The following is a 144179-nucleotide window of genomic DNA, read 5'->3' on the forward strand; positions in this document are numbered from 1 at the left end:
TAAAAATAGTTACATTTTTAGTTAAAAAATTGTTAAAAAGTTAAATATTTTATGTGGGTGTTTTTTAATTGCGTGTCTTTATGGTTGCCAGATTTTGTCACAAACCCAACTAATCTCATATGGTATAGCCTACAATTTTTTGGGTGGGAGATATAGTCCCATCCAATGATCATTAAGCTGTAAAATAGATAAAATCAATTCCCATGATGTTTTTTTTATTATTATTATTTTGCTAAAATAGATGTTATTGTATCTGTTGTTATTAAAATATACAATTATAAACTCAATTATGCTCAAGAAACATTTCACTTGTGCTGCTTAACATTTTTGTGGAACAATGATGTGGTAAGATTAAAAAAGACAGATATTCATATTTTTATTCATCAAGGATGCATTAAATTGATCAAAAGTGACAGAAGACATTTATAAAGTTACAAAAGATTTCTATTCAATAAATGCTTTAATAAAATTAATAAATGCTGTTTATTAAACTGAAAAAGTATAAATTTCTACAAAAATGTTAAGCATCAAAAACAGTTTTCAACATTGATCAATTGTAATAATATTTCAAAATTTTTACTTTACTGTTTGATGAAATAAATGCAGCCTTGGTGAGCACAAGACTTCTTATAAAATCTTAACTTCATACATGTTTAGTAAAACTTATGTTAGGTAATTGACTTCTTTGTCACAGGACAAAAATAGCCTTGACTGCTTGAATGGGCCTACATATGTAGTATGAGAACTTAATATTAAAAGCCTGGTTTATGGGAGACAAAGAAGCAAATACAATTTAAAAATACAAGTATAGTAATATCTTCCACAATAAGAAAGGCACCACCACCACCACCACGAGTTTACCATTTAAAGAATTAACATGGATTATGGCAGTTAAAAAAACACTAGACACTTGCAGGCTGGATAATTTAAATTTATTAATTTAATATATTAATTTAAATATTTTTTTTATTTTTCCTTGCGCCAGGTAGACATAAAAGTTAGGCTATGTATTTTATATATATATATATATATATAATACATTAATATTGTAATATTATAATAAATTAATTTTTAAAAAATGATAAAAATATACTTTACAACTTTACACCTCGCGTGCAAGGCCCGCGAAAGAACCTGGAAGCCGGTATAAAAGCTCTGATCAACGGCAATCAAGTGCACAGCACGTCGACGACTCCATCTGTGGACATCCTGACTGTACTGAAGACATCCTGAAGAAAGAGGTTTCCTGAGGTAAAATACTTTTTAAACTATTGTATTCAAATAACTTAAAACTTATAACTCCAATACAAATATCAATGACAATTAAAATTATTAAGAAAACGTATATCAAATCTTGAATTATGAAAAAAGGACACAGGTGGTCTGAGGGAACAATTTGTTTTTCTTAGGCTATTGCAGTTTCAAACACATTAATAATAATAATAATAATATAACCCCTCTTCATATTTTATATAAAACCCAATAAATTATCAATTGACGGACTACCTTTTACCAACTCTAATGTTCACGTAAACGGGTTTTGCTACCGTCTACACCGTCAATAACCGTTAATGTCGTTATATCTGTGTGACGTCATTTGGGCATTTGCGCTAATGGAGAATATCTGGTCAAATTTAAAATATCATACTTCCAAATTTCACTAAATTAAATGTCAGTCATTTTTAAATACCAAGGAGTTGTTGTCATGGTGAAACATCCAAACATTTACTGCGGTCAAGCCAGCCGCCACTTCGAAATGAGCGGCCGCACCTATATTTCGTGGTGCGCGTATACACTGGTTATTGCGGTATGACCGTCAGAACTAAAACAGGTTAAATTCCTGCGAAGGCAATTTCACATGCATTCATTTATTCTGTCTGTCTGTCTGTCAGAAAGAAAGACAGAACGAAAGAGAGAAAGATTTTAGCACACCTCACAACCTGTCACTGCATGATATATTGAATTCAAAAATAAGAACCCCCCCAAAACTCATATATTACCTTTTTTGTCCATACATTCAGAAAATCATAAAAATAAAAGTCCGAGCTTCCACAGACCAATTTCACCTCAGATGGGGAGGACACCTTCTCAAGGTGTGAACTACAATGTTTCAGGACATTCTGATGTTGTATTCCAAAATAAGAGCCCCCCAAATCTTGAATATTAGATGTTTTGTTTACACATTCAGAAAATCATAAAAATAAAAGTCTTAGCTTCCACAGACCAATTTCACCTCATATGGAGAGGACACCTTCTCAAGGTGTGAACTACAATGTTTCAGGACATTCTGATGTTGTCTTCCAAAATAAGAGCCCCCAAAACTCGAATATTAGATGTTTTGTTTAATAGTTCCAAAATAAGAGCCCCCCAAAACTCATATATTACCTGTTTTGTTCATACATTCAGAAAATCATAAAAATAAAAGTCCTAGCTTCCACAGACCAATTTCACCTCAGATGGGGAGGACACCTTCTCAAGGTGTCAACTACAATGTTTCAGGACATTCTGATGTTGTCTTCCAAAATAAGAGCCCCCAAAACTCGAATATTAGATGTTTTGTTTAATAGTTCCAAAATAACGCCACAGCCAAACGGTTGCGCGCCTGCATCTCCAGACAATAGAGTGGTGCGAAGAGTTTGAATTTGAACGATTCAGTGAGTCACTCCTTAACACACATATTTGGTATTTAACACCTCTTTAAAAGCCTGCTAAATTAATAAATGCATTTAAATAAATAAAGTTTTGTACTTTTTCACTACAGTTTCAGTATAGCTGTACTGTGAACATACTAATGTGTTACTGCTTTAATTTAGGCAAAGTATCTGGCAACAGTTGGGGGTACAAGCCCAACCTCCAACACCAGACGTATCCTGGTCTGCATGCTGACCACCTCACTTGCCCAGCAACTGTGCTGGAAGGGCTCTGGCCAGAAGATGGCCTTTGGGCAGATGTTGGTCTGCAAAGCAGTTAGGTACAGTATATAATGTTTATATGTGATAAGCCCGTATAACAGGAATAAAATGAAAAAAAAAAAATAAATAAATGGGAAGGAAAAATCAGTAGTCAGGTGTAAATGTACAGTAAATGAACAATGTTTGATCTGTCTCCATGTTTCCTGTAGCCAGTAATCCTCGTCAAAGTGCAAAGGAGGTTGAAATGGCGTAACAGTACTTGAACAACCCTTATTTTGTTTTTAACATTTGTATTTCAATTGATCCTTTCTCACTTAGATGCTGTGACAAAAAGCAGCCAAGCCACTGCATGCGAGGTGGAAGCGTCCATAAAAACGTGGCTCCGTAATGCAAGGGACAGAGATGGGGGAAGGCAAGGAAGGGCCAGCACTGCAGTGAGGGAAATACCGAGGGGATTGGTTTTTAATTTACTTTCATATGTGTTTTAAGTATTCTGTGGTTCAGTTTTTGTGTGTTTATTGCTGTTTTAAACTGCTCTATTGCTTTTTTTTATTGCTGGTTAAAAATAAATCTCAATGTATTATTATTAATTATAATTATTATTAATGTCTGTAAATAAATTATTTAAAAAAAAAACATGACCCTCGATTTATTGCTGCTACCTTTAACAAGTGCAATTGTTCTGTATATAGTAAAGTACCCACACTCCGTGTGCTCAAACTTTGCACCTACACCCACAGTGTGCCCACATCCAGCCCACATGAGGGCCCACTCTAATTTGGGCTGTCCCACTAGGGCCCCACCTGGACCCCATAGTGTGGGGCCGACGCGTGCCCCACATTTCACGCCCACATGGGCCCCTAAAGGGTTTGCTGTGGGCCCACAACTGGCCCCAATGGGGGCCCACTCTACTTACTCTGGGCCTGCCCACAGTCAGCCCACACTTTGGGGTGTACCACTGGGGCCCCACCTGGGTCCCATAGTGTGGTGCCCACACGTGCCCCGAATTTCGCGCCGGTATCTGGGCCCACAGTGGGCTGCCCGCAGTGGCCCCATTCGGGCCCCAATGGAGCATGTTTGCTGGGTCTCTGCCCCGCTTAAAATCATTGGCAACGCAATTTGTTTGGAACTATTGAGAGCTACACGAATCACGTGACCGCGCGGCGGCGAGATCACTGTCGCAACCGTCTATGTTAGCAACTCTCATATTTAATGGCTCTGGGGTGCGTTTCACGTACAACAACGTAACTTGCTGCTCCACTACCGTAGTACGATGCACTGTTGAAGAAATCAACTTGCTAGTCACGACTGTTTCCCAAAACCGTATTGTCACAAATTGGTTGTTCAACCACGTTGGTTAATGATGTCACACATGTGGTGGATTAAAAACTACTTTTAATGAATCTGTTCGAATTAATGATCGAATTAATGCTAGATGTTTTGCTATAAATTACGGACATGTCATCTGAGGACTCTCTCATATTTTTCTCAGTTATTTGCTTTATTTCCAGATTCAATCATAGGCTCGTTCTTATGCACTAGAGCACGTTCACACATGCGCACTCTTCAAAAACGGTGCTTTAAATCTATTGACAAACTAAAAGACATAAAGGACATTTGTATGTCTTCTATATAAAAGATACTGATTGTACTGAATGTCATCTTGCTTATTTGGCTCAAGATAATAATTTATTAAGCCCACATGTTATAATAACAAGAAACTCTGCTTCTAACCACAGGTCGAGAGCTGTCGTTCCAACCACACAACTCTGCGATGCTGTTTGTGAATGTTCGTTGGAACGATGGTTTCGGGAAACACCGACTCGTTGAACTATGATGATAACGACGGAACTTGCTACCATAGTTGGCTAACGATGCTTTTGGGAAATGCACCCCTGGTTCGCGCTTAGCAGATGCCGCCAAGGCAAGTTCAAAACAAAGCGCGCGCGCTGTACTGTGATTGGTGGCTCGTTTGACCAGTTACATTTTTATCCACTCAGAAATAAAAAGGAACGACTGAATTTGAAAATGTAGTAGAGTAAAAAGATATTTGACTTTGAAATGTAGTGGAGTTAAAGTAAAAGTCTCCCCAAATTTAAATACTTCAGTAAAGTACAGATACACAAAAAAGCTACTTAAGTACAGTAACGAATTACATTTACTTCGTTACTGTCCACCACTGAACATAGACATCTGTAGACATGAAGTGGCAGCTTCAGTCATTTGCAGCTATGAAAAGTTTGGCGGCTGCAGCAGCCATTTAGGTTTTGGCTGAGCCGGCTAGCCAGCCAATAACTTCACCAGCCAGCCATTATTCTCAAAACAAATGGCTTCGGGCTCTACGCTAGGATGAGTGGAGCTCACAGCAAACCTGAAGAGGTGTGCAATTGGACAGGTGGAAATATGGTCTCTGGGGTTCCACTTGGGGCATGGGCAGGTGCGACCCCAAATTGATAAAGTCACAGCAATTGCGACCTGCCTGAGACCTAAAACCAAAAAGAAGGTGAGACAGTTCTTGAAACTGGCTGGCAATTATTGAAGGTTTGTGCCTAATTATTCGGACGTCACCAGCCCGCTGACTGATCTCACTAAAAAGGGAGCTCCAGACCCGGTTCAGTGGATGGAGCTGTGCCAACAGGCTTTCATACAGGTAAAAGCTGCACTTTGTGGTGGGCCGCTTCTGCACTCCCCTGATTTCTCTCTTCCTTAAGTTTTACAGATGGACTCACAGACAGGAGGCTGAGTGCTGTACTGTACCAGGTGGTGGAGAGGGAGGAGTGCCCGGTGCTATACATTAGTTGGAAGCTCACTATGAGAGTGACTATGAGAGTGACATATACAGCACCATAGATAAGGAGTGTTTGGCCATCAAGTTTTCTATATATCTATAAAAAGCAAGATCTTGTGTTTATGCTGAAAAGCAGTATTTTGGTTTAGTTTATGCTGAAAATCTATTTCTGTTTTGTTTGTAATAAACGTGACTCACATGGACTGTGGAAACTGGCTCCCGCTTCCTCCTTTATCTGCTCCCAACACAAACCTTTGTTACACACGCTTTCTTACATGTCCATGCTCACATACGTGCATGTGTGCTTACAAACAAAATTATGTGCCCTCGCACATACACATGCACACACACAAACACACACATGCCCACGTACACACATAAACTGAGACTCCGCCTTCAGAGCAGGTTACAAGACGGCCCTAAGAACAGCGAGGGCCAAACTGTCCAGGGCCATCAGAGAGGCAAAGCTTGCACATGCCCAGAGAATCCACAGTCACTTCCAGGACAGTGGCGTCATGCAGCGCATGTGGAAGGGCATCCAGACTATCACCAATTGCAGGACAACATCACCTGCCTGTGACAGTGATGCCTCCCTTCTAAATGTGCTGAACGACTCCCACGCTCGGTTTGGGGCACAGAATGACGTAGCAGCGGGGAAGACCACCCCTTCTCCCAACGACCAGGTTCTATGTCTTACCATGGTTGATATGAACCCACCAAAAGCTGCAACATTCCTGGCAGAGTGCTCAGAGGATGTGCAGACCAGTTGGCAGATGTTCTTACTGATATCTTCAACATCTCCCTGAGCAGTGGCGTCATTCCAACGTGCTTCAAGGCCACCACCATCGTCCCCATGCCGAAGAAGTCTTCAGTGTCCTGGCTCAACTACTACCGTCCCATTGCACTCACACCCATCATCACGAAGTGCTTTGAGAGGCTCGTCATGAGGCACATCAGGACATGGCTGGCCCCTCACGGAACCCCCTGCAGTTTGCGTATTGTCCCAATCATTCAACAGACGATGCCATCGCCTCCATCTGGCCCACCTGGACAAAAAGGAAACGTATGTTCGAATGCTGTTCATAGACTGCAGTTCAGCATTCAACATAATCATTCCTCAGCACCTGATTGTAAAGATTAACCTGCTGGGCCTGAACACCTCATGGAATGCACCAGATTTCCCTGTTCTTGCTGTGAGATGTTACCCCACTCTTCCACCAAGGCACTTGCAAGTTCCCGGATATTTCTAGGGGGAATGGCCCTAGCCCTCACCCTCCGATCCAACAGGTCCCAGACGTGCTCAGTGGGATTGAGATGCAGGATCTTCACTGGATGGAGAATGGAACTATAATTATTTATTAATAACACACACATTTCATGGAACAAAAATATATATAATATATATATATATTTTCTGTTATATTTTCTAATCAACAACCTTGTGGTTTTGTGTCCTTGTACACATGACTGACAATTGCTTTTTGCATGTGCCTTGCAAATGTGTACTCTGTATTTGAAACACACAATGCTTGATAAAAGAAAGATCATTAAAGAAGAATCTATTTGAGAAGGGTTACTGTGGGGCAAAGTTCTGGTGTGTGTTTGCGTGTGATAATGTTGGATTGATGAATGGATGTTGGATGCAGTTCAGATAGGATAAAGTTAATCTCTGTGAAAAAGAAAGCATGTAATACTCAGAGTATGTGTGTGTATGTGAGCATGTGTGCGTATTAGTGCACGTGTGTGTGTGTATGTGCACTTGCACAGGTCCGAGGCCTTTATGTTTGCAAGTACACATGCACATATTTGAACATGATGAACATGCTCCTGAACACAATTTTTCTCTTATTTTTGATCTCCCCCATTCATTTTCAAAGCAGTCATTTTTGATGGGGAACACCACAAGTGTGACTGTGCCATTTTGTACAAAATAAAGCATTTCAAAACAATCTTCCTGGTTAAACATTAAACACACTAGTGTGATAGAATGTTTTCATATTTTATTTAATATTGCCAAAATTATCCACAAATAATGCTTTTTCACTAAAAAACCTGCATAAGCTCAGGTCAATGAGGCCTATGATTAATACATACCAAAAAGAAATACAAAACCTGTGCTACTTGAAAGAAGTTGTCAAAAAGATCTAATCCAATATTTGGTGATAATATAGCATAATAAGAGAATTCTAAGCTATTTTTATAGGCCGGTCATTTTTGACCAGGAACACAACAAGTGTGACTTTGTGCCATTTTGTACAAAATATAAGCATTTAAAAACAAGCTTCCTGGTTAAACATTAAAACACACTGATGTGATAAATAGTACAGAATGTTTTCCTATTTTATTTAATACTGCCAAAATTATCCACAAATAAATTTTTTTTTTTCACTCAAAAATAGAGGCATAATCTCAGGTCAATGAGGCCTACAATCAAAAAGCTCCAAAAAGAAATACAAAACCTGCTCTAACTGAAAGAAAACAAGCTGACAAAAATATCTAATCCAATATTTGTTGATAATATAGCATAACGAGAGATTTATAAGCCATTTTTAATAGGTTGGTCATTTTCACGAGTATTGACCCTGACTATCACCCCTGGAGTTGCGAGTTTGAATCCAGGGTGTGCTGAGTGACTCCAGCCAGGTCTCCTAAGCAACCAAATTGGCCCGGTTGCTAGGGAGGATAGAGTCAAATGGGGTAACCTCCTCGTGGTTAGGGCTGTCGCGATAACCGCAATATTGTAATACCGCGCTATTGACCAGCCAACCTCAGAGGAAGGAAAGCAACCGCAGAAACCGCGGCAATCGCAGTGTTCAGTTTTTTTTTTCTTTTTTCCATAAGGCTGTGGCCTTTTTGTTTTACAATTTGTCACTGTGCATTTAATGTTAAATAAATTAATAATTATGCAAGAGTGTTAGGCCTACGACATTTTCCCATGAACCATTGTAGCTCTATCTGGTGTTTCGTTTATTTTGAATAGGCCTACTGAAACAATGGCAGTAGCTCTCGTCCCAAAACCTAATGTCACGTCGCCAGTTTGGGAACATTTCGGCTTTCAACCCAATGAAAAGGGCGAGCCAGCGAATTTAGATGAGCCGATGCAAAATTTGCGGCAAAAAGGTTCCTGTGACACGCGGCAATACATCTAATTTGAGGTGTCATCTCGCTAACTGTCATCCAGCCATTAATGCACAGCTGGCCCCTCAAGCATCAGGTCGCGGAGCAACATCAAAAAGAACAGCTGAGACCGGTACCAGCCGACAGTTAGGAGTAGCTGAAGCCTTTGGGAAATCTGTAAAATACAGCCGTGAAAGTAACAGGCATAAATGCCTTACAGCCGCTGTTACCCAGTATCTAGTTCAGGAGATGGTTCCATTCAACACTGTGGAGAAACCTGCATTCAAGTCAATGCTTCAAAAATTTGACAAGCAGTACGAGTTGCCGGGCAAAACCTACTTTTCAGAAACTGCTGTGCCAAAAATGTACAGCACGGTAAAGACATCGATTAAAAGCGAGCTTATGAATGTCGACTACTTTTCTGCCACAACCGATATGTGGTCAAGTGTCAATATGACTCCTTATATGAGTCTAACGGTTCATTATCTCAGCATAGAATGGATTCTGAAATCACGTTGCCTCGAAACCGTGTTCATGCCCGAAAACCACACGTCCGACAATATTTCGGATGCTCTCCGGCACACATTTGAAGAGTGGTCCCTGGATGAGAAGAAGCTGGTCTGTATCACTACAGACAATGGGGCCAACATAGTTGCAGCAGTCAAAAAGTTGAACTGGCCGTGGCTGAACTGCTTTGGTCACAATTTACATTTGGCAATAACAAACGCAATGGCAAGGGTCAAAGACCGCACAGCCCGAGCAATGGGCCTGTGTCACACACTGGTTAGTAGCCTACATTTTCTCAAAGCTGGTTGGAGAGAAGAGATCTAGCGAAAGCACAAGCTGAACTTCAAATTCCTCAGCATGGCCTCATACTGGTAAGTTATCAAATTTAAACTATTTGCTAACTTACTGATCATGTTATTAGCCAATAAATAAAAATGAAATTATACAAATTGAACAAAATAGCCTACTGTTACAATACTTGTCTGTTGCTGGATTTAATGTATTTTTCGTTTAAAATAAATAATTTGAAACGAAAATTATTTCAAAAGGTAAGATATATTGAAGAAAAAACCATATTTAGGTTAACTTCAGCTCGATTTAACGTCCGTAAAATGTTTGTTCCCATTTAGTCTAATATGCATTATTTTGCAGTCGGGATATTTTAAATGTATTTTTTGTTTAGTAAAAATAGCCTATATTGAAACGAATAAATAATTTAAAATGTAGCCTAGTCGATAATTTATTTTGCGAGGCTAATTAGTAGATGATGTCCTTGGCTAATTTCTATTTAATGATTTAACGGCCAATAGGCCTACTCTGTTCAGGACTGCGCTACGAGATGGGGCACCAAACAGAAAAAGGTGGAAAGGGTTTTAGAGCAAATCCCGGCTATCAGAAGAGTTTTGGATGACCGCCGGAGACATCAACATCTAAATCCAAGCTGGCAGGACATCGCTGTCCTTGAGTCCGTGAACGCAGCACTGAAACCCGCGGCTGAATTTACGGATCTGCTGTCTGGCGAAAGCTACGTTACAGTGTCTTCAGTCAAACCCGTCCTGAAACTCCTGACAGAAGATATGCTTAAACCATCATCCGAGGATACCACCTTAACATCGGACATAAAGCACAAAATGTGTGGTGTTCTACATGGGAAGTATGAACCAGCTGCCTTACAAAAACTTTTGGCAAAGGCGTGTTGTTTAGATCCTCGATATAGGGGGGATCATATCAATGACACGGAGACAAAATCCGCACTCATCGAAGAGATGGTGGGAGTGGAGGACGAAGAGACCGCTGCCCGTGCGTCAGAGGTTGGAGACGCAGGGAAAGCGGTAGTGCCACCTGCAGCAAAGAAAAAGACTCTTGGAGACCTGCTGAAGTCACGGACAACCTCCGCGTCAGCGCCCATACCCAAGAGAGCGCGAGCAGATAACGAGCTCACGCGCTATCTGCATGAGGAGTGCATCGACTCCAACGCGAATCCACTGTCCTGGTGGCGCGATAATCAGTCTAGATTTCCGCTGCTCTCCAAAGTCGCGCGCAAATACATGTGTATTTGTGCAACGAGCACACCGTCGGAAAGGGTTTTCAGTGCCGCGGAGAATATTGTTACCCCCATGCGATCCTCCCTGAAACCACATAAGGTTAATATGTTGGTTTTCCTAGCGCGAAACAAGGACATGATAACCCAGATCTAAATCGCATTCGTTAAGGCTTAAGTTTATTCTCTGTATTTTCACTTAGGCCTACACATTGTTTTCATGTGATAGCCTACTTTTAGAATTCTTTCGTTTTCAAATTAGAAAAAGGCATTTTCTTATTAGGCTACTTGTTTTCATGTGATACTTTAGAACGTATCGGTTACCTAACGTAACCTCGGTTCTCTCTAGATGAGGGAACGAGTATTGCGTAAGCTAGCTTACGCTACGGGAAAGATTCATCTTTTCTGAGATATTGAAGCCAAAAAATTATCCTTAATTTTTGTATCCATTGTCAACGCAGTGCGGCAGCTGCAGACCTTGAGCGGGCTAGCTAGCGAGCTCATAGGTTGCTCTGTGGCAACTGCTGCAGCCTATAGACGAGCTTGGGCGAACTCGCATCCAATGAGAGGCGTCCGCGGCTCACTGCATCAAAGCCCGCCAAAATGGGCGTGACTAGAGTGCATATAAGCGTAGTTCAGTAGGCTGGAACCCTGGTTTTCATTGACTGAAGCGAAAAGTCGCCGGTGGCGCGAGCACGGCCGGCTACGCAATACTCGTTCCCTCATCTAGAGAGAACCGAGGTTACGTTAGGTAACCGATACGTTCTCTTACGAGAGGTTCTCTCGTATTGCGTAAGCTAGCTTACGCTCACGAGAACCCATTGTCAACGCCGTGCGCCAAGCATCCACTGTATGAGCCCCAGGGAATTAAGGGGGACCCGGGGAGCCCTTATGAGTGGGGAAATAATATTTGGCCGGCAAGAATGTGGGTCATTGATTGTGTAATACATAAGCACATAGTGGGAAGGGAACGACAGAGCGGCGGTGCCGGTCTGTGTGGAATGTGTCCCATCAGTGCAGCTCACCAGGGGAGCTGTAGCGTATTAAACCGCTAGTAGTTTTGCCTGCAGAGCGGGCACTTCCATATTGTAAAATCTGACAAAGGTGGAGGGGGAAGTCCATCCCGCTGCCACACATATGTCGTGAATGGAAATCCCGCTGGATCATGCACACGAGGATGCCATGCCTCTAGTGGAGTGAGCCCTAATGCCCAACGGGCATGGCAGGTCTTTTGACGCGTATGCAGCAGCAATAGCGTCCACTATCCATCTAGATAGTGTCTGTTTCGAGGCGGCGAGACCTTTGGTGCACCCTCCGAACGAAACGGAAAGCTGCTCAGAGCGTCTGAAAGCAGCGGAGCGCGCAGTATACAATCTCAGTGCTCTGACCGGGCAAAGGAGATTGGCGTCGCGTTCAGCTATCGGTGCTGGCAGCGCCGATAGGGAAATGACCTGTGCTCTGAAAGGAGTACCGATCACCTTGGGAACATAGCCGTGTCTAGGCTTTAAAATGACCTTGGAGTCACTTGGTCCAAACTCAAGACACGCAGCGCTGACAGACAGCGCGTGAAGGTCTCCCACACGTTTGACTGATGACAGGGCAGTCAGAAAAACGGTTTTGAGTGAAAGGTATTTCAAATCCACGGATTGAAGTGGTTCGAAAGGGGGCTTTCATAGTTTTGAGAACTATAGAAAGATCCCAGATAGGAACCGATGGGGGCGCGGGGTTCATCCTTCTAGCTCCCCTGAGGAAGCGGATGACCAGCTCGCTTTTACCCCATGACTGGCCGTGCAGGGGTTCAGCGAACGCCGCAACGGCCGCCACATACACTTTGAGCGTGGATGGGGATCTGCCCTTATCCAGCAGCTCTTGTAGAAATACTGAGCAGCGACGACACCCCACGTGTCCGCGGGTCCAGGTCTCTGTCGGTGCACCATTTTGAGAACACAGACCATTTTGACGCATAGAGTCTTCTCATGGAAGGGGCTCTAGCGTGTATGATGGTGTTTATTACTCCTTCTGGCAGAGCGACGGGTAGTCGTTGATCACCCACGCATGCAGCGCCCAGCTCTGGGTGGGGATGCCAGATTGTGCCGCGAGCTTGAGAGAGGAGATCTGCTCTCACTGGGATGGGCCACGGCGCTGTCAGTGACAGCTGCGTAAGCTCCGGGAACCATGTCTGATTCTCCCAACGCGGGGCTGTGAGGAGCACCGAGTGACGCGTTTCCTGATCCTCTGCATTACCTGTGGCAATAGCGAGGCGGGAGGGAAGGCGTAAGCGGGCGTCTGGGCCAGTCCTGGGCCAGCGCGTCCTCGCTTTTCGAGAAAAATATTGGGCAGTGAGAGTTCTCTTTGGACGCAAAGAGGTCTATCTCTGCTCTGCCGAATAGGTGCCATAACGTCTGGACTGTTTGAGCGTGCAGGGACCATTCCCCTGGGGGAATATTGTCTCTGGACAGTCTGTCCGGGCCGTCGTTGGCCTGGCACATGCGTCGCCCTCAGCGAGCGCAGGTGGCACTGGGACCAACTCAGTATGCGTTTCGTCAGATGGAAGAGGTTCCTGGATCTGACACCGCCCTGACGGTGTAGGTAGGATACCACAGATCTGTTGTCCGAGCGGACCAGGGCGTGGTGACCCTGAATGACCGGGAGAAAGCGCCGCGGCGTACTCGACCGCTATCATTTCCAGACAATTTATGTGAAGGAGCTTTTCCTGAACTGACCATAGGCGAAAACCGGAGAGCCCTCACAGACCGCGCCCCAACCCGTGTTGGGCGCGTCTGTCGAGATGACTTTTCGGCGAGATACAGCTCCCATTGTGACTCCCGCTGATACCATTCGGCCACTGTCCAGGGCTGCAGAGCTGATATACAGGTCTGAGTCACCTTGATGGGCTGGCGGCCTGTGGCCCAAGCCCGGCGAGGCAGCGGTGTTTAGCCAATGCTGAAGCGGGCGCATGTGCAGTAAACCCAGCTGAAGTACTGCTGCGGCTGAGGCCATGTAACCTAGCACTCTCTGGAATTTCTTGAGAGGCGTGAGGCTGTTCATCTGAAAAGATGCGGCTAGTCGGTGAACACGGCGTGCGCGCTGTGTAGATAAGCGAGCCGTCATTGCATACTGTAGTTCTATTCCCAGGAAGGAAATGGTCTGACTGGGCTGTAGTGAGCTCTTGGTCCAATTGACTGCAAGACCCAAACTGTTCAGATGGCTGAGGAGAACTGCTCTGTGAGACAGAAGCTCCATATGTGACTGAGCCATAATCAGCCAGTCGTCCAAATAGTTCAGAATTCGCAAACCCTGACTCCGCAGGGAGTGCGGCGCCGCATCCATGCACTTCGTGAAAGTACGAGGTGCTAAGGACAGGCCGAGCGGAAGGACGGTGTATTGATAAACCTGGCCGTCGGGCGAATCTCAAGAATGGCCTGTGACGGGGATTTATCTGAATCTGAAAGTATGCATCTTTCAGATCGAGAGAAATAAACCAGTCCCCTGGCGCACATCTTGCGAGGAGTTTCCTGATTGTAAGCATTTTGAGCGGTCTTTTTGCAAGCACCTTGTTCAAAACCCTGAGATCTAATATGGGTCTGAGGCCGCCGTCTTTCTTGGGAACAAGAAAATTACGGCTGTAAAGCCCGACTTCGCTCAGAGAGGGTGGCACTTTTCTATGGCCCTTTTGCACAGAAGGCTTGCTATTTCTGAGCGAAGCATGCAGCTGCTTCCGTGTTCACAGTGGTTTCGAGCGCGCTCTGAAGCGAGGAGGCGGCGATCGAACTGTAGCAAATAGCCCTGTTGTATTGTGCTTAACACCCACTTGGATATCCCTGGAATAGCTTCCCACGCTTTGAAGCGTAATGCTAGAGGGCTGAATGGCCAATTCGCTCTGATTGCCGCACACAGAGCGTGAACAAAATGTGTGGCTGCGTTTAGTGTGTTCATGCATGATTGCTCGCAGACAGCATGAACAGGCTGTTTTGTGAGTGACTTCCGATTGGAATGAATGGGGAAAGAGTCACATCTGTTACGTGATCGCTAAGCATAGTCATGGGCACGGGACTTACACACAGAGGAATGGTTGCTGGCCGTGTAACAGAGCGGGCAGAGAATGGAGCGCGCACGCATTTGTGAGGCGACTTCATTGACTCTGGCGCTTCGAGCGGTTCAGTAACCGCTTTATGTGAGCGTGCTCTGGTGGGGACACGAGACATGCAGTGCTTGTGTGCAGAAGTGAACACTGGATTGTGGGCACATTTTCTACACATAGGGCTGGTCGTGTGACAGAGCGGGCAGAGAATGGAGCGCCATGCGCATTTGTGGGTGCCTTCATTGACTCTGGCGCTTCGGCGGTTCAGTAACCGCTTTATGAGAGCGTGCTCTGATAGGGGCACGGGATGTGTTATGCTTGTGTGTAGGGGCGAACACTGGGTTGTGGGCACTTTTTCTACACAAGACATGTTTGCTCTTTACAAGATTTATTTGGGTCGCCGTGAAAGCGGCGTTTGAGTGCTGAGCAAGCGGGCAGTGTCACCGGCTTGTTGGCTGCTAAATTCACCACTGTAGTAGCCTGAGAGAAGGGGACTGACAGGGGGCAAAGCTTTGACGGTGGTCCGGCCGTGGCGGGACTGAGCCGTCGTTTGTTCAACAAAGTTAGGAAGACTTTGGTTGCTCTGGTTTCAGCGTTACCTTAAATCGAGGCCCGCGAGGCGGCGGTCTGCGGCGGCTGTCTGAGCCTGATCGAGGCGGCCGCCCTGTCGGCGCTGAGAAGTCTGAGTTTGTTGAACTGGACGCTGTGAAGAGGCTCGTGCAGGAGGCTGATCACGTGAGCGGCCTGCAGAGGAGCTAGCGCGACGCAGCAGGAAGAGGTTCATGGCTTGGGTGGCTTTCTGGACTTCTGAGGCGGTCAACAATGCCACTCACCGCGAGCGAAGAGACCGGTCGGAGAAGCGGTGCGTTGAGGAACGTGGAGCGCTCTGCTTCTCCCATGTCGGCTAGTGTTAGCCATAAGTGTCTCTCGGTCACAGTCAGCGAGGCCATGCACTTCCCTAGAGCTTGGGCTGCAGCTTTGGTAGCCTGAAGGGCGAGGTCTGTCGCGCCAGTAGATCAGTAACAGCCTCTGGGTGCCTGCCTTTCTCATCCCACTCCCGAAGAAGGTCTGTTGTAGGATCTGTAAAGCGGCCATTGAGTGCAGAGCAGATGCGGCTTGGCGGCGGCGGAATAGGCGCGCCAACATAGGCGAAGTCGCTCTGCAGGCCTTAGAGCGGGAGCACAGGCTTGGAACGCCATCTCGCGAGGGCGGACAAAGGTGTGCTGCTACCGAGTCCTCGACCGGGGCGATGGAGGAGTAGCCTCTCTCAGTGGCGCCGTCCACCGGCGAGAGGTGGAGGCGTGGGAGCGGGTCCTGGCTGAAAAAGGGCGTTCCACGACTTTGCAAGCTCCGTATGTAATTCCGGCAGGAAGGGAGCGGCCGGGCAGCGGGTGTAGAGCGGCGATGGCTTTGAAGAAAGCAGCCGTCGAGTCTGTTGGGTGCCTGCTCAGGGGCGGTGACCACTCGAGCCCGAGGCGGTCGGCGGCCTGTGTGAGGAGGCGTGTTAACTCCCGCCGACTCGGCGCGGGTCCTGCTGGATTCCTGGGCGAGGAGGAGGCTTGGGAGCCTGACCACTCCTCGCTGTCGAAGCCATGATGGAACAGCGGCCCTTATCCTCCGCCTCGTCATCCGAGATGGCAGCAGTCGCGGCCGCTCGGCGGCAACTGCGGCGTCCGAGGCGGGGAGGGTGAGCGATGCTTTCGAGGAGAGGCTCCGGCGAGGCAGTCGCTTCAACCACAGTTTCCGGCAGCCTTTGTGAGCGGCGCTTCTTCCTGCGTGGCTGAAGGTAAGGCGGCTGGCGGTTTCTGCTTTGAGCGCCGAGTCGAGCCCACAGGGTCGACATCGGTAGCTCCTCGCAGAAATCGCATCCGCCCTCAGTGAGGGCGAGCTCTGTGTGCCCCAGTCCCAGGCAGAGGCGCCAGATGATGTGGCGGTCTCCTGTGCTGAGAAGAGCGCGACATGAGGCGTAAGTGGAGCGAGGCATCTTGAAAAAGACGCTCGTACTCTTTTGTGAATAGTTCGTGAGAACTAGCTTGCTGAATAAAAGGATACGTCGTCGGATGGCGTAGCTCGCAGGATGGCTGAAGGTGGCTGAGACGGCCGGCTTCTTCTAGCGCTTTCCACGCTTGCTTGATGCCCCTCGAACGGCGACGCGGCTTCCAGGTCAGCGATGCGAAGAGCTTCGCTGAAGAGATGAAAATCAGGGTTCCAGCCTACGAACTACGCTTATATGCACTCTAGTCACGCCCATTTTGGCGGGCTTTGATGCAGTGAGCGCGCAGACGCCTCTCATTGGGTGCGAGTTCATCCAAGCTCGTCTATAGGCTGCAGCAGTTGCCACAGAGCAACCTATGAGCTCGCTAGCTAGCCCGCTCAAGGTCTGCAGCTGCCGCACTGCGTTGACAATGGATACAAAAATTAAGGATAATTTTTTGGCTTCAATATCTCAGAAAAGATGAATCTTTCCCGTAGTGTAAGCTAGCTTATGCAATACGAGAGAACCTCTCGTAAGAGAACTCTTTGATTTCTTTCATTTTTTTAATTGGAAAAGGCATGTTCTTGTTGCTGTTTGGCATTTAACAATAAACAAAAATGTTTTAAAACGTGTCTCTCTGTCAGTTACAAAGCAACAATATATACTACATAACTCAACAGTAGAGCTTTGTATGCAGTAAAATCAGGATAAATTAGGTTTGTTAAAAAAAAAAGGCGGTAATACCGCATATCGCGCTATTGAGCAACCCATAATAACCGCAAGGGAAATTTCTTAACCGCGACAGCCCTACTCGTGGTTGCTATAATGTCGTTCTCACTCTCAATGGGGCGCGTGGATGCCATGGAGAATAGCGTGAAGCCTCCAAAAATACATAAAAGATGTTGCTAAGTAAAAGGCACTTTTGCTTTCTTTTCACTGAAAGAAAACACACAACGCAAACAATACAATAATACAGAACTGTTTAAAAGATACACTTCTTTGCAGGAGTACGCAGGGAGAAATAGTTGTCTCTAAAGGGATTAATGGAAAGGAGGCAGCGAGAACCAGCTTGACAATATAAACAACATTTAATTAAATAAAAAGACACACACACAAATACGCACACGGGGCAGCTGCCCGTAAATGCTCTTTCTCCGTCGCACCACCGCCCGCAGTCGGCATTTATCCCTCTTGGAGGCTTGATTAGCACGATAAATGACTGGGGTGTGTAGAATCACAACCCGGCCCGCCCTCCGCCCAGCCACAGAATCTACTTGCTGACCGGGTGCAGATTAAAACTGCAAAGCATTTGTTTAATGTTCCAGAGCACAGGGGCCTGGGTAGCTCAGCGAGTATCAAAGCTGACTACCACCCATGGAGTCACGAGTTTGAATCCAGGGTGTACTGAGTGACTCCAGCCAGGTCTCCTAAGAAAACAAATTGGCCCGGTTGAAAGTTGTGCGTGGATCGCGGAGAGTAGCATGAGCATCCACATGCTGCGAGTCTCTGTGGTGTCATGCACAGCAAGCCACATGATAAGATGTGCGGATTGACGTCTCAGAAGCGGAGGCAAGGGAGACTTGTCCTCCGCCATCCGTATTGAGGTGAGTGGTTACTACAATGCCATCACGAGGACCTAGTAAGTAGTGGGAATTCCAGCTTATATGCCTGCATAGGGCGGAGCACCAAGCTTCACCAGCCAGTAAAATTAGCGTGAATAGGGATTTATGTTCACCGCCCCTAGGAGGAGCTCCCACAGCATCAAATTAAAAGACTTGAAAGGGAACTCAATTTTAATATTAAAATGATAAAACTCTTATATATATTAATAATAATTTGAAACATTACTAATGTTTATGGGAATTTTTTTTTTTATCAATTTAATGCATCCTTGTAGTACAGAAAAATCAATTTCTTTCAAAAATGTCTTTAAAAATGTGCCAGGCTACGGAGTTGGGCTTGCCATAGCCCATTCTTGATTCCTCCCAAGATTTCTTAGGGAGTTTTTCCTTGCCATTTTCAACTTGCACACTAGCAACAATAAATTATGTATTATGAGCAGCAACATAAGAATCAAGAAAATTAAGTAGATAACTGAGATTGCCATGGAAGATTTCATATTTAGTTCCATAGGATAAAGATGACAAGTCAAAATGGTTACGATCTCGTTTACCTTGCTCTGTGAAAGGTTGAAAGTACCAAAACCCAACCAAAAGCATCCATTGCATAACTGAGCCACTGATACAGCGTGCTAAGCTAACATTCAAGCCAGTACATTTCCTTTTACCATACACGTGTTAAATGTACTGTACTCTCCACTCCTCTTTACTTTTAACAGGGTGCAGAATAACTCAACTAATATATATATATATTATAATATATATTTTATGACTGACTCAGCTGCTTTTCTAATGTGCCTGTTAAGGTGTAAGAGTTCACATTCAAACTAACACACCTATTGTACACATCTCTCAGCCTTTAATGATACTATGCTCAAAACACTAGCTAATATTTATCCATGTTGCTCACACTGAGGATCCCAATAAAGTACCCTATCATCTTTTTCAGAGACACAGAAGCAGAAAGGTGTCAGAAGAGGCATTAACCTAACCACTCTAAAAACAGTGGGGTTAGGCAAATTATTGATTTCACTCTGTACTACATTTACTGTTTCCATTAGTTGAGTGGATAAATGGTTTCTAAACAACATGACTTCTTCAGTTCTATAGTAAATCTGTAGTTAAAATAAATTAGCCATTTGTGTGCTATATGCCCCATGACCTACTACTGATATAAATAACACCCTTCACATTATTCAACAAACTTAACTCTGTTTTAATCCAGAAGAGCTTCATTACTTTGTTTTGTATGGACAATTTGCTTGTCCTTATTCGTTACCATTTAAATGGGTTAAATATAAAAGTAGCTATTTCAGTTTGATAATACTAAAATCAGCCTTGTTGACTCCTTTTTGAAGTAAAAAAAAGAAAAGTCATTATTTTATTTATTTTTTGCAGAAAAATTACAATAAAAATATTGTTAGAACAAAGCACAAGTATACTAACAAAAATGTGTTGATGTGATGCAGTGACATACAGCCATTATTAGATAAATCTTCCACCCAGCCTTTGAATCTAGCAGGGTTGGCATAAAACATGTTTTGAAAGAGTAGTCAAGTGAAATTAACATTTTTAATCAATTATCTCATTTATTATTATAACTGTAACAGATTTTAAATAATGCAGCACTTAAAGGCCAAGTCAACATTACGTTTTCGGTAGAAAACACATTCGGTTTGCAACGCTTAAACTTTCATTCACACTAGAACACCATTTTCCTCCACCAAAAACACTATAATAACAGCATACTTTAGGAAACGATGGCATAAGAAAACTGAAAACAGAGGTTTCAAAATAAAAAGCATTAATATGGATGTCTTAATTTTTGTCTTAAACTGGTAAATTGGTATTTAGTACTTTGGAAGACTGCCTGTAACCAAATATTTATGATTGAAGGGGAATTGGAATAATAATCTGGCACTGAAAAACATATTTGTAGACCACTGGAAATGTTGGGGGCAGCAGCAAAAAGAAATGTGCAAAACTAAATTTAATTAAGAGAATGAAACAGAGAGAATGTTAGAATCCTGACAAAACTGTTAATTATCAAAACAACCATTGCATTTTCTCTATCAATGTGCTGTGAACTTTATCATGATCTACAAGAAAATGCAGTTCAAGAATGATAAATGCAATAAACTTCACACGTTATAATTTGACAAATATATGTTAGAGAAGAATCCAGACCCAGGCAAGTCATTTATATATATTTCCTAAGAATCTCACAAAATGTTTAAGCAACTCTTTACAAAGCAATCAAATCCATTTATCTAAACAGTTTGTACTTCAAAGAAAAACTAGTTCAAGAACATTTTCCCCCACCTCTTCACAGTTTTTCATACAGTACAACAGTAATACTTTAGGGTCCATAATATGAAACTAAATGAATCTGAAGTTGAAACATAGAGAAGCAGGTCGTTTTGAAAAAAATATTATTATATTTCATGCATTTTCCAATAAAGGACATACACTCTTTTACTCCTGGAAAATCAAAAAGTAAACATGAGTTTCAGAAACAAAATGCAAGTACATGCCTGACTCCATATGTCATTGTATTCACCTGTGCAGCTTGAGATCAGGTATTTTAATAAGGAGGCCGAATGAACCATGTTCAGTCTTCTAGGTAGCTATGGTTTGACACTGGGCTCTGTAGTCACTTTGTGCTCATTGCTCTGGGTAGAGACATTGGGCTCTTCAGTCTTGGACCTCTTGGATTCAGGAGATTTGCACGTTGGGTCACTGGGGGGAGATGGTCTTTCTGGGATGACAAACAAGATATTTATGAACGACATGTAGCCTGTACCACGAAGCAAGTTCAATAAACTCAGGGTTACAGGACTGGTTTTGAGTTGACAAAACCAATCCAATCCAACCCATTTTAAATGGTACCACGATGCTCAATATAAATCGGTCAACTCAGAATTTGATCCTGAGGTTAAAATTAGTTCACGAGTGCACGCATATGAATGAGAGACATCTGCAGAGATTTGCTTCTTGCTTGAGGCCAATCAAAATTCAAATAAATGTAAACACAATTTTAGCACAACAAATTGTTAAACAAAATATGAAAAATGTAAATGCACGTACACTATGGAATCATGAAGAATTTTACACAGCACAGGGATCACTATACAATTATGAATAAATCAAAGACATTTACACAGCAAGAAGAAACAGAGCTGCTGCACGAGAGCTCAAGAGGACTCATGGAAAAAAAAATTACAAAATACAAAAACAGCATTTAAATAATCAAAGTCTAAGTAAATAGGTCATAACAAGACCATACAGGCTTATTCATTTTAAAAGCTTGTATTTATCATTTAAATATTAAAGTTTTTATATTCATTTAAATTAAAGTTTAAAATTATTAAATAATTTTAAAATTGAATATAGGCTACTATTGAATAATTAAAAAGTGAGCACTTGGTATACTGCTTTGAGATTATTATAAATTATATATTTTTCCTAACAGCATGACAAGCAATTAAGAGGTAGGCTGTTTGATGTAACAAAAAAACTTAGTGAAATACTGCATGTCTCTAGTCTAAAGATGTGAAAACAACCAATTTTCATAATTGACTAGTCTGTAGGTTGTTTGAATGACTAGTCGGTGGTAAGGATAATGTATAAGCAGGCTCCTTTATGTTCACATTGACTCACTGCGCATTGAAAAGTACAGAGCTGCAAAATAATATTGCAGGTACACATCTAGTTTTTGACATCAAGCAGTTTAACCTTTCTAGCTGCAACTATTTATTTAATCAAAGAGAATCAGCAAATGACTTCCATCTCTCCACATTACCTCACAAATATGGCAATATTACTCACAGCAGAGGATTTTATGTCTGATAGTGAATAAAAAAAAAATTCCAACCCATTTTTCTCCCCAATTTGGAATGCCCAATTCCAAATGTACTCTAGGTCCTCGTGGTGGCATAGTGCCTCACCTCAATCTGGTGGATGAATATCAGTTGCCTCCATGTCTGAGACCATCAATCCGCGCATCTTATCACGTGGCTTGTTTAGCACGTTACCATAGAGACATAGTGCATGGAGGTTTCATGCTATTCTCCACAGCATCCATACACAACTCACCATGTGCCCCACCGAGAGCGAACCACGAGGAGGTTACCCCATGTGACTCTACCCTCCCTAGCAACCGGGCCAATTTGGGTGCCTAGGAGACCTGGCTGGAGTCACTCAGCACGCCCTGGATTCAAACTTGCGACTCCAGGTGTGGTAGTCAGCATCTTTACTTGCTGAGCTACCCAGGACCCCGATAGTTATTATCTTGAAATGTATTGTTGGTGACTTAGAAGCAAGCAACAAATAGTTCTACTAACCATGTTTGGCTTTCTCAGTGGAAGATGGAGTAACAAAGTCCTGAGAGGTAGAGGGGGACCTGGACACAACTGCAGTCAGTGAAATTCGTCTGAAAGAAAATTATTAATAGTATATTTTTAAAGCAGACATCTCTGCTAACTGACAGACACAATAACATTGTTCTGTTGCTATGTGGGGATAAAATCCAAAAGTTCTTTACCAGCAAGAAGTGTCACAAGAAGTGTGCCCACCTACCTGGGAGTAGGTCCCTTTGGAGTGGTGGTACCTTTGAAGTTGAAGGGCCCAAGAGGAGTACTGGGGGCTGTATTGGGGGTGAGGGGCATTTTGCTGGAGGCAGGTGTGGAGGGAGAAGATTTGGAGGTGTCAGGGGCTGTACTGGGGGCAGCTGCTGGTGATTTGGGGGTGCTGGGCTTTCCCCAGCCCTCCAAAGTGTTGAGTGTGATCCGTCTGGACTGAGGTTTGCTTTTTTGTCCTTGCGGAGTGCGTTTCTCTTCTGGACCAGATACGCTGGGTGTCTTTGAAGACGCAGGGCCAGCAGATGCCTCTTTATCCTTTTCCTGTGCAGCAGGTGTGTTTGCCTGGTGGGGCAATGGGGATGCCATCTTGCCATTGGCTGAAGGTCTCTTGCCCTTCTTCTCATTGGTGGAGGCCGGGGTCACCATCTCCAGTGGAGGTCGCTCCTTTAATGGAATGCCGAGCTCCCCTTCCTCAAATGACACGAAGGAACAGTAGCCATCTGTGGAAGACACTGCCAAAAAGGAGCCATCACGAGACCTGTGTAAAAGGACGAGAAGGTTTGTGTTTATAGACCAAGTCAGAATAAAGTAATTTGTTTCAGGGTTTGCACAACTACTAATTTTTAAAGAGTTGTCCAGATTAGCCAGTGAGAGTCAGTGTTTACCTTATGGAAATAAATCCTCACATGCTATGCTGCATCAGCAATTTTTGCTATATCAGGCAAGTCCAAAGGTGATTTGACAGCTATAGAAAATAATTTCCCATGCAGCAAAGATGATGCAGGTATGACAGCTGAAATCACGCTTATCTCTACTAGTGTTGTCACAAATAGTGCAAAGTCTAATAAGCATATTTTTTCTGTCAGTCTCTGGAAAAATACTTGTGCTTCTGAGCGGTTCTCAAGAATTTAGTCTTGTATATGAACACTACAAAAGTAGTCATATCATTTCAGAATGCCGGTATATGCTGTTTGTATAACTTGCTCAGTGAACCTAAAATATATTTTTCTGTTCAGAATACAATTTCACAAAACAAATTAGATGCAACTAAACTGGGACAATGTTGGTGAACATATGAAATTAGTGCTCGTCACACAGAACAAGCATAACTGAAATCATGTGATCCACAAATGGTCAACAAAGCATTGCACACAAAGCATTTCATAATTTGTGTGTGTCTTACCAGCTGAGATCACTCAGTGTGTGGTAGTGGATGTTGGACACATATCCAAATGGCAGTGTCTGTTGTGTGTCATAAAAGAAGACAGAGTCTTCTGACGCAACAGCAAACACCAGCCGATAAGGCAAATCGAACGTATTTGACACCGGCTTTAGTGAACCGTCTGTAGGACATTGAGAAGGGGAGCATTGCATTTAGTTTCATTTAATTTGAACAATACTACATTGTCAGTAGAACAATGGTTGGAAGAATATTAAATGTACCTTCAGCTTTCTTGGTCCGGAGTTCATAGAAGACTGGGCAGCAGCGAACAGCCAGGGTTGCTTTAGATGGACAGGGAAGATGAGCAATGGGCCTGACACACAAACACAAACAGATAAAACACTTAAAAATCCAAATGTATATTCCCATTGGAATATTATTGTACATATGAAGTTATACATGGTGAAAATGTAGCACGATGAAACGCATGTCTAAAAATCAAGCCGTAGCGTGAAATAAAATCAATCCAACAAAACACAAACCTCTTGAAGCTTTGCCTGGAAAATACATATGTGGTGTTTGTGATATTCTCTCCAGCCTCAACACACCCAGCTAAAATATAAATAACATAAATCCATTATAAACTACAAGAGGATCTACAGTAAACCAAAAATAAAAAGAAACATATCTAATAATAACATGTCTACTATATACACGTCAAAGCATGTACCTGGTGCAAGGAGAAATGACCCATCTGGCGTGAAGGTGAGACGTCTGAAGAACGATCTCATGCTGTCATCATGAAACATTCTATAGTTCTTCATCTGTACAAAATATCAGTCAGATGCTGCAGTTAATTAATTGCCAACACTAAACACAATTGAATGAAGCTTCACATTTTCCAGATTTCTACTTCAAGTGTTAACCCATGAAAAATCTAAACCAAACCACCAGACATGGGTACTTGCGATGGCAAGTATTTTACAATACACGTAATTCAATATATCAAGACTCATCATATTATATCAGGTTGTGATAACAACTGAAGAACAAACAAAGAGTGCAAGCTTTAGGAGTAGTAAACCAGCCTGAACCTGTACAATATGTTTGCACTTCAATCAAGTTGAATGAACCTTGAGTACAGTTAGTGTTACTATAGTAAATTCAAGGGTGGTCATGCAGAATTGTGCCAAATTCAAATGGTTTCCGCATCTCGTGTCATGCTTCTCACAGCACTGCAATGATCAAGAGGTGCGCGTTTAAGACCAGCCTGTGAGTCTGCTCTGTCCATTGAGCCGTATCCACCTACAGAGCCATACAGGTGCAATAGTGGAGTTTGTGACCTCGCCTGCCTATTTGAGGCTGCTAAACCAGATACGTCACTAGACTTCAGAATCAGATGAACCATGGTACAAATGCATATCAACCCGTATAAATGAGTCTAGATTAACATTAATGCAAAGAGGAACTTGATGATAGATTTGATTAACATGACCGATAACACCCCCCATTTGTAACCTAACAACCCACTCTCTAATAATTTGCTCTGTTCTCCATAGTATTCTTGAAAGCCCACTGGGGTGCGGTAACACCCCCATTGAGAACCCCTGCATTAGGTACAGTATAACAATTTTAGGGATCAGAAAAAAGATAGAAATCAAGATTCAAACTGTGGTATCAGTTAAACCCTACTCTTTAAGTACTGATCGCCTGATGAATTATTGGTTTTCAATACTATAATATGTGGAGAGCAATGTGGCCAATATACACATATGAGATGTACACAAATACTTAATATACTGTATTTCATACATTCATTTATTTATTAAAGGCTTGCTGAAGATCCCTGTGACACTGACCTCTCCATCTCCACCAGTGGTTGATGTCATCTTACTCACACAGTAAGCTTTTTTCCTGTTGTGAGCGCTGTATACGCGCATTACCCTAAGAAACATTTCAACATCACAATATTTTACAAGCCATAATTTTGCATGTAAACTCTACAGGGGTTGCAAATAAGGAGATTACAATAATAATTTACCCCAAATTGCTCATCACAAGGGTTTAGTCTAAGATAATCTGAATACATGATTCATACCAGTATTTACAGTGTTAAATCAAAGGGTGTGGCTTGAAATGTAGCCATTTAGTCATCTCTCACCTGTCACAGCTTAGCGTGCTAATATACTGTCCAAGTGGATCCCATGCCACTCCCTGCACATAACTCTTATGATCATTAAAGATGCACATCTTTTGACCTGGAAACCCAAGGGCACTAAAATCAGCAAAAACTATCATAACAAAGCTTTACATTGCCATCCTTAAGAAATGTTTTACAAAAGCAAAAATATGAATGCAAGTTCTTATTTGGTCCCGTTTCAGGTTTCATACCCTTGTTGACATCCCACATGATGGCAGTGTTGTCCACAGAGCCAGAAACCATGAAATTTCCATCGCTGGTCCATGAGATATCATACACATCCTCAATGTGGCCCCTAACACACACGTATGACAATATTAACTTTCACATACCTTTCAAATAAAGTAAATAACTTTTTTTTATATATATATATATATAAAGAAAAATTTTCAGAAAAAGAAAGTTAAAGGGATAGCTGACCTCAGAGTCTTCACAACACTCCAACACTCTTTATTGAGTTGAGCATCTTCATCTTCCTGGAATGTTGGGGCTTGTTCAGGCTCTTTACTGTCATTCAGTTTCCAAAGCAAGATAGCGGCATCTTGAGAACACAGAAATGTAATTTCAAATCATCTTTAACCCTTATATATATATATATATATATATATACAGTGAGGAAAATAAGTATTTGAACACCCTGCTATTTTGCAAGTTCTCCCACTTGGAAATCATGGAGGGGTCTGAAATTGTCATCGTAGGTGCATGTCCACTGTGAGAGACATAATCTAAAAAAAAATCCAGAAATCACAATGTATGATTTTTTAACTATTTATTTGTATGATACAGCTGCAAATAAGTATTTGAACACCTGTCTATCAGCTAGAATTCTGACCCTCAAAGACCTGTTAGTCTACCTTTAAAATGTCCACCTCCACTCCATTTATTATCCTAAATTAGATGCACCTGTTTGAGGTCGTTAGCTGCATAAAGACACCTGTCCACCCCATACAATCAGTAAGAATCCAACTACTAACATGGCCAAGACCAAAGAGCTGTCCAAAGACACTAGAGACAAAATTGTACACCTCCACAAGGCTGGAAAGGGCTACGGGAAATTGCCAAGCAGCTTGGTGAAAAAAGGTCCACTGTTGGAGCAATCATTAGAAAATGGAAGAAGCTAAACATGACTGTCAATCTCCCTCAGACTGGGGCTCCATGCAAGATCTCACCTCGTGGGGTCTCAATGATCCTAAGAAAGGTGAGAAATCAGCCCAGAACTACACGGGAGGAGCTGGTCAATGACCTGAAAAGAGCTGGGACCACCGTTTCCAAGGTTACTGTTGGTAATACACTAAGACGTCATGGTTTGAAATCATGCATGGCACGGAAGGTTCCCCTGCTTAAACCAGCACATGTCAAGGCCCGTCTTAAGTTTGCCAATGACCATTTGGATGATCCAGAGGAGTCATGGGAGAAAGTCATGTGGTCAGATGAGACCAAAATAGAACTTTTTGGTCATAATTCCACTAACCGTGTTTGGAGGAAGAAAAATGATGAGTACCATCCCAAGAACACCATCCCTACTGTGAAGCATGGGGGTGGTAGCATCATGCTTTTGGGGTGTTTTTCTGCACATGGGACAGGGCTGACTGCACTGTATTAAGGAGAGGATGACCGGGGCCATGTATTGCGAGATTTTGGGGAACAATCTCCTTCCCTCAGTTAGAGCATTGAAGATGGGTCGAGGCTGGGTCTTCCAACATGACAATGACCCGAAGCACACAGCCAGGATAACCAAGGAGTGGCTCTGTAAGAAGCATATCAAGGTTCTGGCGTGGCCTAGCCAGTCTCCAGACCTAAACCCAATAGAGAATCTTTGGAGGGAGCTCAAACTCCGTGTTTCTCAGCGACAGCCCAGAAACCTGACTGATCTAGAGAAGATCTGTGTGGAGGAGTGGGCCAAAATCCCTCCTGCAGTGTGTGCAAACCTGGTGAAAAACTACAGGAAACGTTTGACCTCTGTAATTGCAAACAAAGGCTACTGTACCAAATATTAACATTGATTTTCTCAGGTGTTCAAATACTTATTTGCAGCTGTATCATACAAATAAATAGTTAAAAAAATCATACATTGTGATTTCTGGATTTAGTTTTTTAGATTATGTCTCTCACAGTGGACATGCACCTACGATGACAATTTCAGACCCCTCCATGATTTCCAAGTGGGAGAACTTGCAAAATAGCAGGGTGTTCAAATACTTATTTTCCTCACTGTATATATATATATTTTTTTTTATGACTGCTTACGTACCAAAAGTGTATAGGGCCATTAAAGACCCTAAATGTGTAACAGTGTCATTTCTATTTTGCACTTCATGATTATGTAAATTTACATAACATAATATATATTTATTTGTTTATTATTAAGATGATTTTAGTACTGTATTAATACAGATGACTACTGTACTACACAATTATTTTCTGTGTGACAATGGTGAATTATCAGTATTCCATATTATTCATGCTTTTTATTACTCAAGGCTGATGTGTCAGTTATTGATATAACATTTGACACTGCTATTTGCAAAATACTGTGGAAGTAAACTATGCAAATGTAACACATAAACAGTATGCTTTGGCTATTGTCCTTTAGGTGTACTACTGATATTATGTTTTGAGTCCATTTAGACTCAAAAAGTGTCTGAGAAAATGCATGTGTTGCTTATGTGTTATGGATAGCTCAATGTGTTTGACAGCCAGGTACGTCCCATGAAATTTCAGTGGGGAAGAAATCAATCCTGTCTTATATTTGTTGCATCATCTTTTTGATATATGAAAAATAAAACATCAAAATATATAAGAATATATTCTGTTACTTTATAACTGTCTTGAAAATGTTTTCAAATTTTGAAACTTTCTGGGCATTTTGTAGATCTGCTTGTGATAGATATATATGCAGTTTCTCTCAAGACCCGCATATGTATGTGTTTTGTGAAACACCCATTTATTTAAAGGAATTCTCCGGGTACAATACAAGTTGAGGTCAATTGACAGCCTAGGTGACAATGTTGATTACCACAAAAAATAACTTCAATTTGTCCCTCGTTTTCTTTAAAAACAGCAAAAATCAAGGTTACAGTGCGGCACTTACAATGGAAGTGAATAGGGTACATTTTTCGGAGGGTTTAAAATGCAGAAAAGTTAAGACTATAATTTTAATAAAAGCACTTACAGCAATTCTTCTGTTAGAACTCAGGTATTATTTGAGCTGTAAAGTTGAATAAATCGTCCTTTTTGGGTTTATCATTACATTGTCATGTCAATGAAGCTGTAAAATTAGCTATAACTTTACACAGAAAAGGTTAAGAAGCCATTTTATCAAAATAAAAATCATGTTTTGTGGTTATACGTTTGAAACGGTGAGTATTTTAACATTTACTGTAAATTCCTCACTGTAACCCAGATTTTTACTTTTTAAGAAAAGGAGGAAAAAGTCAAAAATAAATTTTTTGGTAATCAATATTATGCATCAAATGCTGTTGATTAAACTTTACTTGCATTGAACCTGGAATATCCCTCTGCTCTAAGCCATAATCTGACTGTGCCTAAATTTACCATCCCCTCCAGAAGCCAGGACTTCAGCAGTGGGTGAGAAACGGACCACGTTAACTGCTTTAGTATGTCGTGCCAAGTTAGACAGAAACTCAACAACCGCCTTTCCATCAGGACCTTTATTTACACGCCACATCTGGAAAAGAGTAGCTCTCATTTTATTACTTTTATGGTCTTCAATGTGTAATCAGTTAACTCACATAACTGTGAAATATTTAATCATGGTACAGACTCTCTCACCCGTACTGTGGTGTCCACACCAGCAGTAGCCAGGCGCTGTATCCTTCCCTCTCCACTCTGCTGGAAATCCATACTGTATACTGGCTCTTTATTATGCCAGGCGATCTCACAAGTAACCACCTTCATCCTGACACTGCTGGACAAGAATATAAACAGAAAGCAACAATGCATGATAATACATAAAGATTATATGGAAGTAGAGTTAGGGTGAATGAATTAGATGTTAAAGAGAAATTTACAAACGGAAAGTGAATAATTTAACCTCACAAAAGTAATACACAGATGTCCCATAACAAAAATCCAGTGGTTAGTAAGCATTGGTATAAAATGTTAACACGTATATGTAGTAAATATAACTCATGAACACAACGACATCCATCATCAAACTCTATATTAAACAGTAAAATTCAACAACATCAGTGTGAGACGATTAATCTGCATTATAAACGAATATTACAGTATTGACTATGAACAGTATTGTTCTTCAAGAAAAATAATAATGCAGTAACAATAACACGCAATATTGCCAAACAGTAGACTCTCCCAAAGTAAAATTAAATACTTTTCTCGTTACCTTGACTATTTAAGTTGCTATAGTTGTGAAAATTGTTGAACACAGATCCTTCGTGTGTAATTCCCGCTTTCACCAAAAAAGACGCTTTTCCCGCGCTGGCTTCTGAGAACGAGCACTTCCGGTTTGGTGGGTTGCCAGATCGCACACACAAAAAAATCAGCTTTGAGCTGAAGCTCGTTGAACTGTCACACACAGGTCTATGGAAAATGTTTAGGGGTGCCAACACCAAAACAGTATACAAAATGTTACACATTCTTAAAAGTCCAATATAAACTTCTCTTAATAGCTGTTCTAGAATGTCCACAAGCTCAACAGAAACGCTTGTCAAACACAATAGCCACAAAATAGCGCCCTCAAGTGACTACTGTTATGAGCAACATATCATACAAATGGCATAGCTTGTATAATTCGTTCATTGCAACTACAATCCTTTAAAGGCGAACAATGATTGACAGGCAGAAGACACATTTTTGTTTGCCGTTTACAGAGACTAGTGCTGTCACAGAGACAGGTGAGATCGATATCACAACACTTATTTCATTAATACCTATCAGGGAGTAGGACTTTTTATTAAAATACCTTTTTATAAAGAAAAAACTATATCTTACAGCACATTTAAATGTTTATTTTAGTTCACCCAAAAAATGAAAATTCTTTCATCATTTACTCATCCCCTCCCAGTTGTGTATGCCTTTCTTTCTTCTGCAGAACTCAAAGATTTGTAAAATAAAATGTGATAATAAATGTGTAGTTCAAACAATCACATAAAGCAAACATCAAAGTAGTTAGTTCCATATTTTTAGAAGCTATATGTGCATGAGAAACATATACATCTCCAATTTCACATTTACAATCTGACATGTGGTGCCGATTTAGATTCACATCTGAAAGTGGAGATTTAGAGTAAAAAAAAAAAAAAAACATACATAGCATTTTTGGGAGCTACAAAGGTGTGATCACCATTCACTTGCATTGGAACTACAGAGCAGAGATAGTCTAAAATTCTTCATTTGTGTTCTGCTGAAGAAAGTCTTACACATCTGGGATGGCATTTTTGGGTTAACTATCCCTTTAATGCAATGTTAAAATTGAGTTTTTCTTTAAAAGTAGGCCTATTTGTAACTATTCATCCATCAAAGTGGAAAGCAATTTTATATATATGTATATATATATATATATATATATATATATATATATATATTTAAATAAGTTTATTATTTTGTATTTAAGAAATGTATGGTTTCGAAATGTAATTTCAAATTTCCCCTTTCTCAGATAAACAAGAAAAAACATCTGTACAACACCTTTCTTAATAAACAAATACAAAATTTATTATATATTTAATGCTTTTTCCAATAAGGCAGTATGTACAATAATATACACAGAATTTCATACTTTCATATTATATATATAAAAAAGTACCTTCAATGTCAAAGAAAACTGACTTGGTTAACAAGAAATCGAAGCTTAACATGTATTTATAACGGTAAATGTTATTCTTGAAGTTTGAACCTGAAGCTTAACATATATTTGTGACAGTAAAATTTTATTCTTGAAATCTGAACTTCAACCTTAACATGTTTTTGTGATGGCAAACTGCTCTTCTTGGAATCTGAACTTTCAATCCCAATAAAATACAGTAAATCAAAAGAAACAAAATAAAACATGAATGTGTAAACATTGCACAAATTGTAAAAAATTATTATAAGTCTGTGATGACTTGAGTCAATCTGTTGACAGCTGCTTCAGCAGTGAATTCTTGCCTCCATTAAAAGTTAATCAACAACTTAAAAACAATCAATAGCTTCTCTCACATAATTAAATACAACTTATCTTAATATTACATTTACTATTTTCAGAGTAAAATAGAATATGAACATTTTGCTTCGTCAAAACATTAACACGGGTAGATCTCTTTGGTAACTTTGAAGTGGTAGCATCTTTAAGTGGAAGTAGTCTCATGGGGGGAAATCTCCTCTATAACCTGGTTAAGAATCTCATCTATGACATCACAGTCATAATTGACCTGTTCAGGGTCCAGGGCAGGAACAAAGGTGACCAACAGACGAGCAACGTTGCTTCTCAGCTCTCTTAACCTGAGGACAGAGAGGGTAATATGATCATGTCTAATGTGTATTAACATGATTCCTGATGAGAATGTAGAGAAATGTAACTTTTTCCACTGATAGTCTTTGAAACAATTAAACTAGTCTCTTACTTTGCCAGTGTTACCATGTTCTCTCCCCTCTCTGGTCTTTCATCGGACTCTCTGTTCTCTTTGATCTGATTCTGATAGCTTGCAGAGCCATCCTCTGTGCCGAAGCTTCTGTTCTCTCCTTTTCTATTCCTCCAGACATCTCTTTCGTTCCTCAGTTCTTCCAATTCTTTCTGCAACTGCTCACATCGAGCTCTCTCCTCCTCCAAGTTATCCAACTTTGTGTATATGAGTGAGTGTGTAAGTATTGAAAAAAAAGAAAGAAATGGAAAAACAGTGCAAGACATGGTCAAAAACAGACAGCAATAATCATTTTTTTTCTTTCTCTGATTTCATGACAATTAATTAATGGCCAACACTGCTGAAATAACAGCTCAACTTTGCACCAGCATTTGTTGTGCTTTGTTTTAACTAGCTTAACCAGAAATACTTTCTATGATGCTTCATGCTGGTTTAACCCTTAAATGCATGGGTGTTTTGCCAAACATAACAATATACTTGGGTCTTTAGAGACCCGGCATGTATATCTATCACAAATGGATCTACAAAATGCCCAGACAGTATCAAATTGACAAAACATTTTCAAGACAATTATAAAATAATAAAACGGAGTACATTCTGATGTATTTCAATGTTTTAACTTGCATTTATTAATGAGCTGATGCAACAAATACAAAATAGGATTCATTACTTCCAGACTGAAATTTTATGGGACGTAACTGGCTGTCAAACATATTGAGCTACACATAACACATAAGATACACAAAAAGCTACACATATGTATTCTCTGAGGGACTTTTTGTGTCCAAATAAACAGACAACTTACATAATTTTTATTAGTACACCCAAATGACAATAGACAAATCATACTGTTCATGTGTTGCACTTGCACTAATGAGTATTACTTCCATTGTTTAGTTTTTTTTTGTAAAATCAGGTCAATCACTGAAACAGTGCCATTTTGAGTAAGAAATAGCATGTATAATGTGTATGTGTATACGTGTAGGATTATCCATGAACAAAGCACAGATCAGGGAGAACCCCCACCGAGCCATTAGTCATAAAAACAAATCAATGGCGCCTAAATTGCTGATGAGACCGTCTCTCCCATGCCTGCTTAACATCAAACTAAGTTTGTAATGACAGAGCTGACCAATAAAAAAAGATCCTTCTTTGTTCCACAAATTTATACCCTCAGCATGACCTTCTGAACTTCCACACAGAGCTAAAGCAGGTTTTCTTTGAAAGGTGTTCTTGTGAGATCCTCATTATTCTGCAAACAGCAGCTAAACGGGAATGAATGAACACTTCACACAAAGTTCCAGTACTTGTGATTTAACGCTATAAAATGTACACAAAACCTAGCCTTGCAAGATTATCCTGAATATGACTATGACTTTTGGGGCTTTTCCACTGCACGGTACAACTCGACTCTGCTTATTTGGTATTTTCCACCGTGGATAGTACCTGGTACTTTTTTTAGTACCACCTCGGTCGAGGTTCCAAGCGAGCTGAGCCAAAACTAAATGTAACGTAAAAATCCTGCTGATCACGAATTGATCAGGGACAATCGTCACTACCAGTGTATCTGGATTTCCGACACGTGACATCAACCCGCTAGTTTTAAAGTTAGTAACAGCGATTGCAGTATCATTTGTTCACGTGACTTTCGAGAAAGAAATGGCTGTGTGCAAAACCACGCCGTGGTCAAAAAACGAGGTGCAGATGGTCCACTCGTTAGCGATGAGCGAAACGAAAAGTCTCTCAGGAAGTGTCTCAGCTGTTGGCCATACACAGCTAAAACCGGACCTACCAAAAGTGTAGGGAAAACACCCGTGCCATGTAGAGCCCAGGGAAACTCAGGACCTTAAGTCCCGAGGAAGCAAAGCCCACCTCATCATCCATCCAGACAATAACTATCTGCAATCATAAAGGGGTCCAAGACATCGACGGAACAAACTTTCTTCAAATGCCAAAGAACCAAGCAACACAAAGAATGCAACGCAAGGAAACGCAATGACACGCAAGTACATCTCCAGACTTTTGCTCAAAGTGCTGGTGTATTAGTTGAATACTTTGGGTAATACGATTGCAAATCTATTTAGATTCAATGGATAAATGGTTCTTAAGGCATTGACAATAGACTCCGTATTGTTCATTTTAGCTGTATTGATCATTTATTTCACATTCTGTCACTTTACTCACCAACCTGTTTCAAGTTTTATGTGTTAGATTAGTTTATAATCTAACACATAAAAGTTTGTCTGTATTCAAAGATAATTTGACTGTGGTATATTTTGATAAATAATCTCCAATTATTTATCAAATAATATTATTACTCCAATAAGTTAATTAATCCTAATTCCCATATTAAAGCTAATTCCTTACAACAGAAATTGTGAACGGATACAATGAGACGTTGTATTACGATATTAATGGTGGAGAATTTTATTCAGACAAATAATCTAGTTTTTTGTCAGTTATCTTTCTTATAATGGTTGTCGAACACGACTAATTCCATTATACATTTCCTTACACAATAGTGATGTAGAATAAGGACAGTTTAATTTAATTCCTAACTCGCATATGGTTTCTACATATAATGGTGGATGTACGCGGGCGGGCACTTTAACCCATCCCGTGCACATTTATACTAACACATTTATTACACCGCATATGGAATACTGAAAATTCACCATTATCACACAGAAAATCCACATGATACATTAGTCATTTGTATTAATATAGTACTCATTTGTCTTGTAATAAACAAAGAAAAATTTATATCCTGTGATATTTCATATTTATATATATTTACTAATTATAAAAATATGATTTATGGAAGCATAGCCCCCCAAAACAAAAAAAACAAAACCCAAACAACAATGTAACAACGTATGAATGATGTTTATGCTGATTGGCTGTGATTTTTGGAGCTTCAAAAGGTCGGAACAACATCCACTTGCATTTTAAGGACTTACAGAGCAAAGATATTTTACTATTTTTTCAATTGTGTTCTGCTGAAGAAAGAAAGAAATACACACCCGGGATGGCATAATTAGAGAATTAACATTTTTGGGTGAACTATTCCTTTAAAGGGTTAAGATGGTCTTTCAAGCAGCGATTATTTACTTTTCTTATTATTTATAGGAAATTGGAGAGTTTGGATCCAAAAAAAAAAAAATCAGGCACTCACCTTTTTTTTTAATTCATCACATTCTGTGTTGCGCTGGTCCAGCTCTCTCAGAAGAAAATCCACCTGTAAAGCCATTTCATCATCCTCACCCTGACTCTGCCCCTCACCCTGAGATTTTATCCTGTCACAAAGCACATGGTTGTCTACTGCTTTCTCTGATTTCATCTGTAGCAACCTCTCCTTTTTCTGCTTCAGCTCATCATTCTCTTTTTTGAGTACTTCAATCTGCTGCATAGTGTCTTGGAAAAGTGTTTTATAGTCCTGTTCCTCTAACAAATCAGTCTGGGTGCTTTGATCGCTGTTCTCTTTCTTTACAGCAAGTTTCAGTAATTTGCTTTCTTTCTGCTTCAGCTGAAGGGTTAGGAATTGAGTTTTCTCCTTGAATGCATCTTGCTCCTGGACTGTGGCCTCCAGGAGATCTAAAAGGTTGTCCTGCTGTTTTTGGGCTTCTAGGGTTGGGATATTGTGAATGTCTAGATCAGAGGAAAGTAAGCTCTTACCTGCCTCATTTTCTAAACCTAATTTAGGCCTGCTCTGTCCATCTACACTACGACATCTAACAATGTCCATAGAGTCATTGATAAACTCGTTCAAGCCTGTATCTTTATCCTTCATGCATTCCATCTCAGTAGCGCTCTCTTCCATCCTTGTTGCATTATTCTTTGTCTCTTCTCCTTTTCTCCTCTGCTGCGCTTCCTCTTTTTTCACAGTCACACCACATTCTGTCTGGGTTGTTATGCTGGCTTGACCATTTGAAGTTGATGGGTCCACTGTAGCTTTTTTGGTACTTTCAATTGCAGGTGTTTCTGTGGAAGCTTGATCACTGCACTCCATATATAATCCTAGTATATCATCCATGGTCCTTTCTTCTGACTTTACCTTAGCCAGGTCAAAGGTGGGGGGTCTAGGTGTGCTATTGGTCTCAACAATAACAACGTCATCATCGTCGCGGTCCTTGACAATCTTTTCATTAACATTGTCATTATCATCAGGGATCTCCATCAGTGAGATTAAGGCATCTGATAAAGCTTTGGATGTTGATGGGGTGTCTGGTGTGTTTCTATAGTAGCCATTAATAGATCTTGCTCTCTTCACAGCTTGGTTTTGAGTCAGTCCTAGACTTCTATTTGATCTGTAAGAGTAAGGTTCAAATCATGTTGTACACAAAAAGTGAATAAATAAAAAAAAACATACAAAAAATGAGATTAAAAAAAAAATCTCAGGGGAGGGAAAGAAAGAAAGAGACCGAGAGAGACTGAGAAAGATGTACCTTTTAGGAGTGGAGAGAGAGACTACATTTGAAATGACTGGCAAGCTGTCCGAAGGGCTAGAGGCTGCAGAAATACAAATTATTACAACAAATAATTTAGGCTTCATAGCAAAAACAATGACCTTACAAAACTGGGCCTCACCTGATTGTGGGAGGAGTCTGGAATTGAGAGGGCTCTCGGTTGCTACAGAAACCATAGGTGAGGAAGGGGCCTTGTAAATCAAAATGGGAGAGTTAGACATAAGAGACATTTTAAGATTGTTCTCAGAATTTTTAGGAATATCTCATCTTTGGTTAACTAGGCTCTGATGAAAACATCTTACTGTTTGCTCGAGTTGACGCACAAGGACCTCCTGCTTTTTTCTTAGAACTTCATTTTGTTGAGTCAAGGCTGCATTTCTTTGCTGTTCCTGCCTCAACATGGTTTCTTCCAACTAATCCAGAGAGATATAACCAATTAAAATGCAAATGCAAGGAAAAAGTGGGTACACAAACACAATAATTGTTGGATGCAAAAATATAAAAATACCAGCATTCTTTTCTGTTCCTGCTGTTTTTTTAGGTTTCTTTCACTGTGAACACAACAAAGCAGTTTTTGACAACTAGTTTATCAGTTTTATTTTGTAATAAATCACTGACTGACCTAGTAACATCTTAAGTACAGCTGAAGTCAGAAGTTTACTTACACTTAGGTTGACAACTCCATGGATTTCATATTAGAAAACTATAGTTTTGGCAAGTTGTTTAGGACATCTACTTTGCATAACACAAGTAATTTTTTCAACAATTGTTAACAGGCAGATTGTTTCACTTTTAACTGACTATATCGCAAATCCAGAGGGTTAGAAGTTTACATGCATTAAGTTAACTGTGCCTTTAACCTGTTAACCTGCACCCCCACTCAGGGGCTCACAGCTGAAAATGACATACCTGAATTAAAATAAATATAGCTCCTGAGAACAGTGTACCACAGGCACAATTAAGGTCTCTTTGGAAAGAAGACACTTGGCACTCTACTAACAATAAATCAGAGTTGATAATGCTCAAACAAATAAAAAGTTATAAAAGTTGAAGTGCCTCATAAATAATGTGAACTTCAAAAAATGTTTTATTATTTCATGTACAAATATATAAAAATAGACCTGGAGGAATCCAATTAGGTAAAGGATTGAAAGCCACAAGTCTCATCAGTTTATATTTCAAATTTGAGGAAGATATAATGAAAAATGGGGTTCCTGCAAGCTTTTTTCCAAGACTATGTCAGTTCCCTTTCTCCCTCCCCTGCCCGAGGCACATCCCCAGAAATGACATCCCCAAACTAAAATAATTGTAGTTACTGAACAATTTGCTCTACATGCACAATTTAGACATATTTAAAAAGAAGACACTTTGGAGTTTATTACCCAAATGTAAAAGTTGAAAAAACTTACACCGAAAAACATTTATAGAATTTAAAGTGTCTTGAAGATAATTTGCACTGCAAGTAACATTGCATTATTTTATGAAAAAATAAATGAAAACAAACCTGGATGAATCCAGTTAGGTAATTGATTGAAAGCCACAAGTCTCATCAGTTTATATTTCACATTTGAGGAAGATATTATGAAAAATGAGATTTCTGCAATATTTTTCCAAGACTATGCCCAGGTACCAAGAAGCCTCCTTGGATACCTCAAAAAGCAACCTAATGACCAAATGTTATGAAGGGTACTGCAAGCTATTTTAGTCATCATATACACTGTTCCATGCTTTTCAGTTATAAAATAATCCACACAGCTGTTGCATGGGAAAGAATGGAAAGATAATTAGCACCGCATGTCAAGTAAATAATTCTGTATAGTTTTTATGTGGCTGGCCATTCAATCAACAATCAAACTGATGGGCAGTCGTTTAGACAGCATTCATAAATCAACAATCAAACTGATGGGCAGTCGTTTAGACAGCATTCATACTAAAGGTCGATCCATACAATCAAACTGATGGGCAGTCGTTTAGACCACGTATAATGTGTGCATGTTACATAGCAACTCACCGATGTAAAATTGGACCATCTTTTCCGTCCTCAAGCATATCACCCTCGGCGCTGTCTTCACTCTCCTCAATTTACGTCATCGCTGCTTCGAGTGATCGCAAATAAAACATCTTCAGCAGAAAAAAACTTCTTTTGACGATCCATTTGATGAGATAATCCGTCCAGTAAGTAAGACGCGAAAACAGATGTTGACTGGGGAACCGTCTTTTTACTATGGCTTGTTTGTTGTCAAATGGCGGGGTGTGGTCACAGCCTACGTCGCAGGTTAGCTCCTCAATAGAGAGTGGCTGATTCAAATAAATAAAAAACATCTTGTTCGCGAGGAATTTAGACTTCCGGGTATCGTTGGAATCGTGCACTGCTTGGCTACATTTTCTATCAGTCATATAATTTCAATTCTTTCATTGGCTTTCGTTGTAAAGACAAAATAATAGGATCAGCATATCATGACATCAAAAAAACTGACCGCAGTGTTTGGATATTTTGACCTATATATTGCCTATCTTTGTATTTGTGTGTGTGTGTGCGGTCTTAATTTGTTCATTACACTCTAAGCAACACACCCATATAACGTTCGGCTACCGGAGTCTGTTTTTATGCATAATTTTATTGCATAACCGACAAGTATGATACTTCACCCTGAAGAAACTTCGATGTAAACAAAGGAATAACCATCGATGTTACAACGTTATTGTTTCTTTGGACTAAAAATGCTCTATGGGATGTTATTCAGTGGACCCTCACCTTTCCATTCAATCTGGAACTTTTAGCAGTGGATGCGTGTGTGGCTCGTTATTACGACACTACTGGTATGTACTCCGTTTTTGATTACGTGTGTTTTGATCTGTACTGCTTACATAAATGCAAGAAATACATTCGTTATAAGCTTTTCATCGAAAAACAGAGCTCTATCATCGATGCTTGAGGCTTACACCTTTAAAATGATATATAGTTTGCCAAGATTAATGATGTTCTTTCACGTTAAATCTATTCATAAACATTAAACTTGTGGGGGGAAAAAACTCTTCCGTGCGCTGGCGCTCTGGCAAAGGTTAACAGGTTAAGCAGCTTGGAAAATTCCAGAAAATTTTGTCAAACCTTTAGACAATTAGCTTCTGATAGGTGGTGTATTGAATTGGAGGTGTACCTGTGGATATATTTTAAGGCCTACCATCAAACTCAGTGCCTCTTAGCTTGACATCATGGGACAATCAAAAGAAATCCGCCAAGACCTCCAAAAAAATATTGTGGACCTCCACAAGTCTGATTCATCCTTGGGAGCAATTTTCAAATGCTTGAAGGTACCATGTTCATCTGTACATACAATAATATTCAAGTATAAACACCATGGTACCACGCAGCCATAATACCGCTCAGGAAGTAGCCGCATTCTGTCTCCTAGTTTGGTGCAAAAAGTGCCAATCAATCCCAGAACAACAGCAAAGGACCTTGTGAAGAGGCTGGAAGAAAAAGGTAGACAAAAATATATATCTACAGTAAAACAAGCCCTGTATCGACATAACCTGAAAGGCTACTCGGCAAGGAAGAAGCCACTGCTCCAAAACTGCAATAAAAAAGCCAGACTACAGTTTGCAAGTGCACATGGGGAAGAAGATCATCCTTTTTGAAGAAATGTCCTCTGGTCTAATGAAACAAAAATTAAACTGTTTGGCCATAATGACCATTGTTATGTTTGGAGGAAAAACACCATCCCAACTGTGAAGCATGGGGTGGCAGCATCATGTTGTGGGTGTGCTTTGCTGCAGGAGGGAATGGTACACTATACAAAATAGATGGCATCATGAGGAAGGACAATTACATGGGTATATTGATGCAAAATCTCAAGACATTAGCCAGGAAGTTAAAGCTCGGTTGCAAATGGGTCTTCCAAATGGACAATTACCCTAAGCATACTTCCAAATTTGTGGCAAAATGGCTTAAGTACAACAAAGTCAAGGTATTAGAGTGGCCATCACAAAGATCTGATGTCAATCCAATAGACAATTTGTGGGCAGAACTGAAAAAGCGTGTGCAAGCAAGTAGCCCTACAAACCTGACACGGTTACACCAGTTCTGTCTGGAGGAATGGGCCAAAATTCCAGCAACTTATTGTGAGAAGCTTGTAAAAGGCTCCCCAAAATGTTTGACCCAAGTTAAACAATTTACAGGCAATGCTACCAAATACTAACAAAGTTTATGTAAACTTCTGACCCACTGGGAAGGTGATGAAAGAAATAAAAGCTGAAATAAATCATTCTCCCTACAATTATTCTGACATTTCACATTCTTAAAATAAAGTAGTTATCCTAACTGACCTAAGACTGAGAATGTTTTCTACGATTAAATGTCAGGAATTGTGAAAAACTGAGTTTAAATGTATTTGGCTAAGGTGTATGTAAACTTCTGACTTCAACTGTAAATCAAGGGATCATTTATAATACCAAAATCAATTGATTGCTAAAACTAATTCTTCAACTCACTGCTGTTTGTATGTTTTCAGGTAGGCTGAGGATTCATCTTCAGAATCTTCAGCTTCCTCTTCTTGTTCACATTGCCTGAAATGAGACAGAACAATCATTCATGAGAAGGCAGACAATTTGATAATATAACTGCATTTTGCAGTCCCATTTTGAAGAAATGTATGTAAATCTATCTTTTTCATTTTGTGTAACTGCTGTTAATACGATGGATTCAAGTTCATTGAGCCCAGCCAGGGAACATTAGCGTTCTGCTGAACTGTAGATTAAAACAATTTTCTTCATATAATCTATTGATAATGCGAGGCAAAAGTGCCTCATATCAGAAAAACGCACAACTCCAGACAGAACATGAGCACATAGTGTACTGTGAACGTGCCACTCTTGACAGCCTGACACCTGCTGGAGACACGATTGCACGAGGACATGTATGGACTTTTTAAAATATGGCATTTGCATGAAATTACCCCAAATGCCATTAAAGCTTAAAACGATGTAAGAGTATACGATGTTAGTCATATTGACACTAAATTAGCTGCAAGCCCTCTCTCCAAAACTACCTGTCAAGCAGAAGCAACGCAAGATCGGCATCTGTTTTCAGTACTGCGGTTTCTCTCAGCTCTATCCAGCACTGAAAAGCCTGATTGATGTTTACTCTTGTCTTGCTTCTGACATGGTCCCGATGCTGTCTGGCCACTTTGCTCTCTATATTGTTCCTTTCCTGCTTTTTTGTTGTGTAAATTTTTCTGGCATTCTCCAAAGCCTACAACTACCTGCATGCACGTGAAATCGCATAATGATTGACAGACGGAAAGCCACCACTGTATCTTCTGATTGGCTTATAACACGCGCGGGCCGTGGTCAGATTATTTTTTTTGTTTTGTTTATGACAGGACTCATAGCTGACTCCACCCCGATCCCGGAATGCATACTCGGGTCAACGTGAAACTATGTGTGTTTTGCGGGCTTAGATGCATCTTTGTACCTGAAGTTAAGCATCTGAATAATTATTTGGATATTGGTTTGTAAAACGCATTTGTTTGTAGTGTATCTGTGAGGTGATTGTGGCTCATGTCAAGAGAGCAAAACAGCTACCAGTGCTCAATATTAGTTCCTTGTACACTGAATTCCTCAATGGAGGCATTTTGAGGTTGTGCAGAAGGAACATCTGACTGCACTTCAGGACTCTTAAATTTCTTCTAATAATGGAGAGGCTTTTCAGCATCACACTCTTAAATTTGACTTGAATGAAGAGAAATGGTGGTGGCTAGTAGGGGTTGCACAGATTAGTCGACTTTAATGCTCTGCCATGACACATTAAGCTTAAAGTTGACTAGTCGCTGATCATGTGCTTTTGACACTAACAACATGGCGGACTTGCAGAAGACAACAGGTGAGGAGCCCAGTGGGTCATTGCAGCAAAGCAGCAGTGGTACATCAAGTGTGTGGAAATAAAGATGAAGCTTGTACAACGGTCACATGCAAAATATGCAAGTCCGTCGTTAAGTACAACAAAAGTACAAGTGCAATGCACACTCATCAGTCAATTAGCGATTTCACCAACATCCTGCTGTGACAGAGAAAAGACGGCAGCAAATCACCAATATGCTGGTGAATTTTATTGTCAAAGACATTCGACCTTTAGCTGCAGTGCACGGAGAAGGTTTTAGAGAAATACTGCACTTTTTTGAACCTGGCTACGATGTCCCATCTTACTACACACTGTGGAACACTATCAAACACCAGTACGACAGCCTGTGTGAAAACATTGTGAAGGAGATGAGAGGTCAGAGTGTGTCACTAACAACTGACTTGTGGACATCCTCCACCATGTAGCCGTACATTACGGTAACAGCTCACTACGTCACGGACACATGGAAGCTGAAGGCCTGAGTACTGTGTACATCTATAATGCCAGAGAGACATACTGCAGTCAACATTGCTGACCGTATGTCTGAAATAATCAAGGAATGGGGCATAGTTGTGTTTTGCACAGTCCACGATAATGCCAGTAACATGAACTTAGCCATGGAGCTATGTGAAATGTTTCTCAAAGATCTGGGTTGCACCGGGCACACCCTACAACTAGCAATAAATACTGGCTTAGTCTTACCTGACGTTGCGAAGGCTATTGATGCATCATGGAGAGTTATCAGCCACTTTCGCCACTCAGCGTTGGCCACTTGTGCCCTGAAGAAACGCCAGGAACAACTTAGCATAAGAGCCAACAAACTTCAGACTGACTGTACGGTCCGATGGAATTCCACATTCGTAATGCTCCAGCGGCTGTTCGAGGATTGCGGTGCAATCTGTGCTCGCAGATAAAACAGTCTCCAAAACAGCCTTCCAAAAGTCACTCGCCATGAGAGCATCACAGTGGGAGCTGCTGGAACAGCTGATTCCAGTGCTGCATGATTAACACCACTCTGTATGTCGAAGCATCTGACCTGACAGCTGTACGTGCATTTAAGAACACGGTTCAATGGCAGTTGGAAACACGGTTCAAACTGGAGTCCGACGATCTGACAGAATCCATCTCCACAGTGGCCTGTATGCTCGATCCCCGGTTTAAACATCTTAATTTCATCCCAGAGAGTAAAAGAGACCCCGCCCACAGCCACCTGAACAGCCTGGGTCCGCTGAATTAATCTACACTAGCATTATTGATTTAAAATGCTGATCTGTTGTTGTTGTTAATACGTGCAGATGTGGTGAATTTATAGCCTAAATAATTTTCATCCTAGATGAGGATGTACACAGCGAGGACAGAGTTGATAACGAAGGTGAGCCAGTAACTGGGAAAAAGGCACTTTTGAGCAAGATTTTGAGCAGCTTTTTGGGCCACACTATCACAGTGGGCGGAAACTGGGACACCACTCCACAGCAGCCGAAGAAGTCCGTAAATATTTATTAACAACACATATTCCCACCATGGAAAACCCCCTGCAGTGGTGGGCCCGGAACTAGGACAAATTTCCCCATTTGGCCAAGCTTTGCAAAAGCTACTTGGCTGTCCCAGCTACCAGCACCCCAAGGGAGATAATTTTTTCACTGGCTGGAAATACCATCACCCGACAGCGGGCGAGCCTCCATCCAGCCCATGTCGATGCCCTCATCTTCTTACATGCAAACCAGGATCGAAAAGCAAAAACCGTGACTGAGCAGGACTGTGACAGTGAGTAGGCTTACAGCCTAGATCTTGCGTGAGTGTCATTAATATGTTATGCCGACATGCATACATTTTTCTTTTGCACTAAAATGGGAGTTAGCGTTATTTCTGCATTGTTATCGTTAAGTTGCAGCATGATATGAGCTGTCTGTCAGCATCTGTATAATTTTTGCAAATAAATTGCAAATTGTGGCATGTTGCAAGCATTCACATCTCTTGTGTTTTTATTAATGACGTCATCAGCGATTAGTCAACGTCGACTCGACTTTATTCACATAACTATCCACTTCAAAAAAGCTAAGGTCGTTCAACCCCTAGTGGCTAGTGGGCTAAAGCAAATAACTTGTAAGCAGAAGATTGCTGGTTTGGTCCCCTCAGCTGCCACCATTGTGTCCTTGAGCAAGGGTAAGATGGTGCCCCCTAGGGTGTTGGTCCCCTCTAGGGTGTTGGTCCCCTTATTGGACTGAGTAATATGCGCAATGGGAGCTACGGTACTGCGTTTGTCCGTTTTTGGCGATAATTTCTCAACTCAGAATAAGCAGTTCACTTTATGGCACAGTGTGATTAATAAACCCCAACAAGCTGTGATTTAATGAAATACATATATAGTCTCTATAAGCTCGCTGCCATTTACTACACACACACACAAAGTGAGCATGATGATCATGATTAGGGTTGCAGAATTAATCGTATTTTTACCACAATCACGGTTTCTGCCTCTCACGGTTAATTAAGCATAACCATCTGTGAGCTAGCAAGCAGAAATTGTATCCAAGTAAAGTTTTTAGTATAGGCTGTCTATGGATGACAGACCAAATCACAAGCTTATTCGAAGTCCATTTTCAACACAACTAACCTTTTAGGCTCTCTTTAGAGGTTTGCTACTGACCAATCACTGTTTCACTTTCGAGCATGCTCTGAAATATTTAGCCGCAGAAGTTTATGAGTATCGAATGTCCGCCAATATGATCTGTATGTTTTACATGCACATGAGACGAATGACACAGTGTTTCAATGGTCTAGAGTGGTTCTGTGCTCGATACAAACAAATTCCATCTCGTGCTTTAATTATGTGCTATACGAAGAAACAGATGTGTTTAGAATTGGGTTCGGTTATATTAAAATCATTACAGATTTACTTCAATTGCACATTTGTGTAATTCCAAATATGTCTGGACATTACAATTTTCTAAACAAATCTAAAATCCATGGCAATAGGTTTCCCTTTACAAAAAGCTTCACTAGGATGCTGCTCTGAGAAAATCGCTTTGGGAACAATCCTACATTGTGACCAGCTGTGAATATGTGTGTAACACGTCAATGAACATTGACCGGAATTTATAGCCTCGGCTGGTGAGATCATTGGATGCACCTGTGGCCAGGCTATAAATAGATGCCAGCGTGTCGTCAGATCTATTTTCTTCAGAGCTATTTTGTGTGTGTGTGTGTCTCACAAGCCTGTCAAACTTTCTTTCATCTGTTAGGAGTTAGAATTGGTTAGGCAGTGCACAGTGAACTTTTTCTCCTTTCTCTTTCTTTAAAAAAAAAAGAATGACTGAAAGTCGTTCGGTTATATTTAAACGGTTATACAAACGATGCGTGTTCCTTTGTTTACACTCTTCTTTATGCGTGTTGCTTTGTTTGTTTGGGGGAAGAGCATGCTGCTCTCGTGTTGGAGCGGGGCGGGTGCGAGCATTGCGATCAGCTTTCGGGCAATTGCTTCGCACTCGCCTCGCTTGCTTCCGGGAGTCAGCGCCCACACTTCATTCGTGGGGCTCTCTCATGGATCTGGTTGAGGAGCGAGAGACGGGTTCGTCCCTTTCCCTCGCTCTCTCCCCAGATCCAGCTGATCCTTCTCGTAAGCCTGAAGTGCGCCTCTTTGGTTCACGAGGGGGACGCTGAATCTCTGTACGTGCCACGATAATAAAGCGGCTAACAACAGACCCCCACTCAAACGCTTCAAACAAGAAGACACTTTTCTGTCTGGTGGCCAAAATAAATAAATAAAGGAAGGGAACGCTATATCAGTCCCTTCCTTTTTCTCTATGACCTCCATAACAAGTATTCTCCTTCATGGAGGAATCCTTATACTTTCCGTGTCTTCATGCCCTCGATGTTGACATATTCAACTATTGTGGGTGCTGAAGTCCGGGGGTATTCGGTGACGCCGCCTGTACAAGAGACACTTGCGGGTTCTCTCTCGACTGGCTTGGCATCATCGCTAAAGAGACCTACTCTCCCCACAAAGCTGTGCAGGACCACCTCCACGCTTGTGCGGAAGGCTTATCAGGCAGCAGGTCAGGCTGGTGCTACCCTGCACACTATGGAAGTGTTACAGGCGTACTAGGCTAATCTGTTGAAGGACCTGAGTGTGGGCACTACGGTCGGCTTTCTCTGAGCTTCGTCGAGCCACGGACCTGTCTCTCTGCACAACCAAGCAGACGGCCCACACCATTGGCCGGCCTATGTCTGCTTTGGTCAGCACGGAGGGACACTTATTGCTTAACCTATCAGGCATCAGAGACAAGGACAAAAACTTTCCTTCCCGATGCCCCGGTTTCGCATTCTGGTTTATTTGGTGACGCTATGAATATAGTTATCACCAGGTTCCAGGAGGCAAAAAAAGTCACGAGGAAGCCTTAGGCCAATTCCTTCCTCGCCACACTCTGGGAGAGGGGCCATCGGCCACCCAGCCCCGCCCCTTCTAGACGGGAGGCTAAAAAAAAAAAAAAAAAAAAAAAAAACGTGGCGAACCGTGCTCTCCCTCGTAAAGACTGGGGTCTGGTTCGTCGCCCTCAGCAGCCCCCAAAGCAAGACCTCAGGGCAGTTATTTCTAAAAGGGAAAAACCCTGATGGTTTTTGTGGGGGTAGCCCCTCTCGGGACGAGGCACGTGTATCATCCACTTCGGCCCTCCTGGTACCTCCACGAAACCTCTCCATTCCCGCCGCCTCTGGTGTTTCGGGAGTTTAGAAGCTTCCAAAGAAAAGTTGGGTGTACTGTTGCTTCCTGCCTTAGTCAAGGATGCAGAACACTCCACATCCCCTCAACAGGAAGTGTTAAAATTAATACCCATCTCAGAGAACCTGGCAGCGTGGGAACTTCTGCCAGGTATTTCTATGTGGGTCCTAAGAACAGTAGAGAATGGCTACAGAATTCAATTCGCTCGCTGCCCTGTGTTTCAACGGCGTGGTCCTCACTACCGTAAACCGGACCAGGCATTTCTACTGTGGAAAGAACTGCGAAATCTCTCGGTCTAAGGGGCCATAGAACATGTTCCCCTTCCAGAGAAAGAGTCAGGTTATTACAGCGAATACTTCCTGGTTCCCAAGAAGGGTGGGGTGTTGCGTCCGACCTTAGGTCTTCAAGGCTTGAACTGCCCAGTCAGGGTGTTCAAGTCCAAGATGCTAACTATCAAAACGATCGTGTCACAAGCCCAACATCACGTTTGGCTGGTCACCATCAATCTCATGGATGCATATCTTCATATAGAAATTCCGCCACGGCACAGGAAGTTCCTGAGGTTCGCTTTCGGGGGTGAATCCTTCCAGTAACGGATTCTTCCATTCGGCCTAGCCCTATTAACCAGCACATTCATGAAATGCATGGATGCAGCGCTGGCTCCTTTACGACTCCGGGGCATCCACATTCGGAATTATATAGATGACTGGCTGATCCTAGCGCAGTTCCAAGAACTGGCAGTTCAGCACAAGGATATTGTCTTAGCTCATCTGGTTTCTCCGGGTTTGAGACTCAACGTCAGAGAGCGTTCTCTCAACCACCCGTGGAATCACTTATCTGGGGGTTATATGGAATTTCATTCCCTTTCTATGTGGTTCAGACGCCTCCCTGACGGGCTGGGTAGCGGTCTTAAGTGGTCGTCCAGCTCAAGGGGAATGGGAAGGTCGTCAGCTCGGTTGTCACAGTAACTGTCTCGAGCTGATGGCTGTATTTCTGGCCCTGAAATACTTCCTCCAGAGGCTGCCATGTCTTGGTGCGGGTGGGCAATACAGCTGTAGTCTCTTACATAAACCATCAAGGAGGTCAACATTCATGTCAGCTAAATTTCTGGTACGTTGGATTCTCCTTGGGGCCCAGGGCAAGCCCGTCACTCAGGGCAGTTTATATCCCTGGATGCCCGTATGTGGGAGCAGATTTACTGTCCAGACAGAAAAAACCGAAGGGGGAGTGGAAACTCCACCCCAAGGTAGTGGAACAAATCTGGGTGAGATTTTACAGGGCAGAAGAGGACCTCTTCGCCTCTATGAACAGCGCAATGTCTCCTCTACTTCTCCCTGTGTCACCCAGCCCCCCTGGGTCTGCATGCGATGGTGCATACATGGACCTGAATGAGTCCGTTGCTCTGCTCCCGGGAGTCTTGGCCAGAGTTCGCCAGCAAGGGTCTTGCCTCTTACTGATAGCACCACGCTGGCCTAACAGGGTATGGTTCTTGGGGTTAATAGCTCTCCTCAACGGCTCGCCTTGGGCGATTCCAAACAGGAAGGACCTTTTTTCTCAGGCACAGGTGACAATATTCATCCCCAGCCTGAATTGTGGAACCTTTCACGCTTGGCCCTGAACAGAACCAACTGAGGTACACAGGGCTTTCTCCTGAGGTTATCAAGACCATTTTAAGTGCTAGGGCTCCCTCCACTTCAAACAAATCTGGGTGAGATTTTACAGGGCAGAAGAGGACCTCTTCGCCTCTATGAATAGCGCAATGTCTCTACTTCTCCCCGAGTCACCCAGCCCACCCCTGGGGCTGGATGCGGTGGCGCATCCATGGCCCAGAATGTGCCTGTATGCGTTTCCCTCTACTAAAAGTTCATAATGCAGATCCAGTTAACTGCCAGATTGCTTCTGTTCTGGACTTTCTGCAGGAAGAACTGTCAGCAGGCACATGCCCCACAACTCTCAGGGTCTATGTGGCCACCATTTCGGCTTGCCACGCCTTGATGGACAGGGTGCCCTTTGAGAGGCATCCCCTGCTAGGACTTAGCAATAGTCCTTGAGGGTCTGGTTGAGACCCCCTTTGAACCAGCGTCTGACAGACTTCTGACTCTCAAGATGGTTTTTCTTATGGCGATTACCTCTCTAAAGAGAATTGGGGACCTACAGAATCTGTCTGTTTTGCCAGCCTATTTAGAGTTTGCATCAGGAATGACCAAAGCAATTTTGCACCCTCATCCTCACTACCTGCCTAAGGTGCCTTTCGTGACCCTACATCAGGTCACTCTCTAAGCCTTCTGCTCCCCACCGTTTGTAACGCCGGAGCAGCAAATTCTTCGAAGACTGTGTCCAGTCTGTGCCCTTTAGACTTATGTCCACCGCACTAGCCAGTGGCATAAGTCAGGGCAACTATTCATTGCCATGGGAGTCACAATCGGGGGGCAGCCACCTCCAAGCAGACCATGTCGCATGGGTGAGGGACGCTACTGCCCTGGCCTACAAGGCGCATGGTCAAGCTTCGCCAGTAAGTATCAGGGCTCACTCTACCAGAGGGCTCGCCTCCTCTAAAGCCTTGGCTAGAGGTGTCCCTCTGCAGCAAGTTTGTGATGCAGCAGGTTGGTCCTTTCCGCACACATTCATTAGATTCTATAGTTTAGATGTTCATGCCACTCCGGGCTCCTATGCCCTCGAGTCGACATCTCAAGCTCATGTCTGAGACTCTCGCGTTCTTGTGAGCACACTTCACAACCGTAGGGGTCCGGACGGCCTCAGTGCGGTGGCGTGGGTATTCTCGTTCCCAAAGCACTTTTCTCAGTGCAGCATCCTAGTGAAGCTTTTTGTAAAGAGAACGTCTCGGGTTACGTGGTGTAACCCTTGTTCCCTGAAAAAAGCGGAATGAGATGCTGCGCTTCTTTGCCGCACTGGGATGTCCCGGACTGCTGGTGACGCATCTATTTATAGCCTGGCCACAGGTGCATCCAATGATCTCACCAGCTGAGGCTATAAATTCCGGTCAATGTTCATTGATGTGTTACACACATATTCACAGCTGGTCACAACGTAGGATTATTCCCAAAGCGCTTTTCTCAGCGCAGCATCTCGTTCCGCTTTTTTCAGGGAACAAGGGTTACACCACGTAACCCGAGATGTTTTATGGACCAAGGAGATGAAAGCATTCCAACATGTATGAAAGGAAGAGCACAGCACAAAGCTGTTGTCAACTCAAACTAAACACCGAAACAACAACACACAGCCTTCCTTCAGTTTTCTGCCAAAATAAAGGCTTGAGACCATGTAGCAATGCTGCGTGCTGAATTATTACAGAAAGATAACTTTTGTATTTTGCAATAAAACTACTAATAATAATGTAAAAAAATATATTTTTTTAAAGAAGTCTCAAGTATGAACACCCTACAGAGTTACTCTGTCTTGGTAAAAAGCAATCATCTTGTAGTTTGTAGCTTTAACACCTTGTTCAACATGAGAGCTGCCGTTTAATTTAATTTTACATTAATGCAGATTATATACATTTATTTTATACAATTTCAGCCTTTTGCAGCCTTAATAATCACACTAGCACATATAACAATTTTGACGTGTTTAATTGTCCATCCCAAATATGTCAAATTCTGTAACATTCCATGTTTTAATGCAAGTTTTATGACTGGATTCAGTGATTCCATGTGTGTTTTTTCCTCGCGGCATTGCGGAAATCATAGGACCCTATATGTGGTCATCGCAGTACAAGTCCATCATTGGATTATTGAAAATAAATTCACATCCTGAGGTGTAAAAGCTGCATCATCATGATACCACATCGGGGTGTAAATGCATTATCAAAAAAATGCGTTTGACTGTCTTTGTTGTCTAAATTTCCAACTCAAATTTTTTTTCAAAACCAATGACAGATGACAGCAGATGAGTAGAGAATATAGCTGACAGGGCTTTGTTCATGACAGTCAACTGTTGATGTTGTTTCACAATGCACAGCCACCAGCAGTGACAAAAGGATAGGTTAAATTGCACCAAAAAGACACTGATCGTTATATTGTTTTTGTACATGTAACAAAAACCTTGTCAGCGATACAATCAAACAGTTTGTTATACAAACAATGACTTTTCCCTTGACTGGAAAACTGGATTGCAAAATTCAAGGTTTTCCAGGATGCATGGGAACCCTGATCTTCCTTTTAATATAAAAATTGGATACTATTTTAAAACAGTGATCTAAGACACTTAGATTGAGATCCTAGTGCATATGCTGCATAAGACAAGTACACAGTTCAAGTACAGAATTTTCCCTCAAGGTTTATATTTGCAAAAAAAAAAACACTTCCCTCTTCCGTCTAAAAAAAACCTTAGGATCTACATGAATCATGTAGATGAACTATTTTATATTCAGAATGGTGAATTTCGCCTAAAGTTTGCATAATTGAGTTTATTTAGCACTTCTATATTTCTTGTTATCAGTTGTTGCTCAAGTGCACTAAACTTCATTATCACACATTATTTCTATTATTTTCAAATTACGATGATTTTCTCTCCACCGCCCTAGTTTAAAATTCTTATATCGTGCTTCATTGTTAGATGAACAATGTATTCTTTGATCTCACTTTATAATTATATCTATGAAATTAAAAAGTATAAATATGACAAGCTGCAATTTGGAATGAGACTGGCTGCATTTACTGTGTTGACAAATTAATACAATTATTCTATGATTCTTTGAGGACCTTTTGGATGTCTAAAACACATAAAAAAGGTAGATTAAACAAACCTGTACTGGGGGTCTGGATTCATTCGACAGAACCATTTTTCAGGGAGCTTACAGGTGTCGATGCCATCTGGAAGCTTCCGCCACTTAAGACAACCATCACACTGAACCCAGTTCTGATCAGGACACTTCCTTCACAGTCAGCAAGGAACAAGGTTTATACATGGAAATGTGGTGAATTAACTGGCAAAAAGCAACACTAAAAGGTTTCTTCTTGTGTAAGTGTATACTAACGGGATATCCTCCACAGGTACTGTACTGCTGAGACCTTTTTTATGGTGGATCGCTTTCCAATAATCTTCCAGCTTCAAACCCAAAGTTTGCAAAGTTCTTCTGTGTGTACAAACAATAAACAACCTACAGTAGTCTGCTATATACAGTATACATATTGATCTCCCTGTTTTACAAACATAATTTGTTCCTGAAATCTGGTAAAATGAGTATATGTTAGTGCAAAAGGACAATGTTTGATGAATATTTCATTTACAAGATGATTGCCATACAATATCAGTACATATCTGTCTTTCAATACAGGACAGATTTCAAATCGAAATCCAATATCAGATCAATACCTAACAAGTGTTAGGACAACTCTTGTAATTACCAGAATCCTTTGCAACACTTCCTGCCTTATCAAATATCAAACATTGAATAGCAAATAAACTCACAAAAAATAAGATATTCAGAATTAGTCGACACTTTTAATGCAAATAATTGTTGGACAAATTTTCACTGTATATGACCACATACATACTATAAATAACATGCAGAATTGTAAATAATGGCATATCAAACTCACCTGTACTCTTCTGTGTAATCAAAGTCCTGCTTGTTGTGTGTTGGCTTGAGGAAGTTGCACTCAATCACAGCAATGACTCCCACTCCTTTGACATTTGCCTTTTGCAAAAACAAAATTTACTAAACAATGTTAACACATAAAGAAAGTAGTAAAGGGAGCTGTTTAGCAAAACTTCACCCTGTTTTGGCATCCAACACGCTCATAGGCTTTGATAAGCCTGTTTTTGTGGTACATCATGACTCCGTAATGTTCTTTGGTCTTGGTATTGTAGCCAAATGTGATTGAGATGCTTTCTTTCTGAGAGCAAAATACTTAAGGAAAGGACAGAATGTATAACACCATTTACCACGTCAGCCTATAAACAATCCCAACACTCAATTTAATGATCCTCAGAAAAAGGTGTTTGATGAAAGAAAGTTTTTTAAATCTTTTCAACTAATTTTCTCATACATTACAATATTTTGTAGCACAAACTCACATCATAAGAACCTTGTGTTTAAAGTCAAGTTGCTTTTGTGTTAAAAAACAAAATTTGATTCATTTCCAAAAAGTTGTAATCAATTAAATATAAAGGTCACATTAATATTTGCACGCCAAAATTCAACTCAATGGGAATCCACGCGATCAGGAATTTTACCTGATGGGACTTATTAATTTTTAATACTAATTTTGCAGCATTGACCAATACGAAGTTGCTTGATTTGTTAGCGACCTCTGTGTTGGGCGGTGTTTCATACATGGCCCCACCAAATATTCTCAATGGCTAAACAAATAATTTTAGAAGCGAGTGTCTTTATACATTGCCTATAGAAAATCATCATACTCATTGGATTAGCCACTTTTATTTTTTTTACAGCTTGAAAAATATTTTCTATTAAAAGCTTTATTTACAAATTTTGCCTTACAAGATTCAAGTAACTGAAAAAGAAAGGCAACAGTTCCAAAAAATTATAAAAGATGAAAACTAGAATAACAGTGTTTGAAAGGTGATCATACCCCTGGATTTAATACTTTATAGAGCTACACTGGCAACCAAAAGTTTGGAATAATGTACAGATTTTGCCCTTCATTCACTTTTATTCACCAAAGTGGCATTCGACTTATCACGATTTTTAGTCAGGACATTAATAACGTGAAAGATTTACATTATAATTTGTAAAAAAAAAAAAAAAAATCAGAACTTCTTAAACTACAAAGAGTTCTCATCAAAAATTCCTCCATGTGCAGCAATGACAGCGTTGCAGATCCTTGGCATTCTAGCTGTCAGTTTGTCCAGATACTCAGGTGACATTTCACCCCAAGCTTCCTGTAGCACTTGCCATAGATGTGGCTGTCTTGTCGGGCACTTCTCACGCACCTTACAGTATAGCTGATCCCAGAAAAGCGCAACATGATTAGGATCCATAACACGATTTTCCAATTATCTGTTGTCCAATGTCGGTTTCTTTGCCCACTCTAAAATTTTCTTTTTTCTTTTGTTTTAAAAGTTTGCTTTTTCTATGCAATTCTTCCCATAAGACATGCACCCTTGAGTCTTCTTTTTACTGTTGTACATGAAACTGGTGTTGAGCAGGTAGAATTCGATAAAGCTGTCAGCTGAGGACATGTGAGGCATCAATTTCTCAATCTAGAGGCTCTGATGTACTTATCCTCTTGTTTAGTTATACATCTGGCCTTCAACATCTCTTTCTGTCCTTGCTAGAACCAGTTGTCCTTTGTCTTTGAAGACTGTAGTGTAAACCTTTGTATGATATCATGTTTTTTTTTTTTTCTCCACGCTTCGTGTGATTGGCTTGGGAGATTGTCACGGGAGATTGTCACATGCACAGACCAATCATTCTCAGCCATAAGGTCTTGTTAATCCTTCAAAGCTGCCTTTGGCCTCTTAATAGCTTCCCTGATCAATGTTCCTCTGGCACGGTCATCAAACTTGTAGGGACGCCTGATCTAGGCAAGTTTTTGGTGGTACCATGCACTTTCCACAATGCACTTTCCACAATGCTCTGAAAAGTACTCGGAGGGATAGAAACTTTTGAAATTTTATTGCAACCCTCTCCTAATCTGTGCCTTTCTACAATTTTATCCTGGAGACCTATTGAAAGCACTTTCCAACCATGGTGAATTCCTGAATTTATTACAATGTATTGAATTTATAACTATGTGATCTGAAAGGTAATTATTTGCACCCGAGCAAGTTTTAAACGGTTACTCTAATGTTTAGGGGGCTAATCACTTAATAAAATACTTTATATAACACATTTTTTAAATAATTGTTCAGAATTGTTTTTACATGTTATTTAAAATTTTATGTTGATGGTTATACTGTGTAAATACAGCTGGAAAAAGGTAAGATTGAATGTATTTAAATTTCCAAGGTTTAAAGTGACAAATTACAAGGATTTTGATGAGGTATGATTACTTTCTATAGGCACTGTAACAAAAAAAGATGCTGCTCGACCAGTAGTTTTTGCAGGTTTCACACTCGCTTCACATCCACCCACACCTTCTTCGCATGCGGAATTCAGCCATGCAAAGGTAAATGGGACCAGGACTTAAAAGAATAGTTCATCCAAAAATAAAAATTCTCTCATCATTTACTCACACTCCCAGATGTGTATGACATTCTTCTGATAAACACAAACAAGTAATTTAAGAATAATATCTCAGCTCTGTAGTGGTGACCAGAATTTCAAAAACCCCAAAAAGATGATAAAGTCAGCATTAAATTAATCCTTAAGACTCCAATGGTTTAATCAATTTCTTCTTAAGCGATCCAGATGGTTTTCGGTGAGAACAGACCAAAATATATCTTATTTTTCACTGTACAACTTGTCATTGCAGTCTCTAGGCACAATCATGATTTCTAGCTCGATTATACTTCCTAGTGCTTGACACATGTGCAGAGTGCTAGATGGTGCTATAGGAAGTGTAATCGAGCTTGAATTTATGATCGACAAGGTGACTGAAGATGTCAATATGTACACTGAAAAAAAGAGTTTTGGTCTGTTCTCACCCAAAACCATCAAGATTACTTCAGAAGACATTGATTAAACCACTGGAGTCTTTTGGATTACTTTTATGCTGACTTTATCTCCTTTTTGGAGCTCTGGTCACTATTAACTTGCATTGAATGGACCTACAGAGCTGAAATATTCTTCAAATATCTTCTTTTGTGTTCAGCAGAAGAAAGTCATAAACATGTGGAATGGCACAGTGAACAAATGATTAAAGAATTTTCAATTTTGGTTGAACTAATCCTTTAAGGCTTTATTGTGAAATGGGGAATGACAACTTGCACCTTTGCGATTGTGTGGATACATTTAAAAAGTTGGGTTTGTATTTATCTTTGACAACATGTGCCAGGCTTTTAGAAATCAGCTGAGTTTTCACTTTCTGTCCACGAATGACAATCTGCATTCTGGGCTTCAAGTACAGGATGCTACAGTATGCCTGGAAAAAGATAACATGAAAACACATTACCAATTTATTTATGTCTAACATGTGTGATAATTTAGTGTTGTCTATCACCATATACATGTACAGTTGTGAGAAAAAGTATGTGAGCCCTTTGGAATGAGCTGGTTTTCTGCATTAATTGGTCATAAAATGTGATCGTTTCTTCTTCAAAGTCACAAGTACAGTCAAACACAATGTTCTTAAACTAACAACACACAAACAATTATAATCTTTCATGTCTTTATTGAACACATTCCATAAAACTTTAATAGTGCTGTGGAAAAAGTAAGTAAACCCTTATATCTAATAAATGGTTGATCCTTCTTTGGCAGCAAAACCTCAACCAAGCGTTTCCTTCTGCTGGTGTTCAGCCACTCTGACATTATCCTGTAAGATATCCAGATAAACTTGGCTATTAATTTTTCCCTCGATGATTGCAAGCTGTACAATCTGATTGCTAAGCAGCAAAGCAGCCCCAAATCATGATGCAAAAATGTTCCCTGTAACGTTATAAAGTGTCCAGGTGGTCTTTGGCAAACTTCAGGTGCACAGCAATGCTTTTGTTGGAAAGCAGCGCTTCCTTCGTTGTGTCCTGTCATGGACACCATGCTTGTTTAATATTTTCCATAGAGTACACTCATAATGTTAACCAGTTACAATGGTGCCTTCAATGTTCAGCTGTAACTCTAGGAGTTTTTTCTACCTCATTGACAATTCTGTGGTGTGCCCTTTTAGTCAGCTTGGCTGGATGGTCACTTCTAGGGACAGTAGCCACAGAATTAAATCATTTCCATTTATAGACATTTTGTCTAACTGTGGACAGATGAATATCTAAGCTCTTAAAGATAACTTTGTAATCCTTTCCAGTTTTATGCAAAGCAACAATTCTTGAATCTAGGTCTTCTGAGATCTCATTTTTTGTGAGGCATGGTCCACGTCACCAGATGCTTCTTGTGAATAGCAAACTCAAAATGTTTGAGTGCTTTTTACAAGTCAAAGTAGCTCTAACCCACACCTCCAATCTAGCTTCATTAATTGGATGCCAGGTTTGCCAACTCATAACTTTAATTAGCTTTTGTTGATGACATTAGCTTATGGGTTCACATACTTTTTCCAACCTACACTGACTATTTGAATGATGTATTCAATATGTACAGAAACAATACAATAATTTGTATATTATTAGTTAACAATAATAAACAAACATAATCCGTTTTATTAATGATGAAAATAAAACCCGATTTTAAGACAAATTTGTACATTAATGCAGGCAATTCCAAAGGGTTCACATATATACAGTGAGGAAAATAAGTATTTGAACACCCTGCTATTTTGCAAGTTCTCCCACTTAGAAATCATGGAGGGGTCTGAAATTGTCATCGTAGGTGCATGTCCACTGTGAGAGACATAATCTAAAAAAAAAAATCCAGAAATCACAATGTATGATTTTTTAACTATTTATTTGTATGATACAGCTGCAAATAAGTATTTGAACACCTGAGAAAATCAATGTTAATATTTGGTACAGTAGCCTTTGTTTGCAATTACAGAGGTCAAACGTTTCCTGTAGTTTTTCACCAGGTTTGCACACACTGCAGGAGGGATTTTGGCCCACTCCTCCACACAGATCTTCTTTAGATCAGTCAGGTTTCTGGGCTGTCGCTGAGAAACACGGAGTTTGAGCTCCCTCCAAAGATTTTCTATTGGGTTTAGGTCTGGAGACTGGCTAGGCCATGCCAGAACCTTGATATGCTTCTTACAGAGCCACTCCTTGGTTATCCTGGCTGTGTGCTTGGTCATTGTCATGTTGGAAGACCAAGCCTCGACCCATCTTCAATGCTGTAACTGAGGGAAGGAGGTTGTTCCCCAAAATCTCGTAATACATGTCCCCGGTCATCCTCTCCTTAATACAGTGCAGTCAGCCCTGTCCCATGTGCAGAAAAACACCCCTAAAGCATGATGCTACCACCCCCATGCTTCACAGTAGGGATGGTGTTCTTGGGATGGTACTCATCATTCTTCTTCCTCCAAACACGGTTAGTGGAATTATGACCAAAAGTTCTATTTTGGTCTCATCTGACCACATGACTTTCTCCCATGACTCCTCTGGATCATCCAAATGGTCATTGGCAAACTTAAGACGGGCCTTGACATGTGCTGGTTTAAGCAGGGGAACCTTCCGTGCCATGCATGATTTCAAACCATGACGTCTTAGTGTATTACCAACAGTAACCTTGGAAACGGTGGTCACAGCTCTTTTCAGGTCATTGACCAGCTCCTCCCATGTAGTTCTGGGCTGATTTCTCACCTTTCTTAGGATCATTGAGACCCCACGAGGTGAGATCTTGAATGGAGCCCCAGTCCGAGGGAGATTGACAGTCATGTTTAGCTTCTTCCATTTTCTAATGATTGCTCCAACAGTGGACCTTTTTTCACCAAGCTGCTTGGCAATTTCCCCGTAGCCCTTTCCAGCCTTGTGGAGGTGTACAATTTTGTCTCTAGTGTCTTTGGACAGCTCTTTGGTCTTGGCCATGTTAGTAGTTGGATTCTTACTGATTGTATGGGGTGGACAAGTGTCTTTATGTAGCTAACGACCTCAAACAAGTGCATCTAATTTAGGATAATAAATGGAGTGGAGGTGGACATTTTAAAGGCAGACTAACAGGTCTTTGAGGGTCAGAATTCTAGCCGATAGACAGGTGTTCAAATACTTATTTGCAGCTGTATCATACAAATAAATAGTTAAAAAATCATACATTGTGATTTCTGGATTTTTTTTTTTAGATTATGTCTCTCACAGTGGACATGAACCTACGATGACAATTTCAGACCCCTCCATGATTTCCAAGTGGGAGAACTTGCAAAATAGCAGGGTGTTCAAATACTTATTTTCCTCACTGTATATGTTCATACAGTAATGTGGACTGTACTCACCCTCAGGGAGAAGTCACTCTCTGGGCTTGACTGCAATGTGCGACTGGATTGCTTGTAGGTCTCCTTTTCACTATCATACACATCAGCTGGAATTTGGATGTCATAACGGTCTACCTCAAAGTCAAACTCGGGTTTGTCTGTCAATGCTCTGTGGTAGAAAAAAGGATTCCTGATGCAAGCAGCATTTCCTGAAACATTTACACTTTAAATGTAAACAATTTAGTAAATCTAACTGCATTATCAAACCTTTTAACGCAGTGTTTCTCAATCCTGGAACCAAGTCAACTATATTTTCAAATATTATCAATCAATATCATAACAATTTAATATATTTCTGAATATAATAATAATGATTATTATTACTACATGAAGAAATGAGAAGAATATATTACAACTGTGTTATAATAACTTTAATATTATTATTACAAAAGTAATTTTTCTCATTGCATTGCTATGGGATCTGGTTAAACACTCGAACCTTTATCTGGGCGGAAAACTGCAGGAACTTTGTGTGAAGTTGCGTTAACAATAGCCTTTAAATGAGTGCCTCATTCCAAATATGGTAAAATCTCATCTCCTCTTCTGTCCACAAAAACCTGGTGTCAGAGTTGTTTTAGATTTGTATAGTAACTTGTAGTGGCCAATTAAAGTACATTTGGAGCACTGTAAATATAACATGTGCACACTACCAAACCGAACGCAACACTATTATTCTATGTGCGGAATGCAATTTGTAGAGAGAGCACAGAACTATCTACCATGTGCTCAGAACAGAGAGGAGTGGAGCATGCAGACTATTTGATTAAAGCACAGCCCTTTGTGGTTTAATATTTACATAATGTCATATCTTGATTTTATTTTGATGGATCACTCTACACAATGCAATAAAAAGACGTGTTCTTTTTGCGCTATTTCATGGCACGTTGCTTTTAGTATCTCATTACATTCAATTCAGACTGTAAGCTCACAATTGGGAAATCATTATTTTGCTGTGGCACTGGATATTCAGTAAAAGCAGTGCAGGAAACATTTATATGATGTGACAAATAACAAATTCTCCAGTGCAGTTCTGTTCACACAGCACAGGTTTACTGGCCTCACTCACAAAATATGGGTGAGTCTTGAAAATTAAAGGGATTTGTTCTGGTAATAGAATGTGTTTGTCACAAATTTATAACACCCATATTCTGCTGCTGTTTGAATGTTGCGTATTTGTTTCATAGTTACATTCTAGCATTCCCCATTCTCTACTTTGCTTTCTCCCTGGGCAGAATTCTCACTTTCTGAGGTTCCAGATGATGATTCGTGTTCCTGTGGAGCCTGAGGAATAGTGAGCGTTGATAGCATTGAGCTCTAGAAGTAGCTCTGCCTCTGTCTGGAACAGAGAGTAGCGCAGGATGTCTTGGAGACTTGCTGCGTGCTGTGACTCAGGACGGAGTGAGAGGGAATGTCAAGGTCAGACATCAAATGGCTGAAATCAACTAGCAAAACAAAGGATGAAACTGATAAGACCATAAGTGTTTGCATTCAAATGTCATTAAATTAATCAAATGGAAGCAGATAATAAAGCAGTTATAGTTTTAGATTAGAATATAACTCCTGTGTGTTTTAATCTCTTGTATTACTTCTTTTCATGGCAAATATTCTATTCTTTAATTTTTAATCCATCATTCTTAGCCTTCTTTTCTCCGCTCTTTTGGTAGGTAAGGATATATAACTGTCCAATACGTTTGAATGAGACAATGGGCACAATGACGTTCTCCGCTTGAATCTCTTGAAGGTACGTCTGGGACAGCAGGCCCACACACATGGACTCTCCCTTCTTGGAGAACACAATGGCATCCTTTCCCAAACGCATGGAGCCTGACTTAAATCCATTGCCATAGAGGCCCACAGGCACATGACCATTTTTAGTCTCCTTATCACTGAAGCCAAAACTAAGGAGAGGGACATACAGCAACAAGAGTTTATCAGCCAGGTCCATTTATGTGGCATTCTGAGATTGTTGGCACCATTTACATGTACAACAAAATATTGAAACGGTTTCAGCTAATTATGAAAAACATTTTACATGCTGTTTAAAAATAGCCAGGTGTTTCTCCAGTTTTGATGTCAGAACATAAACATGTGAACACTGAATTATTTGCCAGAATAGCAGTAGGGTTTTTACATGCAGACCGAAATCAGGGTACTGGGCAATAATCCAGGTGGTCCAATGGTGTTTTGCTTAAATCATTGATGACATTAGCAATTATACAACTGTATTGACGGATGAGATAAGGATGATTTATGAGAGGGCAAGGATGTAGGATGTGGTTGAACGGATGTGTGTGGCAGATATTTGTGACTGATAAAGATTCTGATGATAACACATTTTTCTCAGGAGACTGACACTGATTACGGTGATACAGACTCTGAAGTCACAGATGATAAAAACTATGACCAAGTTTTGGGCATGTCTGTCACACTGTCTGAGCCTGCTCAGACAGTTGCATGAGCATTTCAAAACAAACTTTATTTCTTACTGGTGCTATTACATTTTTGCCATAATAGACCAAATGGTTTAAAATAAGTTAAATGTAAAGAAAAAGAAATGTATTTGTTTAAGTGTGATGCTAGTATTTACCTGTTGTGAGTGAGATGTATAACTCACTTAAAATACTAAAGACGTATAAACAACATATTTGTTTTCAACAAGAGGGAAACAACCTATGGTCTTCTGTATAAATTAATGCTAAGCAATTTAACACTTACAATGATTATTTAAAAATGATCATGTTTAAACATTTTATTTACAAAGTACATACATTTCATACAAGTAAGCTACTAAACAAAAAAATATGTATGCATCAAAAAATGCAAAGTTAATATAAGTCTTTATGCAGTTCTTTTGTAAAGTAATTTTTTGGCAAAGTATCGAGTTTTAGTTCTGTTGGGCCTCATGTAGTCAGATATGAGACAATGGCAGGCCAATGTATATTCATAAAGCCTAATAACAACAACTACACCAAAATCAAACAAAGGGAGTTCGAAACCTTTCAAAGCCTTGCTCACTTTACACCTATGTGTGAAATTCTGAAGGATCGAACTCTTAACTCCTATTTGATGAGGCACACAACAGAACGCGCCCCTCAACCATGATGTCATCGGGAGAATAAAAATATTTATTATAGATTATTATAGTGTGTTATTCTTGAGTATCAAGTCTATTGCTTGTACAGCTTACAGACCGCAGAATCTGCTCATTGCTGCTAATAATACTCAAGGTATTACTGCAACATAGGGCTGCGCGATAAAATTATATCGATATATATCACGATAAAGAAAATCCACTATAAGCTTTTGATGAATTTTCTATATTGACTGCGTGTCGCAAAAACACAAGCGGTTCGGCTTTCTCAGGCTGCGTTTCCACTGGGGCGGACGAAATCCGCTCAAAGGCGCTCACAGCACTAGGAGAGAGCTTGCTCTGCACCGCTGCTAATCCTACAATCCACCTTGCGAGGATGACGCTCTGACTTCATTGGAATGAATTAAAAACGCTCTCAGCTTCGCTCAACGTGCCAGTGGTAACGTAGGGTCAGACTGGATGAACTTGCTAATGCTAGCTTCCTTGCTAACAATAAGGTTATGTCGGACACCGGAGTGATTCCAACCGCACCGCAAGACTTCAAGACAACGGTTGAGCTCTCTCATCGTCTCTAGTATAGAGCGCGACAGAACAACAGTGATGTGGACAACAGCTCTGATCAGTCTATACTATAATCTTGAATATGGTTCTCTAGCACCAAACATGCATAATTTCTACCCTGTCCCGCTCCGCACGCTTTGCCTCTTTTTCCTGCATGTGTGTAGACATGAAGCGTGAGTTAATGTGGTTTCAAAGCACCTTTTAGACCATAATGTTTTTCCCTTCTAAATGTATCTTTATTAATCAGCATGTTAAAAGCCTTTAATAATAAACAAATCGATTTGTTCTAATTTTGTGAAAATTAATTAGATGTCTGGAATGGATAAGGAAATACTACAATTAATAGTTGGTAGACTAGTCTCTCTCTTTAATGAAAATATACAAATGTTTTTTTATATTTAAAAAAAAAAAGTTTTCTAAATTTTCTTTCGGGACACCCCTGAACCCACATTCAGCATCATTCCACAGTCACAAGGGCTTTTATGGCCCATACTTGGGTATCTGAATCTAAAGAAATATACAAAATATTTCATATTCCAATAAATACTGGACATACTAAGCTTCAGAACAAACAGATGATCTTTAAACATAGATTTTCAATTGATAAACTGTAAAAGACGGTAAAATTGGTAAAAGATCCCGCAGACCCCACTGCTTTGGCCCTCTCTGGACCCCCTGTGCAGTTTTGTTGAGACTATTTTAACTTTTTAGAATTTATTTTTTCTTTGAAAAAAAAGAAAGAAAGTGCAATGTGTAAATGTATATCGTGATAAATATCGATATCAAACAATATGAAAAAGATTATCGTGATATCAATTTTGGCCATATCACCCAGCCCTACAGTAACATACTGTTACCACGAATGAGATTTGCTGTGTTGTCGTCCATCGACGTGGACTGCTGTGTATTTCCACCATTGTGGGTGAGACTGGCACACTGAGTTTCTCTATTAAAGAACCAATGACCGTGGCGGACGAATAATGAGCCGTTCACCGCGTCTCTAATTGATAAACTAACAGTTGCCTTCTTAACTACAATCGGCGCCATTACCATTCTCTCTCTCTCGTACTAACCGCACACACACACACACACACACACACGCGCCCTCACAAACATAACCTGCATACACACATTTGGCAAGCAGATAACTTGGCGATAAAGCTCAGCTTTGTCCCTAAGTTAATGACCAGCGGAGACACAAGTTAAACGGGCAGATGCCATTAACCAGTCTCTCTCTGCTAGGTTTGCCCCTACCAAAGATTTTCCTAGTCAACTAGTAGTCATTAATTTAACATTAGTCGACTAGTTGCACGTTTATGATATTAAGTTAATTACTTATATATATTTTGGGGGGGCAACAGAAACATTTTTTAGTTACAGGTCTGAGAAAGAATGTTATAAGTAACATTGCTAACACTTCAACATTACAGAGAAATACTAAACCGAAATAATGAGCATTTAATTTTACAAGTGCACACACGAAGCAAGCCGCAGCAACAACGGAAAAAGTGGTAATGATTCTGAATGTGTCAGAAAAACCAGCAAAAGACTATCTGAACATTTTGTTAATTTATAGAGAGAAATGCACATTCGGATTGAGCAAACATACAATAATCTCGGGGATCGACGATGGTCAGAGAGATCACCAAAAGCTGATGCCTTTGACAATGTCAAGATGATATTTGGCTTGTTTTCCCATTAATGTATTAAATTATTATTAGACTATTATTATTATCATCATCATCATCAAATTAATATTACAATAATTTGCCCGTGGACACACAGATGACAGAAAAGAGTCTATACGCATGTATGACGCGCTGATACGGAGGTGTGCAGTCTCAAGGAACACGCGCATGTAAACTTTTTTTTTTTTTTTTTTTCAGGTTTATTTAACAGGGACAATGCACACTAATGATACATAATTAAATGTACAGTGTGCCAGAATTAGCCAATAGGCTATTTTACATCTGCTGTCCCTGGACAGATCTTGATATGTCACATCTAAAAAAAAAAAAATAATAATAGAACTGGGACAATAATTAACAACAAAGGTTTCACCTATCTAAACACAAAAGAACACAATGAGCCAGCCAACCACATTGGCATAGCACAAGAGGCACAAACAAGCAAACAAACAAACAAACAAAAAGGCAGGACAAGGAAGACAGTGCAGCAGTAAGATTTCATGTCAAGTGTAAACAGTCCTGACTATCTATTAACCATTTCTTTAAGTTTAAAAGAAACGTACAATTTAAAATTCCTAATTTGAATGGGAATGTGATTCCATTCACGAGTAGCCCTTACTGAAAAAGCTGTTTGACCAAGCGCACTCTTCCTAAACGGGACAATGCAGTCACCTCTTGCTGCACTCCTTGTAGATCTGAGAGCATTTGGTGCTGTGCTCACAAACTGGCGCAATACAGGAGGAGCCAGTCCATGCTGAATTTTGTACACAAGACAGAGATCTGCATATATAATCAAGTTTTCGAAATTCAATAAATTATATTTTTTTAAAACATGACAATGATGATAATATATGGATTTCCTATCGAGTACTTTAAGAGTTTTCTTATATAGGGATAGTAATGGTTTAAGAGAAGTGTTGCTAGCTTGTGACCAGGTAGTCAAACAATAGGTGATATGAGATAAAATCATGGAATGCATGAACATCATAGCGGCCATTTTTGACATGCAGCTACGGACATATCTAAAATTTGCCAGGTTGTACTTAATGTGATTACAAACCTTCTTAATATGCAATTTAAAAGTAAGATTGTTATCTATATAAACTCCAAGATATTTAAACTCTGAGACGACTTGTAGTCTCTCCCCTGCTACGACTATATCAGGTTCTACACAGCGGCTTTTAGATTTACTTAAAAACATACATACAGTTTTGGATACATTCAGTTGAAGACAATTATGATTTAACCATTCTGTGATCTTTTGCATTGATTTTGATAGCAGATCAGCAGCTTGTATCAAAAGGCATAATTATGATAACCAGATATCAAAAGGCTCTGTGAGATAATGGTGGCAAATAAGGCCAATTTGGTTGCTAGGAGTCCTGGCTGGAGTCACTCAGCACACCCTGGATTCGAACTCACGACTCCAGGGGTGGTAGACAGCGTCAATACTCGCTGAGCTTCCCAGGCCCCTATTGACTGCATTATATTATTTATTAATTGATATTACTGCATTAATAAAATTTGTTATACCTTAAAAATAAGTGTTTTGGTATTGTTCTGCATGCACCTATGTCAAGGGCTGGCAGGGGATGTCAGTGTTTGGATTCAAGGCTTCATTGTTTACCTTTTGAATGTCGATGTTCTACAGATGTTGATTTTCCTAAGAGAACATTCCTATAGTGAGGCTCCTATACTGTCTGGTTATTAGTTCCTGATTCCAGGGTGGTGCACCCGCAATATTAATCCTTATTAATATTCTATTGATTTTGATAATTATCTTTGATGATAGTTAATTTGAAGGATCAATAAGTTAATGTTAATTCTAATCAATGTGCTATTGATTTTAATAATTATTATTTATAATTATGAATTATTGCTAATAAACAAACCCGCTCCTGAATGAAGCAACAGTTCAAACAAGTTTTATGTTCAGTTAAAATAAAACCTATTAAACTAAAATCAAGCTCGCAAATTAGGTTTAAAGACTATTTGATCAGTGTACTGTATACATATCAACATACAGAACCATAGAACTACATGTATACACATACATAGGCATGCACATATGTACACACATTCCTACACAGAATGAAAATGACTAACCACAGTCATGATAAATATCACATAAATGTTTAGGAAGAAATGGAGGCAACTAAAAATTTGAAATAATATATTCTGAAAAAAAGGTAAGAAAAGGGTCCCTCAAAAAATTTACCTGCATTACCCTTTATAGAATACCTAATATTTTCCAAATGAATGAAATTCATAACATCTCATCCAGTCATCGAATGACGGAGGTGCATTCTGTTTCCATAGCAGGAGCATGCGTCTCCATGGTAGTAATGTAAAGACAGCAAATAAGTTTGTAAAGTGACCAGATAAACCAAAAACATTTGGGGGAAGTCTGAAAAGTGCAACCAGATGGCAAGGTAAAATCTGCTTCTTTGAAACTAATGAGAAGCAATTAAAGATTGTCAGCCAAAAATAAGCTATGGATGGGATAACCAAAACATATGTATATGCATATACTCTTATATTCAGTTTATAACTGGAAAAGAGGCTAAAGGAGTTTATAATTTTCTGAATTTGGGGTAATGAGACAACAGGGTCAGAGATATAGAGCAACATATCATCATGAAATTATGTGAAGAGTTCCAGCTCTTCTGATGCCCTGTATGACCTAATCAGTACGAATGCCAATCGCCAGGGGTTCCACAACCAGTGCAAAAAGCAGAGGCGCAAGTGGGCAGCCTTGTCTTGTGCCACTGTACAAGGGAAAGATAGTGTTCAAAGAATGATCCCCCATACTTAAATTATAACGAAAGTGAATATGCTTTAACAACTTCACAAGTTTTAAAACATGTTATTTTGTTACATTATCCTTGTAAGTGCATTTTTAACATTAATTTTACATGAACAATTACAATTATTTCAATTGAATTAAACATTTGTATAAATGTATTTTGTGCTTCTTGTAGGGCTGCAACTAACGATTATGTATATGATTCATTGATTAATTGGATAAAAATTATTTTTTCCCCTGTATTTTATTCAAATATAATTTTTCAAAAAAACTTTTATGATAAAGGGCATAAATATTAGGTTTGATTTACAAGACTGAATTCACAATTCTATACTCTCACAAAACTTTGAACAAAGCCTGAATCATGAAAAGTAATTATTTGGATTTATTATTACTTTTAGGACATTTGCGAAACATTTCCTTTACCTGTAAAACTTAACAAAAAGTGTTCATCATTAAAGAGTAAATTGACACATAGGGCAAGGATTGGAACAAAAAAAAATCAGCCCAGCAGAGGGCAATAGTGACACGAAAAAAGAAATAATAATTCTGCCCTGCTGAAAAATAAATAATTATGTTAGATACATATCCTTGTACATGTCACTGATTACATACATTTAAGTATTTTAATATTATAATTTAAAAATGGTATTTTCACTGATTACGTGTTTCTAAACTATTCTTTTCTAAAAATGGTGTATTCTTATCCAGTAAAATAATGTTTGCTATAGTATAAATTTACTAGTGAAATCTGACATTACATGTGGCATTATCAGTAGGACTTTCAAATATCAGGACCCTTAGCATTATTATACATTATATTCAGCAAACACTCCACATTAAAATCTATGCTTTTTATGATGTTCTTTGAAGTGTATATTAAGTGCTCTCCTGCGCTGGACAACTTGGGCCCTGTTTTTTCCTGCTTCAACATTTCTCCACTGTTTTTCAAATGAGTTTCATAATGAAACACATTTTTCACTTGGCTGTGAAGTGGCATCACTGACGGGGCTTGTCTGTGCGTACTGCACTGTACGTAAAATTTGTTGTGGATGATTTTTATTATCGATAATAATCAATTAGTTGTTGCAGCCCTAGCTTCTTGACACTTTGTGATACAGATTGTTGTTTAGTAACCTACACGTATGAAATGTATGTACTTTAAAAACTTTGTAAATAACATTTTTAAACGTGATAGTTTGTTAAATAATCATTGTAAGTGTTAAATTGCTTATGTAGCATCAATTTATACAGAAGGCCAAAGGTGGTTTCTGAAAACTGCTTACTCATGGCTCGTAAGTTAAAGAGTAGACCCTCTTGTTAAAAACAAATACGTTGTTTATTCGTTTTGAAATGCTCAAGCATCTTGACCAACACAGGTTCATACACTGAGACCGACATGTCCACAACTTGGTCATAGTTTTTATCATCTGTGACTTCAGAGCCTGTATCACAGTAATCTGTGTCACTGTCTCCTGAGAAAAATTTGTTATCATCAGAATCTTCTGTATTAACCACCGAAGTGCTTACGAAAACATGATTGTCCAGCTTCTTGTTTGTAAAATCTTTGACTACTATGAATCGTATATTTGTGGTTACATCATTCCATAAGATAATGGACAGTGGTATGTCTTGGGTGGCTGTCACACTCTTCCATATTTAAGTATAGACATAACCCCAATCTCTATCCTCAAAAATCAAAGGTGTACTGTCGAAAGACTCCCCTAGTGTAGATCTTGACAATACGTGTTGTTTTATATTAAGCTTGAATCCGGCAAAATAGTTACCAGATATGGAAAACTCATGCTTCACAATGTTTGATGTAAAATTTGGCAGACTCGATCCATTCTATTGCTTCGAGGCAATAGTCACCTTCTCTGACATCTCAATGTGAGCCCACACCAGAGAAACAGCCATGGTCATCGCCAATGTTCAGAATATTTTCTGAATGTGTTGACTTATACACATTCAGGAAAACACATACATTTATAACCACTTCACAAACTTCCAACACACAACCAACTATCGCTCAAAACATCGGTTACAACAAACCAAAGGTCAATCACCGGTCAAACATTCTCAGTTAAAACATTTGTAAATGGTCAAACTTTATCACTAAAAACACCTGCCACACATATCCGGTCAATGACATCCTAAGTTCCGACTCCATCATACATCATCTTTATCTCATCCATCAATAAAATTTTACATTTGGGGGATCATAATAATTACTGACATTTCCTTGATAAAGGAACTGTTAAGGCATTTACAACAATTACTTGTTGTTACTCTTAATCTGTGTAAGATTGTGCATGCAAACACACTCAATAAAAGTGCCTCTTTGGCTAATTAATAGAAGTCTGAACTTTGGAGTGCAAATTTTCTGTTCATTAATACTGTATTTGAATAGTACTGACAGATTTGTTTGCACTGTGACCCACCTGAGCATTTTGTACATCTTGTCATAATCCAACCCTGCTCCATTATCCATGAAAGTAAGACAGTCTTGATCTCTGATAACTGTCTTGTCAATCCAGAACTGTTTGGCACTCACATCTGGGTCATATGCATTGTCTAAGAGCAAGTAGAAAATATATTAAGCCAGTTTTCTGAGTGGATATCTACCGAGGTAGCCTTCAAATATCACTAAAATAAAATATCTATACTGTACTTATGGTGCTGCAACCTCAAATGTAATTTGGACTATGGAAACATAATAATCTTTCTTTGCCTTGCTTCACCCTGTTGTTCCCAAATATATATCCTAAATATAGTAAACGAATTTCAAGGCTAGCCGTCTTTGGCCACGGGAAATATATTTTTGTATTGTCAATTATTTATCTGCATTTTTTGAGGAGGTACTATCTCCCTTGCCTCCTTTGAGAGAATGTTTTTTGGGTGTGTGTGAAAATGTATGTATTTGTATAGTGAATTGACTCTTAAAAGGAATATTCTGGGTTCAATAAAAGATAAGCTCAATTTGAAAGCATTAGTGGCATACTGTTGATTATGACAAAAAGTTATTTTGAATTTTTTCCCTCCAAGCAAAAATCTGGGTTCTAGTGAGGCACTTACAATGGACATAAATGGGGCCAATCCATGAACGTTAGAATACCCACCGTTTTAAAAGTTTACAAGTATAGCCATAAGACAAACAAAATATGTATGTATACATGATTTTAGTGTGATCAAAAACACTTACTAACTGTTTATGTTTAAAGTTATAGTCAATAGAGCTGTTCAGCTTGTAGCCTAAAAACCCGGAAGAGAGTTAGCCATGGGTACCCTCTGGATTTTCCTATGGGTTTTTATAATGGGGTTTTTGAACTTTTGTGTAAAATAAAGTCTGTGGTAAAAATTTCTTCACGATATCTGGACATTTTGTTCTACAACATAAATTACACACAGTCATAACTCAAACGTGAATTTTGAAACCGTATTGAATTACATATTTTTAAAAGAACCAACAGTGGCTTTAAAATTTACGTTTGAGGTATGATTGTGTAATTTATATTGTAAAACAAAATGTCCACTTATTAAGTAATGTTTACCACAGACCTTATTTTACACACAAGTTCAAAAACCCCATTATAAAATCCTATAGGAAAACCACGAGGGAACCCATGGCGAATTATTCTTTGGTGTTCACCTACAAATTGACGTCAAGGCAGAACAGCTCTATTTTACAACTTCATTGCCGTGACGATGTAGTCAACAAACCCTAAATCGACAATATAAACAACTCTACAGCTCAAATAATACACGAGTTTTAAAAGAAGAATTAATGTAAGTACTTTTATAAAATTATAAGCTTCACATTTCTGCCTTTAAACCCTACAAAAATTGGCCCCATTCATTGTAAGTGCCTCATTGTAACCTAGATTTTTGCTTTTTTAAAGAAAAGGTGGAATGTGTTGAAATAACTTTGTGTTATTCAACATTATGCCACAAATGCCATTGATTGGGCTTAACTTGTATTGAACCAGGAATATACCTTTAAGGGGCCATCACACTAGTCTTAGAACTTGCACGTTTTTCAGACAATGCAACGCAATGAACCAGGATAAGATGTCACATGCGAGGGCTTCATGGTGACGCTTACATTCATTCTAGGCCTATTGCAACAATACACTGAGAAGATACACCAGATATTGACTACACTGTCTGATCAAGAAAACAGATGAGATTTCATCACTTGCACAGTGACAGAGCAGACAGTCTGTCCCTAAAGACAGGTAAGACAAACACTGAACAAAGAATCAATACTTTAAAGGAGGTATCTGCAGCTGTTACTGTTAAAAAACCAAAGAAGGACCTACTTACTTTCTAAAAGGCATTGAATTATCATAGTTTTTGAATTAATTCATAATTCTCCAAATAGCAGACAAAGAAATATAGGCAGGAAAAAGTTTCAGGTGTGAAACTAGGATGCATACCCATAGTAATCTAGCAGCTAAAGGGAAATTTCAAATGTTCACTGCAGAATAAATATTCCATGATGAGGAAAAGTAGAACCAGCCACTCACCTATCAGCTCTGCTATGGCGCTGAAGGGCCAGGTGTGGCTAGTAGAGTTGGTGTGAAGGAACTTTGGATTAAGCTAAAAAAATAAGAAAATACAGGGCAACGGGTTACAACAGCAGTTTAACAAGCCTTTAAACTCTTTTATTTTGAGTAATATCCTAAAACATAGTTTTATGAATACATGCTGTATTCTCAGACTGAGGATCTGGTAACAAAGTTACCCTTTGCAGACAAAACCAGTATTTGACTTGATACATTTGACCACTATATCAGTTTGCAGGTTTGAATGACAATTGATTTTGTTGCTTGTGCCACCAAGTGCCATCTCTCCCATTGTAGTGGTTTCTATTCAATTCACCGATGACGTAGTGATTTTTGATCACGTCACTTAAGGTGTGGTTATCAGTGTATGAGTGTCAGATGACCCCTCCCCCTTTTCAATATGGGGCACCAGTTAAGAATACTATCTTAACAATTTATGAACACTCCAAAAAGAGCTGTTTGATAATTTAGAATTAATGTAAACCAGAGGAAGTTGGTCAGCTGATTTATCTGAAGAATCTGTGAGAGTCTGGATAACTAGTAGAGTCTTTGATCATCAACACAATGAAGAAACAGTTGTAATAAAATTAAGGAAATGTATTAACAATAGATATGCAAGAGTAAATACAGAACAATTAATAATGCTAAAAATGAATATGCACTGCTAAAGATAATAAACTAATAGCCAAAAGGAAATAACTGAATTAAACAAGAAAACAAATAAATGATTTGAACACTAAATAAATGTAATACTGTTGAACTGAATGTAGGAATAGGAGGGAATTGTATGGGAATGCTCCTTATGGGAAACCACCAAATGGCTCTGGCAAAATGGTGATAAATAATTCTTATTTATCATTAAACAAATAATATACATATTATTTGTAACAAGCTGATCCCGAGTAGCTGTTATCTAAGCAAGTTAGAAAAACATATGCTGCAGGTATAAACTAATGCCAAGGTCTCTAGAAAGAGGTTTGGTAAGTTTATATGTACGTTCCACACAGTTGGGTGATCAGTCCAGCAGTAGAGACGTCTTCCACTGGTGTTGTGGGTAGCGTGCAGGCCACAGAGTTGCGATCCAGTAGACATTGCCATGCTGAGCTGGAGTATGCTGAACTTTGGTTGTGCCAAGAGGGTCCTTAAAGAGTTGACTGGGCAGATGGGTCAGTTAAATCTTCACAGGGTCCTTTGCAGGCTGGCTGCATCACTGAGGAGCCATGTGGGACAGGCAATGTCTGCCGATGCAGAGGTCCTTTGTGGACTGGGCTGCGCTGCTGGAGGAGCCGTAAGGGTTAGATAAGTTCCCTCAAAGCTGGGGCCCTTTTTCAGCTAGAATGCAGCCGAAAGCAATATAAAAGGTTTTGCTTGCAGAAGCCTAACTTCAACTATCTTGTATTCTCTTTCCTCGTCAGGTCAGAAACTCAGGACGTGGTGTGTCTGTTGGTGTCTCCTTTCCCGTCATGTTGGAAACGCAGAACACGGGTGTGTCTATCCGGGGGACATATTTATACCTTTCTAATGAGGAGGAGATTGAAATCGGTCTCCTTTCTGATCCTGGAGTGGGATTGGCCACTGGTGTCTGAAGCAGCCATGGTGTTGCCCACCCTAGTGTGGAAATCATTTGCATAGCATAACATTGGGTGTTAAAATTGTGTCTTTAACGTTTTACCCATATATTATTTCTTTACCAAACCTCTTTCAAATTATTAAAGGCATTGTATGGAACAGATAGAGACCAAACACAATAAGAAATGGTTAAGACATCGTCCAAGCATACGTTTATCTGTTAATAGGTCTGTCCCGTGAACTGTTGTGTTAACAGTCAAAAATCATTAACATAAACTGTGCTTTGCATGAAGATGGAATGGATGTGTTGCAGTTTATATTAATTTAAGTCCTGAAAACATAGGTATGAATAGATTTCTGTGGCCCTCCACTGCTGCTGCATCCATCCTATAGTCCAATGAGAAGTCCTCTCCTTGCTCCTTCCACATCGGCAGATAGAGAGGGGCCCTGCCATAAACTGGTCCCTGGAATGCCATCTTAACTGATATTCACCACACCATTTTGGCTAACTTAAAATATTTAACCTAGTGTTTAGAAAGACACTACATCTTATTTAGAGTTATTATAAATGTAAACTTTTTAATCATGTTTATCAACAAGAGTTCACATTATAAAACGGATAGCTAGGGATTAAAATAAATATTACAATCAGAAATGTTTACTTGAACATTAAGTGATTTTTACATTTTTTTTTTTTAAATCTCGTACCTCGTAGCTTTAACATAACTGGTAAACATATCAATACATCCGATTGTGAGCAGCACTTTCGTCACAGTTTCACAAATCAAGTCCAATGTCTGCCATATAACCACATACATGACCGCTTTATTCCCGGACTTGCGAAACTATTCACTGTATTCTTTGTTAAGAGCAAGCACGTGGCTTTCTAAAAAGAATATTACCCATTCATATATTACACATTACCCTGTCGCTTGCAGAGCGGACAATCATAATATCACTTTTCAATTATCTATTACTGCTTTGAATCTTTGTACCTGCTTTCATTCGTAAATTACACATGTCGGGTAGTAATAAGAAGCGTGTAAAAAATACATACCGCACTGAGCGGAATCCCTCTCTCCGTTTGAACCGCCATTCTTCTTCACAATCCCGCGATGACCCAAAACTTCCAGATGAACACAAACATCCGGGGATAGTGACCAGAGATCGTAGATGGGATTTTCAAAATAAAGGACCAAAGAGTACCACTTAAATTAAATTAATATGATTGTGTGTGTGTTTGATATGTTTGTTATCATTTATAAACATATTTTTACTTACTTTTTGCATTAATTTGATTCCTTTAACAAAATCCTGGCCACTGAGCCACCCCTACTTTTGGAATTAACCTTGCTTTGTACCTTTCTGTCCCCATTCTTTGTGTAGAATGAAGCAAATTTCAAGGGTGTGTTTGGGTCAATCATCTTGAACTATTTCTAATAGTAAATAATATACATTATTACCGGTGGGTGAGGTAAATTTAAAAAAGTTTCAGAATATAACTTTCATGAAACCTGTACCATTCAAAATTTATAATGCAATATTAAATAAATCAATACAATTATTTGACAAAAATAATAAGATCACACACATATGCACATTTGCTGAATTATTATTTCATAAATTGATTTCATAACACTAATCAGTAATATGAATTCTTAATGCGACTGGCAGTATTATTTTGAAAGAAAATCAGTATTATTTTGAAAGAAAGTCGCAATAGAATGGATCACTTCCGGCCAGAAACAGTTCCGTTTCAGAGTTGGCTAAAGGGTAAATTGTAAACAGAATAGGGCCAATATAATCTATTTGTGCTTAAAACAACACCTCCAAGACTTGGTTCTCAAGCATACGAATGTATTCATCTTAAGCTATAGTAGTTCCATATCTGTCCAAGATGTTGTCAATGGAGCTGCCATCTGGTGAGTTCATTTGCTATGATTAATGTATTTCTTTATTTTCTAGGCAAATTGAAAGAAACATTCAAGTAAGACAGTCAAATATATATATATTTTGTGTGTATATATATATATATACACACAATACATACATATATATATATATATATATATATATATATATATATATATATATATACACACACACACACACACACACACACACACACACACCGATCAGCCACAACATTAAAACGACCTACCTAATATTGTGTAGGCCCCCCTCGTGCGCCATTCTGAGATGATATTCTTCTCACCACAATTGTACATAGCGGCTATCTGAGTTTCTGTAGACTTTGTCAGTTCGACCCAGTCTGGCCATTCTCTGTTGACCTCTCTCATCAACAAGGCGTTTTCGTCCCCAGAACCGCCCACTGGATGTTTTTTATTTTATTTTTGGCACCATTCTAGGTCAATTCTAGACTCTTGTATGTGAAAATCCCAGAAGATCATCAATTCCAGAAATACTCACCTTTTTCATGAGAGAGGTCAACAGAGAATGGCCAGATTGGTTTGAACTGACAAAGTCTACAGTAACTCGGATATCCACACTGTACAACTGTGGTGAGAAGAATATCATGATGTGAGTTGGTGCTGTTTTGGCGGAATGAGGGGGCAGGTGGTTTTTAATGTTGTGGCTGATCGGTGTATATATTCAAATGTATAATGTTTGGTGCAGCTTTATTTATTTGTTTTTTTTACGCTGGATAAAATGTCACCACTATCAGCCACTTACTGACACGTTGCATGTTTTTATTGCAGGTGTGGATGGTGTGGTAGAGAACATTGGAAAACTCCCCCCAGATTTGTTTGCAGAAACAGTAAGATTTTTATTTACAAAGGCATGTACAGTGGGAAGATGATCTTATCATGTGTATATAATATAATGCAGATCTGATATAAATATTTTAATTTTCCAGCTTCAGGAGATTTTTGCTCATCTTCAGGAACAGAGCAGAGCAGTAGATTTTATTGAAACCTGTGATGTAAGCTCACAAAAATGACTTCTCTGTATAATTATTTGTAAATTGAGCATGAATGTCCTGCTTTTGAAGTCTTTGTAATGTTCTACTTTATTTTCTAAACACAGAAATTTCAAAGAGCTGGGATAACCCTTGATCAGCAAGCTGTTCAAGATATTATAAGACTGATGTCATACCATTTTAGGTACAGTATTATCAATCTGCTGACAAAATGTCATTCACACTTCAAACTGGGGCAGTTTCATACCCTTTACTTGTGTGCATCTTGTTAAATTATCAACAATATTGTTAGATTTGTGGTTGAATTCAGGTTTGAGATAAACTTTGTAAATTATTATTTTAACAGGTTAGCTGCAAAGAGCAATCTCAGTGCCGATGTCTTGGTCAGTAAATTGAATGAGGGCAGCTGTAAATGGTCCAAAATAGCCCTACAGTTGGTGCATCAGCTCTGGACTGAACATGGTGCTCTTCTACATGCACATCATGAGCTTCTGACCATGGCTAGTATTGGACAGGTGTGTCATATTGCAATGAGTGCAAATGTGTAACTCACTGAGACACATTTTTAAGTAGCGATTGACAGATGTTATGGTATATTTCATTAAATATATAGTGTATTTTCTTTTATGAATCAATTGATGTTATATGTGAGCAAATGGAACGGACAGCTGACCGGACTCAAGCTCGTTGGTGTTTTCAATAAACTACAACTTTGGCATCTGGAACCCAAGACTCTGAGAGTTTTCCTTGCATCTTAGAGAGATTCTTCACAATTTTCCACAACAATGTGTCGCCAGTTTGAGATTATTATCTGATAACCATGTCCATATGGCCAATTAACAGAAGTGTTAGCTCCCTGTTGTGTCAGTTCCAACATCTGATTACATCTCATTCACTCTTAGCTTGTAGATATGCAGTGGAAGCTTGCAATGGCAGTGAGCTCTGACACCTGCCGATCCCTCAACTCCCCATTCATCTCTGTTCTGATGAAAATTGCAGACACATCAGGAGAGATATTGCAAAAGTCCTTTGAGATGACAGTTCAGCAGTTCCAGGTTTGTATGGAATTCACAAATAAAATTTTGTACCATCTGAAGTGTGATTTACTGCCATTAATAATTCTCTGTCTTGTATTTTGTCCCTCAGAACTTCTACAGACAGTTCAAGGAAATGGCCTCTGTTTTAGAGACTGTTTAAGATATCATTTTCCATGTTGTTTTTGCAGCAATTATATATTTTGACATTTTTAACAATTGACTCCACTTTGCACTAATCAGTTGTTATATTATAATTTTTGTTTACCATGTATTCCCTTAATAATATGAGCAGTGAATAAAGAAGACTGATAACATATTTCACCCTGTTAAATAAGCTAAAAGGCTACAAGTCAATATCAAAATAAATAATGTATGGTGGCAGAAAATTATAGATTTCCTGTTTTTTTCATTTTGGATTGTCATGACTGTACATTTATGCTTTTAGAAATGAGTCATTCCAAACCCAGTGCTGTTATAGGTCTATATTTACATGTATGTCATATTCATCTACAGTGGATATAAAAAGTCTACACATCCCTGTTAAAACAGCAGGTTTTAGTGAGATATAAAAATTAAAGTTAAATCATATCAGAATTTCTGCACCTTTAATGTAAAAATTACAGCCAATGCAATGCAACTGACACGGTTTGACAATTGACAGTTATCATACCATGTACATTTGCTTATCTATGGTATTGAGAAAAAAATGCAACCGGACGGAGAATCTCACATACGCATGCGCATCTCCTTGTTTGCCTGTCAGACTCGTCAACTTGTGACACACACGCACACACATGCAGCAGAGAAAATGTCAGAGAGGTGAGGGGATCTGACATGAGTGTGTGTGTGAGTTAAAGCAGTGTTTCTCAACTGGTCTAGTTGGACTGGGTCATGGACAGCAGGGAAAGAACAATGTCATGGTTCTCCCATTGAAGATATTTTGGCGGCCGCCCAAGTGATAGCCTATTTAGGACTGCCGAGGCAGATTTAATGATTATCTCTCAAACAGCTTAAGCAAACATGGGCAATTTACGGCCTACGCAGGCTGGATCAGGCCCTCCACATGGTTTTGAATTGGATATTTCAGTTAACTTGCATTGATACCAAACGCATCTCCACAAGCGTTTAACATGCTCAGGGTTGCCAGATAAGAGACGCAACACCCCCAGTTTGAGATTTATACTTGCGCAAATTGGAAATATTCTGTCTAATGTTATACTTATTTTGTGCAATCTTTGAACAACCTTAGTGATCTGTTGTGCAATATTCTGCTCAAGGAAAAGTGTTATACGGCTACTCTGTGTCCATTCTTGAGGCTGCTTGTGATGTTTGGTGCTACTTTGCAGGTAAACCTTCTCAGTGATTAAATTAAATATAAAAGTAGATTTCGGCATCATTGACACACAGAGGGGTTATCGTTGACATGCGAGCAAAAGCAAGCCAGAGATAAATAAGTATATGTATTTATTATTTGTTCAATTTAGAAATTTTTAAGTCCCTTCACACCTGTATGTTAATCTAACTCTTGCTGTAATCATTTATCATAGTCATGCAGCCTGTGTTATTCTGTTGAGTGTTGAACAACCATCGAGACCCGCATCATGACCCTTTGTTTTATGTTTTAGAGAAAAAAGTAAACTTGCCCGCTTTACGACAAACATTAAAAGTTCTATCAATTTCATTCTTTTTTTTTATTAAAACAGACCCCTGATGTAGAAAGTGTTAAATTGATAAATTAACAGGGAAGTAGAGATGGTAAAATACATTTATAAGCTCAGCCTTTATTCAGTTTTTTAATGCCTGATATAAAAGTATCTATCTTTGTAGAGCAATACAATACTTAAAACAATTGCAGAATAGTCCCATTAGTCACAGAAACACTTCAGAAAATTGAGTACACAACTATTTCTGGGCTTAAAAGATACAGAAACCAAATCAATGCAGAACATTGTATCGCAGAAGTAATACAATGTGGCCCCCATGCACTACTTTAAGCCCGATGTGCCCCTTTACCAAAATATTTTAAAATATTAATAATTACACACCATCACCTTTACAAATTTGTTTCAGGATTTTATATGAGTTAAAGTAACTGTTATATTTTGACAAAATGTTATAGTTTCATATGAAATAATCTAAAAGTAGAATCTATTAGACCTCGTTTTATATCACCAGTGGCAGTTGTAGTTAAAGTTTCAAGATGTGTTTCAGCTAGAATTTATTTTTCAGAAATGCATTCATTTATTATTATTATTACTACTATTAGTTAAGACTAGCACACTGACCTAACCATGGTAACGAGGAGCCTTTCCTTCTGTGTAATATGTGTATAAATATATAATATTAGTTAACAAACAGGATAATAATGGGTTCATATAAGTAAATATGCTCTTCAATATTTAAAAGGGGGAGAGACAACTTCCTGTATATTTTGTTGTTGACATCAACAACAAAAATAATGTCACTTGAGGCATGTCCTTGTACTGGAAAACCATGAACAAAACTATGCAACATAAAAGGAAATGCAACCCAGGATACATTAAATACAGGTAATGTTTAATCTATGGCAGGTCGACACTTGATTTCAAATGTAAAATCTGCATCCTGAAGCAAAACCAGTCGAGAACCACTGAGTTAAAGGTACAGACAGGAGCAGTCTGGCTGTGCTGTCGCGCATCTACAGTATATGTTCATTATTAATAATCATAGGACATTACTTCAAAAGCTCACACAGCTGATGTTATTTTTCATTTAGTAGTTAATTTAACATGCTATGCTAACATGTAAACTAACATGCTTTAGTTATATAACATGTTATAGTTACATGCTATTTTTTATCATGTTTATAAACAAAAGGGAGACATTTTTTACACATACTTCAATAAAATAAATGGTTTCAAGTTTCAATTATAATAAAGTGTTTGCTCAAAAATAAATAAATAACCCTTCTGTTTTCACTGATAATACTAATTGTTTAATGCTGTATACCGTGATATTTTCTGAGACGGTTATATACCGTGAAAATCTCATACTGTTGCAACCCTAATCTCTGCATTATGCATGATGTTTGGCAGTTACTACTGCTTTAACATTCATTACCATTTGGAACTGGGTTCTACTCTGGAGTTCATGCAAAGGTAGGCATTAAACCATTTTTTTACATGAAATTTGTGGTAACGCTTTACATTAAGGTCTCATTTGTTAACATTAGGTAATGTACAAACTAACATGAACTAACAATGGGAATTACATTTTTAACAGTATTTAATCTTTGTTTTTGTAAGAAAAATACAGTTGCACTGTAAAGCACTCATGTTGCTTTAATTATGTCTTAACTACCTTTCTGGGGCTTGAAAGTGGTCGTTGTGTAGCTGTCAATGGAGGGAGAGTAAGCTCTCAGATTTCATTAAATTCTTCATTTGTGTCCCGAATACGATCTTACGACTTCAGCAGATCACAAATTATATATTTTATAGAATGTTACAATCCATAAAAGTTGACTAATAAATGACTTCCTTTACAGTGGTACTCTCTAGTACACTAAAGTTTTGTTGTGGTTAAAGGTGTATGTGACAGAGTGGAGGGCGGGGCCGGGTCGTGATTATACACACCCGGTCCCTTATCAGGCTTTAAGCCTCCGAGAGGGATAAAAGCCGATTGCGGACGGTGGTGCGACGAGAGAGAGATCTTTTACGGACACGTCCGTCGTGTGTGTGTGTGTGTGTGTTTGTCTTTTGTTTAAGTTGATCATTAAAATATTGTTTATATTGCCAAGCCGGTTCTCGCCTCCTCCTTTCCATTGAACTGCTTTACAGTATAGTTCACCCAAAAATGACAGTTCTGTTATTACCCAGCAAACATTGGTCCGACAGCAACATCGTGTCCCTGGCCAAAAATAGTCGCAGTAGGACGACATAAATCTGTAAAAATTTGTTACACTGAACATTTCCTAAAAATACATTCAGATACGTTTCATAACTTTCATTTTGGAACTATTTTTCAACTATGATGGGATGTGTCAGAGGGATGTCTTTTCAATGGTCATTAAATGTCCAAATGGTTGCTGGGTATTAACTCACCCTCAAGAGGTTCCAGACCTGTTTCTTCTGCTGAACACAAAAGATATTTTGAAAAATATGGGTTACCAGACAGTTTCTAGTCCCTATTGACTTCCATAGTAATTTTTTCCCATACTATGGAAGTCAATGGGCACCAGAAACTCTTTGGTTACCAACATGTTCAACAGAAGAAACTCATACAGGTTTGGAACAACTTGAGGGTGATTAAATGATGACATAATTTTCATTTTTCTTTTTGTAAACTAACGCTTTAATCAGTGTATATGAGCAACAAATTCAGTCATTCAATTATCTTTTTAAGGTGCTTCTTCAGCATAAACCCGGAAAAACAGCTCCCAGTTAACCCCCGAGTCCTTACACACATAGCAGACATTGCTGATCATGAATGGAGAGCAGATTAAGGTTGGACAAATACTTTTTGACAGATGTCTTAAGATTACGTTGGCACTGAGAATGTTTTACAAATGTGTTATCTGGATTTACACTGAAAGATGCTTGAACTTTGAAGGTCGAAAACTCCTGTCCTGTCCTCTTAGAAAGCAATTTTTGGCTTATATGTTTTGTACTTATGGTACTATACCAGTAATGATTTGCAGCCAACAAAACACTGTGTGTACCATAAAAAAAAAAAAACCTTCTTTTTTATTTTTGTATGGTTATGCTTTTCATGTCCTTTCAATTTATATATTTCTAATTAAATTTTCCTACAATTTTTGTTTTGTGCATCTGAGATTGTAAAAAGCGTTATGGTAATGCTTTCCAAGCTTTTGGTTCATGATTAATCCATTCTGTTAATAGAGGGGTGTGCTGTCTTGTTCAGGTTATTTAATGTGGGCTTTTTTGGTAAAGATTGCAATTATTCAAAATGTTTGTTCTGCAAGTTGAAGCCAACAGGGAGTACATTCTTTTACTGCTGTTTTAAGAAGAATATGATGTCCAAAGTATGTATTTACTATGTAAACTTGTGGTATTTAACTAAAAATAGTATTTGCTTTTCATACCTGTTCTGAATGTGTTTTTAAGATTTTACCGTAATTTTACAATTCACTTTTAAGTATACCGTAAAACAGAAGAACATTTTCGACTATTTTTTACGGTAGATTTCTGTCAAGCAGCTGCCAGTTTTTTACCGTAAATTTTACGGGATTTTTTTTACAGTGCAGACTGCTTTTGTATCTGAGAATATGTGGTCGGTAATGTTGGTGATATTTTAAAAAAATTGGCAAATGTTTACATTTATGCAGATGCTTGAGATGTATGCGATGACTTTCAATTAAGACTGATAAACTACAGAGAACAAAATGCTGTTGCTGGCATCTGAATGCGGAGGCACTATTTGCGACTGAAAAGAAAAAGTAATATGTATGCATATCGCTTCAAAGAGGTCTGCGCATTCCAGAACGAGGGTGGTGATTTTATCGTACATAACGGAATCACTTACTGTTCCTTTAAGCCAGGGGTGTGCTGCATCCCTGCAGAGTTTAGTTCCAGCCCTGCTCGAAAATGCCTCCTTGTAATCTTCAAGCACTCCTGAAGACCTTGATTAGCTGCTTCAGGTGTGTTTTATTCAGTGGTGTAGTGGTGCCTAGAGAAGTGGGTATACTCTTAATTTATGCCCCCCATTTTTTTTTAAGCGGCCCAGCAAAGGATGAACGCCCTGTGTTATAAAGAGTGACATTCAAGACTAGTCTTGCATATTTAGTTCACCCCAAAATGGGCCAATAGTATTTGCACACTGTCACTTAACTTCTACTGCTTGACTTTATGGAGTAAGGATCATTATGAAATTAATATCATAATTACAAATATATAAATAACATAATTATGAATTTTGCATGAACTATTCCTTATTCCTTAGTCCATCCACACATGAAAATTGGACAACTATTCTCTAACCTTGCAGGTAGTCTACGGCAGTCTTTACTGGGAGTTTTTAGGGTATATTTGCATTTATTCATGCGATTGCAGTGTTTCCCACGGGATTTTGTGAGACTATGGGGGGAGGGTGGACCTCTGACCCTCTAGGGGAGTTGGGGGCCATGCTCTCCCTTAATCAATTTTTTACATTTTAACGTTAAATAATCTGGTGCACTTTGAGAGCAAAATAAAGAGGCTAGTGTTGTGCTCTTGTAAACAGTGTTGTGCTCTTAAAGCTGCAATAAGCAACTTTTAAATAAATTGGATTGAGAAACAGCACCCCCAATTCTTCCCTATATACATGATGCTCTTCATCCCCAGCCAGGGTTTAATTGACAGCTGTTCACAAACAAAGCCAAGGCCTGCCTCCCCAAAAGCGATTGGCTAAAATCTGCTGGATTGACACTACCCGACCCACAATTTTCACTCAGAGCTAGAGTCTGTGGTGGTGCTATCTAATCTCTCACAGGGCCTCATTTAACAAGACACCATGTTTATATAGAAAACAATTTTTTCAATGAATAAATACTACCTGCTGTAGCTTTAACAATTTCATGCTCTAACCATTCTGAAAAGCAGGGTAAAAACCAGGGATGTCAGTTTCAGCAGCTCGGTCAGCTCGGTCATTGGCTGTGCCGCGGCAACTGCTCGAACCAATGACGGGGCGACTCTGAACGCGCGACCAATGGGCACGCGCCTCGCGTTCGCGCGCTCAGAGCTTGCCGAAATTAGCATAGGCAGGCTATATAATGGGCACCCCGTCATGCGAGTTCCTTTAGATTCAATCGACTGAAGCGAACTGACCAAGCACAAGCACGGCAGCTTACGCAATACTCGTTCCCTCCTCTCAGGGAACCGAGGTTACGTTAGTAACCGAGTCGTTCCCTATCGAGAGGTCTCTCCTATTGCGTAAGTAGCTTACGCTATGGGAACACCATGTAAAACACCGTGCGTGCTGACTTCGCTCTATAAAACCAGAGGCAGGTGCCTGAGCTTTAAAGCAAAGTGATTATTCCCCGAGCCGGCCAACGGCGAGCTATATACAGGGATATTACAGAGCGTCCTTGCCAAGGCGGGGCGCTCTTTGTACAAACACAAGCACACATCTTATGTACTGAGCTTTTTATGTACTGGTACGCATAATAAATCCTCTAAGTTGGTCAGAGACGGACCTTATAAGGGAGGAGGTGATGTCCAGCATACACACACTCTATTCCATTCTATAGTCAGGCTGATAGAATGTTGGAATGCAATGAGGAGAAGTGTAGGTTATAAAACCTGCTAAATGTCGAAGGCGAGGCCCAGCCTGCCGCCGCACAAATATCTTCAATGGGTATCCCACTCGACCACGCCCACGAGGAGGCCATGCTCCTCGTAGAGTGAGCTCTGACGCCTAAGGGCCATTGAAGGCCCTTGGCTTCATAAGCCAGCGCTATAGCATCCACTATCCAGCGCGATATTCTTTGCTTTGAGACAGCGAGACCCTTAGTTCGGCCGCCAAAGCATACGAATAATTGTTCCGTCTGTCTGAACAGGGCAGAACGTTCCAAATATACTCTGAGCGCCCTGACCCTTGTAGAGGGCGCTCGCGGCTCAGTAATGGTTCTCAAAACTCCACTGGGGAGGTTCTCGGCAACCCGTTGAGGGGCCATGCATGGAGGGCCCACTAGAGTGCAGGAAGCTCGACCTGAGTCCACCTTGGCGATTTATATACGAAACTACCGTCATGTTGTCCGTTCGAACCAGGACGTGTTCGTTTTTTAGGTACGGAAGCAGGGCTCTGAGAGCCAAGGCGACCGCTTTCATTTCCAGACAGTTTATGTGTAGGCGCTTTTCCGGGTTTGACCAAAACCCGGAGACAGGCCTGCCCTCGTAAAGGGCCCCCCATCCTATTTTGGAGGCATCTGTCATGATCATTTTTCTCCGCGTACTCACGCCCAGACTCACGCCGGTTTGATACCAGTTGATGGCTTTCCAGGGCGTCAGGGCTTTTATACAGCCGTGATTCGCTCTGATCAAAAAGTGGCCCGAGCGCCACGCGTGAGTGGGGACATGGCTCTTGAGCCAGCGCTGGAGAGGACGCATGTGCAACAATCCTAGCTGGAGTACAGCTGATGCCGAGGCCATGAGACCGAGCATTCTTTGAAATCGTTTGACGGGGGCGTGCGCGCCCATTCTGAACGATGTTGCAAGGCATCGAATAGAGAGCGCGCGCTCTGATGAGAGGCGCGCTGTCATCTGCACTGAGTCTAGCACTATTCCCAGAAAAGAGATATTCTGGCTGGGGGATAGCACGCTCTTTGCAAAATTGATTCTCAGACCCAGGCATTCTAGATGGCTGATAATCCAAGATCTGTGCGTCATTAACTGGTCCTCTGATTGTGCTATGATTAGCCAATCGTCAAGGTAATTCAGTATTCGCACTCCCCGCTGTCTCAGGGGGGAAAGTGCCGCGTCCATACATTCCGTGAATGTACAGGGGGCCAATGATAGGACGAATGGTAGTACTGTGTACTGGTATGACTGTCCCTCGAAAGCGAATCTCAGAAAGGGCCTGTGATGAGGCGCTATCGGAATATGAAAGTAAGCGTCTTTCAAATCCACTGATAGAAACCAATCCCCGTGGCGAACTTGCGCGAGGATATGTTTGGTTGTTAACATTCTGAACGAGCGAATCATTAAAGCTTTGTTCAGATGTCTGAGATCCAGGATAGGGCGCAGGCCACCGTCCTTTTTCGGGACGAGAAAATAGCAGCTGTAAAAACCCGCCTCGCTCAAAGAGGGAGGAACAGTTTCTATAGCGCCCTTCTCTATCAGTTTGAGCACCTCGGTGCGTAGAACATGTGACACATCTTTTCTCACTTTCGTCTCGACCACCGCTGAAAAGCGGGGTGGTCTGCGAGCGAACTGAAGTGAGTATCCGTGTTTTATTATGTTCAAAACCCATTTCGGCATGTCGGGGATTTTTTCCCAGGCTTCTGCTCGCACAGATATGGGCTGAATGCTGGCTGGGGGCGTGTCGCAGTGACGTATGGGCCCCACCGGCAAATTGCTTTGTGCTAACACAGAGTCTACGGCTCTCAGAGGCGCAGGTGCGCGCTGAGCAGCCGTATTGAGTGCCGAGTGCAGGGGTGCGTGTGAGAGTACAGGCACGTGTGCTATCGGCGAGATGCTAACAGCATGAGTCGGAGAGATGCTTGCAACTGTATGAACAGTGTTTTGGGGTGGGGGTGCATACATCATAATAGGCACGCGCGCCACATTCATAAAGCTTTCCGCATTTAGCGGGGAGTTTCTTTGCTCGCGCATTGCATCTGTGATGCTTGCGGCATGAAATAGAGAGCTGTTTGAAACTGTATGGGTAGCTGTGTGTAGGGGTGCGTGCAGTACAGCAGGCACGCGCGCTACACTTATAGTATTTCCCGTTTTTACTAGGGAAGTGTTTATAACTGTGGGAACAGTGCTTGTGTGTAGTGGTGCATACATGACAATAGGCACACGATCTACATTTTTGGGACATCCAGCCTGAACTGGGGAGGTATTTGGCACTGTTTGGACAGTATTGATATGTGGGAATGCGCACTTTAGTGTGGACATGTGAACCCTTAGTGACACAGGCAGAAAATGACTCTTTTCGTGATTTCTGTGTGTCGCCGTAAAAACGGCGTTTGATTGCAGGTGAGCGAGTTTTATGACTGGCCCATTGACTGCTGTATAGACATTTCCAGCCGCCTGTAAGGGGACTGGGTAATGTTTTAGATGTTTGAGAGAGAGCGGTCCGGCTTTAGTGAGACACGTACTCTCTCTTTTCTTCCTGTTGCTAGGAAGACTTACGAGGCTCCGTGTTCAGAGTGATTCTGGGCCGAGGACCTCGTTGCTCGTCGCGGCTTTCTTCGGCCAGCGGAACGCGAGCGGCGTCGAGCGTCCTTTTCAGGTCTGCTCTTCGGCTGGGAGACGGGCGGCTCTGCCCTGGCTCGCTGCTGCTGCTGGGGCGGTTTCTGAGACGAGCTGGAGCGCTTGGGCAGGAAGTGATGCATAGCTTGCGAATCCTTCCGAGCCTCAGTGAAGCGCTCAGTGAATTCTCTCACCGCCGGTCCGAACAGGCTGCTTGGAGTGACAGGCGCGTCAAGAAATGGTGCCTTATCTGCGTCCTTCATCTCCGTTAGCGTTAGCCACAGATGGCGCTCAAGGACGGTCAATTTAGCCATGGCCCGGCCGATGGATTGGGCGGTGGCCTTTGTGGCTCGCAGGGCTACGTCCGTAGCGCTGCGCAGGTCCTTGAAAGCCTCGGGTTCAGGTCCAGACTCGTCCATGGTGCGGAGAAGTTTGGCCTGAAAAACTTGTAGGACCGCCATCGAATGCAGCGCTGACGCAGCTTGGCCGGCGGCGGCGTATGCGCGACCGGCGAGAGCTGAGGTGGTTCTGCAGGGCTTCGAGGGGTGAGAAGCTCTGGCCTTCCATCCAGCGGTGGAGGGTGGGCATAGATGGTTGGCCACGGTCTCCTCGAGGGGTGGAGTTGCCTCGTAGCCTCTTTCTCTCGCGCCGTCCACTGAGGAGAGCGAGGAAGAAAAAGAAGGCTTTAGGCGAGCAGAGTGCGGGGCTTTCCACGACTTTGTGAGCTCGTCGTGGACCTCAGGGAAGAAAGGAGAGGGTCTCTGTCGGGGGGCCTGTTGGCGCCCCTGCAGGAACCACTCGTCCAGCCGGCTGCGGGCGGGTTCTTCCGGGGAAGACCAGTCGAGCCCGAGGTCTTCCACGGCTTTTGACAGGATACGGACGATTTCCGAGTCCATGCTGGTGCCCACGCTCGTGTCCGCTGATGTCGATGGCGCGGGGTCGAACAAGCCCGGCCAGTCGTCGGATGCAGCGTCAAGAGAGAGGCTGTCATCCTTTCCATCGTCGTCCCCTGATGTGCCGAACGAGACGAGACCCACCGCTTTGTTGGAGGGGTGCAGGTCCGCTCTCGTGAAGTGGACTGGCGGCGGGGAGATTTCTGGTAGCGGTGATGTACGCGGGGACTGAGCCGGCATGACGTCACCGAAGTCGGCGTGCTCTGGCAGCCTTTTTCTTGCGCGGCGCTTTTTCTTGCGCGGCTCGAACGGAGGTGGCAGCACGGTGGAAGCCGGCTCGTTTGCAGTGAAAATGGCAAAGTGAGCGCGCAGCTCGGCGAGGCCCAAGGAGTCGCATTCGGGGCATCCGCCCTGAATGAGTGCAGCTTCTGCGTGGTCCAGACCCAGGCAGCGAGTGCAGATGATGTGCCGATCTCCATCGTGAAGAGGGCCTCTGCACGAGGCGCAGGCTGAAGGCATTTGAAACAACGCCTTGGAAAATCACTCTTTTACTTTTAAAAGCGTCGCGGGGGCGAGCGCTTGCAGTAAAGGATATGCGATGCACGCCGGATGGCGTAGCAGAAGGCTTCGAAGGTGGCTGAAGGCGCCGGCGTCCTCTTAGCAGTCCCGCTGTAAGCTTGTCAACGGCGGCGAAAGACTCCAACAATCCGGAGGATCCAGCGAAGAGAAGGTCTTCGCTGAAGGAGATTAAATCTAAAGGAACTCGCATGACGGGGTGCCCATTATATAGCCTGCCTATGCTAATTTCGGCAGGCTCTGAGCGCCCGAACGCGAGGCGTTCAGATTCGCCCCGTCATTGGTTCGAGCAGTTGCCGCGGCACTGCCAATGACCGAGCTGCCTCGCTCATCGCTGTCTGCTGTGCAGCTGCAATGCGTTTTACATAAAGACTTCAATATTTCTCGAGAAACGGAGTTTTCCCATAGCGTAAGCTACTGACGCAATAGGAGAGACCTCTCGATAGGGAACCTAGTAACACTAACGTTACGTTATGTTAATCATCATGATTGTAACTTCGGCAGTAATATTATCTGTTTGCTCTTGTACACTGATGATGATAAATTGTGTGTTGAGTAGTGTATAAATGCAGTGGATAAATTTAATCTTCGTTAACAACCCTCTACGATCATGTTGGAGAAAAGAAATCGTCATTGGATAGTACATTTTTGTTTTTACTCGCCAAATGTTTGACCTCATGTAAGCACAATGTAACAAAAAATATATTTAGCAAATTAAGAGATGGGGCCTCTTCATATATACACACAATATAGTATATTGTAATTTTTATTTGATTTTTCTTTATGATTTTAATCACATTTTAGCTTTTAAACAATGTACAAATTTCACATTCTATCAATTTTTATGTCATGAAATTACATTTTTACTAATGAGACAAGCTGTTGTCACTGTTTGAAATTTCATATTATTAACAAAACAAGGTGGGAACCTAATAATGAAAATTAGGGGCTGACTATTCATTGTCAAACAAATAATTCAGATTATGATGATTAATTGCCTGTTTTAGGTGTTTCACGAATATGACGATTAATTACCATACAAACTCACTATGGCCCAGCCAACCTGTATAGCTATTATATTATATTGTATTGTGCAATAGTAAAATATTTTTGCCTTAAATTTGTCACTTTCACACATAATTTTAATTATATTTAATTGTGATTAACTCACAAGCCCTTATTTTTCATGAAGGAAGACTTTGAGATTGTGTTTCTTGCATTTATCATCTCCACAGAAATAGAGCAGGACATCTCTGTCTCACTGCTGCACTGCGTGAATAAACCCCATTTGCATTACATGGCCGTTAATTAAAACTAGAGTCACAAAATTACAAAATTAATAAGTTTATACCTTGTTTATTTTTCATGGGAGTTTGGCGAAAGTCTCTGTAGACGGCGTGCACATCAGAACTTTACTTGTTGCCAATGGCTAATAACAGACGTTTTTTGGTCGCACAGTGAGTAATTTACTGGCATATGTGAGTGATTTATTCGCAATGTAGAGGGCTGAGTTAACGTTACTTACCTCAAAGATTTGTCGTACTCCAGTGCATCTGTAGGTGTGTGCGTGTGTGAGTTTACAGGTGTGGAACTGACTGGCGCGTGCGAGAGAGCGCAAAACGAATCGGTTACCTAACGTAACCTCGGTTCTCTCTAGATGAGGGAACGAGTATTGCGTAAGCTAGCTTACGCTACGGAAAAGATTCATCTTATATTGAGATATTGAAGCCAAAAAATTATCCTTAATTTTGTATCATTTGTCAACGCAGTGCAGCAACTGCAGACCTTGAGCGGGCTAGCTAGCAAGCTCATTGGTTGCTCTGCGGCAACTGCTGCAGCATATAGACGAACTTGGGCGAACTCGCATCCAATGAGAGGCGTCCGCGCGCTTACTGCATCAAAGCCCGCCAAAATGGGCGTGGCTAGAGTGCATATAAGCGTAGTTCGTAGGCTGGAACCCTGGTTTTCATTGAATGAAGCGAAAGTCGCCGTGGCGCTGAAGCACGGCCGGCTACGCAATACTCGTTCCCTCATCTAGAGAGAACCGAGGTTACGTTAGGTAACCGATTCGTTCTCTTCACGAGAGGTTCTCTCGTATTGCGTAAGCTAGCTTACGCTACGGGAACCCATTGTCAACGCCGTGCGCGCCAAGCATCCACTGCATGAGCCCCGGGGTGGGGGACCCGGGGAGCCCTTGTGAGTGGGGAAATAATATTTGGCCGGCAATAGTGCGGGCCAGTGTGTGTGTAATACATAAGCACATAGTGGGAAGGGAACGACAGAGCGGCGGTGCCGGTCTGTGTGGAATGAGTCCCATCAGTGCAGCTCACCAGGGGAGCTCTAGCGTATTAAACCACTAGTAGTTTTGCCTGCAGGGCGGGCACTTCCAGATTGTAAAATCTGACAAAGGTGGAGGGGGAAGCCCAGCCCGCTGCCACACATATGTCGTGAATGGAAATCCCGCTGGACCATGCCCACGATGAGGCCATGCCTCTAGTGGAGTGAGCCCTAATGCCCAACGGGCATGGCAGGTCTTTTGACAAATATGCGGCAGCAATAGTGTCCACTATCCATCTAGACAGTGTCTGTTTCGAGGCGGCGAGACCGTTGGTGCGCCCTCCGAACGAAACGAAAAGCTGCTCAGAGTGTCTGAAAGAGGCAGAGCGCGCAGTATACAAGCTCAGTGCTCTGACTGGGCAAAGGAGATTGGCGTCGCGTTCGCTATCGGATGCTGGCAGCGCCGATAGGGAAATGACCTGTGCTCTGAAAGTAGTACCGATCACTTTGGGAACATAGCCGTGTCTAGGCTTTAAAATGACCTTGGAGTCACTTGGTCCAAACTCAAGACACGCAGCGCTGACAGACAGCGCGTGAAGGTCTCCCACACGTTTGACTGATGACAGGGCAGTCAGAAAAACGGTTTTGAGTGAAAGGTATTTCAAATCCACGGATTGAAGCGGTTCGAAAGGGGGGGCTTTCATAGTTTCGAGAACTATAGAAAGATCCCAGATAGGAACCGATGGGGGCGCTGGGGTTCATCCTTCTAGCTCCCTAGAGGAAGCGGATGACCAGCTCGTTTTTTTCCCAGTGACTGGCCGTGCAGGGGTTCAGCGAACGCCGCGACGGCCGCCACATACACTTTGAGCGTGGATGGGGATCTGCCCTTATCCAGCAGCTCTTGTAAAAACACGAGCAGCGACGACACCCCACATGTCCGTAGGTCCAGGTCTCTGTCGGTGCACTATTTTGAAAACACAGACCATTTTGACGCATAGAGTCTTCTCGTGGAAGAGGCTCTAGCATGTATGATGGTGTTTATTACCCCTTCTGGCAGAGCGACGGGTAGTCGTTGATCACCCACGCGTGCAGCGCCCAGCGTTCTGGGTGGGGATGCCAGATCGTGCCGCGACCTTGAGAGAGGAGATCTGCTCTCACTGGGATGGGCCACGGCGCTGTCAGTGACAGCTGCGTAAGCTCCGGGAACCATGTCTGATTCTCCCAATGCGGGGCTATGAGGAGCACCGAGTGACGATCCTCTGCATTACCTGTGGCAATAACGAGATGGGAGGGAAGGCGTAAAGCGGGCAGTTGGGCCAGCCCTGGGCCAGCGCATCCTCGCTTTTCGAGAAAAATATTGGGCAGTGAGAGTTCTCTTCTGACGCAAAGAGGTCTATCTCTGCTCTGCCGAATATGCGCCATAACTTCTGGACTGTTTGAGCGTGCAGGGACCATTCCCCTGGAGGAATATTGTCTCTGGACAGTCTGTCTGGGCCGTCGTTCAGGTGGCCTGGCACGTGCGTCGCCCTCAGCGAGCGCAGGTGGCACTGGGACCAACTCAGTATGCGTTTCGTCAGATGGAAGAGGTTCCTGGATCTGACACCGCCCTGACGGTTTAGGTAGGATACCACAGATCTGTTGTCCGAACGGACCAGGAAGTGGTGACCCTGAATGACCGGGAGAAAGCGCACAAGCGTGTACTCGACCGCTATCATTTCCAGACAATTTATGTGAAGGAGCTTTTCCTGAACTGACCATAGGCCAAAAACCGGAGAGCCCTCGCAGACCACGCCCCAACCCGTGTTGGACGCGTCTGTCGAGATGACTTTTCGGCGAGATACAGCTCCCATCGTCACTCCCCGCTGATACCATTCGGCCACTGTCCAGGGCTGCAGAGCTGAAATACAGGTCTGAGTCACCTTGATCGGCTGGCGGCCTGTGGCCCAAGCCCGGCGAGACGCGGGTGTTTAGCCAATGCTGAAGCGGGCGCATGCGCAGTAAACCCAGCAGAAGTACTGCTGCGGCTGAGGCCATGTAACCTAGCACTCTCTGAAATTTTTTCAGAGGCGTGAGGCTGTTCATCTGAAAGGACGCGGCTAGTCGCTGCACACGGCGCGCACGCTGTGTAGATAAGCGAGCCATCATTGCCACGGAGTCTAGTTCTATTCCAAGGAAGGAAATTGCCTGACTGGGCTGTAGTGAGCTCTTGGTCCAATTGACTGCAAGACCCAAACTGTTCAGATGGCTGAGGAGAACTGTTCTGTGAGACAGAAGCTCCGTATGTGACTGTGCCATAATCAGCCAGTCATCCAAATAGTTCAGAATTCGCAAGCCCTGACTCCGCAGGGGTGCGAGCGCCGCATCCATGCACTTCGTGAAAGTACGGGGTGCTAAAGACAGGCCGAACGGAAGGACGGTGTATTGATAAACCTGGCCGTTGAAGCGCGCTGAACAGAATGTGTGAGCGCGCTTACTGTGCTTATGCATGACTGTTCGCAGACAGCAGGGACAGGCTGTTCTGTGAGTGACTTCCCGATTGAGGTGAATGGGGAAAGAGTCACATCTGTTAAGTGATGCGCGAGCATAGTCACGGGCACGGGACTTACATACAGAGAAGTGTTTGCTGGCCGTGTGACAGAGCGGGCAGAGAATGGGCGCGCGCACGTATTCGTGAGCGCGTTTATTGACTCTAACACTCGAGCGGGTTGTGTCCGCTTTATGTGAGTAGGCTCTGATCGGGACACGGGAAGTGTAATGCTTGTGTGTAGAGGTGAACACAGGATTGTGGGCACATTTTCTACACATAAGGCTGGTCGTGTGACAGAGCGGCCAGAGAAGGGGCGCGCGCATGGATTCGTGGGCGCGTTTATTGACTAACACTCGAGCGGGCTGTGTCCGCTTTATGTGAGTGGGCTCTGATAGGAACACGGGAAGTGTAATGCTTGTGTTTAGGGGTGAACTGGATTGTGGGCACATTTTCTACACATAAGGCATGTTTGCTCTTTACAAGATTTCTTTGGGTCGCCGTGAAAACGGCGTTTGAGTGCAGGCAAGCAGGCAGTATCACCGGCTTGTTGGCTGCTGAATCCACCACTGTAGTAGCCTGAGAGAGGGGGACTGACAGGGGGCGAAGCTTTGACGGTGGTCCGCCGCGGCGGGACTGAGCCGTCGTTTTTTCAACAAGGCTAGGAGGACTTCGGTTGCTCAGGTTTCAGCGCAACCTTAGACCGAGGCCCGCGGGGGGGCGGCGGTCTGCGGCGGCTGTCTGAGCGCGACCGAGGGCGGCCGCCCTGTCGACGCTGAGAAGTCTGACTTTGTTGAGCTGGGCGCTGTGAAGAGGCTCGTGCAGGAGGCTGGTCACATGGGCAGCCTGCAGAGGAGCTAGCGACGCGGCAGGAAGAGGTTCATGGCTTGGGTGGCTTTCTGGACTTCTGAAAAGCGGTCAACAATGCCACTCACCGCAGAGCCGAAGAGACCGGTCGGAGAGAGCGGTGCGTTGAGGAACGAGGAGCGCTCTGCTTCTCCCATGTCGGCTAGCGTTAGCCAAAGATGTCTCTCGGTCACAGTCAGCTAGGCCATGCACTTCCCTAGAGCTTGGGCTGCAGCTTTGGTGGCGCGAAGGGCGAGGTCCGTCGCGCTTCTTAGATCTGTAACAGCCTCTGGGTGCCTGCCTTTCTCATCCCACTCCCGAAGAAGGTCCGCTTGGAGGATCTGTAAGACAGACATGGACTGCAGAGCAGATGCGGCTTGGCCGGCGGCGGAATAGGCGCGGCCAACATAGGCGGAAGTCGCTCTGCAGGCCTTAGACGGGAGCACTGGCTTAGACCGCCATCTCGCGGAGGGCGGGCAAAGGTGTGCTGCTACCGAATCCTCGACCGGGGGGGATGGAGGAGTAGCCCTTGAGTGTGGAGTTCCGGCAGGAAGGGAGCGGCCCGGGCCGCGGGTGTTGCGCGGCGACGGCTCGAGTTTGTTGGGAGCCTGCTCAGGGGGCGGTGATCACTCGAGCCCGAGGCGGTCGACGGCCTGTGTGAGGAGGCGTGTTAGTTCCCCTTCGACTCCGGCGCGGGTCCTGCTGGATTCCTGGGCCGAGGAGGAGGCGTGGGAGCCTGACCACTCCTCGCTGTCCGAAGCCATGATGGAACAGCCCTTATCCTCCGCCTCGTCCTCCGAGATGGCAGCAGTGCGGCCGCTGGGCGGCAACTGCGCATCCCGGGGGGGCGGGGAGGGTGAGAGCGATGCTCGAGGGAGAGGCTCCGGCAAGGCAGTCGCTTCTATCACCGGTTCTGGCAGCCTTTGGGAGCGGCGCTTTTTCCTGCGCGGCGGCTTCGGTTCTGAGCGCTTCGAGTCGAGCCCGCAGGTTCGACATCGGAAGCTCCTCGCAGAGGTCGCATCCGCCTTCAGCGAGGGCGAGCTCTGCATGCCCCAGTCCCAGGCAGAGAGCGCAGATGATGTGGCGGTCTCCGGCGCTGAGAGGGGCGCGGCATGAAGCGCAAGTGGTGCGAGGCATCTTAAAAAAGATGCTCGTTACTCTTTTGTGAAGTTCGTTAAGAACTAGCTTGCTCTAAAAAAGGATACGTCGCCGGATGGCGTAGCTCGCAGGATGGCTGAAGGTGCCGGAGACGGCCGGCTTCTTCGAGTGCTGTCCAAGCTTGCTAGATGCCCCTCGAACGGCGACGCGGCTTCCAGTTCAGAGATGCGAAGAGCTTCGCTGAAGAGATGAAAATCAGGGTTCCAGCCTACGAACTACGCTTATATGCACTCTAGCCACGCCCATTTTGGCGGGCTTTGATGCAGTAAGCGCGTGGACGCCTCTCATTGGACGTGAGTTCACCCAAGTTCGTCTATAGGCTGCAGCAGTTGCCGCAGAGCAACCAGTGAGCTTGCTAGCTAGCCCGCTCAAGGTCTGCAGTTGCTGCACTGCGTTGACAAATGATACAAAATTAAGGATAATTTTTTGGCTTCAATATCTCAGAAAAGATGAATCTTTCCCGTAGCGTAAGCTAGCTTACGCAATACGAGAGAACCTCTCGTAAGAGAACACAGCCTTTTATTTGATGTTATTATGAGACTGAGAAGTGCAAAAATATTTTAGATGAGAAGTGTAAAAATGTTTTCGGTTCATTATGAGACCGTGGCGGGGCAAATTAGACTAGTCAATTAATGGGAAACACTGCGATTGGATTAGCTACTCGTGCTGGACTGTCATGTTTTTAGCTAATGCAGGACACTACTGAATGATGCGCATCAGAGGGGATTTAGAAGTGGGTATACGCAATTCAGACTTATAAAGAAGTGGGTATACGCCATATACCCTGCACTACATCCCTGGCTTTATTAGGGTTTGGAGCTAAACTCTGCTGGACTGTGGTTCTCCAGGAACCGGGTTTGACACTGTCAGTATGTATTCATATGCTCGGATGAAGAGAAGTGCTCTAGTTTCACTGTCTAACTAATTTGCTGACATTTTTCTTCCAATACACTCGTGTTATGGCACGAAGTAAGTGCAGCATCTCTGCCAGATCTTTCTTGTATCAGTGCATCCTGACCTTGTAGAACTGATACTGGTAATCAATTTTGTGGCTCTGTTGACACACCATCAGTATGGAAATGTGTAACGATGCAACTTCTCATTAAGGGAAATTACCAGAGCAAAATGTACCAGTATTTTCATAATAGCCGTGTTCACACATGACCTCTAAACTAAAAATTGCAGTAAAAGGTTGCATGTGTGAAAGGGACTATTGTGGTAGACATTCGCATCTGACTACCTCTACAACAACATATCAGTGTCTGATCACTTCCATAGCCTGTCCAGTAGAGGTTAGCAGCGAGATGGCAAATAGAGAGAGCAGTTCAGTCAAAATCAGAGAGCAAATCACTGTCAAGTCTTTAAGGAGAAGCAGCACCAAAACCTAGCATTTCTGACAGAGGTTCAGAATGAGGGTGGAAAATTATCATGTTTTACAAATATACAAATATATTGTGGAAAAAAACTTCACTAATATTATAAGTGAACCTCAAAGAACATATTAAAATAATGAAAGAAGGCATGTAATGGCCCCTTTAAAGTGGTACTATGTAACCTTTTTGTTTGTGCGATCTTGAACTTACATCGACACTTGGTGGTGTGGATGTAGCATCATGCGTTATTCAAACACAATAGTGTAATAATATAATCCCTGAGAGAAAGTGTCCAATATCAAGGTGGTTAAACAGATTATGCAAGTATTTTTCAGCAGGTCAAGTGATCCTGAGATGGCAGCCCCATGAGGGGACCCTCACCATGTAGAATATAACAGCTCTATTAAGGAGTGAGTGAGACATAATATAAAGGCACTAAGAGATGTTTGAAGCTGTTTTTACATACTAACCATTGCGTGCAATTATTTAGACATAGAGGAATAGAGATTGCTTCCATAAAGCAACACTGTAACTTAAGTCTGTACCCGGAGACCTTGGAGAGATGGAGGGGCAGTGGTGGCTCAGAGGTTAAGGCTCTGGGTTACTGACCAGAAGGATGGGGGTTCAGGGGCCTTTGAGCAAGGCTATGTATCATGGCTGACCTGCGTTATGACCTGTGGAAAAAAAGAATTTCATTGTATATGTGCAAATGAATAATGTTTGACAAAACTTAAAAATGCTTCAGAAAGTCCACTGAAATGACTGGAGTCCTCATCTTAAGTGAGTGCTCATAATTGTATACATGTGTCTCAAAATGAATTATTCAAACTTTTTTTTTAATGAGGACAAATTACAGAGTGCACCTTTAAGTTGGTCTTCTAAGCTTGGTCAGTGCCGTGTGTTTCCTGAAGACACAGGGGAGCCAGAGCTCCATACTTGCACGCACGCACGCTCGCTGGAGCTCAAGTAAACGCCTCTCATATGGCTGCTACGGCCACTCCTCCTGGAACAACACCAGTCTATATCCTACAACGCTGTAAATGACACAAATTAAAAAGACTAAAAAGTGATGTGCAACGATTTTAAAGGACTCCAGCTGTATCGCAACTTCACGCGGGAGGCGTTTGTCCGCAGTGCCGTCCGAAGCTTTGGGAGAAGAGAGATATTGCACGCGCTACCTTCAAGCTATTTTGCTGTAGACTCGCACGCCACACGGTTAACTTTCATATGTGGATTATTGAAGCCACCAGACACTTAAACTGGATGTGTTTTTTCGTTAAACAATGATCTCTTGCCTTGGAATACACACTAACATAATTGCTGCGTCTTAAAAGCCATTATTATTGTTTAAGCTGTCCAAATTCGCATGCACGCGCACCTTTTTCTCTTAATAAAGAGTGAGTGAGACATGTGACATTAGTGCACCAGGAGATGTTTGAAGCTGTTTTTACATAATACTAACCATTGCGAGTAATTATTTAGGCATAGAGGAATAGAGGTTGCTTGCACCGTATACACTGTATCTGAAGTCTTTGTCCCCGGAGCCATTGGAGAGATGGAGGGACAGGATGGCAAGGGGAATAATAATGAAACGAACCCAAAGACAGAGAATACATTTGCGCTCTGGTATATGGGCTGGTCATCTCTAGATAGGAGGACCACTCTGCCCATGCTGCCTTGGCTGGTAGCGGAGATCCGGAGGAGAAGTGAGAAGAACGAGTCCGGTCCCGCACAGGCCAGAGAAGTTCAGCTGTGCCTCTCACCTCCTCTGATCCGATGCGTGCCTGCTAGCAGCAACAACCCGTCTGTGTTTATATTCGAGCATAAAGCACAGTTTATATCCAGGTTCATCCACAATAGTCATGACCTCACTTATTTTGCCTACCTTATCAGAAGTCAACCTGAGAACCCTGAGTCTGAGATGGCATGCCATGTGTTCAAGGCATGTGATCCAAACCAGGTATGTACGGTATTGTCATTTTTTTTCTTCACTAAGTAAATTGAGGTAAAATAAATATTCAGGGTTCAATTGACAGCATTTGTGGCATATTTTTCATTACCACAAAAAATAATTTCGCCTGTTCTTTCCTTTTTTGAGGTTACAGTGAGGCATTTCCAATGGAAGTGAATAGGGCCAATTTTGCGAGGGTTTAAAGGCAGAAATATGCAGCTTATAATTCTATATAAGCACTAATATTAATTATTCTGTTTAAACGCATGCAGTATTTGAGATTTTAAGTTGTTTAAATCGTAGTTTTTGCAGTAATTTGACAGTTTTAGTGTCTGTTGCTATTGTATGGTCATGGCAACGAAGTTGTAAAATTGCATATAACTTTAAGCAGAAAAGGAATTAAGCGATTTTATATTAATACTATTTAAGTAGTATATTCATTCACTTCCATTGTAAGTGCTTCACTTTAACCCAGATTTTTTTTTCCTTTTTTTTTTTTTTTTAAAGAAAAGGAGGGACAAGTAGAAACTAGTTTTTTGTGGTAATCAGTATCATGCCACGAATGCTTTTGACTGTGTAAAACCTGTATTGAACATTGTCTTGACCAAGGACAAGAGTCAAAAGTAGCAGTATGATGCATAGCTAAAGAAAATTATGTACTTGTGCTCATTTAAAGCAAAATCTGCTCTTTTATTACTTTGTTACTCCCCTCTTGTTTTACACCCAGAGATTATAATGCACAGTGTTACAGTTTTACAGCGGCAGTGACAATGCACCATGACATCTGGTCCGCATGATTGACAGGTCTTTGTCAGTTGGATACTAGCCAGTATGTAGGGCACTGTTGTGCCAGAGGAATTAGATTTACAGGGCATCATTTAAAGGTGGGTCAGATCAGATCTCTCCTGACACACAGAGAAAGGATTAATCAGTTTTGCTAGACAATACACATTTAGAGTATTGAAATCCTTCCCCATCCCTCTGAGCTCACTGATCTGATGCCTTGAAAACAGAAAGTATGATGCCCTGCAGTTACATCTGTGTTTATTGATTAGACATTGGTTGTAATGTAACCCTAAGATTCTGCTTCAGACCTGTATTTGAGGCACTCATTCAATGCACTTTGTTACTCTGCTCATGGCTAAATGAAAATAAATATACCAGGAAGTGAAGGCACATGGATGTATACATATGCATTGATTTGTTATGCATCTCTTTGTTTCTCTTTGCATTTTAGTGCTGTTTTAATTTCCTGTGGTTATACACAACATAATTGATATAATGTAAAAATAAAAAATCTTTAAGATCTTATGACCATTCCCACAAATCCAAGTATGTTTATTACCAAATTGTCAGGCTCCTGAATACTTTACACTTGCATTATTTGTACTTGAAGTGCATATTAGTTTTTTGTGCAATTTATTGTACATTTTGAAAGGTAAATAAAAATGAACTCAAGCAGTCAGTGAATGTAAGGTAGGGAAAGTTTGTCTTCCTGATGTTGGGTGTGCTAAAAGTGCACGTGGAGCCCCAGAGGCAACATGCATACAAAGCCATCATGTGTTACGCAAGAAAAACTGGCTGGATAGCAACACGTGTTAGATGGACTAAGAGGAATGTGTCTTCACTGACATCTTAAGAGGGGTGCTAGCTTATTTCCAACTAGCACAGTGCACTATATACCCAGTGTTCAGAGCCTGACAACACTGGCATTAAATACAGTATCTAGTCCTAATGCTGCTCAACCAAACCTTTCCAAATGCCAGTGGAGTAACTGCAACTTTTTATGCTGTGTGGCGAGCACTGGTTTGTTATTTATAGCACTTCATTCAATATAGCCAACAAAGTGCAGGGTCAACTAAGTAAGATTTTATTTTCCTTTCATACAGTGTCGCCTTACTGATAGAAATAGAAGGAAAACATTAAGCTGCAAAGTTTTTATGCTGTGGTCAACTATTATCTCTAAGGAAAAAAGCTACGCTGGACTAAGGAAATGTCTGGGGTCCCGCTGATGCATTCTGTTCATTGTTTCTGCAAATTACAATGAGGCCAGGATCATCATAGTATGAAGCAAAAACAATGTTGCACAGGATATAAGTATTTAAAGAAGTGACATCTAAGTTAGAGTTTTAGAATATGGTACAATGTTCCTCTTTGTCCAGCTGCCCTGAATACCTTGGCCTTTCTGACGCCTAAAATTACACTGGTTCATGCCACTCCAATCTACGTCCAGTATTGGGAGGTGACCATTGATATTAATTTCTCATTGTCCTGTCCCAGCTTGCATTGTTTTTTTTGTACTATAGAGAAAGCCAAGTGATACCTATGAGAGGATGACCAAATTCATGTGTAATTTAAAAGTATAGTTATAGGCCAAAAATAAAATTCTCACATCTGACATTTACTCCTCATTATGTTGTTTCAAACATGTATGACATTCTTACTTCCACGGAGCATAAAATAAGATGTTAATCAGAATTTTAGTCACCATTAACTTTCATTGTATCTTTTTTTTATATAATGAAAGTGAATGGTGACTGAGCCTGTCATTCTGGCTATCCTCTCCTTTTGTGTTCCTCTTAGGAAAGAAACCCATACAGGGTTGGCACAACATGAGGGCCATGAATGATGTTCGCTTTTCTCTGCTTCTTGGTTTTTAAGTGATGACTGGTCTTGAGAAGTGCTATAGGCATTGTTTTATCTCAGTTAAATACTTCTAATGCATTTCTATTAACCCTTTAAACATCAAGTGTAAGGTCGGTACATTGAATGCTCGACATTTTCATAAGTTACATTTCTTTATGATATTATGCACATGCATTAAACAATGGCATAAATGGGGCTAGATTTGTTAATATTTAGAAATCAAGGGGTTTGAATTTCATCAGATTTTAGTGGCAGGAACTTTTCATCATATCTCTCTGTGTTAAGTGTCTTATAGAGAATAGGTTTAAAACCAACAGTTTAAACAATTTATCATCCAACTGCTGTAATGCATAAATCGAAGAGATTTATATGCTCAGCTGGTATCAAATCTTTGGTTTCCACTGTGTGACTTACAAAGCTTCAGTCATATACAGTGGCCCCTAAATGCATTTAAACACTAAAGTCACACTTGAAAATGTATGAATTTCATTGCATTTGATTACAACATATCAACCCAAATTACATTTATGTTAAAGATAGAAAGCACAAGCAAAAGATAGAAAGCACAAGCACAATTTTAAAGCAATTTCCTACACAAGCATTTAAATTCTTTAAACAACAGATACTCAAAATTATAAAATCATTCTGGTTGTCAAACTTAGTGGAAAATGTACATACTGGTAGTTAATGTGATGAACCAACATGATTGCACAAATCACATGTTGTTTTCGAGACTTCAAGTACCTATAGGATCAGCCCCAAATGCCGGCTCACAGACAGGCTCCATCTCCTATATTAGACATTTTTGCATGGGTTCCAGTATGTTTAGCTTTCATTGTGGCACGAAACAATTTGCCTTTTGCTGACTAGTCAGGCTGCTTAAACTAGGCATTAAGAATTTTTTGGAAATCTGTTAGTATTCCTGGGAAATTAGTCAATTGTCAGTTAAAAACAAGCAGCCACACCCTTTCTGCTGCTTGCACAAAATCAGCCCTTTTCAAGAGAGGAGTTTGCAAGAACGATTGTGTTTGCTTTTTTTCTCCTGATCTCAATCACTGATTTTCCACAAGTTAGCCATGGGATTTAAATGACATGTTTACATCTAGCAAACCGAAAGAGGTGCAGTAGACGACAATATTTGTTTTCTTTATTTTAAGTCCTGGCCTCCCTATGAAGTTCCTGCAATAATTCCATTATAACAAGTGTAATCTGCTATAAACTGGTGCTTATCCATGCAAAACATGTTCACAGTGCTGTTGCAAGGGATTTGCTATGCAGTTTGGGTTTTCTGGTTGGTTACCAGGGCTTGTCATTAACACCCGCCACATGCAGGTAGAAATCGGCAGTGGCGGGTAACTCCGTCACCCTTACTAGGCAATTTGGTGGGTGGCCACAGCTGGAGCAAAGTTAATTGTATTCGTCTCTCGTTCAGCGATTTATAAGCAGTAAATATGCTTCTCATCAGCGGGGAGTATGAGGCATGGTTTCGCAGCATACATCAGTGTGCTCCAGAGATGGAACCAATGCTTTGGGACAGCGGCAGCAGGCAGAGAATACAAAACTTATGTGACCCATTTGAATTCTACAAAGAACGTTCAAGTAAAAAGTTCTATATGGAGGAATTTTAACATCTCAAACTATAGACAGCCCTGAGATTAAACCGCACTGACGAGGTAAAGAGATAACAGTGCACCCTGAATCAACATTGATTACAAGTTTTATAAAATACACATCATCATCCAAACTAAAATGGTCTTACTGCAGTAACACTAACTGGTAACGACTCGGTTACTAACGTAACCTCGGTTCCCTGAGAGGAGGGAACGACTATTGCGTAAGTAGCTTACGCTATGGGAAAACTCCGTTTCTCGAGAAATATTGAAGTCTTTATGTAAAACGCATTGCAGCTGCACAGCAGACAGTGATGAGCGAGGCAGCTCGGTCATTGGCTGTGCTGCGGCAACTGCTCGAACCAGTGACGGGCGACTTAGAACGTCGCGACCAATGAGGGCGCGTCCGCGATTCGCGACGCTCAGAGCCTGCTGAAATTAGCATATGAGGGCTATATAATGAGCGTCCCGTCACGCCAGTTCTTTTAGGTTCAATCGACTGAAGCTGAACTGACCAAGCACAGACACGGCAGCTTACGCAATAGTCGCTCCTCCTCTCAGGGAACCGAGGTTACGTTAGTAACCGAAGTCGTTCCCTATCGAGAGGTCTCTCCTATTACGTAAGTAGCTTACGCTATGGGAACACCATGTAAAACGCCATGCGTGCTGACTTCACTCTATAAAGCCAGAGGCATGTGCCTGAGCCTTAAAGCAAAGTGATATTCCACGAGCCGCCAGCGGCGAAGCTATATAGTGGGGTATGACAGGGCTCCTTGCCTTCAAGGTGGGCGCTCCTTGTACAAACACAAGCACATATCTCATGTACTGAGCTTCTGTGTACTGGTACGCATAATAAACCCTCTAAGTCGGGTCAGAGACGGACCTTATAAGGGAGGAGATGATGCCCAGCATATACATACTCCAGTTCATTCCACAGTCAGACTGATAGAATGTTGGAATGCAGTGAGGGGACCTGTAGGTTATAAAACCTGATAAATGTCGGACGCAGGCCCAGCCTGTCACCGCACAAATATCTTCAATGGGTATCCCACTCGACCATGCCCACGAGGAGGCCATGCTCCTCGTAGAGTGAGCTCTGACGCCTAAGGGGCATTGAAGGCCCTTGGCTCCATAAGCTAGCGCTATAGCATCCACTATCCAGCGCGATATTCGTTGCTTTGAGACAGCGAGACCCTTAGTTCGGCCGCCAAAGCATATGAATAATTGTTCCGTCTGTCTGAACAGGGCATAACGTTCCAAATATACTCTGAGCGCCCTGACCGGGCAGAGTAAATTTGCATCACCTTCGTCTGCTGAGGACGATAGCGCTGCCAGAGATATCACCTGTGCTCTGAAGGGTGTAGAGAGCACCTTAGGAATATACCCGTGCTTTGGCCTAAGGACAACTCTGCAGTCGTTAGGTCCAAATTCCAGGCAAGCAGCGCTTGATGACAGCGTGCAGGTCGCCCACTCTTTTAACTGAAGCGAGTGCCAGCAAGAGCGTGGTTTTGAGCGAGAGCTGCTTGAGGTGCACGGTTCGGAGAGGTTCGAACGGGGCACCTTTGAGTGCGCCCAGGACCGTGGCCAGATCCCAGATCGGCACTGAAGGTGGGCGAGGAGGGTTCATCCTCCTACGCCTCTTAGGAAACGAACGATCAGATCGCTTTTTCCTAATGAATGTCCTTTATCAGGATTGTGTGACGCCGCTATGGCAGCCACATAGACTTTGAGCGTGGAGGGTGTGCGGCCCGCCTCCAGCAGCTCCTGCAAAAGGCGAGTACACTTGGTATCTCGCGACGCTTTGGGATTCAAGCTCTTGGTATCACACCAGTCACTGAACACTTTCCACTTTCGGGCATACAAGCCTCGTAGAGGGGCTCGCGCCTCAGTAATGGTTTTCAGAACTCCACTGGGGAGGTTCTCGGGAACCCGTTGAGGGGCCATGCATGGAGGGCCCACAGATTGGGGCGGGGATGAAGAATCATCCCGCTGGCCTGTCCGAGGAGGTCTTGCCTCAGCGGAATCGGCCATGGGGCAGATTGCATCATCTGTACCAGCTCTGGAAACCACGTCTGGTTTTTCCAGAGTGGGGCTACCAGAGCACTGCACATTTCACCTCCCTGATCCGACTGATGACCTGAGGCAGCATCGCGATTGGGGGAAAAGCATACAAGGGGCGGCTCGGCCAAACTTGGGCGAGCGCGTCCGTGCTTTTTGAGAAGAAGAGAGGGCAGTGCGCGTTTTCCTTGGAGGCGAAGAGGTCGACCTCTGCCTCACCAAAGGTTCGCCATAACCACTGAACCGTCAGAGGGTGGAGAGACCATTCTCCTGGGAGAACTTTGTCTCTGGATAGCATGTCCGCTCCTTGGTTCAGGACGCCTGGCACGTGCGCTGCCCTTAGCGAGCGCAGGTGGTGTTGTGACCATAGGATGAGCTCCCTGGCCATAGAGTGCAGGGAGCTCGACCTGAGTCCACCTTGGCGATTTATATACTGAAACCACCGTCATGTTGTCCGCTCGGACCAGGACGTGTTCGCTTTGCAGGTACGGAAGCAGGGCTCTGAGAGCCAAGGCGACCGCTTTCATTTCCAGACAGTTTATGTGTAGGCGCTTTTCCGGGTTTGACCAAAAGCCGGAAACAGGCCTGCCCTTGTAAAGGGCCCCCCATCCTATTTTGGAGGCATCTGTCATGATCATTTTCCTCCGCGTATTCACGCCCAGACTCACGCCGGTTTGATACCAGTTTATGGCTTTCCAGGGCGTCAGGGCTTTTATACAGCCGTGATTCGCTCTGATCAAAAAGTGGCCCGAGCGCCACGCGTGAGTGGGGACTCAGCTCTTGAGCCAGCGCTGGAGAGGACGCATGTGCAACAATCCTAGCTGGAGTACAGCTGATGCCGAGGCCATGAGACCGAGCATTCTCTGAAATCGTTTGACGGGGCGTGCGCTGCCGTTCTGAACGATGTTGCAAGGCGTTGAATAGAGAGCGCGCTCTGATGAGAGGCGCGCTGTCATCTGCACTGAGTCTAGCACTATTCCCAGAAAAGAAATATTCTGGCTGGGGGATAGCACGCTCTTTGCAAAATTGATTCTCAGACCCAGGCATTGTAAATGGCTCATAGTCCAAGATCTGTGTGTCATTAACTGAACCTCTGATTGTGCTATGATTAGCCAATCGTCGAGGTAATTCAGTATCCGCACTCCCGCTGTCTCAGGGGAAAGTGCCGCGTCCATACATTTCGTGAATGTACGGGGGCCAATGATAGGTCGAATGGTAGTACTGTGTACTGGTATGACTGTCCCTCAAAACGAATCTCAGAAAGGGCCTGTGGTGTGGCGCTATCGAGATGTGAAAGTAAGCGTCTTTCAAATCCACTGATAGAAACCAATCCCCGGGCGAACTTGCGCGAGGATATGTTTGGTTGTTAACATTCTGAACGAGCGAATCATTAACGCTTTGTTCAGATGTCTGAGATCCAGGATGGGGCGAAGGCCACCGTCCTTTTTCCGGACGAGAAAATAGCGGCTGTAAAAACCCTCCTCGCTCAAAGAGGGAGGAACAGTTTCTATAGCGCCCTTCTCTATCAGTTTGAGCACCTCGGTGCGTAGAACATGTGACACATCTTTCCTCACTTTCGTCTCGACCACCGCTGAAAAGCGGGGTGGTCTGCGAGCGAATTGAAGTGAGTATCCGTGTTTTATTATGTTCAAAACCCATTTCGGCATGTCAGGGATTTTTTCCCAGGCTTCTGCTCGCACAGATATGGGCTGAATGCCAGCTGGGGGCGTGTCGCAAAGAATCTACGGCTCTCAGAGGCGCAGGTGTGTGCTGAGCAGCCATATTGAGTGCCGAGTGCAGAGGTGGGTGTGAGAGTACAGGCACATGCGCTATTTCCGAAATGCTCACAGCATGAGTCGGAGAGGTGCTTGAAACTGTATGAACAGTTTTTTGAAGTGGGGGTGCATTCATCATTATGGGCAGGCGCGCCACATTCATAAAGCTTTCCGCATTTAGCGGGGAGTTTCTTAGCTCGCGCATTGCATCTGTGATGTTTGCGGCATAGCTGTTTGAAACTGTGTGGGTAGCTGTGTGTAGGGGTGCGTGCAATACGGCAGGCACACGCGCTACACTTATAGCACTTCCCGTTTTTACTGGGGAAGTGTTTATAACTGTGGGAACAGTGCTTGTGTGTAGTGGTGCATACATGACAATAGGCACACAAACTACATTTTTGAGACATCCAGCCTGAGCTGGGGAGGTTTTTGGCACTGTTTGGACAGTATTGATATGTGGGAATGTGCACTTTAGTGTGGACATGTGAACCCTTAGTGACACAGGCAGAAAATGACTCTTTTGGTGATTTCTGTGTGTCGCCGTGAAAACGGCGTTTGATTGCAGGTGAGCAAGTTTTATGACTGGCCCATTGACTGCTGTATAGACATTTCCAGCCGCCTGTAAGGGGACTGGGTAATGTTTTAAATGTTTGCGAGGGAGCGGTCCGGCATTTGCAAGACACGTACTCCCTCTCTTCCTGCTGCTAGGAAGACTTACGATGCTCTGTGTTGAGGGTGATTCTGGGTCGAGGGCCTCGTTGCTCCTGCGGCATTCTTCGGCCAGCGGAACGCGAGCGGCGTCGAGCGTCCTTTTCAGGTCTGCTCTTCGGCTGGGAGACGGGCGGCTCTGCCCTGGCTCGCTGCTGCTGCTGGGGCGGTTTTTGAGATGAGCTGGAGCACTTAGGCAGGAAGTGATGCATAGCTTGTGAATCCTTCCGCGCCTCAGTGAAGCGCTCCGTGAAATCTCTCACTGTAGGTCCGAACAGGCCGCTCGGAGTGACAGGTGCGTCAAGGAAGGGTGCCTTATCCGCGTCCTTCATCTCCGTTAGCGTTAGCCACAGGTGGCGCTCAAGGACGATCAAATTAGCCATGGCCCGGCCAATGGATTGGGCGGTGGCCTTTGTGGCTCGCAGAGCTACGTCCGTAGCACTGCGCAGGTCCTTAAAAGCGTTGGGTTCAGGTCCAGACTCGTCCATAGAGCGGAGAAGTTTGGCCTGAAACACTTGTAGAACCGCCATCGAATGCAGCGCTGACGCAGCTTGACCGGCGGCGGCGTATGCGCGACCGGTGAGAGCTGATGTGGTTCTGCACGGCTTCGATGGGTGAGAAGCTCTGGCCTTCCATCCAGCGGTGGAGGGTGGGCATAGATGGTTGGCCACAGTGTCCTCTAGGGGCAGAGTTGCCTTGTAGCCTCTTTCTCTCGCGCCGTCCACTGAGGAGAGCGAAGAAGAGAAAGAGGCTTTAGGCGAGCCGAGTGCGGGGCTTTCCACGACTTCGTGAGCTCGTCGTACACCTCAGGGAAGAAAGGAGAGGGTCTCTGTCGGGAGGCCTGCCGGCGCCCCTGCAGGAACCACTCATCCAGCCGGCTGCGGGCGGGTTCTTCCGGAGAAGACCAGTCGAGCCCGAGGTCTTCCACGGCCTTAGACAGGATACGGACGATCTCCGAGTCCATGCTGGTGCCCGCGCTCGTGTCCGCTGATGCCGATGGCGCGGGGTCGAACGAGCCCGGCCAGTCGTCGGATGCAGCGTCAAGAGAGAGGCTGTCATCCTTTCCGTCGTCGTCCCCTGATGTGCCGAACGAGACGAGACCCACCGCTTTGTTGGAGGGGTGCAGGTCCGTTCTCGCGAAATGGACCGGCGGCGGGGAGACATCTGGTAGTGGTGATGCCCGCGGGGACTGAGCCGGCGTGACATCACCAGAGTCGGGGTGCTCTGGCAGCCTCTGTGAGCGGCGCTTTTTCTTGCGCGGCTCGAACAGAGGTGGCAGCACGGGGGCAGCCGGCTCGCTTGCGGTGAAAACGGCAAAGCGAGTCCGCCCTGAATGAGTGCAGCTTCTGCGTGGTCCAGACCCAGGCAGCGAGTGCAGATGATGTGCCGATCTCCGTCGGAAAGAGGGCCTCTGCACGAGGCGCAGGCTGAAGGCATTTGAAACAACGCCTGGAAAATAACTCTTTTACTTTCTTAAAAAGCGTCGCGGGGGCGAACGCTTGTTCAGTAAAAGGATATGCGATGCGCGCTGGATGGCGTAGCAGAAGGCTTCGAAGGCGGCTGAAGATGCCGGCGTCCTCTCAGCAGTCCCGCTGTTAGCTTGTCCACGGCGGCGAAAGACTCCAAAAATCCGGAGGATCCAGCGAAGAGAAGGTCTTCGCTGAAGGAGATTAAATCTAAAAGAACTGGCGTGACGGGACGCTCAATATATAGCCCTCATATGCTAATTTCAGCAGGCTCTGAGCACGCGAATGCGGGACGCGCCCTCATTGGTCGCGTGTTCTAAGTCGCTCCGTCACTGGTTCGAGCAGTTGCCGCAGCACAGCCAATGACCGAGCTGCCTCGCTCATCACTGTCTGCTGTGCAGCTGCAATGCGTTTTACATAAAGACTTCAATATTTCTCGAGAAACTGAGTTTTCCCATAGCGTAAGCTACTTACGCAATAGGAGCGACCTCTCGATAGGGAACTGGTATTGATGCATATTAAATTGATTAGGGTGAATCTAGCGAATCTATATCTAATAATAATTCATCATTCAGTCACCTTTATTTGTTGCAATGGAAAAAAATAAATAAAAATTAATGTATTTTTCCCATTCATGGAAAAAGATGCAATGAAAGTAAATATTTTTTAAGAGTTTAAGCCACTTAACATATACATTTTATTATCCATGTTGTACTCCATGGAATTAGTAACTCTGAAAGTTGTAGTTAAAGGTTTCTAAACATGTTTAGGCTCTTAGTTTTCCATAACAAATGCTATTGTTGATTTTTTAGGAAGAATATCTGCCTAACCACAGTAATGTAAAGCCAACCAACGTCTTACCTGTGGCAATGGACTTTTAATTTCAAATGCCACTTTAAAAAAATGGAAGAACAATAGTAAACTTTCATATAGGCAAGTACAATATAGAATGATAAAGGGGTTCAAATCTGGAATTACATAGACTAATGGGCAAAATATTGACAAAGTTAACTGGTCATGTTTGCCTTTAGATATTCTAAGAGATTACTTAAATCATTAGGGTTGTGTCCTGCTGGACTCATATAATTCTTGTTCAAATAAAATGTAAAAAAAAATCAAAAAACAAAATGCAATGAATGGGGAATTTTGGCCAGTGAAAATACTGAGTGGCTAGTCACTTTGAAATACCAATAGCCACAGTGGCCGGTTAGCCAAAAAGGTAATGTTAAGCTCTGGTGGTTACTAAAGAGTTTCTAGCTGGTTGCTTGCCACCTAAGTAAAAACTGATATAATGATATTCTGGTCCCTATAGCTCCATCATTGTACGTCTGTGGGATTTTTCCCATTTCATTGTATGCTATGTGACAATTGAAGAATGTCTTAGAGCACTCCTCTCTTTAACAACCCACACCCACTCTCTGTTGCACAAATCATGCAAGTTATGGACAAATTAAACACCAAAGTTTAATTTTAAGGGTTTAGGGCATTGTTAATCCCTAACGCAAAGTAAGAGCAATAGCAATAGTGATGCTACCTTAGCAAGCACCATAAATAATAACAGTGGGCACAACATCTGCTCAAAAGAAAAGATGATTATGGTTTGCAATGAAACATTTATTTATCTTTTTGCCAATTCAATTGGGAAATCAGTATGTCAGATGTCTGTTGCAGTCTCATCTTGCCTCTTTTGTGAATGTTTTCATGGGATCAAACAGACTCATTTGTATTTTTGGAAAAGTTTGACAAGTGTGCACAGCGTGGAGTTATGTTTGGCATAGTCTCTATAACTGCCTTTAGCAAGTAATCTATTTGACCTTGCTATGGCGCCTTGTATTTTAATGCAGCCATTCTGTGGCCATTACAAGGCATTTGTTCTTGGCAGATTCGACTTGAATCTTTTGTAAGCCACTGCTTTTTACTCTGTGTGCACTGTGCAACATACTAAAGCAGGGTTTTTTAAGCAAAGTATTAGCTCACCCAAAAATAAAAATTCTATCATCATTTACTTACCCTCATGCCATCCCAGATTTATGACATCCTTTTTTCTGAAGAATACAAATAAAGTTTTTTAGAAGAATACCTCTGTAATCCGTACAGTGCAAGTGAATGGTGATCAGACCTGCAAAGCTCCAAAAAGCAAATAAAGTCAGCATAAAAGTAATCCATACTACTCCAGTGGTTTAATCAATGTCTTCTGAAACGAACCAGTTGGTTATTGACGAGAATAGACCAAAATGGAACTCTTTTTTTCACCGTACATCTTGACAGTATTCTCCTTGGTGATCATGATTTCAAGCTTAATTAGCTTCCTATAGCTCCATCTAGCGCTTTGCACATGCGTCAAGTGCAAGTGTACTCAAGCTTGAAATCATGATCGTACCTATAGACTGCAACGATGGATTTACGGTGAAGGACTTTAATTTTTGCCTGTTCTCACCCAAAACCAACTGGATCGCTTCAGAAGACATTGATTAAACTACTGGAGTAGTATGGATTACTTTTATGCTGACTTTATGTCCTTTTTGGAGTTTCAAAATTCTGATCACCATTCACTTGCATTGAATTACAGAGCTGAAATATTCTTCTAAAAATCTTTGTTTGTGTTCTGCAGAAGAAATACAGTCATATGCATCTGGGATGGTATGAGAGTGAATGATGAGAGAATTTACATTTTTGGGTGATCTATCCCTTTATAGTCCTTTGAACGATTTTTGAACCCCACGATGTGGGTTTATGTTTTCTCTTTTAATCTAATGTAATTTTAAGTGTGACCATGGTTTAAGGAGGGTGTACCTGTATGCTCGATTGGAAATCTCAAGTATTAATAGTGATGTTTTCCTTATTACATGACGTGTTGTTCTGAAAGCAATTATAAACCAATGAAACACAGAATGTGTAGACTGTCATCCGTGCAGCCTGTCTGAAGCAAAGTGGGTGCGTTTACTTGCTCAATTAACCGAAAGTGAAGTGCTGCCGGCTTGTGATGCACGAATGGTTTGCACACACTGCACAAGTCTGTTGGGTACACTGCAGTCTCATCACATTTTTACTTTTTGTTTAGCCTCCCATTCAGCTCATGACAACATGCTGCATGATCACAAGGAAGGATTACATCAAAATGTAGATTGGAATGAATGTGCGTAATTTCATATAAATAAAATAGTCTACTCCTGTCTTGCCGTTGCTGGCATGCTAATTATTACACTTTTGCGTGCCATAGGTCGCCAACATCTGTGTTTGAGTATCGTTCTTTTTTCTTTACTTCTGTTTTCTTTATTTTTGATCCTCGATCGTATCTTCAGGGATTAACTGTTGCAATAGCTAAAAATTTAGACTCACTGCTGGCTTATGGTAGTCATATAGAACAAGCCAGTCAGACGTGCTATTCCAGTGTAGCCTGAGCTGATCTGATGTTTGTTTAATGTCTGTGGCCCTGCTTTTCAGTCTCCCCCCTCATTTTTGAAGAAGGCCTCTAGTCTTATTGGCACCTGACCCAATTCTGTCACCAGATTCCTTTTTGCATGATCTCAACAAGACATGTATTGCATAATACAAATCAGTCTTACTTATCATTTCCTTAACCTTGTACACACTTGATTCAGAGTAATGTTTAAAGATATCAAAGCTGCAATTGAAGCCTTTAGCTTTTTAGTCATCAATGCCTTTAGATTTTTAGTCATAATTTATTACAGTACATCAGATTTTCTGAAACAGTAAATGTACCAGTTTTAAACACAAGTACCCTATTTCAATATATTTCCTGCTAATGTATAGACAAATGTTCTATTATATATAATAATAGATCTGCCTTTCTTAGCCGATCAAGTTTCATTCTAAATGGCCAATTATATTGGATCAGATGACAGAGTATAGGCCTATCTGAATTATATCCATTTGGCTTCTTTAATGTATGCTCTTGTTGCTTAGCCATTTATTTTTTGTAACTTTGTCTGTTCACTTGGTTTATGTATTATTGGGTCCTAAATTTCTCCTCCAGGGGTTTATCTAGTTAGTAATGCAACCCTCATTTCTCCCTGCAAAAGTATAACATGATAAATTTACCTTTTGAATGGGAGTGGTGTCCTTGTTTGCCCTACAGTGTGTTATATAGAATTTTAATTGATGAAATAATACCGTACCCTCTTCCCCAGGTGCCTGAGGTTATTAGCAGCATTAGACAGGTGTCCAAGGCTGCTCTTAAGGAGGGAAGCAAGCCCAAGCAAGAGACTGAGGAGTCTTTCTACAACTCTCAGAAGTTTGAGGTGCTTTACTGTGGAAAAGTGACAGTCAACTGCAAGAAAGCACCCTCTACGCTGATTGACGACTGTATCGACAAATTCCGTCAGCATGAGATTGAACGCAAACGCCAGCGGCTCCTCAGTGGCCAGCGTAGCTCTACTGAGGCCCCTGTGGATTTCATCATAGGGGACGACCCTTTGAGTTCCTCCCTCTGTGAAGTTGACGAACCTGAACCCGAGCCCAGCTTGACTGAGGAGGAGCTGCCTGAGGTGGGCAATGAGAAACTGGACTTGACGAGCGCTTCCAGTGTGGGTAGCCTGCGAGGGGCCTTTCCTGAATGCATCTTGGAGGACTCAGGTTTCGGGGAGCAACAGGAGTTTCGTACGCGCTGTAATAGCCTGGCCAGTAACCTGCAGAAACGGTCCAGAGAGGCAGCGTGCAAGGGGTCGACTCGCAGGAGACATGCTAGTGCACCCAATAATGTGCAGCCGTCAGATGCTGACAAGAATCGTACAATGCTGTTCCAGGTACAACTTCCAGGTCCAAAATACTGATACACATGGTGTTTGTTTAATGCTGTGATTTCATTCATTTAAAGGTGCACAATTTTGTATTTTTTGTCTTGAACCTACTGACACCTAGTGCCATGGATACAGCCTTAAACAAAAGCAGTTTTCAGTTATTTACGGTATATCATTGTGTTCACTGTCAACCATGATTAATTTATTTAGCAAGCAGTCTAATAATATGGTGGTTACTGCGATAATCGATATTCCTGTGGTCATGGGATCTCGACATGTCAGCCCCCATGGGGCTACCTTCTCCATGTAAAATTAAACTTGAGTGTACATGATTTTTTACGTATTTGTCAAAAAACGAATTTTGTTATATGTACAACTTTTAAAATGAGGGAAGAATTGAGTGCACAGGAAAGCAGGCTTATGCATGCAAATGTCTTCTGTAAAAAAAAAAAAGAAAATCTTGGTTATTTGCATGCATGACAGTCATGAACTCAAGCTCAGGGCATTTTCCTTTAAACAGTTTTCAAAGAGAGCTGTCACAAAGGTCAGTGGTTTAGAAATCACTTCCTGCCTTTTGTGACCTTGGTGATATAAGCTATGATTATTTTGATGCAAATGCAGCTCTCAGAAACCACTATGGGTGTCATGAGACAGTTATTATGAGATATTTATCTTGTGTGTTTGTTTTTGCTGCTTCCTTTTCCATAAGCAAAATGTGCAATGAAACCAATCTGTTGTGCAGGTTGGACGATTTGAAGTAAATCTCATCAGCCCCGACACCAAAACTGTTGTTCTAGAGAAGAATTTTAAGGACATCTCCTCCTGTTCACAGGTTTGTGTGTGCAAGGTTTAGTCCTGTAGGTTTGTTAGATGTTAGGGATAATCTCATTCCCCGTCTTTAATGTCATACACCTCATGTGCCTAGCAACGTGATGACTTGTATCAGTCCAGATTTATTAAGTATTTTACTTCTGTAGGTGACATTTTTCAACAAAAAAGACCTTTCAAACACTATCTTATACATGTAACATATTTTCACATACATATAATGATACTGAATGCAACAGCAATAATATTCATAAAAGAATAAAGCTACTCAAGGCCTGATTTTCCAGGATTTTAGCATGAGGTGTTTTTAGACATGATGCAAAGAATCCGTGATTTTAACCATGGAAAAACTACTCTTAACACGCAGTCTCGAGTGGAGTGTTTGTGGATTGAATTCAGAATGAGAGCTTTCTGTTTTATAAAATGAACTTTTTACTTTACTTTGTGTTGTTAGATTGTGCTGGTACATTGTGACATGCAGTTATTGCGACACACTATGTGATTAATTATGAGGTAATTTACCACTTTTTTATGCCTACAGGGAGTTAAACAGACAGATCACTTTGGCTTTATTTGCTGGGATGTGGAGGAGTTGGGCCAAAGCCAGTATGTGTGTTATGTGTTCCAGTGCGCTACTGATTCTTTGGTGAGTCTTGACTCGCCTGCAGCACCTGTTCTTACCACACTCATCAATTATTTATTATAAGGTACAATGGAAAGAATGGCCCTCTCTTACCTATCATGTGGACCTTACCTTTGACATTCTGATTTGTCTGCCCATTTAATTCCACACAGAGGACAAATAGGATTAGACATGTGGTGCACATAATATACATATGTCTACAGTTCCATTATAAAACTGATGTAGAGGATTTGTATGTTGTATATGTAAGCATGTTTGCAGCTACCAGTGAAAATATTTTTTATTTATTCCTTTGTTTGTAAAAATAAGTCTACAGTAATGCAATAACAATGGAATAATAAGGGCCAAATGTGCACCACCACAAATAAAGGATTACAAAAATTATGTATGAGAGAGTATAACCATAACTCTTAAACATTACATATGATAGCACAAGACTGGTATGATATACTGTAATTACCAAGCTTACCCAGCTGACCTGAAACATCCTGCTGGACAACAACCTGTTTGGCTTCAGAATCGGGCACTCAAACTGCCTTGTCACCAATGCTCTGAGGCTTGCGAGAGCAGCATCCAAATCGTCTGTTCTCATTCTGCTGAATCTGTCTGCTGCTTTTGATACAGTTAACCACCAGATCCTCTTTTCCAACCTCTCGAAAGTGGGCTTCACAGGAACCTCACTCCAATGCTTTCACAGGTAGGTCCTTCATGGTGTCTTGAATCTGAGCAGTGTTCAAGTCACACAGACTGGGGTACCTCAGGGTTCTTTTCTTGGGCCCCTCCTCTTCTCCCTATACATGACATCAATGGGATCTGCAATTAAGGCACATGACTTTTCCTATCGTTGCTATTTCAATGACACACAACTCTACCTCTCATTCCAGCCTGATGATATTATGGTAGCGGCACAGATCTCAGACTGCCTGGTAGACATCTCTTGCTGGATTAAGGAAAAAAAAAAAACACCAACTCAGCCTAGCAAAGATGGAGCTTCTTGTTGTTCCAGCAAGCCCAGCTATACAACATAACTTCAACATTCAGCTTGACTCGTCAAAAATTACACCATCTTGAAAAGCCAGAAATCTTGGGATCGTGTTTGAATATTAGTTTAACTTTTAGAAAAGGACCACATAGAAAAGACTGATCATGTAAATATGCACTGTACAATATTATTAAATTCAGACCTTTTCTATTGGATCATGCTACAACAGTTATTTTCCAAGATCTTGTCATATCTAGACTGGACTACTGTAATGCTCTTCTGGCAGGACCTCCTGCATATAGAGTTAAACCTCTGCAATTGATTCAGAATGTGTCGCAGCAGTGCGTTTGGTTTTCAACGAGCCCAAGAGAGCACATGCCAAGCCTCTCTTCATCAAACTACACTAGCTGCCAATTTTTGCTCGCATCAAGTTTAAGGTATTGATGCTTGCTTACATAACAGCCACTGGTTCTGCACTCCCCTATCTACACTCACTACTTCGAGTCTATGTGCACTCCAGAAGCATCCAATCTGCAATTTAATGCAGCCTCTTGGTGCCATCTCTCAGAGGCACAAAATCGCTTTCACTTCCACTGTTCCTCGCTGGTGGATCAACCTTCCTTCTCTGAGCAATTTGAATGAAACTTTTTATTGCTGCACTTCTCATTATATTGCCTCCTCATGATGAATCACATTTTCCGTATTCCTTATGTGTAAATTACTTTGGATAAAAGCATCTGCTAAATTAATGAATGAAAAAGTGGTCTGTGCAAATATATAATCTAATCTTTCAACACATGTCATGACCATGTAAGGTCAGTAAACCTGGTAACTTCTTCGTGACATGTGCAAGAATACTAAAAATGGACATGGAGTAACAATCATAAGGATATTTTTAAATTCAGTGAACTTCACCCACAGAATTGTCAAAATGTAAAACCAGAAGTTCATCTTTCTAGAAAAGTAAAAAAAAAAAAAAAATTATGATTTTGACAAATTTACAGATCAAGTAAACCTTAAAGATGATTTTTTTTTTTTAAATGTCCCAAAATTGTTTATTCGTCTTAGGTGGATGAAGTAATGCTCACCCTGAAACAAGCCTTCAGCACAGCAGCAGCAATGCAGAGCTCCAAGAACCAAATCAAACTGTGCGAGGCTTGTCCAATGCACGACCTACACAAGCTCTGCGAGAGGATTGAAGGTACAGCCCGCAGCTTCCTGCAGCTCACTCAATGTACTCATCCCAGTTTTAGCACAACATTCCAGTTTGTTTCTCTCTCTCGATGTCCCAGGCTTGTATCCGCCTAGGGCAAAACTAGCCATTCAGAAGTACCTGTCCCAACTGAGTGACAATGAGCAAGTCAACATTTTCGAGAGGGTGCAGGTAGGCAAAACAAAGTAACTAAAAATACAGTATCATTCAAAATTGTTTTATTTAAAATCTACACACACTGAGCACTTTATTAGGAACACTATGGTCTTAATAATGTGCCCAACGTGGTCTTCTGCTGTTGTAGACCATCCGCATTAAGGTTTGACTTTTTGTGCATTCTGAGATGATTTCTGCTCATTACAATTGTACAGAGTGGTTATCTGATTTACCATAGCCTTTCTGTCAGTTCAAACCAGTCTGGCCATTCTCCATTAGACTTTTCTCATCAACAAGGCGTTTCCATCCAAATAACTGCTACAAATAACTCACTGGATGTTTTTGGAACCATTCAGAGAAAATTCTTAGACACTTGTGTGTGTGAAAATCCCAGAAGATCAGCGGTTACAGAAAAATTCAAACCAGCCCATCTGGCACCAGCAATCATGCCACACATTTTTCCCCATTCTGATGGTTGATGTGAACATTAACTGAAGTGCCTGTCCCATATCTGAATTTTATTCATTGCACTGCTGCAACACAATTGGCTGATTAGATAATTGCATCAATATAAGGTGTACAGGTGTTCCTAATAAACATCTCAGTAAGTGTAATTTAATCCTTCAAATAAACTAAATTCTGCGATTTTAACATCTTTTGAAGATTCTCAGATAATGTTGGGATAACATGGATCATTATGTTTTTGTATACTGTAAACTTGTGGAGTCCAGCTCGAGGGCATGCTGTCATTAAAGCAAAGGGAAATATAAAAAAATATTAGGAATATTAGAAATATTTTCAACTTTGAAATTGTTATGCCGATAATATAATTTAGAAGGGGAAAAAAAATTAATAAATAGAAATTTTTTTTAACTATAAGTATTTTCACAAGCAGGGAATAAAAACGGTTCAAGGAACAAAAACCAAAAACGAACAACGGGATTTTCAATTGTTCTGGAGTGAAAACTTAAATGTTAAATGCTGGCAACCGGTTAATTTTGTTTTGATAATTTTTTCATGAAACTAAAGGCCAAAGGTTTTATCGCAGTCAATTTCTGGAACTACACCACTTCATGTTGACAGGAAAAATCAAACATGCTTTGATCCTGTTGAAACCTGATGAAAACTGCTGCATCACACATTTCTTTGCCTAATTGTGGATGTCGCTGTAACATTTGGTGTCCTGGAGTGGAGGAGATGCAGGAGTAGGACATTTAAATCCTTTAATTATATTAACCGGAGTAGAACAAACACTGGAGTGGAAACAAATGCTGGAGTGGACTGACAACCAATGATCAAAACTAGAAGGTATATATACACACAGGGAACTTAATGAGGGAATGGCATACAGGTAGGATAACGAGGAAGTGATCAGGGCAGTGGATTCTGGGAAACGTAGTGCAGGAGAAAACTTCAAAATAAGAGTCCTTGAACATGGTGGAGACAAACTGTAACATTAACCTGGGAGTTGGCCTCAGGGCAAGGACTGGGTCTAGGGGCCTGGGAATTGGCCACAGGGCAAGGACTGGGTCTGGAGGCCTGGGAGTTGGCCACAGGGCAAGGACTGGGTCTGGAGGCCTGGGCGTTGGCCACAGGGCAAGGACTGGGTCTGGAGGCCTGGGCGTTGGCCACAGGGCAAGGACTGGGTCTGGAGGCCTGGGCGTTGGCCACAGGGCAAGGACTGGGTCTGGAGGCCTGGGCGTTGGCCACAGACTGGGGGCGGAGCCGAGGAAGACACATATGGCGGAGCCGAGGAAGACACATAGGGCGGAGCCGAGGAAGACACATAGGGCGGAGCCGAGGAAGACACATAGGGCGGAGCGCTCTGGGGAGAAGGTGCCCTCTTCCTTCTCTTTCTCCTTCGGCCAGCAGGGAGCGTGGTTACGTGGACGGTCGAGGCTACAGGCGCTGGCTCTGGGACGGTCGAGGCTACAGGCGCTGGCTGTGGCAGGGAATCGACCACTGGAAACAGAATAGGATTAGGGGAGTTGCATGGAGTGGAATTAACTTGGAGACCGAGGGCGAGGAAGGAGTCATGGAAGCTGGGGCCGAGGAAGGCTTGGAGTTCCCGTCATAACCCTCTAGGTGAGGAGAGAAAATTGGGAGATGAGTTACATTGGAGAAGGAGTGTAGTGAGGGTAAATGGAGGATCAGAGTGGCAGCAACATACTCAACCAGGGAGAGATTCCCCACCTCAGGAAGCACGGTTGCTTGATAGAAATTTAACCCCATACCATACATGGGCTTGAAGTACTTATCTGAAAAGTCTGCAGTAGCAGCGAGGTGAAGGAACCTGGTTGAATATTCCAGTAGGGGAAGATCCTGCCTGAAAAGCTCCAGGAAAAAAGCCGTTGGCTCCATGCTCATGTGAGCATAGATGAAGTGAATCCGTAATCCTTAGTATGGGCCAGTCTTTCTGTAACATTTGGTGTCCTGGCGTGGAACAGAGGAGATGCAGGAGTAGAAACTTTAAATCCTTTAATTATATTAACTGGAGTGGAAACAAACATTAAATTCAAACATTACCGTTCAAGGACTGACAACCAATGAGCAAAACTAGAAGGTAATATACACAGGGAACTTAATGAGGGAATGGCATACAGGTGGTGATAACGAGGAAGTGATCAGGCCAGTGGATTCTGGGAAACATAGTGCAGGAGAAAACTTCAAAATAAGAGTCCTTGAACATGGTGGAGACAAACTGTGACAGTCGCATTCTCAGAATGAAGACCTTTTTAACAACTATGTACAATTACTACATATACATGCATGGCTAATTCAGATACAAGGTAAACATTATTAGAGGTAAAAAGTACATTTCTCAGTTGTTTTATGATGGTTTATTATTGTTAGATATGATGCATTCATACAGATTTGATGCTGCTGATTTTAACAGAAGCAGATCTGTAAATAAAATTATACTTAACTGTTAATTAACTGTTAAAAAATAGCTTATTATCGGGAGGCAAGTGGTTTATTTTGGGCTTGTTTCTCCAGACCATGTTGCTTGTTTATCTTACGAGTACTGTCATTTTAAAAAGAATGTTATTTTGTTTTGTCCTAACCAGTAAACTTTTGGAAAGGAGGATGCAGTTTTTACTCGGAACGATCCAAAATGAAAAGCATTTTGTTTTTAGTCACTGTTCACAAGTGAACTTTTGAATGGCACTGTATCATTTAATCTTAATTCTTTATATTGTATTTAACTTGTATTTTTGATACATTAGAAAATGAAGCCATCATCAGACCAGGAAGAAAACGAGCTTGTGATTCTTCATCTTCGACAATTGTGTGAGACCAAGCAGAAATCTCACATCCATATCGGAGAAGCCCCACAGGTAGTATAGACATACAAACACATAAATGCACTCTCTCTGTGAGTTCGAAGGAAGTTCTGTCATCATTTATTCACCCTCATTTTGTTCCAAACCTGTAACACTTTCTTCTGTGGAACAGAAATTGATACATTTTGATTGTAGCAGTCGCTCTTTTAAATGCAATTATAATGAGTGGTGATAGGAGATTGTAAGCATAAAAAAGACACAACAGCTCCATAAAAGTATAATAAAATGAGTCCAAACAAAATTAGAAAATCATACAATCATACATGCATTGTATGAGAAAAAGATTAAAATGCAACCAGATCATTGAGCTAGCGAGTTGAACTCGAGAAACAGATCAGTCCGATTTGTGAACAAATCATTCAGTCTGGTTTTGTGAACCGGATCAACTGATTAATTGAAAAGATCTGATTCAGAAAGAATGTTATGTTTACAAATTGCACAGTGCTACTTCTCTCGTGAGCTCTATTGAATGTGCTAAGGAGAGCTAAAGTGGATGTCAAGATTTTCATTCCTTCACACAAATCTGTTGTGTGACCAGAAGACTTGGAATATAGCACATGAGTCATATGCAACATTTTTGTATGATATTTATGATATTTTGGTATCCTTTTTGAAACGTGAACTCATTCCAATCCCCATTCTAGGTAATTGCTTGGAAAAGCATGGTCAGTACATTCTTCAAAATTTCTCCTTTTTTGTTCCCCAGGAAAACTTATGTCATACTGGTTAGGAACAAACTGAGGATGAGTAAATGATGGCAGAATTAAAAATGTTTGGGTTACCTATTACTTTTAAGTTCTGTTGGTTTTGCTCAAGCTTATTTATCCTTGATCCCTGGTTGCTTGTGTGATCTTGCTTCAATCATATTTTAAAATGTATTGTCTGAATGAAATGTCACTAAGTGCAGAACAGACATTCCAAGGATTTCTCTGAAAATTGTGTCTATTCATACAGTACATTCACTCTCACTCATTCACTGCTTTATACCTGTGTGTTAAAGCAGAATGCTTCTGCCAGTGCCTTGACATCTGATAATTCCAGCGTGGGCCGCAACAAATTGGACTTGTTGAAGAACAAAGCCAAGACTTCTCTGACAAGCTCCTTGGAGAACATCTTCTCACGGGTGTGTGTGCATGTTGTCTTCCTGTGTATTATTGCTCTTTCAATGGGGATTGACCCATTTACTCTATCACAATAAAATAAGACTGTTGTTTGTGTATTATAATGACTTCGCCATCTGCTGTATTTACTCGTAAGGCAATATCTATTTGTAAGGATATAGCAGACTAGATAAGCATGGACCTTAAAGAATAAGTTCACCCAAAAATGACAATTCTGTCATCATGGAACACAAAATTATATATTTAAAGGAATTTGTTATACTGCTCTTTTCCAGACAATGATAGTATAATAGTGACCATTGGCTCCTAAATGTAGAAAAAGCACCATAAAATTAGTCTACACAACTCATGTGTTTCATTCCAAATGTTCTAAAGCCATTCGATTGCTTTGTGTGTGGAACAGAAGGAAATGTATGGTCTTCACAAAAAGCTGTTGTATGACTTCAGATTTCTTGTAATGTAGAGCAAATTCCAAATGGTCTACCTTTGTAGTGCATAATGGACAGACATGGTCACTCTGTGGTTTCATCATATGGAAAAGACCAGCACGAAAATTCTTCAAAATATATCATTTTATGTTCCACAGACGAAAGGTTCAATGTGTTTGATACAACATGAGGGTGAGTAAATGATGACCAGTTGTCATTTTTTGGTGTGCTATTTTGGGAGAAATCTTTCTTTATTGCATGCGCAAATGGCAATCCTGTTATTTTAATTTAGTTGTTCACTCTGTCTTCCCCAGGGGGCCAACCGTATGCGTATGCATCTAGGCAGCATGGGAAGTTTTGATCGTGTGAGTATCCCCTCTATTGTCCAAAGGTACAGCACACAAAACATGTGAATACCAAGATCTGTCACTTAAACCCTAGCTCATACTGAGAACACCCCAACCCCCCCCCCCCAAGAATCTTGTCTCTGTTCTGCCCCCTCCTAAAAGCATGTTAACACCCCATGCTGAAAATAATACCAGTGCAACGTAATAATATATTATGTGTTTTTCATCATTTGATTTAATCTTATCTGTGGGCTTGTATGGACCCTGTCCACCTCTCTCTCACTGTCTCAGTGGGGTGTGAAATGTGAGGCGTGAGTGATGTAAGCTCGGGTATCTGGACGCGTCTCTGTGGAGCACAAATCACTCTGCTCTGCTTTTCCACAGGGTCCTCACGTGGCCTCAGAGGCACTTTTAATGTGAGCGTGTCACTCTTCTTGTGCTTACACACACTCTACTGTCACAATCTCACAATTCCCCTCAATGTTCTGAATGTATTGTGAATCAGGTCTAAGAATACAGTGGCTTCAAAAGCATTGGGATACTTGACATGTAGAAATGTATGAATTTCATTGTGTTAGCTAACAAAATAACATACCAAGGAGCATTTGCAAAAACACATGATTCTAGGCCTTTTCTTAGAACTAGTTTAACTTTTCTGAGCCATTTTTGCAATAAGATTAAGCCAGCTGGTTTTCGAAGACATTGGTATAAAGTTCGAACAGGTGTCTTAGCAGAGTAAACACAGGTATAGTTCATTACATTAACTATGTACATGTTCAATGAAATTTGTAAACCAGAATATTTATACTTTTTGTTTTCTTTTTGAAAAGTATTTCTATTATTTTAAAACGTAAACTTAAACTGTTTTGGTGAAATATTTTGTTTGAAAAGTGTGCTTTCAGTATCTTCCTTTAAAATAAACTGATTATAAATAAATAAACTACAATATATCTTATTAAATTTGAATTAATTTATTGAAATTAAATATAATAAAATAAATAGATATATTTAAAATAAACCACTTGGTTTGATATTTTGTTATTTAATTGCGGTGCGGCACAAGTCTCAATACTTTTTGGAGTGTCTGGCGCATATGGATTTGAGCAATTATATGGGTTTGTCTTCAGAAATCCCACTTTTGTGATAAAAAGACTTTCAGGTCTTTGAAAGATGCTGTTCATGCATTTTCCATTTAGCTGTTTGAACATAATCAAAAGGCTACATAAAAGGCTTCAGAATAATTTTCTTGTGTGCCAGTAGAAATATCTAAACATTCTAAAAGCTTTTACTTTCTTACTTTTACTTGAGAACCAGTACTGATTAATATAAAAGACTTGTTTTCAGAGAATACAGACAAATCAAATTTGAGAATACAGTGGACATTATATTTTCTGAAAGCAAGTCCATTATCTTAGACTATGCCCACACTAATACATTTCTGTTTGAAAATGCATTAATTTAGCTTGTTTATGCCTGTCATCCACACTAGAACAGCATTTTCCTCCACAGAAAATGAAGCGTTTTGAAAACAATTTCAGAAAACTGAAAGCAGAGTTTTCAAAAAGGAAAAGTATGGGTGTGGCCTTGGACAATTGCTGAAGTACACTTGTCTTGTTTTAAGAATGTCTTGATAATTTAACTGGAAAGCAAGGTTTTTTTTTTTTGGCAGTATATACCTATGCAAGCTTTAAAGAGAGAGCGACATAGTACAGTAGTTATCGAAAGATTAGTACATTATTACGGTTTTGAAATGTTCTTTTGTCTTCCCACCATCTCTGTTGCTAAAATGAAATTGTGCAATTTCTGCACTGTTTGACAACTCCATTACCTCTATTACCCTGACAAGAGAGATGTCAGCTTGTGTTTTTAAGACTTATGTTGTTTGGATCATTGTTTTCCAAATTTAGCTGTTGGCAGCTGAGGGAAGTGGACAGGTTTTGAGATTTGTGCAAGTAGAGGGAGAAAGATCATTGTGCAGCCGTTGCTGGTTTCCTGGCCCTGCTGTGGACTAACTAACAGTAGAGCATGAGTTCAGGAACTGCTGTAGCACAGTGACAGGAAACAGAGTGAGGAAGAGAGCCAGAGAGAGACCCTTCCTATAGCCAGTACAGTAAACACCAGCCAAAAACCTCTATTGTGCTCCGGTTCACCTCCAATGGCTCATGTGTGTCTGATGTGTCACAGGACACAGGCTATTAGCATACAATAGATCACACAGTATATGTGTAGTCATGCTAACTCCAACCCTGCTACTTCTGCCTGGGGAAGTGATCCGAGACTCAGGCTGCTGAAGGAAAATGCTGGGTGAGTTTACAATCAATAGTTGATGTAGCTGCGGTCAAGTGTTTGGTTTGTCTGAAACGTATAGGTTGTGCTCACATTTCTCGCTTTATTGCTCACCACAGAGCGTTTCTTTATTCATATGAATTTGGGTTTTGATTTGACTGTTGATAAATTGGATTACAAATGGACTGTTTTTAGAAGTGGTCTGCCGAATAATGGTTTTGTAGTAGCCGTTGATGGTATGTAGAGGGCAGTGTGGCCAATGGGGGATACAATGCCTATACAGTTGAAATCAGAAGTTTACGGACACTTGGGTTGAAGTCATTAAAACACTCCACAGATTTCATATTAGCAAACTATAGTTTTGGTAAGTTGTTTAGGACAAATACTTTAGTGTATGACATGAGTAATGTTACAGATAGATTGTTTCACTTTTAATGGACTATATCACAAATCTAGTAGGTCAGACATTTACATACACAAGTTAACTGTGCATTTAAGCACCTTGGAAAATTCCCCAAAAATTATGTTAAGCCTTCAGGCAATTAGCCAATTAGCTTCTGAGCTAATTGGAGTCAATTGGAAGTGTACCTGTAGATGTATTTTAAGGCCTACCTTCAAACTCATTGCCTCTTTGCTTGACCTCATGGGAAAATCAAAAGAAATCAGCCAAGACCTCAGAAAAAAAATGGTGGACCTCCACAAGTCTGATTCATCGTGAATGTACCATGTTCATCTGTAAAAACAATAGTACGCATATATAAACACCATGGGATCATGCAGCCATCATACTGCTCAGGAAGGAGACCCATTCTGTCTCTTAGAGATGAATGTAGTTTGTTGCGAAAAGTGCAAATCAATCTCAGAACAACAGCAAAGGACCTTGTGAAGATGCTGGATTGAACAGGTAGACATGTATCTATATCCACAGTAAACCAAGTCCTATATCGACTTAACCTGACAGGCTGCTCAGCAAAGAAGAATCCACTGCTCCAAAACCACCATAAAAAAGCCAGACTACAGTTTGCAAGTGCACATGGGGACAAATCTTACTTTTTGGAGAAATGTCCTCTGGTCTGATTAAACAAAAATTTTACTGTTTGGCCATAATGACCATTGTTATGTTTTGAGGACAAAGGGTCAGACTTGCAATCCGAAAAACACCATCCCAGCTGTGAAGCATGAGGGTGGCAGCATTATGTTGTGGGGTGCTTTGCTGCAGGAGAGACTTCACAAAATGCACTTCACTTCACAAAATAGATGGCATCATGAGGAAGGAGATTTATGTGGATATATTGAAGCAACATCTTAAGACATCAGCCAGAAAGTTAAAGCTTGGTTGCAAATGGGTCTTCCAAATGGACAATGACCCTAAGCATATCTCCAAAGTTGTGGCAAAATGGCTTAAGTACAACAAAGTCAAGGTATTGGAGTGGCCATCACAAAGCCCTGACCTCAGTCCGAAAGAAAATTTGTGGGCAGAACTGAAAATGCATAGGCGAGCAGGGAGGCCTACACACCTGACTACTATTACACTAGTTCTGTCTGGAGGAATGTGCCAAAATTCCAGCAACTTATTGCGAGAAGCTTGTAAAAGGCTCCCCAAAAAGTTTGACCCAAGTTAAACCATTTAAAGGCAATGCTACCAAATACTAACAAAGTGTATGTAAACTTCTAACCAACTGGGAATGTGATGAAATAAATAAAAGCTGAAATAAATAATTCTAATTCTTAAAATAAAGTAGTGATCCTAACTGACATAAGACAGGGAATGCTTTCTATGATTAAATGTCAGGAATTGTGAAAAACTGAGTTTAAATGTATTTGGCTAAGGTGACTTCAGCTGGTATATAGGGGAGACAGGTTTAGTTGTCACACTTTATACTCCAGTCAATATTTATCTGAGTAGGTTTAGTTTTGAAAGTCAATTTCTGCTTAGTCACATACAAATTTTCGCTACAAAAATAGCTATTGAACATTTTCACTGTTCTTGCCCAGGAAAAAAGATACAGTTCATTAAACACACATTGACCTCTTGTAACAATTTGCTCCAATAGCAGGGTTTGTTGTCACACTACATTATACTGTATGTTGTCAGACTAAATCTCAACACTATTATATTCCTGCTTCATTCTATGCTCATCCAGCAGGCCGACTCACCTGGTGACTCCCCACCTGGGACTCCACCCAGTTACCTTGATAACGATCCAGATGCCCCGCAGTTCCGTCGCCGTGCGCACACCTTCAGCCACCCTCCCATTAAGAAGAAGATCACCTTCACTGAGGCTTCATCCCAGGGCTGTAAGGCTCAGCTGCACAGGCAGCAGTCTTTGGCCCCTGAGCTGCTGCAGATCAGGTAATGCATCACATGCCTTCCTGTGATAAAACCATATACACTGCCTGCCTCCCCAAAAAAGTTGCCGTTTGGATTTAAATAAGCAGATACTTAAGAGTCTATGATTGGATCATTATTGCAGTGATTAATGTTTCAGCTGGCAACAAGTCTTTTAACCCTAACTGATCCAGTGTGTAGCTTCTAATTTCTTAAACAACCATGTTGTAAGACGTATCCCGTGGTCGTGGAAAATACGTTACTGTGTTTCAGAACGAACAAAGTATTGGCCTGCATTAAGCAAAGAAAACATCTATGGAGATTGCTGAAATCACTGGAATTGGGTTAAGAACTGTCCAAACCTGACAGGATAGTGCTGATCCATCAGCTTCGTGTAAGAAATGTGGTCAGAAAGAAATCTTGAATGATAGTGATCGGAGATCACTAAAACGCTTGAAGTCACATCTTAAAAAAATGACAGTAGAACTCTCGGCTATGTTTAATAGTAAAAGTTAGAGCATTTACACATGCACAATGCAACAAGAACTTATAGGATTGGGACTAAACAGCTGTGTGGCCACAAGAAAGCCACATTTTATTGAGGCTAATCAGAAAAACTACTTCAGTTAGCTAGGGAGCATAAAGATTGGACTGTGAAGCAAGGACATGTGGTCTGATGAGTCCAGATTTACCCTATTCCAAAGTGATGGGCACGTCAGGGTAAGAAGGGAAGGTTCATGAAGCGATGCACCTGTCATGCATAGTGCCCACTGTACAATCCTCTGGAGTCAGTGTTATTGCAGCAATAAAACGAAGACAGCCGACTACCTGAATGTACTTAATGACCAGGTTATCCCATCAAAGTATTTTTCTTCCCTGATTGCACAGGCATATTCCAGGACGACAATGCCAAGATTCATCAGGCACAGATTATGATAGAGTGGTTCAGGGAGCATAAGGAATCGTTTTCTCACATGAATTGGCCACCACAGAGTCCTGACTTTAACCCCAATGAAAGTCTCTGGGATGTGCTGGAGAAGACTTTACGGAGTGGTTCGACTCTCCCTTCATCAATACAAGATTTTATCCAAAAATTAATGCAGCTCTGTATGGAAATAAATGTTGTGACGTTGCATAAGGTTATCAAAACAATGATGAATGTGCGTCATAATCAAAGCTAAAGGTATTCCAACTAAATATTAGAGCAAAAAAACTTTTTTTGGCCAGGCAGTGTGTCTTTCTGTTTTTCAGCTGTCATGAGATGCCTCTGCGTAGACAGCCAGATAATGTGCAGAAAACAGCTGATTGTGTTTGAAAAGGTTGTTTACTAAAGACCCTAATGCAATCAAAATCAGAGTTTTGTGGCTTTTAGTTCATGGTATGTCTTTTAGCTTTGAGGCCATCTGTATGCTAGTGTGCTTCTAGAACAACAAAAAGTAACAAAAGTAACCTTTAGCAGATATACACAGTTAAAATGTACAGACCTATTCTTGTTGGAAAACTGGGCAAAAATATTTATATCATCTTGCTCAATACAGATTTTTGTCCCATCAAATGCTCTCTGGGATGAGAACGTCCCTCCCCTAGCAAATCATAAGATGCCTCAGAATATCCACACTTTCCAACTAGATAGTATGCCAAATACAGAATGCCAATGGAGTATTATGTCCAAACCATAAGGTCATACACATCTGGGATGGTAATTTTAATTTTTGGGTGAACTAACCCTTTAAGTGGTGTATGTTTAACAAAACAAGAGTCAATTATTTTGTTGTTGTTATAATAATGTTCCAGAATCTATTCATACTACGTGCATACATACCTAAAAAATTTACTGTTTTACCGGCAAGAAGTGCGCCCTTCCTCAAAAGCAGTACATACTCTGACAGTACGCGATTTTGGACGCAGAAATGGTTCATGACTGTGATGTAACTAAAGCCTATTAGCTATTTAAAAAAATATATTTGTCCTTCGAACTGTCCCACCCAATCTTACAGTTTCAAAATGTAAACACGGGTACAATTTAATTGGGTCTGCAAGAAATCATAAATATGCTTAAATACATAGAAATACAAAACACACATGAACTTATTTTAGGGTGAATGCTAACATTGTCAATAGAGAACTTGGCATGTTGATGTGTATTGTTGGGATTAGCACTAATTTAAACAATTCATAAAATTTCTACATTTTGTGTATTTGAGATTATCTATTTAATCTGATTTTTAAACATTTAAAATATAGATACAATTTACCACTTTTCATTTTGGGAATTTTAACTGTAAAAAAACAAATCTAGAAAAATGTCACGGTTTCTGGGGAAAACAATTTTTATTCTCACATGGAGGAATCTTTCATCCTGCTCAGGAGTGCTCCTGTGTTCTAGAATATGGTTCCACGGGAGTGTCTAGACCTCAAGTAACATGTATTTGTTGTGGACATTTTATGTTTCGGCTCCCTCAGCCCTGTTGGTATCTCGAGAGCGCGCAGCGTCTCTGAGAGCGAGTCCTCCTTCAGTCTCCACTCCTCTTTCCACACCCCCAATTTCCTGAAAAGCTTTTACCAGGGCTCCCTTGGCTCACTGGCCTCCCTGTCGGACAGCGGGAGTCTTAAGAGGTGAGAGGGGGCAACCATCTCGGACCGTTTGGTGTCTGTTACCCCTCGGGGGGTCTGAGCAGTCATACTCTGCCTGCAGTTGTAGCTGATGGCGGCCTTATTCTCTGCACCTGTCTGTTTTTTAACCCAAAGGCTTTAGTTACTGTGTCGTCCATAATGAAGAGTCACTTCTCTAACTTACTCTATCTTCCTGTCAACATTATTGGACTTTGTCATAGCCCACAGGAATAGAGGGATGCTAAACCTTTATGGTTCCCTCCTCCTAAATTGCATGTTGCCGTCTTTACTAACTAAGTGTAATAATTGTTGATGTAAGGATTTTGCTAAAGCATCTACTCTATATTTTATAAAAAAAAACTCACAATACTTTCTGCTAATCTGTACTCTATTGTGCCTTCTCTTAATATTGAGAACAACTTCTTTTGTTGGATATTATTTCATTTTTTTTTTTTTTACCATTTTCCCAATTTGCAGTGTGTCCTACTAATTGGTTTGTCTTAAATTAACCTGCGGTGTTTTGTCTGTTTATTTGAGCCTGACTAAATATTTATTACTTTTTACATATTCATAAATAGTTTTAGAACTAAATGCTGAGAATTACTTGACTTTGTCAGATATCAGCTTCACTGAATAGACATACTGTGTAAATTGTGATATTCTGTGATTTCAGGCACGTTTTCATGACAGCTTTTTAAATATGTTTCTTTAAGAACATTCATTTAACCTGCTGAGACCCGAGTATGACTGCTGTGTGCATTTTTCATTTCCCTTACATATTTTAACCAGTAGCACCTAATTAACATGAAAAATAAAAAGAAATCTAGAGTTTTCCTAAAAATGAATGCCAACATATGTGGACAGTGGGACTAAATTGTGACATTTTATATAATACCAAGGAATGGTAAGTCAGATTTTTTTTTTATCAAATTGTTTAGAAAGTTTCCAGGAGTGTTGGTTATTTATATTTTTGAGACGTAATAGACATTACCTCAGCAATAAGGATAATTAATTCTGATTAAAAGTTAGGCCTGCATCATCCAATCACTGCCAACCATGTTAAAATAAAATTATACATAATAAATTCTGAACCTATGTACTGATTACTATAGTCCCATGTGTGCCAAACATCATCTACAGCCTGAAACTAAACTTTTGATAGGAAGTTTGGAGTGAATGCATTTATCTACATAGAAAGCTATAGGATGATCCCTTGCTATTTACTGAATGACTTAATGTCCAGTGTGCTGTCTCTCTGCACTTGTCTCAGAAAAGTTCGAAATGCACCTTATTTCATCCTAACTCCTTATAAAGCCTATGAAAGATATTTTTTTCATTTTTTGGATGAACCCATTGGTTCTCTGTGTGATTGTTAAATTCATTAGGATTTCTAATGAAATAATACGCTAAAGTACACATTAGTGTTTGTTTGAGTAGGTTTCTTACCAGATGTAGTTTTATTGGTTTTTCTCTCAAAGACAAACTCTGCTGTGGTCGGCGCCATGTTGTTTGGTCACATGACTCGAAAGTTTAACGTTAAAATCTTTAAAATTCCTCATCATTTCAGTCTGACCTTAGCAGGTGGAGTGACACTTACAGTTGTTAAAGATTGTTCATATTATTGGACGAGACTATAATATAACTGCAATCTATAATAGACTAGACAGCATACTTGCAATTTTTAGTAGGTGTAGCAAAGCTCTGTTTCTCATTTTGCTGTTTACATAGAAGTCTTGAAGGTACAGCAGCAAATAAATAAATAAATAAATAAACAGCCTGTTTAATTCTAAGGTTGAAAGAAAGGGTGGAAAATGGCCATGCAAAACTATAATATAAGCTATAACTAATTTATAGCTAAAAAATAACGTTGACTAACACTATAATTGGACCTCAGAGAAAACGTTAGATTATAACCAAATCTGAAATGACCCATTTAACTGGTTTTAGAATTTAAAATGTATCTAAAAAAGCACCTGCCATTCACGCTGCCATGGTGTAACCTCTCCTTCCCTCTGTACAGAATTAAAAGCAGCAGTTGTCAAGGGGGTGTGTATTAGAATAGAGAACTCTTGATGAAATCCAGTGTGACCTATTGACCCTGTCTCATGGGCTTCTTTTCAGTACAATACTGTTTGACTGGTCTTTGTGTGCTGGTTGCTTGAGCTATGAGCTCTCAGAACATAATAGAGCTTAACAAAATAGCTCGCTTGAATTTAATGACCTCAATGTGTTTCACCCTTCATTTGTGTGACATAGTGAGCTTTAATGACCCAGTGCTTTGTGAGTGTTCGAAAAGGAGACAACATTTAAAACGTCATGTCTTTGATCCAGCTCTGTGTTTTCTGCAAATTGTAGAGAGGTTCTTCTCTCTGGATCTTGAAGGTCACCAGCTGTCTCTTGTAATTGAACGTGCAGCATTAGGTTCCTGTAGCACACCTGTCTATAGAGTGGTGGTCAGAGTTGGCCTTCTCTCTAGCAATTAATGTGTGACATTTCAAACCAGTCTGACGGATTCAGTAACATTCTCTTATGTGTCCTTGCTGTTGCCTGTGTTTTTTTGTAGTAAATAAGATTCAGATAAACGGGCAGAGATTAGCAGAAATGTTAAATGGACAGTTCTGTCATCATCTACTCATCTTGTTGTTTTAAACCCATATTACTTTTTTTGATGACAGTTTTCATTTTTGGTGATTCACTTTTTTATCCTTCAAAGCGAATGTTGTTCCGATTCGTTGTGTTCTATTTCTTTTCCAAGTAATTGGTCTTTTCCACCTAACAGGTGATAGACTTACAAGGCACCCAAGCCATAAGGGACCAGAATATCATAGAAACTTCAGTAAGCAACCATCCAGAACTCTTGATGTGGAAAGACCTGAAAAAAATGAACTGTGTCCATTTGCTCTTGTGTGCGTTATTCAATTGTTCCTTATTCTGAGTTCTTGTTTACTCCCAACTGGTTCCTAATCGCTTTCTCTTTTCCTCAAAAAAGGTAACCTGTGTTTTCTGCCGTTTATGCATGAAATCATTTAACATCTCTAAACACACTGCTTCTTAATTGCTTATAAGCTTTTGCTTAAATGTATTAGTGAATGAACACGTGAATGTTATTAGTTTATAACTGGGATTAAAAAAGGCTTGAACATCTATACTAAGGAGAATACTATGTATACTGTCTAAAATCTTATTTGAATGAGTGTGTTTATTTTGTTTTTCTCTAGTGGTAATGGGGAATACAGGAAGAGGTCTTTGTCAGTTTGTAGCACAGATTCTTTGACCGTGGTGCCTCTTCGCAGAGTTTCCTGGCGTCAGAAGATTTTTCTTAGGGTGGCTTCACCCATGAACAAACCCTCAGGGTATAAGCAGAACATAGGTGGGTACATATGCACACACATACAGTAAATAAACATGCAGACAGGTGTGACACTACACCCTGTCCCCCCACCTGTCATACAATACAAAATTTGCTTCCTTATAATGATCTCTTTTACTGAGATTCAAAAAGAAAACCATCCCTAAAACTACACAGTAATACCTTGGTTTTATGGAAATATACAATGGTTGTTCTTGGAAGTACCTTGGAGTACCATTTATATAAAACAATATATAAATATGGCAATCATACTATACCGTGGTGGCCCAAAAATATCTGGACACTTAAGCCATACTTAAAAAGATAAGAATGTCATAGGATTTTACATTAAAATACCAAATCAAGAGAAGAGACATTTATTTATAAAAAAGGTAACTCAAGGAAAACAAACATTTTACACAAGTTTGTTCAGTTTGTAATGATAAAATGATAGATGATGCACTGTATTTATACTCTTTCTGGTAGTCATTGAAATTGGAAAGAATTGTGGCTAAATGTGGTTTAAAGGGATATTTCCCCCCAAAATGTTTATTCTCTCAACATTTACTCATCCTCATGTCATCCCAGATGTGTATGACTTACTTTCTTCTGCAGAACACAAACAAAAATTTTTAGAACAATATTTCAGCTCTGTTGGTCCACACAATGCGAGTGAACTGTAGCAAAATATTAATCAATTAGACTTCAGATCCATGTTTTCTGAAGCGTTTTGTTAGAAAATAGTACAAAATGTAACTCTTTTTTTTTCACTGTTCATTTTGCCACTGCAGTCTCTAGGTACGATCATGATTTCAAGTGGGAATATACTTATTAGCACTCGAAGCATGTGCAATTCATGTTTAATCGAGCGTTAAAATCATGATTTTCTTTTTGCTCATAACTGACGTGGCGACTCATAGCCTTGCAGCATAGATTCAAAGCAGAAGTATAAATCAGCCTTTAAATTTATGCTGCCTTTTATATGCTTTTTGTAGCTTCATAAAATGTGGTCACCATTCACTTGCATTGTTTGGACCTACAGAGCTGAGATATTCTTCTAAAAATCAAAATTTGTGTTCAGCAGAAGAAAGAAGCCATACACATTTGAGATGGCATGAGGGTGAGTAAATGATGAGAGAATTACAATTTTTGGGTGAACCTTTAAGTGTCTAAATATTATTTTGTTCCACTGTATATATAAGTATTTTTATATTGCCATTAGCATCAGTATATCATGGTACCACCACAGTATGTATTTTTTCATACTGTATATTTTATTCACAAAACCACTTCATTCTCTTTCCATTCCCTCTGAACGCAAGTCTTCAACACATTGTGGTTAGTATTTGTTGTTTTCTAGACCACATGGACAGCCAAGAGCTGCTACCTCTCTCTCCTCGGTCTTTGGACCAGGATCCTCATGCCAGCCCCCTGTCACAAGAGCAGGGCTTTGGTGGAGAGAGTGGCCTGCACACTCCAGTTGACTACAGGGCCCTGTGGAAGAAAGCCATCCACCAACAGATTTTGCTGATCCGCATGGAGAAGGAGAATCAGCGCCTGGAGGGTTGGTGTTTCTACACATACAGTATCTCCCTTTCTTCTGTCATCAACAAACATCTCTTCTATTTGTATTCCCTTATAGCTGTAATTGTCCTCTTAAAAGTTTAGTTCACCCAAAAATAAAAATTCTGTCATTTACTTCTGTCATTCAAACCTGTTTGATTTTTCTTTCTTCCATGGAAAATAACAGATTTTTTTTTTTTTTTTAACAATGTCGATGCATCTCTTTCCCATACATAGAAGGCAGTAGTGACCAGGGGCTGTCAAGTTCCGAAAAGGACCATAAAAGTAATCTATATGACTTTTGTGCTGTATTCGAAGACTTGCGAAGACATGTCTATATGTATGTATATGGTAGCTTTGTATGAAAAACAGACCTTTTTTATAGGTTCAAAAGACTTGATATGTACGTAACACACTAGTCATATGGAGTACTTTTGTGGTGCTGTTATGGTGGTTTTTGTACTTATTGGAGCTTGACAGTCTGTGGTCACTATATGCTTTCGTTGTATGGAAAATAGCTGCTCATAGATTCTGCAAAATATCGAATTTTGTATTCCTCGTAAGAAAGTAAGTCATTTGAGTTTGGAATTACATGAGGTGAGTAAATCATGACAGAACTTTCATTTTTTGATGGACTACTGCTTTAAATATGCTACTTTGGCCATGGAACTTTACAGAGTCAAAGGAAAGTATTTATTCCCTCCTGTCTCTCTGGTTACACTGTTGTTTTTGCCCTGGCCTTATTTTTAGAGGGGCAAGTGCCTTTGCTTCTGTTTTACATTCTAGGACAAAGTTATATATAGATCGGAATGTCCGGATATGACGTTCATGCTCTATAAGAACATACTTTCATTTCTGTGAACTCTGGGCTATAGCCAGAGCTCTGGTCTTTCAGAAACACTTTAAAAATACCAGTTGTTCCTGCTCAGTAACATATTATGAAAGTTCATATTGCGGATTGGTTCGAATTTATTTTAGAAGAGCAAAACTGTATGAAATATTGCCCTCTGTTGGCTAAATCATATAACACATGATTTACACTCAGTGAACCTGATTTTCAAATATACTTAATAGGCATAGTTTTCCCAAGATGGAAATTTTGTCATTATTCACTCACCCTCATGTTGTACCAAACCCCTTCAGTTCATTGCATCTATTTTTTCCCCCCAAAGTATTGCATGTGAAATATTGTCATCTCATTTTGTGTTTTATTTAAGTTAAACACACAGGTGAGTGAATGATGACATAATTCAGATTTTTGGGGGAACTATCCTATTAAGTCTCTACCTCTGTTCTTTTCCTCTGATTTTTTTCTGTTTGTTTGTGCGTGCTGTGGCATGGACCAAACCGAATAAATATATCTGAGTAGAAGGTAAGATAGCCACCAAGCTTTTAACTGTTTGTCTGAGCAGGATGCACTTGATACAGTAATTGGCATTATAACAGTGTCTGGCTTCAATGCAGTTCGCAAATAAGCATGACACAAATATATACTCTGAGCTTAAGATATTCTCAAGCACTGAAAAACAAGAAATTTGTGAACTTCTTTTTTTTTTTTCCACTCCAATGCAAAAAATTATCTTTGCATTGGAGTGTCTTGAATGTTTTGTTGGCTATTAGGATAAAATTGCCTCATGTCTAGTGCATCACTTGCGGCTTTGCATAAGTCTAGAGACTAGCAGAGCATCTTTAGCTTGTTCAACTGCTAAGATGTTCTTGTATGCTTTACCTTGGCATGATACAAATGTATTTAGATGATATTTTATTGTTAAAGGGGCAACGCCATAAACCACAGAATATACCTCTGGCTTATGTTGACTCTCTGAATGTCATTGTTCTATCATTTTGCATGCAAACAAATGTATAGATCTTTCAGCTGTCCTAATGTTAGTCATTATAAATAAAAAAATATTAAAGCTGAGACCTGCTTAGCGGGTGTCTGTTTTCTCTTCCCATAGCCAGCCGTGATGAACTGCACATCCGTAAGATGAAGCTGGACTACCAGGAAGTGTGTCAGTGCTCCAAAGAGGTGCAGGCCCTGTGGGACAGGAAGTTGAGCAGACCCTGCCGCACTAAAGTACAATGGGACAAGGAAGAAATCCACAATGCCTTCTGCCAGGGTAAGTTCTCAACAACAACCTGTCATCTTAAGTCATTAAACCCCACGACTCTGTTAGATGAAGAGATATTTAAAGATAACCACCGTTGCTAAATCACATCTAATTCTCATAACTTTAAGCCTTTTAAAATTTGTTACAACATGTCTGCACTGGATGAGTGAAGCCTTATGACACACACTCACTCACTCACTCACTCACTCACTCACTCACTCACAAAGCAGTGCATTGCACCGGCTTATTTTTGCAGTGTTCAGTTACTCCGGTCACTATATACTCACTTTGCACTTTATTAGGAGCACTATGGTCCTCATAAATTGCCTGAGGTGGTCTTCTGCTGTTGGACCACATCCACCTCAAGGTGTGACGTGTTGTGCATTCTGAGATGCTATTCTGCTCACTACAATTGTACAGAGTGGTTATCTGAGTTACCATAGCCTTTCTGTCAGCTCGAACCAGTCTGGCCATTCACTGTTGACCTCTCTCATCAACAAGGCGTTTCCGTCCATAGAACTGCCGCTCACTGGATGTTTTTGTTTTTGGCATGATTCTGAGTAGTTTAGAAACTGTTGTGTGTAAAAAAAAAAAAACAAGATCAGCAGTTACAGAAATACTCAAACCAGCCCCTCTGGTACCACCAGTCATGACACAGTTGAAATCACTGAGATCAAATATTTTCCCCATTTTGATGGTTGATTTGAATATTAACTGAAGGTCCTGACCCGTATGAGGTCATGATTTTATGCATTGAATTGCTCCCTCATGATTGGCTGATTAGATAATTGCATGAATAAGTAGGTGTACAGGTATTTCTAATAAAGTGCTCAGTGAGTGTATTTTCCCCATTTATCTTAACTAAAATTATTTTATTACACACATTATTTACAAATATTATGTGTTAGTTGATTGCATTGAATTTAGTTCATTGTCCTTTACTGTATATCAAAGCCTGCTTGTGATGTGTCTGATCTTTGCTGTACTAATTTAAATCATATCTTGTTTCTAAACCCTAACCACCACTTGTAATACAGAAACGTGATTTTGTGTGTGTGTGTGTGCTGTAGGTGTCCCTAAAAGTCGGCGAGGGGAGGTTTGGCTCCTGCTTTCCCAGCAGCATCGTCTGCGCAACCGTTTGCCGCAGCGTCAGCAGTATCCAGATACACCTTATCAGGATCTTCTCAAGCAGCTCACGGCACAGCAACATGCCATCCTGGTCGATCTCGGTCTGTATCCAACCCAAGTACATTTCACATGTTCCTGTAGCTCATGACGTTACCATTGCCAAGGTCATGGGTTCAATTCACAGGGAACACACATACTGATAAAATGTACGCATAAAATGCATTGTAAGTCGATTAGGATAAAAACATCTGCCAAACACATACAGTACTGTTCTAAAGTTTAAGGCAGTTTTGAAAATTTCTTCCAAAAATAATGTCATGAATAATTTGAATTGATCAATCAACTTCATACAAAGTGCACTAAACATAAAACTAAATCAATATTTGGTATGACCACCCTATGCCTTTAAAATAGCACCAGTTCTCCTAAGTCCACCTGCACACAGTTTTCAAGGTTGTTGGCAGATAGGTTGTTCCAAGTATCTTGGATAACTTTCCACAGTTGTATGTATTTAGGCTGTCTCAGTTGCTGCTGTCTTTTTACGTAATCCCTGACTGACTCGCTGATGTTGGGATCCAGGCTCTGTAGGGGCCATACGATCTGTTGCAGGATTCCTTGTTCTATTTCTATTTAATTATATTTCCAAATTGAATGTTTGGTGAATCTAAAATGGATATTTCCATTGGCACACTAAACCAGAAGATATAAAACAACCATCGTAAGACCTAAGACTTTTGCACAGTATTATACAGCTCAATGGGCAAATCAGTCCACTATGACCAACTTAATAACTTTGTTATGTAGTACAAAGAGGAACTTGATTTGTGAGAGATTAATGGTAACAAAAGATGTGAATGTCCTCTTATTTCTGTACTTTCTAATAACAAATTTGACTGCCAACCACCCTTAGTTTCTGTAATAGATATTAGGTAGGATAGTGCTTATGGTTGACTAGACATATTTAATATCATATTAGGGCTTATTTGCCCTTAATAGCAAAATTGTCTTTGAATATTGCTATATTTGTGACCTAGCACATTAGTGAAATAATGTTTGTGTCTTTGCCAGGTCGGACGTTCCCCACACACCAGTATTTCAGCACTCAGCTGGGTGCTGGGCAGCTGTCTCTGTATAATCTACTGAAGGCCTACTCCCTGCTGGACACAGAGGTGGGCTACTGCCAGGGCATCAGTTTTGTAGCCGGTTTGTTGCTACTGCATATGAGTGAAGAGCAGGCATTCGATGCTCTCAAGTTTCTCATGTACGACCTGGGCATCCGACGGCAGTACCGTCCCGACATGATCTCTCTGCAGGTTTGTGTGTGTGAGCATGTCAGTTTTCATTATCTCATGTTTTTCTTTTGAAACTAGTTCAGTATGTTTACTTGGCTTAATGTGCCTATTGTTAAATGTAGCAGAACTGGTTTTTGTAAAGATTAACAATGATAAGGGAACAGCGTGTTCTAATTGGAAGAACTGAATGTATTATATTAATTACTTTAAGTCCCCTGTTCCATTTAAAAATGAGATAATTGGTTCACCAATATTTTCAACTTAAAAAAATGAATAGCACTTTTAACAAGTTTGTTTAAATTGATGTACACCCAAATAATATCAAGACTTCAGTCATATTAGTGTCCTTAAAAACTGTTTTATTGTAAATAGAGTAGATCACACTTCAATGTTTTCATGTTGCCTCACTAGAATTGAAATGGATCACATCAGTTTTGAGGTCTGTGCACCGCAATATCGAGGGAAGCCTGGTTTTTGCACTCGCGCTCCAGAGAGAAGAGCAGATCATGATCGCGAGCTGGTTCCGTTACATTCGTGCGAAAGTGCAGATGAGAAGCCTTTACCTGATTGCGAGATTATCATTAAATCTGCCTCGGGAGTCCTAAATAGGCTATCACTTGGTATGGCATTTAATATTGGACAAAACAGCGCAAGCGCAAAAAAACAGCGCGCAAGTGAATTTCAACAGTGTGAGCACCATGACAAAGCTCGGACGTAAAATTTAAACCTGCAGAACTTGCAAATCACAAACTCGAGCACAAAAAATATGATTGTGCACAAAAATTAACAAGTCCCACACACGCGTGCAGAACTGTACACACGCGCGAGTTATTTTCTACACACGTGCGAGCAGTGTTGCCAACTATTTTCAATGGAAAGTAGCTAAATGTCGCCAGATGACGTCATGCGTCATTAGCATATTAATGACGTCATCGCGTCGTATTTGCATTCTGCCTAATTTCTCGGTACTGTAGCCTACTTCAGTTTATAATAACGGTTATCTCCCCTAAACCGTGCTCATACTGTTTTTATATAAGTATACAGCTGAATGTCCAATAAAACGGTTCTCAATTACATATTTTCTGTTAGACAATGGAACGGAACTTAGCTAACGTTACATTTTTATGAGTTTGAAGAAGGTTTATTGTTGTGTTTGGATAAGTAAAATGTATAGAGTCTGTAAATATACGATCTGAAGTCGGAGAGTTCAGAAATCGAACCGGAATGAACTAAAATGAATCGGTTACTAACGTAACCTCGGTTCTCTCTAGATGAGGGAACGAGTATTGCGTAAGCTAGCTTACGCTACGGAAAGATTCATCTTTTCTGAGATATTGAAGCCAAAAAATTATCCTTAATTTTGTATCCATTGTCAACGCAGTGCGGCAGCTGCAGACCTTGAGCGGGCTAGCTAGCGAGCTCATTGGTTGCTCTGCGGCAACTGCTGCAGCCTATAGACGAGCTTGGGCGAACTCGCATCCAATGAGAGGCGTCCGCGCGCTCACTGCATCAAAGCCCGCCAAAAAGGGTGTGACTAGAGTGCATATAAGCGTAGTTCATAGGCTGGAACCCTGGTTTTCATTGAATGAAGCGAAAAATCGCTCGTGGCGCGAGCACGGCGGGTTACGCAATACTCGTTCCCTCATCTAGAGAGAACCGAGGTTACGTTAGTAACCGATTCGTTCTCTTACGAGAGGTTCTGTCGTATTGCGTAAGCTAGCTTACGCTACGGGAACCCTTTGTCAACGCCGTGCGCGCCAAGCATCCACTGTATGAGCCCCAGGGAATTAAGGGGGACCCGGGGGAGCCCTTGTGAGTGGGGAATTAATATTTGGCCGGCAAGAGTGCGGGCCAGTGTGTGTGTAGTACATAAGCACATAGACAGAGCGGCGGTGCCGGTCTGTGTGGACTGTGTCCCATTAATGCAGCTCACCAGGGGAGCTGTAGCGTATTAAACCGCTAACAGTTTAGCCTGCAGAGCGGGTACTTCCAGATTGTAAAATCTGACAAAGGTGGAGGGGGAAGCCCAGCCCGCTGCCACACATATGTCGTGAATGGAAATCCTGCTGGACCATGCCCACGAGGAGGCCATGCCTCTAGTGGAGTGAGCCTTAATGCCTAGCGGGCATGGTAGGTCTTTTGACGCGTACGCAGCAGCAATAGCGTCCACTATCCATCTGGACAGTGTCTGTTTCGAGGCGGCGAGACCTTTGGTGCACCCTCCGAACGAAACTAAAAGCTGCTCGGAGCTTCTGAAAGATGCGGAGCGCGCAGTATACAATCTCAGTGCTCTGACTGGGCAAAGGAGATTGGCGTCGCGTTCACTATCAGATGCTGGTAGCGCCGACAAGGAAATGATCTGTGCTCTGAAAGGAGTACCGACCACCTTGGGGACGTAGGAGTGTCTAGGCTTTAACATGACCTTGGAGTCACTTGGTCCAAACTCAAGACACGCAGCGCTGACAGGTCTCCCACCCGTTTAACTGATGATAGGGCAGTTAGAAAAACGGTTTTAAATGAGAGGTGTTTCACATCCACGGATTGAAGCAGTTCGAAAGGGGGGCTTTCATAGCTTCAAGAACTATAGAAAGGTCCCAGATAGGAACCGATGGGGGGCGTGGAGGGTTCATCCTTCTAGCTCCCCTGAGGAAGCGGATGACCAGCTCGTTTTTACCCTGTGACTGGCCACGCAGGGGTTCAGCGAACGCCGCGACGGCCGCCACGTACACTTTGAGCGTGGATGGGGATCTGCCCTTATCCAGCAGCTCTTGTAAAAACACAAGCAGCGGCGACACCCCACATGTCCGTGGGTCCAGGTCTCTGTCGATGCACCATTTTGAAAACACAGACCATTTTGACGCATAGAGTCTTCTCGTGGAGGGGGCTCTAGCGTGTATGATGGTGTTTATTACTCCTTCTGGCAAAGCGACGGGTAGTCGTTGATCACCCACGCGTGTAGCACCCAGCGCTCTGGGTGGGGATGCCAGATCGTTCCGCGAGCTTGCGAGAGGAGATCTGCTCCCACTGGGATGGGCCACGGCGCTGTCAGTGACAGCTGCGTAAGCTCCGGGAACCATGTTTGATTCTCCCAGCGCGGGGCTATGAGGAGCACCGAGTGGCGCGTTTCCCTGATCCTCTGCATTACCTGTGGCAATAGCGAGACGGGAGGGAAGGCGTAAAGCGGGCAGTTGGGCCAGTCCTGGGCCAGCGCGTCCTCGCTTTTCGAGAAAAATATTGGGCAGTGAGAGTTCTCTTCTGACGTAAAGAGGTCTATCTCTGCTCTGCCGAATATGCGCCATAACGTCTGGACTGTTTGAGCGTGCAGGGACCATTCCCCTGGGGAAATATTGTCTCTGGACAGTCTGTCTGGGCCATCGTTCAGGTGGCCTGGCACGTGCGTCGCCCTCAGCGAGCGCAGGTGGCGCTGGGACCAACTCAGTATGCGTTTCGTCAGATGGAAGAGGTTCCTGGATCTGACACCGCCCTGACGGTTTAGATAGGATACCACAGACCTGTTGTCCG

At 41.4% G+C, this 144179-nt stretch overlaps 5 protein-coding genes across 10 annotated transcripts in view; 3 read left to right on the forward strand and 2 right to left on the reverse strand.

Moving 5' to 3' along the window:
* Positions 1-8790: 8790 nt before the first annotated feature.
* LOC127654585 (E3 SUMO-protein ligase ZBED1-like) lies at positions 8791-11021 on the forward strand. Its single transcript, XM_052141804.1, has 2 exons — positions 8791-9600; positions 10134-11021. The coding sequence occupies exons 1-2, from the start codon at positions 8791-8793 to the stop codon at positions 11019-11021; spliced, it is 1698 nt and encodes a 565-aa protein (XP_051997764.1).
* An 8955-nt stretch (positions 11022-19976) lies between these two features.
* On the reverse strand, positions 19977-30958 carry chaf1b (chromatin assembly factor 1, subunit B). Of its 2 annotated transcripts, none has more exons than XM_052142790.1 (14): positions 30848-30958; positions 30274-30409; positions 30037-30169; positions 26902-27022; positions 26673-26776; positions 26443-26539; positions 26141-26225; positions 25012-25105; positions 24824-24893; positions 24563-24654; positions 24303-24462; positions 23118-23657; positions 22883-22971; positions 19977-21297 (listed from the first exon to the last, which is right to left on the reverse strand). In XM_052142790.1, the coding sequence occupies exons 2-14, from the start codon at positions 30397-30399 to the stop codon at positions 21167-21169; spliced, it is 1842 nt and encodes a 613-aa protein (XP_051998750.1). In that variant the 5' UTR covers positions 30400-30409; positions 30848-30958; the 3' UTR covers positions 19977-21166. The 2 variants fall into 2 exon arrangements, with proteins under 2 accessions (XP_051998750.1, XP_051998751.1); XM_052142791.1 differs by having other exon boundaries at positions 30274-30406; positions 30848-30928.
* Positions 30959-32197: 1239 nt separating this feature from the next.
* Positions 32198-76661, reverse strand: morc3a (MORC family CW-type zinc finger 3a). 2 transcript variants are annotated; one of them, XM_052142811.1, is made up of 20 exons: positions 76597-76661; positions 75493-75561; positions 72828-72900; positions 70743-70875; positions 61830-62053; positions 61397-61553; positions 60117-60264; positions 57045-57176; positions 53904-54023; positions 53727-53824; positions 53162-53260; positions 52931-53059; positions 42041-42115; positions 38058-38100; positions 37852-37962; positions 37671-37740; positions 37529-37592; positions 36259-37390; positions 33066-33280; positions 32198-32943 (listed from the first exon to the last, which is right to left on the reverse strand). In XM_052142811.1, the coding sequence occupies exons 2-20, from the start codon at positions 75529-75531 to the stop codon at positions 32790-32792; spliced, it is 3216 nt and encodes a 1071-aa protein (XP_051998771.1). In that variant the 5' UTR covers positions 75532-75561; positions 76597-76661; the 3' UTR covers positions 32198-32789. The 2 variants fall into 2 exon arrangements, with proteins under 2 accessions (XP_051998771.1, XP_051998772.1); XM_052142812.1 differs by lacking the exon at positions 75493-75561 and having other exon boundaries at positions 76597-76646.
* On the forward strand, positions 76164-78790 carry commd6 (COMM domain containing 6). The gene is made up of 7 exons (XM_052142813.1): positions 76164-76357; positions 77156-77214; positions 77314-77379; positions 77484-77560; positions 77723-77891; positions 78279-78431; positions 78523-78790. The coding sequence occupies exons 1-7, from the start codon at positions 76333-76335 to the stop codon at positions 78571-78573; spliced, it is 600 nt and encodes a 199-aa protein (XP_051998773.1). The 5' UTR covers positions 76164-76332; the 3' UTR covers positions 78574-78790.
* Positions 78791-98929: 20139 nt separating this feature from the next.
* Positions 98930-144179, forward strand: part of tbc1d4 (TBC1 domain family, member 4) — a 58265-nt gene continuing 13015 nt past the window's right edge. The window contains exons 1-16 of one of the 4 annotated variants that reach the window (XM_052142466.1): positions 98930-99910; positions 114316-114930; positions 115667-115756; positions 116294-116398; positions 118446-118578; positions 118670-118761; positions 121974-122084; positions 123091-123213; positions 123954-124004; positions 128420-128625; positions 131065-131217; positions 134433-134584; positions 135924-136127; positions 138085-138246; positions 139308-139466; positions 140434-140678. In XM_052142466.1, coding sequence (XP_051998426.1) covers positions 99506-99910; positions 114316-114930; positions 115667-115756; positions 116294-116398; positions 118446-118578; positions 118670-118761; positions 121974-122084; positions 123091-123213; positions 123954-124004; positions 128420-128625; positions 131065-131217; positions 134433-134584; positions 135924-136127; positions 138085-138246; positions 139308-139466; positions 140434-140678 — 3006 coding nt within the window. In that variant the 5' untranslated portion in view covers positions 98930-99505. Of the gene's footprint in view, positions 99911-114315; positions 114931-115666; positions 115757-116293; positions 116399-118445; positions 118579-118669; positions 118762-121973; positions 122085-123090; positions 123214-123953; positions 124005-128416; positions 128626-131064; positions 131218-134432; positions 134585-135923; positions 136128-138084; positions 138247-139307; positions 139467-140433; positions 140679-144179 lie in introns of all 4 variants that reach the window. The other 3 variants (XM_052142464.1, XM_052142465.1, XM_052142468.1) reach the window with 3 other exon arrangements.

The sequence above is a fragment of the Xyrauchen texanus genome, chromosome 14 (assembly GCF_025860055.1).
Source record: "Xyrauchen texanus isolate HMW12.3.18 chromosome 14, RBS_HiC_50CHRs, whole genome shotgun sequence".
In the NCBI taxonomy this organism is placed as follows: domain Eukaryota; kingdom Metazoa; phylum Chordata; class Actinopteri; order Cypriniformes; family Catostomidae; genus Xyrauchen; species Xyrauchen texanus.

What these genes read in the sequence shown, in the direction of transcription:
- LOC127654585 (XM_052141804.1), top strand. Translation starts at nt 8,791, where the DNA reads ATGAGCCGATGCAAAATTTGCGGCAAAAAGGTTCCTGTGACACGCGGC. An exon ending in TGGGCCTGTGTCACACACTG is followed by an intron (nt 9,601 to 10,133) that starts GTTAGTAGCCTA and finishes AACGGCCAATAG; the next exon opens with GCCTACTCTGTTCAGGACTG.
- chaf1b (XM_052142790.1), bottom strand. Translation starts at nt 30,399, where the DNA reads ATGAAGGTGGTTACTTGTGAGATCGCCTGGCATAATAAAGAGCCAGTA. An exon ending in GTCATTTCTCCTTGCACCAG is followed by an intron (nt 24,894 to 25,011) that starts GTACATGCTTTG and finishes TTTATATTTTAG; the next exon opens with CTGGGTGTGTTGAGGCTGGA. An exon ending in CCGGACCAAGAAAGCTGAAG is followed by an intron (nt 24,463 to 24,562) that starts GTACATTTAATA and finishes AATGTCCTACAG; the next exon opens with ACGGTTCACTAAAGCCGGTG.
- morc3a (XM_052142811.1), bottom strand. Translation starts at nt 75,531, where the DNA reads ATGGCGGTTCAAACGGAGAGAGGGATTCCGCTCAGTGCG. An exon ending in CAAACGTATTGGACAGTTAT is followed by an intron (nt 61,554 to 61,829) that starts ATATCCTTACCT and finishes ATTCCCTCTCAC; the next exon opens with TCCGTCCTGAGTCACAGCAC. An exon ending in ATCATCTGGAACCTCAGAAA is followed by an intron (nt 60,265 to 61,396) that starts GTGAGAATTCTG and finishes TTTCTACCACAG; the next exon opens with AGCATTGACAGACAAACCCG.
- commd6 (XM_052142813.1), top strand. Translation starts at nt 76,333, where the DNA reads ATGTTGTCAATGGAGCTGCCATCTG. An exon ending in GTCAATGGAGCTGCCATCTG is followed by an intron (nt 76,358 to 77,155) that starts GTGAGTTCATTT and finishes TTTTTATTGCAG; the next exon opens with GTGTGGATGGTGTGGTAGAG. An exon ending in CAGATTTGTTTGCAGAAACA is followed by an intron (nt 77,215 to 77,313) that starts GTAAGATTTTTA and finishes TTAATTTTCCAG; the next exon opens with CTTCAGGAGATTTTTGCTCA.